Here is a 121,956-nt window from a genome sequence, read left to right as displayed (position 1 = left end):
CCCTCTCACTCTGCTTTCCTTGCAATGGTGCCTAAGGCAAAATGTGGGTATCTGCCAGTCACTAGCTCTGTAGGTTTCCTCTTGTCGGAAACTATTTTTGCATTTACTTATCCCAAGAGAAAATAGAAATTTGAGTCTGTTCCCACGAGGATTCTGTTGCTTGGAAAGGACAAACCTGCAATTTATGAGCCTCCTAACTTTTTAGTTGTCTCTGGTTTCGCAGTGATTTTATTTTCTCTGTTGTATTTTTGAGGAATTACTATAGGGTAAGTTTTAAACAAACCATGTTGCAACCTTTGTGCTCTTCTAACAGAGTGTTGGAGGTCCGGAGGAATGTGTAAGTCTGTCATAAAGTGGCAACTTGAGATACTTTTAAACACATAGGTTAGATCAGGTCCTAGGTTATTATCAGGTGCTTTGTGCCAAGAGGACAGTTCTGTTGCACTAAGGATAATTCCCCTTGCTTGGCAGCATTTCTTTCTGTGGGAGTTGTTTCATGAACAACGTGAAAGTTCTCAAAACTGCTACCAGACTGTGAATGCTGTTTGGAGGGTTTGTTAAAACACCCCATTGCAATGTGGCATCTTTGAGAAGGAAGTAGAGCAAACACTGGAAGGAGGAAGCTGTTCCATCTGCGTTTGTGCAGCTGGAACCAGAAAAAGAAGCAGCTGCAGCACTGGGAAGGTTTTACAGTGGGGATACTGCAACACGTGTATCAGACAACGAGGCCCGTGGAAAAGAAATATCTATGGTCTGATTCTTGACAGATGTTTCAGAGATGTTTATTTCCCCAGCCCCATGGCCGGAGCTCTGCCCAGGAACTGTTCCAGTCACGGGACCAAGGGTCCTTCTGCCCGCGCAGGGAACACAAACCAACCCATGGGAACGAGGCTGAGCAGGGACAGGGAAGCCCCGTGTCTGTGCCCTCAGGGCCCCTCTCCCAGGGCTACACGGCGGGGGAGGGACCCCGACAGGAAGGAGCACTAAGAACTGTTGTTTCTAGCTGGCTTGAAGGAAAAGCTGAGCAAGAGAGAAATTTCAAAAGATTAATAGATGGACTCAGATGGAAGAGAATGAATTTTTTTGCATAGAGTAAGATTCTTTTGAATTAAGAAACCCCATCCCTGCAGCCACTTTGCAGTGAGAATATCACTGCCTGACTGCAAGAAAATGTATTTTGCTTTTGGGTTTCCAAAATCAATGTCATGTCAATTTAGTGTTGCATGAGCTTTTCTCAGGGAGACCTCAGTGGAAAATTACCTTGAAAGAGGATCTTTCCTGTAACCTAATAACTTCCTATGCCAACCCATAGGTCTGTAATGAAGAGGATATTTGAATAGGAATAGAAAATACAGTTTGATAATCCTAATGCTGCCATAAACCTGGCCCAGCTGGAGAGGAGCAGCTACCCTGTGGCTTTGAAGAACAGGTGGAAACTGTGACACAAATGCTGAGCCAATGGTATTTTACAAGCAGCAGACACCCATCCATAGCTATTGCTTGCAAACACCCGCAGCCAGGGTGCTGAGGGGGATGGATGAGCATCAGTCCTTTGGCCAGTACCAGGCATTGCAGTGGTGCCATTATAGTTGATGTAAATTACATGCTATTGAAGAAAAAAAATTTTTGGGAAAAAGATGTTAACCAACCTGGCCTAGTAAAATTGGAAGACTGCTAATTGTTAATTCTTGGAATAATTATCCTGCAGCTCAGAGCTGCTCTTTGTCTTGCAAACTTGAATCACTTTTGTTTACAGAAGGTGCAGGTGACCACTCAGGGCTTTGTTTGGGTTTTTTCAGTGCAGACATATTTGTCATTTGACTCCTGAACAATATATAAAAAAAAAAATCAAATTAGTGTTTTGACTTTGGAAGGCATTACTGTGGTTATTTTGATTATGAGCATTAAACCTACACAAAATGCAACCTGCCACTTTTATGTGTGTGCATAGGAAAAGGAGACATCATATAATTACATTTAAGTTGAAATAACTCCCCTTCCAAAAAAAATAAAATCCTCTGCTTGAGACTTATTATCTAGTTCAGTTAGAACTGAAAAAGTTGTATAAGGAAGAAGGACTTCACTAGGAAGGACTTACTGCTTGTTTATTGCCTATTGCCATTGAGCACAGAGTGTTTTTGTGGTCTAATACTTCATCTGCATTCTCTCACACTCTTTTTAAACCTGGCCTACTGATGTTTCTTGAATTCAGAGGTTGTGCTTTGTTTCCATGGCTTCTTCAGCAAATTCAAATATGCTTAACCTCCTGTTGATAATTTTACAGGGAAGTAATTGCTACACATGAAGTATTCCCAAAACATCTAAGTGGCATATACAAGAGCAAGCCAAATTTAAGACAAAATCAGTGTGAAGCAAGTGGAACTGGCCCCATTGGCCATTTGCTTCTGGAATCCACTTTTTTCTTTCCGTGCATTGTCTTCCCCACTGTGGGTAGCTCCATTCATACGTGGACAGCTGCATTCAATTCTTGCTGCTCACTTCATGCCACTTACCCACCCCTCATAATCCAGACCAGAGGTTAACGTATTCTAGCTCAGTAAGGAAACGTGTAGAGGCATATAGGTAAACAGAGCTGTAATATTTTATAAATTCTCCAGGCTACATGTTTTGGAGTGTGTGCTGGGATTTTGGATATTTAGCTTTCTTGCTAAAGAGCTTGTCTGCGAAGTAGTATGTTAGATAAACATGTCAAGACATACAGATGGTCCTGCTTGAGCAGAAGACTTAATAGAAAGCAAATAAACATGAGCTTTATAGACAGATTCAAAGGAAAAAAATGTGATAGCTTGGGAAATATATCCGAAGGACAACTGAAGTGCCTTAGATGCAGCTATTTGGTAATTCAGTATGCTAATGACTTCAAAGTGACCTGTGCTCCACTGTGCTGCAAATAGATTTCTTTGTATTGGTACACACAGACTTGTGCTTTCTGGTCCACAGCCTTATTCATTAATCCTTACTGACATCTATTATTGAATTTGCCTTCTCTAAACAGTTGGTTTCCACCTCTGCTATTAATTCTCCATCCTAGAAAATAGATAAAAACTACCTTTAAAACACAGCCTAGTGAAGACACAAGCTAGTGACTCAGCCATCCTTTTTTTCTGAAGACAGTACCCCTACTGTTTAAATATAATTTTTTTCTTCTTTGTAGTTGATATTCACATGTGTGTTCAGATCTGACAACAGTTTTGTTCACTTGGTGAGGGAATTTTTCCTGGAAGGTTACAAAAGCCCATTAACAGAAGCGCACAATGCAGTGCTGAGGAGCGTGCATGCATGAACTACAAGTCTGCCAGCTTTTTGTGAAGCTCTGCATGGGGCAGTATACTGAAATAAAGCCTTTCAGACCCTTTTAATGTAGTTCTGACCTTCCACTCTATATTAAACAGATGACTGGAACCAGAAAGATAGGTCATTGTGATTGCAGTTAATATTTGTAAGGACCAAAGCAGCTCTCAGCCTTTGAGGTAGAAGGGAATCATCTTAAGTGTGAAAATGTATCATCACAAGAAAGGAGAGGATCAAAGGAAGGCCAGCTGGTGCTCGGACATCTTTTCATAACCTTTATTACAATGCTAGAATACACTAACCTCAATGGGAAGTCCATTCAGTTCATGTATTTCAAACAGATAATCTGTATTCTGGTGAAACAAAGAACATGAAAAAAAGCCCTTTCTAAAAAGGAGGTGGTCAGCACAAATTGCCTATGATTTAATCATTTTGGTTTTCTAAAATCAGCTTAACTTTTTCAATGCAAATATATGAATGTTTAACATGCTTATTTTAGAAGTGATTGAAAATTTGTAAAATTCAGGTGCAGAGAGTTCTGGCAGCTTTTACTGTGTTTTACTTCCACTTCAGAACAAATACCCTCCACATATTCACTTGCCATGTACAAAAAGTAAGACATAGTATTTCAGGAAAAAAAACCCAACAGAACAACCATAAACATTAAATTATCCAGAAGGCATGTATATGTGGAGTCATGAAAAGGCCAAGATTAGGGCTGACTAGTTTTGACAAATATCCAAAATTTAGGTTTGGGCCTTCAGGGAACATCATACCACTGTAAACACATGTGAAATTAGCAATATCAAAGCAGAAAATCAATGAAGATTGCTCTCTGTTGGTCAGCTGCTACAGTAAAGTCCTGTGCCCACAGGCTGAGGGCTGTGCTACCAGATCCATGCTAAATGGATAGGGAAAAGCAGTGGGACTGTGGTGGAAAAGAGGTGGGAACTTCTGCCATGATATTTTTTAGATGGGGAATGCTGTAGATCACTAGAACATCAAAGTTCAAACTCAAGTGTTAAATCATTTAGTCATTGCTTTTGGATTTGGATTTCAATAAATCCCTTTCTGGATTTGTTCTGTGGATGCAGACTGGGGAAAGTATCCCTTCTACTCGTTGAGCAGGGACTTGCTTCCAGCCAATTCTATTAAACTTTTTGACTATAGATTGACACCAATGTCAGAATTGCATTATTTATGAAGTTAGGACTTGACAGGAAATGCAGCAGTCAGTCTCTTAATACTGCAAAATGCCAAATGGACAAAAGGATATTACCTTTTCCTATCCAGAAAGTGATGGCAGACAGTTACGGCATCAGCTGGATAAAAACTGCAGCCTGTGGAGCAGATCTGAGGGGCACTGAAATTCCAACAGCTCCAGGAGACGCAACTTCATTTCAATTCAAAAGTCATTAAAATAATTCCTAATTTCTAAAGCTCAGAAGAAATGGTATTTAATTTCTTTTTCTCCAAGTAATTTGCATGTCAAATCTCTCTCCCTCTCTCTCACACACCCTCTCCCCCTCTCTCTCCTGTCAGTGATGTCTCTCTCAGCAGCTGTCTAGTCATGAATCACTCCCGTCATCTGAAGCATATTTTTAACACTTCTGGACGTGCTCTAAAAGCAAATGCTGTTAAGCAAACAATTTGCACTGTTTTTCCATACACTCCCTTCACTTCCCAAAAGCTTTCATAATCATGACTTTAAAAGCTGGGTCACAGGGGAATCAGGTACTGGAAAATACAACCTTTTGTACTTGTGAGAGTATCATAATGTTACATCAAGTTCTCATGTAATGCAGATATTGCCTGACTTGCAGAAGGCTTGAAGTTGCCTGAAGCTTGAGAATTCAACTTCATTAAGATTCATATAAATGTTGCCTTTGGTTTCACCCATTGTATTCTGCACCCTCTCAGCTCAAACTTCACTTTGAGTTTAGGAATTGAGCAGACAAAAAGAAAATCACTGTCAAAGCTTAGTTCAGCTGCTGTTACGGTAAAGTAGATTAGATTACGCCATGTTTGCTTCAGAGACGTTTCTTTTCAGCCTGAAATGGAGAACGTAATCATGGAGTTGATAAATTATTTGCCTTGTAATCATGAGTTTCAGAGTTACCAGAAAAATTACATTGACCAAAAAGGTTTTTATTGTAAAATGTTCTCTGTTTTTCTCATCTATTCTTTGGCAGAAGGATGCCCGCTGAGACCTTAGGGCACCAAGGATATTTGCTAAGTGCCTGGAAGGCCTTTGGAACCATCCAGTAATAAGTCAAAGAGGAAGAAAAGTGTATTTTGTTCTTCTGCCACTGGCTAGTAAGTGACTCTTCTGATAATTTGAATATTTGTCAGGAATACAAGTTTTTGATCTCCAGCTCCAGATCCAAATGATTACAATAGCACATGGGTGAAACAGGAATCCTGACTGTGACCAGCTGGAAAGAACTTTCTTTTTCCAGATAATATGTGGCTTTTAAATACCCAGGACCAAGTTATTTTTATTTTTGCGAAGACTAGAAAAAATAAGCCTAAAGGATGCTTTTCACCACGTACTTCCACTTCATGTTTGCATCTGGAACTTTTCTTTCTTGCTCCTTTGATGTCACATCCCTTTGTATTTTTTAAGTGCTTAGAAGAACCCTTCTGTGACAAAACACTAAATAATACTCGAAGTCTGGAAGCCATCTCATGTACTTCTGATAAGGAGTGCTGTCATATGTGGACAGCGATACGAATGAGCACCTTGAGTGCTCTGACTGTCCTGGGTATATCATTTCATCTTTCTGAGTAGCCTGGCTGTAGAGGAATCATCATAGCTTTATCACATTGAAAAGCTTTGTTTTAAACAAGAACGCTTTGTCAGCCACCAGTAATCACATCACCACTATTCAGAAGTTTAATGATATGATTTGTGCTACCTGCTGTTCTCAAAAATCCTTCCCTCTGAAAAGAGGATTAAATAAAACCTACCATTGGAAGGGGTTAGCCCTTGTCATTGCAAGAAAAGCCTAACGTACTGTAAGTGCCTAGAAATTAGAAGACAAAAAGCATTTCAAAATATCTGTGGCCATCTGTAGGTCACATTCACGATGCTTTAGGCTATATCCACATGACTGTTGAATGTGTGGTTCGTATCAAATAATAGATTCCTTTACCGGTCCCTTGTTCCTCCATGAATGCAAGCTGAGCGGTTTATTTCCCCCCGTGAATCCCCAGCGCCGATGCACCTGATGCACCACTCCCAGGCAGAGGGTTCAGAGCCCGTTTGCCCGCCGGGTGGCAGTGAAAGCCCGAGCTACAAAGCGGCTGGGCTGGGCTGGGCTGGGCTGGGCTAAGCCGCTCCGCTGCGGCCCTCCGGAGTCGTGTTTTCCTGCCGCACATCCGCGGCAACCAGGCTGCGGCTTTATCAGCAGTGATAAATCTCATTCCGTTATGTTAGGAAGCGATAATGTGCTAACTGGTTTGTTATCCGCATCTTTAATAAACTGCAAGGACATGATTTCTTGCCTTTGGGCATACCTGCCGAGCAGAGATGGAGATTGCACTGCCAGCGACAGCCAGAACGTGGATATTGTGATGTGTGACATAAACACCATTAGTTCTGTGATGTGTTTTATCTCGTGTTTTATCACGGTGCTTCGTGACCGTGTGCTCCCGCCTTATGCCTCAGCGCTTCCCAGCTATTTCTCTTGCTGCAGGTTGTCACACAAAGTAACCCAGTTCCTTGGCACTCCTGCAGAGGTCCCTTGGGAAACACTCTGGCCCCCTGGCAAAGCTCTGTGGGCTCTTGGGACCTCTTACATTTCCTGATACTATTTTTTAAACAAACCCTTAACCATTTCCTTCACATGAAGTGAAAATGCTCAGCACAACAAGGATTTTTAACACAGGTCTAATTTGATCTTACTGGCAGCCACCTTCTGCCATTCTTCGACTGTACGATGCCCACCTGCCAACTTAGGAAGTCATTCCCCACTAACTCTCCCTGCAGAACAAGTGTTTCGCCTTCTGCTTCTGGCAAGGATCTGAAAGTATTGCACAACTGCATGTGTTCAGGCTGAAAGAGCAGGGATCACAGAACCCAGACAAAGCATGAACAGCGAGAAGCTGTCTGTGATCAGAGTAATTACAGTATGAGTGGGAAATGCAAGATTGAATTTGTTCAGCAGTGCCTTCTCCAGAACAGGAGGAGAATAGGTCAATAATAATAATTTTTTAAAAAATCTGAAAGTATTTCCTGTTAGAGTAAGCAGATAGTCTCTTTAAAAATTTACAAAAACTAAACCCCAAATAGTAAAGTGAAAAGTTTGGATTTTGGTCCCTACATATAATTTCCAGGGATGTCCCGATATGGAGTTTCAATATTTGGCTTTGTGATTGTGGCTGCACAGCTTGGTAATAGATACAGATCAAACACTACCATTAGTTTTAAACCTTCTTACACACCTGGCAGCAACAAAGGTGTAAGGTGTTATGAGTCAAACAGAATGACTTTGCCGATACTACAGCTTTACAACCCATCGACATTTCATTGCTGTACCACTTGTGGTGAGTGCTGTTATCACTGTAACTGGAATTGCCCCGTTGTTAGTACCTGTGCCAGGCCAAACAGCAGACTGCTTAAAGTGATACGGGATGTGCCCCTCCCTCTTGCTCCAACAGGGATTTGACCGCTGTAACATTTTCAGCTCTGTTCAGTTGTATTTTTCCAAGGGAATCTTAAGTAAATGTCACTGTATTTATTCACATGTTATTACTCTTTGAAAGCACTGTGCTTTCACAGAGTAACAACTTCCAAAAGTTTTCAGAGTGCACAGCAAGTGCTGTGATAACCAGAAGTTATGCTTGTTTATCATATTTTAAGCATTCAGCTCTACCAGAACTGTCAATTGCTTTATTAGAAGGCAGTTTTGTAATAAAGGTCTGTTCAAATACTATTCCACAAAACCATTCTAAAAGAACTTGAGCCAATTATTTTCTAGAAAACAATTACTTTCCAAATATTTTTAATATTTTGGCAATAGTAGTTTCTTGTTAACTGGGTTTTCTTTAAGTAATCTAAATGAGTTATGTACACTGGATGTAAAGGATATTCAGGCTCTTTGTTAGACTTATGAAAGCACTGAGGTATCTCAAAAAGACACCTTCTGTACCTACCTATAACCATAGAAATATGTAAAAATGTCTCTAAAAGTTGACTTTGAGTTTCCAGCAAAGCTGGTCACTGGTTTTCTTTGGAGTTTACAATGCATGTTGGGTTAGTTACACTACTGAAGGAATGTATGGTCCATATTTGCTGTCTATATGTAGACACTGTTTCTTGTAGTTATTTATGCTTGACATAAACCTAATTTTTCCCAAAAGAGAGTAAATACAAGCTTGATGAGGATGAAATGTCTTTGCAGAAACGGAACTGCCACTGTATGATGTGTTCTGTAAGCATGATGACACTGTTTGGAGTTTTTTTTAAAAAACTAAACCATGTCCCAAACTCACATAGTTTTAGCCTAAGCAAAAATCATGTTTTGAACAGGCTTAAATTTATCTGAAATTCCATGAGTTTTCCTCCTCCAGAAAAATGCCTTGAGTAAGACAGTAATTGCACACATTAAGATCACAAGCTTTTGCCGAAAGAAAATGTTAGAGACTTAGGCTTACTGAAGTTCAATATGATCTAGTTTAAGAAAAAATGTCTGTATGGATTAAAAGTTCTTCCCTTGCAGTGAGGAGAAGGCAACTAGTCCTTGCTGCTGCTGCTACTTCTAGAATGTTCTCTAATATCCTGAGCTGCCCAGTAGGACTAGACTGGCAGAACAGACAGGATAGTTCTTGAATGGCTGATGTCCTCCTTTAGTAGAAGTGATAGATTCTTCCTTGTCACTGCCAAATATTTCCTTACACTTCTTTTTGATTTTCTAATAGTCAACATGTACATATGATAATTGGAGGCAGATGAAAACAAGAACAGACTACTGGGAAACAACAAAAATATCCACCGGCTCCTCTCTATGTCCGTTGAGCTGTCGCTTTATGACCCTATGACTGCCTGCAAATTCTTTTGATGGTATGAGCCAGTTGGATTGAGTTCAGCTGAGCAAAATGTAGTGAGGCAGCTGGGAATGTGTTAGAATATACCACTTTGGACTTTTCTGTAGGAAAACCTGGAGATTCTCACTAAACTACTACTATTAATTAGCTCAGCCGTCCCAACACTCTTGAGGAATTGTCCTTTTCCGTCTCTCAAGCCTGGGGCCTGATTTGCTTTTCTTTTGGAATTCATCTTTGTCTGCAATAGGAAATGGAATAGGGAATTGTTAGTTCATCTTTGTCCAGTGCTTTGAAGACGTAAAATATTTTTGGAAGCTGCTAGGTACAACTGCCCTCAGGGAAACTAATACAACATTTGCTCCCCACAGCCCTTAGTGGAGTATTCAAGGAGATCCCTTCTTTCCTGCTGTCCCCAGAAGACAACTGGATGTCTTTACTGCCAGTTCTGATTGAAGACACTGATTCAAGAACTGAGTTTTTGGAGAGTCTTGAATGTGTTTGGTAGATTTCTTCAGTTGATGTATATTAACATTCAGTGGGAACCTTGTCTTTCTGGAATTATTCCTCATTTGTCATTCTTATTTTCTATTTTTCACTATGTTTTCATTTTGACTAATTCTTTTTCAAAAGTGCACCATGTTTAGAGATTTGATTGATTTAAAATTCATAAGTACTGGATTTAGATTTCTTAGCATGTAGGGTGCTTAATGCCCTTAGTTGCAGTTTCCTAAAGTAACATAAGTAATTCAAATACAGCGGGGACAGTGCTGCAGATTTTACAGAATACAAATAGGGGGGTTTACGTTCTTAGATCTCTTGCTGTGAAGTACCAGTAATCCTGTGGTAGTCAACATCTGTGCTGTCTGGATGTAGTTGGTCTTGGGTTCAATTTTTTCAGCTAGCAGGGAAAGAATTATTCCTGTGGCAACCAGATCCTGCAGGGTTAATACTATTTCTTTGAAGTTACTACTGAAATTGCTTGCTACATCCTTTCGTCGTCGTTTTTCAAAGTGTCTCCTGTTGCATGGATTGTCAGTTTAAAGGAATGCAAAATGGGTTACCAGGATAGGAAAAACTCTGCTGTTTTAAAGCTCTAATCTTACAGATGAGTGTGATATGCAGTGCAAATAAGCTGCACTACATATCACAGCTTTTTGCTTTTACAGTTCTTAATAACAGGCAAGTGTAAAACCCTTTCCATCCAGAATATAAAACTAATGATATTATATGTAAATATCAATACATTTTTAATCCAAGTGTACCCTTCTGATATTAGTTAATTAGCTACACAGTTCTACTTCATTCATTGAGTTACTTTCTTTCACACGGGAATAGTCCAAAGCTGAACCAGGAGAGGTTCCAACTGGACATTAGGAGGCATTTCTCTGCCAAGAGGGTGGTCAAACACCAAAAGAAGCGTCCCAGAGAGGTGGTTCATGCCTGTGATGGTTTAACACAGCCCGGTTTTTGGTGGGGGTGGGAGAAAAGTTGCTTGAAACTTCTATGTCTGGCACAGAGCCAATCGCTGAAGGCTCTGACGATGGGCAGGTAACTAGCCCAATTAGATAAGTTGGTACCGCCTCTGTGATGACATATTTAAGAAAGGAAAAAGGGTGGGAAGCTCTCTTTTCGTCTCCTGAGGGTTGGTGAGGAGGGGGCTGGGATCCATCCCACCAGGGGCTGCCGAGGCCCTCCCGAGGCCGGAACTGCACAGCCGGGGCCGCCCGTGAGGTGCCGGCAGAGACCGTGTGGCCGGCGACGAAACACGGCAAACAATTCCCCAGTATGGAGCCCAGACAACATCAACCTTTTCAGTGCAGTGAAGCTCTAGAAGAACTTTTCAATTGGTGGAACTTGAGAACCTACAGACACCAACTTTCTCCCGAGTCAGAGAAAAGGGAAAAGTGAGGACACATGAAGAGAACCAACATGGCAGCACCGAGGTCAGTGAAAAGAAGGAGAGGGAGGAGGTGCTCCAGGCACCGGAGCTGAGATTTTTTCTAGAAGCCGTGGTGAGGACTATGGTACAACAGGGCTGTTTCCCTGTAATTCGTAAGTGCATGGGGGGGTACAGAGATCCACGTGCAGCCCATGAGAAAGAGTGTCCATGCTGGAGCGAGGGGATGCTGAAAAGCTGTAATCTGGTAAGGAACTCGAACAGAGAGAGAGGACCTTTGTTTCCAGAGACAGAGAAAGAAAACCCTTGCTTCCAAAGTAGAACAGCTCATCATTAAAAGGCTAAACCCCATGAACTAAAATGACCCACACTGGGCAGTTGTGGGAAGACTGCTTGACCCGTGGGAGGGATTTCACATTGCAGCAGGTTTGGGCACACTGCTGTTTGTGAAAGTTAGAACCACACTAGAGAAATTCACAGAGAACTGTCTCCTGTGGGAGGGATCCCATGGCACAGCAGAAGAAAGAAACTCTTTTCCTTAAGTGTACTGAAGAAAGACTTTTACGAAGTGAAAGACTGACCAAAACCACCCCATGTTTTGTTTCCTTGTACAGTCGGTGGAAAGAGAGAGGGACTGGGAAGGAAAGGTGTTCTAAAAGTTTATTTTAGTTCTTATTACCCTTTTTACTTTTAGTTCTGTTTTTCTTTATACTGTTTAAGTTTTGAACCTGTTTTGCCTTAAAGTGTTTTTTCCCCTAATCCTTAACTCATTAACTTTTTGTTTTAATTCCCCCTCCTCTGCTCAGCTGTAGCAGAGAAAAATAAGTGAATAGTTTTTTTCCGTGAGTGCCTGGTGCTTGGGCAGCATCAAACCCCAACAATGCCCCGAGCCTGTCAGTGTTCAAGAGGCATTTGGACACTGCCCTTAATAACTTGCTTTAACTTCTGCTCAGCCCTGAATAGGTCAGGCAGTTGAACTAGAAGATCAGTGTAGGTCCATTCCAGTTGAAATAGTCTGTTTTATTCTAAACCATTATTCCATTCCCATAATTACCTTGCTCTGCCCACCCTGAAAAATAAGAATATTTCAGTAAGCACAGTACCTTGTTTTTTAGTAACATCTCTGTTTGCTGTTTTGTTTTTCAATGTACTATATTGAAAGCTTTAAAAAAAAAATACTTCAGTGGACAGCTGCTGCAGTCTAGACACCCAAGTCTAATAATTCATTACTTTCTAAAAGGAATAATTCATCATTTCAGTAAAGGTGGCTGGCTCATTCATGAGTTGCTTTGCAGGCTCCCTCTTATTTTTCACTTGTTAAGTCATCTGGAGTGAGCAGATGTTTTGTACATCCCCCTCTTTTGTCTTTTGACATTAAGATATCTGTGTAAATAAGCATATTTAGGAGTCACCAAAGACCCGCCATAGTCAATAACAGAATTGTCTACTGATTTAGGCTCCTCTGTCATTTGGCTGTTTTCGAAAACTTCTCCCATAATGCTACACCACTTTCCATTCTTTTCAGCATTCCTTCTTATCATATCTTTAAATATCAAACATCTTTTTAAGATGCTGGCCTTAATTATCAAAAGTGATCTTTAATTTCCTATGCCTCACAATGTAAGTGCCCAATAAAAAGTGAATCTTGACAAGCTGGCTTCCTTCCCTTGAAGCCTGTGAGATTCTGTGCTAAAGACTGAGATACTCCAAAATCACTTGGTGCTTTGGGCAATTTCAGTCAGTGAATATTGAAGTGAAAGTGACATCTTCTTAGAACTCCATCACAAGTACAAATTGAATGAAAGAGCACAGACACAAAAGATACAGAGCTTTGAATTTACGTGTACATTAGAAAATGTCTGATTGCTTTTCTTTTTTCCTCTGGCCAAGTTCTATTTGCAAGCTGAAATAAAGCACAATCAATGCCATGTGCAAAAACTTAAATGGCAGCTTTTGAAAAATTGTCCCATTAACCTGATGAGTTTCTAATTACAGTAAGACATAAGAGCTTTTTTTCTCATGCTATGTAGGATTTTGTCCTAACAAGTTTTTTTTTTTAAAAGCTACTCTGCTGTTAAAATAATTTAACTGCAGTGTTTGAGTATAATTTGTCCTATATTTCTTTTGCTTTCTCTGAGGAGTTACATAACTTTTTCATTTCTAATGAGGTTTCCTAAATATAAATTGTGATGTTATATTATGCACCTCCTGTGGCTGAAGACCAATTAATTTGAAGTGGTTCAAGGCCAAAGAGAAGTCTAGGATCACATTCTAGCATTCCTGGTGAAAGATTTGTTTATGCACTTCTTCAAAAAAAAAAAAGTGGTTTAGTGGTTAAGTCCAGCTTCTGTTGAAATTGATCTTATCCTTTAAATTCATTTAATACTCTAAATTAATAGAAGATCTTTTTGGGTAGCTACATGACCTTATGTTACTTGGATGCTGTTTGAAATCCATTTGTATAAGAGCCAAAACATTATTGTGTTTCTCTAAATCAGGTAACTTTAGCCATTTAAATGACTGTTTAAATCATAAGCAGGATTAACCTGGCAAGAGATCAGTAAAAGATCAACCTCAGTTTACCCCTAAAGCTGTGCTTCCTTGCCTTTAAGTCTATCCCATCACTGCTGTCTCCCCAAATCCCTCTGCCAGACAGAGCTTTGCCTCCTCGTCACAGGACTGTCACTTTTCTGCCCCAGCTTAGCAAAGTGGTGGGTCTGATAGGCCTGGAGAACAATTCATCTGTTTGCACTGATTCTCCACTCCCTTTCTCCCCCAGACCCAGACCATTCATCTCTCTGCTGTATTTTGTCACCTTCTCTTCACCGAGAGGTGAACCTGCAGGCCTACAGATGGTGTGAGGAGGCACAGGACATAATCTGCCTTGCAGCACAATTTATCCTTTCTGCTGCACCTGCAAGCTCAGAGCACTGATTCTCAGAGCAATCCTTCTGGCTTTTACTGCCCTGTATTTTATGTGGGTGTATCACTGATGGTTTTGTCAGCACTTGAGAAATGCTGCTCTCGAGAATCTGAGTGGTTAGAACGTCTTCTGTCTTAGCATTATTCCAATGTGTGGACTACATTCTTTCTGAAAAACCTTATTTAGATGTCTGTTAATGAATTCAGGATGATTAACCTAAGGATGCCAGACTTGAAAAATGGTTCGATGTTTTAAAGACTTTCACAGCTTTCCAGTGACCATTTCTCAATTTTCCCCAAAGAGGAATTCAACCTCATCCTTTTCAGTAATTTTGGAAATAACAGATGTGCCTTCTTCAGTATCAATACCTTTATTTTTATTTGACAGTTCTTCAAATGTGACAGTAAGTGAAAATCACTATTTTTTCATATCGCTATTTTCTGTCATCAAGGTATCACTATCACTTTTGTTCATGCACAGCTTCACAATTTATTTATCCATTACCCATTTCAGTATGAATGTCACAATTCTAGAGTTGTTCACACATAAGCCTCTCACATACAGAAATCCAGGAATAAAATCCTAAAGAAAAAGTTAAGTTTTAGCTTCACTGCTTTCCCAGTCTGGATTTGCTGGGCAGAGAGAAGGGCTAAAGGGGCTGTATAAATTTAGCCTGGTGAGGTGAACTCCTGGTTGTGTCATGTGCCAGTAGCCATGCAGCTGGCTCTACCTGGCTGGCTTCACCAGGCCTTTCCTGCACCTCCTTTAGCACCTCACTTAATCCAAGTTTCCCTATTGCTGACTAAGAGTTTAATATAATTTCTGAAGATTATTGGCTTCCTAAAAAGGATTGGTGAGAATGCTCTTCTTCTTTGGTATTTGTAAGTAACCTCAGATACCAAAGGGACTGGATGCTTTAAGGTAAATAAACTGCTGGGACAGCTGACAAACAACAATAGGTAGCGCTGCTTTCCTTCAGCAGAGTTTGTTCCCTTTCACAAATGCTTATGTTGCACAAGCAATTGCAGCATTGCACTGCATCAGCACTGTTCCTAATCCTGATTTGGAAACATCAACTATTAACTTGACAAAGCGTGACACATGGCATGTTGAAGTGTTTTCAGCTGCACTAACACAACAAATTGTAATGGCTCCAGAAGAGCCATTTCAGTTGATTGTGTCAATAAACTACAACCCAGAAAGAAAAAGACATGTGGCCAACCTGAATAAAGCATCATCAAATCACAAATAATAGATTGTCACAATTTCAGCCTCATTTTAAGAAAAACTATTCTACAGGAAAAAAATCCTGTAATTTCTAGATGTTTTGCCTGTGATGAATCAGAAGCCCAGCCCTATGGAACTTACCAGTTTACAACATTTCCTTAATTTCCATATGTAGAGACTCTGTGACTTTATTCTTCATGTTTCTGCTTCAAAATGAGGGCTTGGCAAGTGTTCTTGGTTTAGGTGAAAATGTAGGCTGTCCCATGCAATTGGTCTTTCTCCAGCTTTTGTGAGACATGAGCCTGCTGTTATTTTAAAAGGACTTCTGTATCATTTCCTAGACCAAGTGCCAGCAAACACAAGCTTCACATTACTTCTTTTTTCTTTTTTTCTCCATCAGTTAGTTCATTAGGAAGTACTACACCTGCTTGATGGCAAAGTGCAAATTTTCTGCTTTCATAGTCAGGCTGATGGTACACACAGTGAATTCTAACCTCACTGAGACCATTAAGGTTTCAGAGTAAGTAAATCAGGGTACGATGTGACTTAATGAGAGTAGCCACTAGGTCATCAATTCTGTGCCTTGGCTGCTTTTCCTGTTGCCCACATACCCACAAGGAGCTATCTGTTTCCTCAGAGATAACTAACATGAGATAAAGATTGCTGGCCATGATACTTCAGTGGCAGCAAGGATGTGTCTTATTTGTTAATCACCTGGAACTTAAATTACTTTGTAGATGATAGAGGACGGTTTCTTCCCCGAATTTAAAACCCCCTGAATAACCATAGCAAAATGACCTACAGCAGGAGCCCTGGAGAAAAGAGGTGTGCTAGTTTTGAAGAATCAATTTATTTTCAAATAATGTCTATGTTAATATACACCTTTTTGCCTTGTTAAGGCAGGAGCTTCTGACCAGGAAGCATACCAGTTTTGTTACTAAGTTACTTGATTTCCTTCTTCTAAAACCATCAGAAGCAAACTGTAGTTGGCTATTTGATACCAGAAACTAAAGCCTCTTAAGTGCTTATTTTACATAGCTGGCAAATAAAGACACTTATTAGTCACAGATATTTGTGTGTGTCCATGTACATGCACACACAAACACAGAGCTTTTTTTTCTTTTACATCACAGTACATGGGGTGAAATGCACTTAAAATGAAAAAGATGTAGGCCACTGAGTGTAAGTACTGAGTAGCAACAACTGTAGTGTCCAGTCACTTAACAAAAAGATTTTTTCTGTGTGACTAGAGAACCAGGTAAGACTAGGTAGCATAAGTTCCTAAAAGGCAGATACCATTAGAGAAATCCACAGTGGCAAAGAAAATAACTCACTCTGTAAACAGGCTGTTCAAATTTCTCCTTTTCTCTACAACAGACACTAAAATGGAGTAACCTGTGCACATGCTCACATAACTGTAAAATAAAACCTCACTAGCTAGCTGGGAAATTTACATCCATTCATCTTAATCCAATACTGATACTTCCTCAGGCGCACACTTAATATACAATTGCCCAAAGCTTTTGACCATCTTCAGCCAAAAGGGCTCAAATATAAAATCACAAAAACTGGAGATAAAAGGACCTAGTCAGTCAATTTGTTAAACCATTTGCTGTGTTATTTTGGCTCCCTGTAGTATACTGTCAAATACACTTCTGATCATCACTTGGACTTTTGATGTCATTTGGATTCTGTATGACTTTGGCTTCACACACAAATGAATGGATTACACTCATCCATCTGTGGGTTATTCATCTGTTCTGTTCAAGAACACTTGTAAGACAAGGGCTTTGCCAAAATTAAATATTTCAAGTGTTTCTTGTTTTCTGAGAAACCCCTTCATTTCTAGTCACAGATGCAATTTTCTGCATAAAATGAAACACTTTTTCTTCTATTTAACACACGCAAGCATGATTTATGAAATGTTACTCAGGTAAGACAAGCTTATTTTACACTTTATTTACTCAGGACAGAACACTGATGGGAGAAATAAATGAGATAGACAGGATGATCCATAACTGGAGACACGACTTGCTTTGTGCCACAGCCAAAAAGGGCCTCTAGCATTACAGACCATTGACCTCAGGAAAACAACGCACGTTGGATTGGGCAACTGGAACAAACCACGCAGAGAGGCTGCTCATGCTGGCATCTGTGAGAAGACGTTGATTTTGAAGCGTGGAACTGGCTCTAGGCTGAGCACCTGTCTGCCTCTTCTCTCTCAGAGCTGCCTACCATCCCAGTCACTTGTTGCATCGCCCATAGCGCTTTTCCCTCCACTGGCTGGGGAGCAATGCACCTGCAAGACTACAGATGAGCATGCTGGTTGCCTTGGGTTATAGGAGACAGCGCAGTGAATATGAATCACTCTGGGTTTTTTCCGCCCCGAGCCAGCCGAGCTGTAAGATGTCCTCTCTCTCTCGGCTGCAAGGCTCCGCAATACGCCTTTGCCCTGGAGTGACGCGAGAGCCGGCCCCAATGTTCTCATCCCCCCCGCTTCGCAGAGCGGACACGGGGCCCGGCTCTCACCGTGCTGACCGCACACTCGTCCCTTCCCCGCAGGAACCACCGGAGGGAGCAGAGCCGGCGAGCTCGCCCCGACTCAGGCGGCCGCCGGCGGGGAAGGCGAGGCCGGGCCCCCCGCCGCCGCCTCGTTTAGCGCAGTTTCTCCGCTCGAGCCACCGCCGCTGCCCTCGCCGGGGCTGTCGGGGCTCGCCGTGCCGGGCACAAGCAGCGCCGAGCGGGCCAGGGCGGCTCCGGCCCCGTTAGCGCAGGGCACGGCCGCGGCCCCGCCCGGGGAGGGGCGCGGGGGGCGGCGCGTCCCGCCCGGGCTCCGCGGCCGCCGCCCCCTCCACCTGCTGCCGCTGCGCCATCGCCGGCTGGGGGGAGCCGCCGCCCGCTCGTCTCCGGGGGGCCCCTTTGTGCTGCTGCTCCAGAGCTGCCTCAGCCAGGCGGCGGCTGCGTCACGGCCCCGGCGCTGCGGCCGCCCAGAGCCACCCGCGGAGGGAGAGCCGCCGCCTCGCCCCCCGCTCCGCCATCGCTGCGCGGCCGCGGCGGAACGACGCGCCCCGAGCCAGGGCCGGCAGCTGCGGCGGTGAGCGGCGGAGCGCGGCCCCTGCCCCGCGAGGGGAGCCCGGGAGGGGGGCAGGGCAGGGGGCGAGGGCAGCGGCGGCGCCGGGCACGGGGCTCCCGAGCCCTCCGCATCCCGCGGGCGATGCCGCACCGGGCCCCGCCGGCGGGCGCACTGACGTGTCGGGGATTTGGGGTGCTGTTTTGTGTGCGTGGTGGTTTGGGGTTTTTTAAACTTTGATAGTAGAAGCTCTTGGTCATCGTTCGTACTTCCTAGAACGCCAGTACCTAACCGAGTCATAGCGACCAACGCGTATTCTTTTTTATTAAATTTTTTACTCTTTTTTCCAGAAGGTATTTCGGGTCCCCCGAGGGCTGGGAAAAGGTCTGGTTTCTGATATTTTGCATTTCTGTGCGTGTGTGCCTGTGTGTGCCAGCAGAAAATCTCTCTATCCTGGAAGAATGGTGAAACTGGGGAATAATTTCAGCGAGAAGAGCACAAAGCAGCCCCTTTTGGAGGATGGATTTGACACCATCCCCCTGATCACACCCCTGGATGTCAATCAGCTCCAGTTCCCACCTCCTGATAAGGTACAGTAGGCTTTAGTTTCCACCCTGGAGAATCACACCCAAATCTCAGGCAAACAACAAAAGAATAGGTTATGGGTAACGAGCAGCTTAGAAACGGCAAGAAATACGGGGTGTTTCAAGGCATGCTAGATCCCTCTGGGGAAAAAACCCGAACAGCTAAGCTCATGAAAATCCAGTAATGGTGATTTGCATTAAAAATCAGGGTGAAATGTTAGCAATAAGCATATAGACATTTCAGTGCTGCTGTATGAAATGTATACTATATAAGTGCAAGCTTCTCTATGCCGTATTGTCACATCCCTTCCTATTCAATATCTTTCTTTCTTGTATCTTGAAGGTATTGTGTATTTTCTGTGAATAATACAAGTTTTATCTGTCAAAAAAAATGCCCCCCTGATGGGGGAATAGACCCCTGCCTTATTTCTCTGCAAGATGGGCATAGGTATACTGGCAACAGAGAGCACTTCCATTTTCCTTCTGTGCTTCAGTAAGAAACTAATGCTAACCCCAGACAAGCTGAAATAATGAGATGAGAACAGGCCATTGAGTTTTCTCCTTGGCAATTTATTTTGTTCGAAAACCTCCAGATAGGCGATTCAGATATCCTCTGTAGCTGCAAGGGGACAGTCCAGTGAGCTGCTTGCAGGTTGGAAGGGAAATGTGCTTCCTGCATTCCTCATTACATGCCTTGTTTATTAGGGATTTAATTTTAAAGATTTGGAAAGGTGATGTGATAGCCTTTAAATATGTTTATTGTCCTCACATATAAAGAATTCAGTAAGTGCTACTACACATGAGGCCCACAAGAGTAGGATATTTTTCAGGGTTTTCAGTATCCTGTTTTAATAGGATTCTTACCTGCACCTTTCCCACATGCATCTGGTAATAAAAAGCTTTGTGGTCTTCATACAGTTTTTATTTTTGGCCTTGTGTCTTCCACAAGCTGAATTCTACTTCTGGTTAAAGTGATAGCTATACATTCCTCAAACCTCAAAAAAAAAAATCAAATAATCTTACCTTAAAGAATTTTAACTTGTAAAATTTTCCTCAGTAGAGTGTTGCTTGTAGGCAGTACAAATAAATGTGTTACCTCCATTTTAATTGCCATCAACACTGTTCTGTGTTGTTTGTGGTGACCAGTTGGCTGGCATAGATGCAATAAGCCATAACAGCTGTTCAGGAGCCTGAGGGTCCATTTTATGCCCTCAGTTACATGAGTGTAAATCTTGTAACTGAGGACAAAATCACACCCTAAGGCTTTAGAACAAGTTAAGTCTTACCGTGTCTGATACATCTGCCAACTGGTGACTGGATATAACCGATTACCAAGGACCAATGACCAAAGGAATTTGTTCTGTTCCTGCACTGCTAAGCAGAAGTCTGAACGAGGGATCTGCATGGTAATAGGTTTAAGCTGAGCACAGCCTCTCTAGTGAGTCCAGGGGTTTCTGTGCCAGCCCCGTTGCTCCTACTAGAATGGGACAGAACTCCTCCCACCTGGATGGCATTTGCCTTGAATGAAAGCAAATGTCCAGCTAAGCTAGAAGCTTAAATAAATGAGTATTTGATTGGTTCCTCTACTCTCCACTCTCCAATTGTATATTAGCTTTCTTTTCCTTTTGCAAACATAGAGGAGGAAAATTAAATACATGAATTCATTGGTCCTGTTGGTGTCCTGTAACTGGTTAGTCATGTTAGTGTCTCTTTACTGGTTGCTACAGACTCAAAGGCAGGAGCAAAGCAACTGATACGAAAAAAAGAAACAGTATTAAGAAAAGATTGACACACTGATAAAATTCTGAAGTATGCAGACACTCATGTATAATGAATAGAAGTACATACTTCATATATCTGTGGTTATTATTCACTTGGAAGGCTCCAGCATGGCAGTGAAGCATAACTTCTTGAACAGTAGTGACTACAGTGCTAAGGATTTGATGATTTTGACAGTTTCTAAATTAGAGGGATGAAGTGATTTAAATTCATATTTAGATATGTTAAACAAAAGAAGACATTACATAACCAAGCAGTTAGAACTGTACATTCAGTGTCAGCTGAATGTGATTTGAGTTGCCTGAGATTATGCAACGTAAAGGGGGGAGGAAGGGAGCTAAAATGTTAAAAAGCATTCCAGAAATCGTCAGGCAGTTCACTTCCATGATGCTGTTGGGCAGCTATAAAGTTAAATAGGTAATAACTACTGTCTCACTAATAATAGCTGAAAATAGGTAAGTAGTTTTTAAACTTCTGTCCTGAAGAAATATACTGTCAAAGTGTTTAATAAACTTTATGGTACTGAGTCTAGGTACAGTTACACATTCAAGGTACCTTTCAGGGAAGTGAGAAGAAGAGAACCCAAAGTTTGTAATTTCAGAGTCTGGCTACCTGAAGTGTCACAGTCTTAACTGCAGAAAGATGGAGAGAGACTATTTACAAGGGCATGTAGTGACAGGACAAGGGGGAATGGCTTTAAACTGAGAGTAGCTTTAGTGTGAGAGTGGGGAGGCCCTGGCACAGGTTGCCCAGAGAAGCTGAGGATGCCCCATCCCTGGAAGTGTTCAAGGCCAGGCTGGACAGAGCTCTGATCAGCCTGGTCTAGTGGAAGGGGTCCTTACCCATGTCATGGGGTTGGAACAAGATAATCTTTAAGGTCCCTTCCAACCCAGGTCTTTCTGTGATCATGTATTTGCTATTAATACCGCAGGCTGTGCTAAAGATAGAATTTGATTCTCAAAATTCTAAAAGAGTAGATACTTATTCCTTGGAAAAACAGAGGAAATTGAGTAAACTGTAATAGTACCATCAGTGCAATAAACTGCACCCTATCTTGAAAACAATACTTGGAAAAAGATTCTGAAAAATGCAGAAGACAAAAATGAGGCAAATAGGTTAGGGATGTGAAAATTTTGTATGATTAGAATGCCTAGGAGAACACTAGAGATAAAACTGACATAATGAATATTTTGGGAATGCAGGTAAGGTGCTAAATAGTGCAGCTTGGGGCAGTAGTTCATAGCAAGGAAAAAACTGAAGAGCCTTGGGTGTTTGAAGAAATTTCATTAACACAAGGGTTCGTGTGCATCTTGCTGCTTGCAGCTGATAATTCAGAAATTAGATGTTAAAAATAAGAGTGCCAAGGGCCATAGTCTATCACATGGTGAATAGCAACTAGAGTACGTGGGTTATTTCAGTTTGTTTTTTTTAAACTCCAAATCCTGCCATCAAAGAACACGGCATCTTCATCTGCAAGAATTTTCTGGGTACTCTTCAATAGTCTTCTGTTGGTCTCCAGTTTGAAATCCCTTTAATGGAATTTCCTGAAGCAAATGGAGGTGGCTATTTTCAAACTACAAAGTGGAAAGGTCCATGATTTGGATTTGATCTATCCTTGCCTAGTATAACAGCACAGTATCACCACAGATGAAAAAATTGAACCTTTGTGAGACTGGTGAATAACAAGTCTTCCTGTAAGTCCATCAAAACCACTTTGAGAGGTAAGTTAGTTGATGTTTGATATGCTGGAAAAAATAAGTAATAATTTAGAGCTTTCAAAGAAGAATTACACAAAATGGGGACAGGAAAATAGATGTGCTAGATGTGCTCGTAAGCAGATAAAAGAAGAGTTAAAGAATAATTAAGAGTTTTGTGGCCAGCTTTAGTTGATAGTTTTGTGATTGATTCTTTTTCTTAAAGGTTGTGGTCAAAACAAAAACAGAATATGAACCTGATCGCAAGAAGGGAAAGTTCCGTACTCCAAAAATAGCTGAATTCACAATCAGCATCACTGAAGGGGTTTCAGAAAGATTTAAGGTAAGCAGTGCTATCTGAAGATATTAATGACTCAGTTGTGTTTGCAGAAGTGCTTAAAATCAATTGCTGATTGTAGTCAGAACTGGCTATAACAGGGTGCCTGTTGTGGGTATAGCTGGGCATGAGAAAAATAAATTCAATGTTATAATAGTCCTGTATTTAACAATTAGAAGCAAAATCAAATCTTGTAGCATTATTGGTTGTAATCCCTCACTGGCAGATGAATTCTGAAGGTGTTTCTGTCAGCGTGTGGGTTTCAGAATGTGGCTTGCCAGGGTGTGTGTGGGCTGCACACAGGGAGGGCTCATGGCATGGATAAAGCTCCTGTTTGTGTTGAAGGACAAGAACCACCAGAACATATATTTTCTTTTTGGCTTCTTATTTATCTCTGTGGCCAAACCATTCTCTTAAAAGCACTGTCATAGTCCATTATGTATTTTTTATAGTTAAATATATGACTTGGCAGCCCAGGGATAAATACCAGAGCTCTTTCCTATCAGTTTTCCTGGTCCAATTTAATCTTACGGTTTGGTGACAACTGTTACTGTCACATGGCAGTTCAGCAAGAAGCTGACTCAGATTTATTCTTTAGTATCCACACCCTTATTAATCCCTTCATTAGTCCCATAGGAAACCTGAGAGCTTAACTGGTGCAAGGCTTGAATTACCTTTCCCCCTTCCCACTGGAGAATAGTTTTTCTTGTTCTGTGTAATTAAAGCAAACCAGGAAAGTTGGTACTTCAGCTCATGCTCCTCTGCTCTTTTAACAAAGGAAGGCTGCAGCTTTTAGGTGCTTTTAATTTGGCATCTTACCCAAGGATGCCAAAGCATTTTTAAGGAGTAGGCAACCACACTCTTTAATGTACAAGTGCAAATACCTTTGCAAAGCCTAACATTTAATGTAAGGGAAAAATACAGAGCTTCAGTTAAGGTGTTGATTCTGTTGCACAGTTCTAAACTCTGTCTGCATGATAGGAGTTTTAGGGCACACCCAGAGATTTTGGTACTGTTGTGCCTGAGCAGTGCTCTAAAAGCTCCCCAGGCCCAAGCTGACCTTCAGAAGTGTATATGCAGCTCACAGTGGAATCAGAGCATGCTAAAGAAACAAAGTGAAGGCTCAAGGAGGGATTAGATTATGTTTGGAAAGGAACTTTGCAGAGTGTTGCTGTGACAAACGTTTTAAGTGCCATTCACCTGGTGGAGCCTTCAGCCATCTAGTGAAGCACATAGGTTCCCAGTCAGCTGTGTGGGGAACCACCCCAGACAGCCAAGAAGAGATGTTATGGGGTGTGGTAGAGTTTTACTAAGGAGGTAGGAAACCTAGTTCCAGGTTTTCCTATTCTTGATTTGGGGCAAGGATGTCCTATCCCTGAGGGAAGATGGTACATTCTGACTAACATTCTCTATCCTCTTGGCTCCATAGTACCAGTGCTTGAGAGTAATCCCCTTCCTCTCAGGTGAGGGTTTGGTAAATGCAAATGGACAGCTTAGAACAAGGAGAGCTTATGTCTGGCTGTCTTTGTGCAGTCCTGGTCACACGAAGGTGATTGGAAAATGCTTGCTGTGTTGTAGAAGAGAAAGGAGAGGCAGTTTTTAGTTTGACTGCCCTGCTAGGACTTTGGTTCCAAGCAGCTGAGCAGAGCCTATACCTGAAGAATTTTGCACTTATGGTTTAGCAGTAGGGCCTAATGGATTTCATTGCTGGAACATTAAATTGTAGCTAAGGAAAGGTTTTGAATATCTTGGTCACATCTAAAAGGTTTGTGCATCCTTTTGTAAATCTGGGGGTTTTTTTCTGTCTTTGTTGGGAGAGCTGAGCAAATGAGACCCTGCTGAAAACAAATAAATAGCTTGTCATGCTGGTGGGTAGTCTTTTCTAATTTGTATAGCTGAACAGTTAAAAGCCTGAGGATTTTTGCATTGCATTTTTATATACCTTTGGATGGCATACTTAAGTAAAATATCTTTTAGATATTACTTTATGATGATCGCTCTGGGATTAATCTCATACTACAGGGTTGCTAGGTTTTGCTGCTAGGTAACTACTGCATCAGAGAGAGGTTTCTGTAAGATTTAGTATCTCTTGGGAATTGCAGGGTGATTCACATTGTGGCTGTAAGTCTAGGTTTCTAAAGAAGAGTGTGGGGATTGATCAATTAGGAAAATTGTGGTTCACTTAATTGAAAACAATGTGCATGCAGAACATTCAGGTCCTAAAATGTCCCTTAATCTCTGTATAACAATTTTAGAATTGAATTACGCTGCTTGCAGCACTTTAAAGAAAACTGACTAGTTCTCCAGAAGGGATGATTGTCGTATTCACCACTCCCAGTAGTAAATATGACATGAATAATTGATAACATTTCATAAATTTGTAGATGAAAAGTACTGATTGTGTGAGGTTTTCTCCTGGGTCCTTATTAATTGTGAACCATCATGTTAACTTCTGCTGTTGATTCTGAGAGAGCAAAAAGATATTTGTTTGAAAATTAAATATTTGCTATAATTATGAAACGCATTATTTAACTGGTGAGATATTGACTTTGGCTTGTGTTCATGAAAAAACTTTCAGATGCTGTTTTAATGACTTCAGTGTTGTACATCACTGATGCACAAGCTTGCCACAAGACACAGCCCAAATGTTGTGCTAAAAATAACGCAAGTCAGTCAGTCATATTTACAAATAATTCACATGTGTATTCTAGGATGTACTTCTTAAATAATGACGAAGCAGATTGCATTTTTCGGATTCAGCAGTGCAGATCATCTAAAGCTGTTCTTCTTGAGAAGTTACACATTATAACAAATGAAGTCGCTCCAGCATGGGCCTATGTCATGTAGATCATTTGGTGTTTTAGTACCTGGTGAATAACAAATTATAAAATGTATTTTTCTGCATTCAATTCACGTTACCACAGTTACTATAACAGAGCTGAGAATGTTTACAAAGAAAACTGCAAGTATAATTTTCCTCTATGAAACCACATTCTGAGTTCAAATCAGAATCTCTCAGAAGAATGTGAAGATTTCCTAATTCTGAGAACCCTGTTGTCTTAATTTATTTTTATGGCACTAACCACACCAAGGAAGATGTGATTTTTCACTGGAGATTATTTCCCATATAGAAACAGAAGTCTTGCTTTTGTTCTTTTAACAGTGTAGGCTGATATGGGGAGTTGGTTCTTCACATCTGGAAAGCAACTTTGAACAAGGCAGATTTTTCTCTCTTGTAAATTGTCCACTGTACAGAGTGACACAAGGCTGGAAATGTAACTTCAAAGGAGCCTTGTGATTCAGGACATAGAAGGAAGTTAGGGCAGAAGAAAATTGATGGTATGAATTACCCAAGGCCACACCTTTGCCTCCCCCATTGACAGAGCAGTGTTTTTATGACATCCAGTTGGATTTTGTAGTGGGATGTCTACTCCGGCACCCACTGATTGGCCTACAGCTGGCAGTTGTGTACAACCACACCCATTTAAAAAAATCTGTTGTATCAAAGCATTTTTTTCTGTCCTTGAGAAAACCTCAATAAAGAACATTTAGAGGTGTTTTGAAAGCAAACACTGATTTTTCATAATAAATTTCAAGCCCTTAAATCAACCCAAGCTGTGATATGCCTTCAGCCTTTTCTTTCTGTTCAAAAGCAGTTCTTCTGACTTTATCCTTGACATCTCTACATCCATCTAACTGCAGAGCCAAAGCCTCAAGCTTATCTCTGTGCTAAGACCGTGCAAACCGTGTACTGTCAAGTAGCAAGCAGCTGTTGAAATGTCTGCACGAGGTTATGGGAGAGGAATTGGAACTTCAGGATCAGTTCTCGCAGTTTTTCCTGGTCACTTTAAGACTGCAAAAATGTATGCAACATACATCTAACTGTTCAGGGGTTTTTTCCATCTTAAAAGGGGCATCCTTCAAACATGATTCTGCCTCAACACTTTTGTACCTCTTCTTAGTAAATGCCAGTGATTATTATTGCTGCAAAAATAATCAGAAACAAGGAAATCAGTTCTCTCTTTGTTGCTGTGTGATTACTTTGTGTGTTGAGTAGCTCTTTGCTCCCACTTTAAAAGTCTCTTAAGAGCCTGAGATGTCAACTGATTCCTGTACAGGTACCACTTCCTTAAGTATATTCTGTGTCTGTCACTTAGTGCTGAAGAGTGACAGGTACTTACTGTCATTAGTAGTTCTGTTCCTCCAGTGGAACCACTCACAAGATTAAAGTTGCTCACAAGTATAAGTCTTTGGCAGGCTTTGAATTTTTTCATTACTACTTCAAATAAGAAAAAGGAGGTGGTTCTTTCAATGTAACTATTACTTTAAAATAATTGATGTAAGTAAAGGCACTGCATGGCAACTGTCATTTTTCCTTTTTTTTATGTTTGACATTCTCTGATGTGACATTGACAATCCTCCTGCTAAATTTTTGATTGAAAGGAATTTTATAGTCAGAGCTGGAAGATTTAAGTAAAGTGGATGCTTAACACAGTTCCCCTGCTATAAGTCAGGTGTCCTCTGCCACTGTCTCCATTAGAAATCCTTTTACTGGAACAGAACCAGTCACACTGGTGACAGAGAAGATGTTTTGGATCTCTCCAGATGTATCACTTAAATAACCTTTCCTCTTCTGTAATAACTTACGCAGCCTTTTTCCTGGCCTCAGTGATATCTTCTGGGTTTGTATGGGAAGGTAGTAAGGTTCTTATCTTGGTGCCACAGGGTTTCTTGAACTGCTTCCTCAGATCCCTGTTGTTAAGAAACACAATATATGGTGTCTTGTGATGGAAGATAACAGGAACATTGTCAGGAACAACCGAGTTAAGCTGCAGTTCTAGGATCTCAAGGCCAGTGCCTTGTTAACCTGTTTTGTCTAACACTGTGTCCTTCAGGTTTCATTAATCAATTCCCTTGCAGACTGGTCCTGTTGTCTTGCACTGTCACTGTTAATAAGCTCTGGTTCTATAGCTTCTTTTCTGTTACTGTCCTCATGAATCTGCCTGCCTTTTTTGCTGCTACTCCCAGTCATCTCCAGGTAAGCATCCAAAGCAGTTCTCTCCTCCTCTTTGTCATTTCTATTTGAGAAGGACAGTGTTTGGATTTCTCCTGCTTTTTCTGTATAAGCTGCCCCAAAACTATCATCCTCTTTGAGCACAAAGTTTTGATGGGATTGTTGTGGTGAAGAAATAAAATTTAATAGATAGATACCGGTCATACAGCTAAACATGACATGTAATGTTAGAAATACTCTTCTGAAGCAAGGCATCTGCTTGTCTTTTGGAGTCACTGGTCATCCTGTATATTCCCACAGCAAGTATAGGACATTGTACCAGGGTGTTCTGTGTGATTTGCATTGCTCTGTAAATGAATACAAGTCAAATATTGCATGTATAGATGTAAATGTTCCTTTTTTCTTTCACATTGCCATTTCCCACAAGGTGAACTTTTCTTAATCCTTTAGTGTGTTGTTTTAGACATGTTTTTCATTTAAACTTCCAGGGACAGGCGGAGGTAATAGCAAACAAGGACATAATTTTGCAAAAGCAGTGATAAGTGCAAAGCTGATTTTTGTGCTCTCTAATGTGCTGGTAGAGGGCATTGTGTAGCTGGAGATGCAAAATTTTAGTGGAGAGAGGTGAAATGGAGGTCACGGCCATTAGCAGGAAAGTCAATGCAATGTTCTACGAATTTTTGTCTGTGGGATGTAGCCAGACACAATCTATTGTAATTACAGGCCGTCTGCCTAAAATTCTCTTGTAGTTTAAATTGGATAGCAATAATCTTAGTTTCCGGTCCTGAGTGGTTGCACAGAGTTGCTGTATTTCACCCCAGAGGTCTCTGCATTTTACTGGTGAGCAAAGCACTAATTGGCTATAAATCACTTCATATGAAAGGTGCTCTAGAAGTGTGTTTCCACTCTTCTTGTTCAGTGCTGGCAGCAAGTCTGTGCCTCGCACTTTACAGAGAGATCAGAAATGAAAGTTGTGTCCCAGGAAGCTGCAGGTGAAGTAGATAATGCATAGATGTAGAGCAGAGATGAGATGTGACCAAGTGCCAGTGATTGAGCAGTGAAAATCATCACATATCTTGTTAGTTCCACTTTAGTTCCACTTCTAATAAGAGGAATGCTTTTATAGGGGTTTGTGTGCTGATGGAAGGAAAAGCATGAAGGAAGGTGTGGTGCAGAGCAGCACAGTATGAGTGGCTTAATGAAAGAACTTCAGGCAAGAGGAGGCATTAGACAAGTAGAGGTGAAGGAGGAGAAATGGATGATACCTAGGCTTTAGTGGGACAGTAGGATAAAATAGCAAAGTGGATGGAGCTGAGAGGAGCAAAAAGGGTAGACTTGTGCATGCCTTGAAACATGGCCAGGAAAGGGTGTGAAGGAAGCAGGCACTGTTGGTGCAATTGATGAATTTTGCTGTAGTATTACCCAGCTGGATGAAAAAGGTAGTCCAAATAAAGCCAGGCAGAGAAAATACAGCTTGCAGTGTTTCGCAGCTGAGGCAAAGTAGCATGGACTGATGGGGAGGATCTGCTAGATCTTATGGTAAAGGCCTTATCACAAGCTGTTTACATGCTAGTGTAGTTGTCAGATATGGTGAGTTTCATTTGTTCAGCTAACTGCTTACAGAGTCTGAACACAGGTTTTTTGCTGTGGGTATGCTTAGTTCATTCATTAGTCATTTCTCATTTTGATTACTCTAATGGCTTCTGGCTAGATGTTGTCCTTCTTCTGCTCTTCACTTACAATCTATTCAAAAATCTGCCACATACATAATATCTTGTCATCTTCTCTGTTCACTTCGTTTTGCTGCCAGATTCCCTTAAAACTAACTTTAAATGTCACACTCAAGATGAAAGCAAAATCACACTTTGAATTCCTAGGTAAAAGAAAAGGTTGTTTGTCCTATCATATAATTATTTCAAGAAAAGTATTTTAAAAGCCCATTGCTCTTGAGGTGTGACAGTTACCTTGGAGTTCTGCAGGGTGTACATGGCAGTGAATGACCACAGTAATTCACAAGACTTCTGCTTGTACTGTGTGGGGTCCTGCATTGCCAGCTGGCTACCACAAAAAGGAGATTCAAGATTTCCTTCCAGAAGAAGGGAAGTGGTGCTCATGCACGCACTGCATCCACTCCTGCCTGAGGAATAGGGCAAATTCTGAGTAGTGTGTTGGTAGGAGGAAGAGAATAACTTTCGTTTATAGCAAGTGTGCAAAGTTGCTGTGGAAGAAAGCAATAAAATGGCAGCTTTAGGGTTGCTTGTGGTCTGAAGAGCAGCTTGTTGCCTCCTATCCTTTTATTTCTGAAAAGCATCTGAAAAGCATCTGGGAGGACAGGGCTCAGAAGGTGAAGCACAGAGGCTGCACTGTGTTAGTGGCTGGGGAGAGAAGCTGACTGCCTCAGGTTCAGAAGTGAACATGGGGATATGGCCATTGTGGACCATCAGTGGTGGGTTATTATGAGAGTGAAGAAAAATGGCTATTAGTAAAAAGGGAAGGATTTTCAACTTAAAAGGGCGATGTGGGCTGGATTAACTGGTGATGGCAATCACCTTGGAAAGAAATCCATCACTAGATTCCATCTGTGCCGTTTGCATCTGCAACTGTCTTTAAATAGAAGTTACTTCTGTCCTGAAGGATGGTAAAGAAGGGAGCTTCTCTCTTAATAGGAAGGAGACAAGATCTTACTTGATTAGGGATTTGCAACTGGAGCGTGATTGCAAATCACTGGAGATAATGAGAGTAAAAATTTACATGGTAATACCAAAATTAGTAACATTAGGAAATACAGTAAGTGAGAGAGAAAAATTCTGTGAGATTTTTGAAGCAGGACCCCTGAGAATGCTTCCCATGGCTTCCTGTGTGGCAATGGAGGAACTTGTACAAGCAGTGAGAACTCACAGCTCCACACTGTCACTGAAAACAGGTCTCAGCAAGTCACCCCTGAGGCTGTGGCTCTGCAACCTGCCAGGCTCCAGCAACCAACACAACACTGGGCTTTTTATCTTCTTTTAAAAAACAGTTACTTCTCAGAACAGTTTTGAAGCTTTGAAAAGTGATCCTGCAGTGATTGTGGAAATACAGTTTTTCCTTAATGTCTTAGTATTTAGTCTCAATTACAAAATAGCTTGTTAGTATGTTGTCTCAGTATATTCGAGACCTCATCTATATGTCAGAATGGTTACAGCTGGGAAATAACGTTACAATTCTACTACTGGCTGGTAGTAGAAGGACCAGGAAATATGGTTAAAATACTATGAGACTTGAGAATATTTTTCAAAACATTTTAAACTCTTAGCTCCTATCTGTGGTGGAGACAAATATGAGCTGGGTTGATCTGTGCCATAGCAATTTTCTGCCTGATGTCTGTGCTCCATGTCACAGGCCTGTGCATCTAAAGAGAGCAGCCTTTGCTGAAGGCTGTGTGGAGCCAGAAGCCTGATTAAAAACCTATCAGAAGGGCTGAGCTAGGGCATAGCTGCACCAGGAATGGGGATATGTGTGTGTGTTATGTTGGTTGTTATTAAACTGGGCCACAGGGAATGACCAGAAAGGAAGGTGAAAATGTACTTTGTCTCTTGGATTCATGCAGGACATAGTGGGCATGGGAGATGTAAGCATACAAGGTTGGCAAGACAGAGTGAGCTATCCATGTTAACTTTTGTGTATGCAAACAAGTAACAAACTTGGAGAAAGGCTAATTAGATATGAAAATTCTTGTCAATTTGAAGTTTTCAGAGGGTAATTAAGAATATGATTCCTTTTTCTTTTGTAATCCAGAGACTGTTGAGAAACTGAACGTGTTGCTATTAACCAGAAAGGTCCTTTGCTCCAAGTCTCATTTCAACTGGCATTGTTACATTAATATCTCCATTTCTCCTGCTAAATTACTTTTTGATCTGCAGTTCTCCTTGCCTCTACTCCAGCCTTCCTTTTTTTTGCTTATTTTCTTTCTGTCAAAAGTCCTTAGCAAATCCTTGGTTTCAGCAACACACAATACTCCTAAACCTTGTTTCAGCCAGGAAATACAGCACTTGCTGTTGTCTGCCCATGATGAAATTTGCTTTCACAGGATGAGAAGTCCCTTAAGTTTATTGTAGTCCTGAAATGTCCTAATACCACTGCCACACACAGTTTGCAGTGTTGCAAACTCTGTTAGTTCAGAGGTTTATCATAAAGGGGATATGTGGTAGTTGTTTTTACCAATAGGCAAAGCTACAATTTTCTGTTGTTTTTGCTTTTTCAAATACCAGATTATTCTTGTTTCAATTAATTGACCCCGTTATGCCTTAGTTCTCTTTTCAGGAGATGTATGTAGCTGGTTTACTCATCTTACTTTAAAATTTAGATCATATTATGCTTTGTTTTAAAAAATGAATCATATAATCTTGTTTCTGTTTATTACTGTTTCTTATGCTATAGGACATGCCTGCTTCTTTCTAACTTACCAAAAAGAAAATTCATCTCAATCACTCTTACTGTGTTATCTCCATGACCTACTTATTTGTCTATCAGTAGAAGTTTTAAAATAATACAAACACATCTGGGATACTCTCCCAGATAATGAATGCGATTTGCTCAGCTCATACCTTCCACAAAAATGGGTCTGAATTAGAGAGGTTTGCACTGTAACTGCTGGACAGAATTTTGTGCTTCCTCTCATCAGTGGGTGACATAATTCTAAAGGTAATTCTGTCTTGTGTCACACCAGAAGGCTGCTGGTCTCCAGCTGCTCAGAGTTTGTACCTGGGGGAAAGGTTAGCTTGATACTGACACTGATTTCAGATTTGTCTTAAGGTGTGTCTTGGACTTCTCCACAGCCCAAGTTCAGGGGCAGAGAGGTACTGAAGGACATGGTGAAAAGCCAGGCAAGGCTGTCTGCAATGGCTTCTCTGTGAGCACTGTGGAAAGAGGTGCCACACAGCTCCTGAGGGCCAGCCCAGTGTTGAACATGGTGTATCCCTTACGGATCTGGCAGTGAACTACTCCTGTGCAGTCTCTGTGTGATGAAGCAGTACTGTGTCAACCTATAAATTAAGGAGCACTGAGCAACCAAGAATGCAGAATGCTGGTGTAACTATCCCTAAGTTCAGAGCAGGTGCAACAAACTCAGATCCTAACAAGAGAGGGCAGACATTACTTTCTCCATGCAGTGCAAGAGTCACCTCTGGATGACACCTGTGCTAACTTACTATCACCTGACTGCATTCTTGGACAGGCACAGGGAAAACAAACATGCTTATCAGCTGACATTAACTAGACTTAGACTTACATCATCCACATGCTGAAAAAACAGCAGACACAAGCTACCTTGGTGTGTCCTGGCCTTGTGGGCCTTAAACAGAAATGCAGTAAAAAAAAAGCCTTGCAGTACAGAGGCAACGGGCCACTGACCAGATGATCCTCTTTCTTCTCTGAGAAGGGCAGGGTAGAAGCGCTTATATGCTGCTTCCCTGTTCTCCCTCAATAATTAAGCAGCTGGTTTTATCCTTTGCTTGATTTTACTGTAAAAGTGCATTCCCAGCTGACTCCTGCTGCCTGCAGTAACAAGCAGCAATAGAATAAGCACTGCGTTACTAACATAAGCATGTTTTATTTTTCTTTACAGGTAACTGTGCTGGTCCTTTTTGCCCTTGCATTCTTAACATGTGTTGTATTTCTGGTAGTCTACAAGGTTTACAAGTATGATCATACCTGTCCAGAAGGATTTGTTTTCAAGGTAAATTGCATACCCATTCTAGAAAAACAGTAGAGTATGTAATATTCTGTGTTGTTTTAGGCATAACCTTGATTAAGTCATGCTGTGTTGCACAGATTGGGTGTTTCTTTTCATAGGTTAGTGTGCTTCCTGCTATACTCTTTCTTGGTAATTTATAATTGAGGTTGTACCATTGCACAATATTAATAGTGCTATTTGCTAATGCTTTAAACATGGAAAATACAGCAAAAGTCCAAACACTGGTGTCTTTCAGACTTACTTCACCTGCAGTTGTCTGGACAAAGCCCTCATTTATGGGTCATATGGTTTAATGTTGCACGTTCCTCCAAATTACTGTGTCTTAGAAAATAAGAAACTGATAAAAGGTGGAGAAAAAAAATCTGGAATATGTGTCAAAGAAACAGTAGAGTGATGTTCTCATTAAGAGTAGTAGAGTTACTTCAGGGTTATTTTTGTAGGAAGAACTTCTTGTTCTAGAACAGTGACCTCCAAGCTCTACTGCCAAAAGTGATGCCAAAAAAGGGAAAACACATTTATTGGAAAAAATACTGGTTTTAACCAAAAGGGAGGCTGGGCTCACTTTATTTGTGTGAGATGGTAGTGCTGGCTCCTTTGCTATGGCCTGGGCTGAAAGTCAGAAAAGTAACATTGATTTCCCAGTTGTAAATTTAGCAGAGTTGAACTTGGCTGTAATTAGGTAAGAAAAGTAGCAGTGATCATGGCATTCTTCTCTTTAATTTTTTAATAATATTTAGTCACGTAATGAATCGAATGGGTACCCAGTATGAACTTCAAAAGGACTTAAGAAGGGATGGCTGCCTCAGGACTCCTCAACAATGCTGTTCAGGATTTTATCTGTCACTTCAGGCACATAAATATCTTACAAGAATCTAGTCCAAAATTATAATCAGTGAAGCCCTTCTGGATTAATTTATGTTCAAGCATTCAGTTGGTTACTCCTTTCTGTTTGTCCAAGGGCAAAAGATGCTGTGGTTAGAATACTTGGCTGTAACTTAGAAGATCCAGTTTTGGTTCTGCTGTTGGCTTTTTGTGTTGTCTCAGGCACTGAAACCCCTCTGTGTTCATGTCTCAGGGGACAACAGGCATTTTTTTCCCCCTAAGCTTTCTCTTGGCATTGAGCAGTTTGGAATATGGACTGTATGTTCCTTTCAAGCCTGTCTTGATGTGATCCTGACTTGACAGGAACGGCCAGTTACGTGTTCCTGTGCAAGTCTAGCAAGTCTCCTGCTTCTGTCTCCTTTCACACCATGATGTTCTCTCCTCTGAGTTGAAGCTTTCTGGCTTCTTTTGGCTTTTCTTGCCAGTGTCACAAGTATTTAAGGAAAGAACACTATAATTCAGTTGCCCTGTGAACAGGGTCTGGTTGTTTCTCTCTTTCAGGTTGTGTGTTCGGGACAGAAGTTAGGCAGAATGTCCCATAGCTCATGCTCTGTTTTTAAGGTGCAGCACATACACAGGGCTGCATCATGGTTACTCTCCTGGTGGTTTTCTTGGAGATGATGTTTTGTTTCCAGCTGCTTCATGGCATAATGCCAGGAAACACAGCATCTTTGATCATGTAACTCTTTTTTAAAAGAGTTCTACAGGATAAGGATGTTGGCAAATGACACAAGGCCTGAAAACTACCACTGTTAAGATGACTTTGCATCTCTTTTGGGGAGAGTCCATGATAGGTGATGGCACAGCTTTCCACAGATGTCCTAGGAAACATGAAGTCTGTCACCTTGTGACCAGTATCTCTGTGGACTGGCTTCATGCTTCAGGTGGACTGAACAACATTCTCTGGCCTGGATGTTCCCAGGTTTCAGATGCTGAGGTGATTTCCTGCTTAAGGCCAAAGGTGTCCCTGCCTCAGGAAGCCTGGTACTGCAGGAATCTCTGCATAAAGGCTGAGCTAACCACAGCTCTGAGTCAGACTCGCTCTTCTCTGCTTTGATGCTCTCATACATGGAGCAGTTCCAAAGGTTTCTGCTGTACTACGCCTCCAGGGCATGAAGGTGTGCTTAAAAAGGTGCTCATTTTCCTTTGTACAGCAGTCTTATTTCTGTGCAGATTGGCTCTCTGGAGCACTCATCAGAACCTATTGGTGAGACTCACTGCAAAAACCTGAGTGCACTTACATCCTGAGCAATTTCCCCAGGGCTTCAGTATGTTCTGTACCCTATCTGTTACCCTTTAGCTTTTGTTGCCAAAGCAGCTGTGTTCTGTCAGACTTGTGGACAGGACAGCAAGGTCATTTCAGAGCACTGAAGACCGCACCATCAATTAAATGTTAAATTGAGAATTACTGACCCAGCAAAGTTAACGTGACAGAAGATACTATTTATAAGTGAATACCACTGGGGTCCTCATGTCAAAGAACAAAAGGAATCATCTTAATTCAGCCATATATACGCTGGCAACCACAGTTTTCTCTGGTATCCAAGGCCATAACCTGTAACTAATTTCCAAAATAGAAGGATTGTGAAAAAAAGAAAATACTGGCAGGTCACTCCAGAGCATCCCAGTTTCTCCTCATGGCCTTCCTTACTTCTCTCACATGGGAGCCACGGAAACAAATAAAAAGGATGGAAATAAATGTTCTATATAGCTGAAAGTCTCAGGCAAGTGGCAGGGTAAGACTCAGCAGCAGTTCCCATCACTCAGTCACTGAGTGCTGCATGGCTTGCCTTGACTGGGAACTAAGCCAAGGGGCTGTCCTTGGGCAGCACACAAGGGGCAAGGAGTAAAAGGAGAGGTTTTCCCATCTCTTCTAGAAGCATGAAATCCTGGGAGCAAAAACACAGTCAAGAGGGAAACTGATGTGTTTCTTTAGGCTCTTCTGTCAGATATTTTGCATGTTTGTGACTACAAGCACCCTCGACCCCCCAAAACCCCCCTCCCCCAATGTTACTGAGTCATTTTTGCCTGCTACAAAGCAAATTGCTTCTGAAGGCAACACAAGATTCTATGGCTTTTTTTCAGACTGTCAGTAATCTTGGCTTGTCTTCAGCTCTAATAATTATATTTGCTTGAATTTCCTTGGCAGATTTCATTAGTTCAATGGATTGTGTTCCTTTCCCCATCTTAAATATTTAGAATTGTGATTACATCCTGTGACTGGGTGAAATAATCACTACAAATATGTCTGTCTATGTACTTCTTAGTCATTTTATCACATCAGCAGTAGTGTCAGTTATCCCAGATAAAACATGGATAATACTTCCAGAAAAAGTATACAAATATGCATATGAAATAGCTCCATTCCATGTTCCGGGATTATGTTTTTATAAATCTAGGTCCCAGTCTTGCAGCTGGCAAATAAATTGATTATGAGCATGGGAAAGCCTCTGTTGACTTAAAGTGCTGAACGGACACCGGTGCTGTTTAGCCAGGGTTAAATCCTGTCTGCTTTGTGCTGCTACTTCAACAAAACTGTGAGGGAGACTTGCCCCGGCTGCTGCCCTGACAAAAGATCACCAATAAAGGGAACCAGGGTGGCTTTGGTAACTCTGGGCACTTGTGTAAGTCTGACACACTTGGAGGTTTCTGTCACACCTGTGGGTTTGAGCCAGTGAGGTGCTGACTCTGTGGGAGGGCTGTTGGTTTTGTGACAGCGAGGCATCTTTGTGCTATCACATGTGCCACATGATTGACTTCATCAGGGGCAGGCAGGTTCTAAGACTAGCTGTGGGCCTCTTGTTTTTGCAAGTATTCTTTTCTTCATTCATATCTTTTGATGATTTTTTTCATGCTAGCCTTTTTAGGAAGCAGAATTTGTATTAAGCCAAGACTGTCTGCTGGGTCTTCACCCATCTTTTGCTTTATGACTTAAACCCATTTGAAACTGTTGTTACTGGTGCTTATTTATGCCTTTTTTTTTTTTTTTTTTTCCACATATACAAAAGTCAACTCAGAATTAAATGTGGGCACTTTTAAGGCAGCATCTGGTCCTAAAACCCACAGAATTTCTGCATGTGTTTTTCTGCTGAGAAATTCCCAATATAAAATTTTGTTTGCTGAGTAGGAGAACACCAGCAGTTCAAAGCTGCTGTGCTGTAGTATTATAAATTTTAGTCCTCTGGTGCTGGAAGCAGGAAGACTGAATATCCTATTTCTTTTTAAAATAGCCAGAGTAGAAATGACTGAACATATTTTTCCTCAAGCTCCAGCTACTTCTAGCTCACAAAGAGTCAATTCAATTGCTCAGGTGACTGCCTTAACACATTGAAGTATAAGGCAAGACTGCCTGGACTGGCCAGTGTGGCAGGAGGACCTGCATAGAGACCCCAAAACCTTCTGGGGCAAAACCTGGGGGGGGTCACAGTACATGTCCATATCATTTTTTCCTTTGGTGCAATGAGCTGCTCCATAGGCTCTTCCTGCACCATCACTGGAAGAGTTGCTGGATGATATTTGAGACAAACACACTGCACACACACATTTAGTTTGGCTTTTAAGATGACAGCAAAATTTGGATCCTACTTTGTATTTTACTCTCTAAATTATCTATTTCACTTTCCAAAGCTCTAAGCATCTAGCAGGTTCTATTTAGTGTTCTTAAACTCCTGGGAAATGACATAATGTAGTCTCACAGCTCTACAGAGCTTTTTAAAAGCCTGCTGTTGGCTATATCTTTATGACAATCAGGAGTGGGGTATTTTTCATGTGTGTACACACTTGCACATACACTTGGCTACCCACAGTGTTTTGCCTCTGTGTGTTAGCTACTGGGCTGTAAAACTGTTCATACCTTGGCACAAATATATCTGTATTAATTTCTGCCCCTCAGACTGCAAACACCAGGGTAAATTGCCTGAAGTTAATCTAACAGTAGGATACAGACAGCTGTTGTTGTAAACCAAACAGTTGGAATTTGGCGGGCAGGAATAAACAGCAAAATGTGGCTGGAACTGAAGACTGAATACTTTTAAAAAAAATTTTAGGCAAGCACATATCTTGTATGTTAATAATTCTGGCATATAAACTCAGATTGTTCTTCCTGGCAAATGCATGAGTAGTTTGAGGACTGCAGGGAAGAACATTTTGAACACAGCAGGACAACACACGGTAGTTAATTGCTGTATGTTGCATCTTGACTCATACAAAGTGACTGTTGGCTTAGGCTAAAAGGAAAAGGAGAAAAAAACCCTAACGTGCTTCATGTGTTTGGGGGGGCTGTATCTGAAATCTAAGCAATGGATTTTCTTTTCAGAATAATCAGTGCATTCCAGCTGGGTTGGAAAACTACTACTCTGAACAAGACTCCAGCGCTCGAGGGAAATTTTACACAGTCATAAATCACTACAACCTGGCCAAACAAACCATCACACGCTCCGTGTCCCCGTGGATGACAGTACTGTCAGAAGAGAAATTGTCTGAACAGGAGACTGAAGCTGCTGAGAAATCAGCTTAGTATGATAAGTTAATTATTAAAACTATGTCATTTGAAGGTAACTAAGGGACTTCAAGGAACTTTTCATTAATATAATTATGGATAATTTAGAGGTTACTCATGTTTATGGTGCAATTGCTTCTGTTTGCTGATACTGCTTTGCAAAAAAAAAAAAAAAAACGAAAACAAATCTTGCTGCAGAACATTCATGGGCATAACCCCAGGTGCATATCAGCATTGCTGTAGAGCTTTGACACCATTTTCAATGTTAAAAAAAACCCCCCAATGTTAGATATGTTCTTGCAGTTTATTGGATACTGATGGATTTTGTCACTGGATTTTCAGGGCTTGGACCTTAGATAAATCATGTGTTCTGTTGTCTGAACAGATACTTAATTTATTAAGTTTTTGAATTCTTTGTCATTTTGCAAACCGAAACACCCCAGCCATAACTAGAGTGATCTCTTGTTTAGCTGAAAGCTGTAAGTAATCTTTAGTTTGGGCTCAAGCAAGAATGACAGTCAGCACTGACATCAGGGCATAATGTAATACTTGTATGGAGAAAGAAACTGTCAGGTTGCATTTTTCCTTACATTTCCTTTACTGTTTTTTGTAAGTGATAATGAAGTTCTCTGCAACAAGGCATGCTCAATGTTTTCTTATTGCTGTCAGCAGATTTAACTGCATTTCCACTGTGGCTTTAGCATCTTGGTAAGGATGTGCACTGAAACACAAACTAGATAGACATTATGGAAAAACACAGGCAGTTTGAGTGGTGGGTGTTAAGGATAGTGTAAAAAATATGCAGTTCAGGATGTTCTATTGAGAAATGACATCTTTTGATCATTCTTAAGAGGCAGAAAGCCTATTCACATGTAGTCCACTGTGTCATTTGTTGGATACAGCTGAAGGAGTAAAATGTCTAAATTTTCTCTTGTATTACATTCACATTTTCCCTTTTTATTAGTTAGAAAGAGCTTTCTGTTTATGTATGGTTTGCAGTTCGATACTTTTTAAAACACAGAGCATCACAAGTGAAACAGTAGCATATTAGATACCACAGCTGGCTGTTGAAGCTCCATGTGAAACAGAGTGAAGAGTAGAACTGTTTGTGTATGGCTTGGGAGGGGAAAAGACGTAGAAGAACATAGTATTGTGGATGCACGTTAAAGTTCCATTGTAATTACAAACTTACCTATTCTTTGTGTGAAATCATGTTTTCATTTTTATTACAAATCTTAAATATACATTATAAAAAGACATTTTATTAATTTAACATACAAAATAAGAGGGTGAAGCATCTGGGCAAGCCAGTTGCCTTTTTATTCATGTAACTTGAATGGGACAAGGGAGAGTGGACATGTCAAAAGTTCCTTTTTTTTTTTTGGTAGAGTCTGTACAAAAATTAAGGGAGAACAGCAGTATAGGCTGTTTCTCAAGTTCTGTAGTAGAACAAACATGGTCAGCTCTACTGCTGTTTTTCTCCAACAGAAGCCTGTTATCCCAATACAGTAAAAATAACCATTATGACTCAATGTTCTAGATTTGCTAGGAAATGTACATTACACAGTGCAGCTGTAAAAGGCTTTTTATTAAGTCATCATGATATGTGGAATGCCTGAGAAGCAATAAACTATGTGCCAAGTTTTTCTTTGCATTTAAAAATATCAAGCTTATGTTAAGGTCTTTAAAACATAGCATGTTTTCATTTTCTAACAGGCAACTGCTTTATTGAATATAATTAATTCACATGTAACTTTTGACATTTTCACTCTGTGCAGAGTAAGGAGTAAGAATGATGCTGCTTGTTGCATAAAATGTATAGAAATATACATTTCAGAAGAGAGATAGGAAAACACACATTTCATATCAACGTATTTGTAGAGGACATTCAGATTTTGCAGGATGGAAAGATCTGTTTCCCAAGACTGTCCTAAATAGAAATGATTCACATCTCCTCCCCTTAAATTTAGGACAATAAAAACTTTAATACACAAGCAAGTACTGATGAGAAACAAGTTATTCTTCTCCTCGTAACAATAAACAATAAAAATTAGTAAGCCTTACGATCTAGCAGAAACAGATTGTCTGTGCTTCTTGAAGTCAAAACCATTTTTCCTCTGATTTAATAGGAGGGAGTTTTATTGAGTCTTATCTACACTTGGTTTTGAAAATTTTTTTAGTTAAGAAATTGCTCCCAGTTTTAGTACTTTGAAGAGTTTGACTTTAATATTGTCTATCCTTTGGCTTTGTTCCAGCATCCCAGAACATCTGTTTCATTGCACAATCTCTTTATGTTGTATTCTCTCTTTTCACTTAAAAGTAAAGCTCTTTAGTTGACTCCTTATCATTATTACTACCATTAGATCAAGCTGATTTCTGAGTCAAGTACTTTCAAAGGATTAGAAGTAGAGGTCATTTATGTGCAAAGTGATCACTGTGTACTGAAGTGGTGTGATGAAATAAACGCCTGAGACAGTGTAGATGCTTTTGCACAGTAACAGTTTTCTCTTGATCTGGGATGGGAGCTGGACTTTCCACATCGCAGGTGGGTGGCTGTGACAAACCAGTAGTGTTGTTTTTTCTTCTGGTAGCTCTGCTCCAGCTTGTAGCTTTCTTCACAGCTCTTTCAAAGAGTTTCATGTTCTCCAGAGGATTAAGTGTGGTTTTATGTTTGATAAAGGGATTTTAAATGAATGTACTAATGGATATGTGCACACATGTATTTATTGCAAAATATTTCCATCACAGAGGTATGAAAAAATGCATAAAATACATAGGTATGCTATATACCCCCCTCCATTGAAAAAAGGATCACATTTACAATCAGTGCATGGAGACAATAGTATGTTTAGTTAATTATCATACCAGTCCAGGAAAAGCAAGGAGAATGAACACATCACAAGGAAGAACAGGATCCATACTCTAAATCCAGCATTGTTTTTGATGGCCTGTGAGGAAAAGGTTATCCCTGTTACCATCACCAGTAAACACACAGTTTCAACAAGGGCAACCCAGAATGCCTGTTAGTGGCATCACCCTTCCCTCCCACAAGAGAAACAACAAAATTTCCCCTTAATTTCAGGTGACTACAGGTCAGGTTGGCTGTACCTCTTTAGATTTATCACACTGAAGTCACACTCAAAATCTTAAAATTGGACACTTGGAAAAAAATAAAAACCATTAAATTCCCAAGATCCCATGCAATCAAACATTAGGAATTATATCAGAAAGTACACGCTTCAAAGTTAGTTTTAAATTCCAAAAGTGAAATTCCATGATTAAAAGTAATCAGGCCTTCATCTTTCTAATAAAGATCTGACTTAAACAAATGAAAAAACAAAACAAACAAATGAAAACAAAAAAACAAAACAAAAAAATGAAAAAGCAAACAAACAAATTCCTGACAACTCTGGAGATGACTCAGTCACTTCTTTCAGTCTCACAGCAAGTATTTTTCTTGGATTTTCCTTTCCAAACCTGAGACCAGCAAGGGACCTGTTTTTTGATCTCATTTTTCAGACTTACATATGGAAGTTTTTTTTCTTATGTGATACAAGTATTAATGTGAGTAACAAAGCTTTTTATTTTAGCACCATTTGCTACTGTTTCTCAGGATGGTTTAGGAAAGTTCATTCTACCTACAAATGTGAGAAGTGATGCAAAATACAGCTTCAGTTCTTGTCATGTTTGGTGCACTTTTCAGGAGAGCAGAGCAGTGGATAACTCATCCTTGAGATACCTTTTCTGTGTGCTTTCACAAGGGAGAAAGAAGTGAGCCATTTACTCAGTAGCCTAATTTAGAACTTAGTTTTTATTGAAATCTCAGTTCTCAAAAGAAAACATCCTTTCCTTCTAATTAGTAAAAAAGTGGAAGAGATTTGTTTACTAAGAGCATGCAAAAAGTGTTCAGAGTGGTAAAGAGTCTCTTCTGCTAACACTTGGCATCTAACTCCAGTTTCAACCATTTCAGCACTCTCTTTTATTGGTAGTCTGCAATTTCTGCCACCCCCCACCCTTCTTTTTTTTTAAAAAACTTCACAGGTGCTTAAATGCCAGCCATGTGACCTTCATGTTTAAAAGACTGCTGAGGCCAGGTAGATTTGTGCAGCCCTGTGTAGCTCTTCAGATCATGGTTAGCAAGTGTGAACTATTGAGAAGCTCAGCTACCTTGTAGTTTTCCCGAAGCCCTGTCCTGACACCCCAGTGCCCACTGTACTGGCCCCATGGGTGAGCTCACACATGCTGTCTAAAGCCACACCTGGAAAAAACTGAAAGTTAAGAGAAACAAGTGAGTTTAAAACACAACTTCAAGATATTACCTCTCTTATGTCTTCATTGCCTTCTTTTATATTCTCTGTTGCACCCACAACTAATTGATGGATATTGTCAATATCAGTTTCCTGTTTAAAAAAGAAATAAAATTGAGAAATAGTAATGAATGTTAGGAAATAAACTCTTCCATAGACTTGGGGAACAAGCAGACTCAAAAGTAAAATAAAATCTGGTATTACATCTTTGTATTATTGATACAAAGGCATAGAGTAATACAAAGGCATAGAGTAATACAATTAAGTTGTAATTTCTTTATCTGTGGTTTTACAAATCTGAATGGAGACCACCAAGATCAGTAGGAAGCCTCCCATTTATCTAGAGTTAAATCTAACCTGTCTGATTTTTCCCAGCTCTTTTGGAAGAGGTGCCACCATTTTCAGAAAGGATCCTGTTAACACATTTAACAGCACACCAGTTCTGAGGCAGAGGGAGGATTCTAACACATATGGCTCATTTTCTATTCCTGCTACATGCTAGTAAGTAACAACAGTGAATACCTTGATTTTGAATTTGAAAAACAAAAATATTTTCCTTCACATTTGCATCAGATTCATTAATCTTATGTTCAAAAGTTGGCAACCAAGACCAAACTACCCCCATGAAAATCCTCAAGCTGTATTTGCTGCTGTAGTATTAAGTTATACTAACCTGTTGCAAGACTTTCTCAGTGAATATCTCTTGTAATCTGGAGATTTCCACCACTTTTCCTTCAATTTGTCTTGGCAAAGAACAGAAATACTCCATTAAAAACTACTGCAAACATGTCTTGCTGCTGCACATTCAGACTCTCAGCCAGTAAGTGGCTGCTCAGGAGGCCACTGTTGGTCAGTTGTCTGTGAGGCAGCAGTAGCCTGGGACTAGGGCTCAGACAGTTCCTGGCTGGAAGACAACCAGCCCACAGTGAAGCCCTGGGAAAGGCACCCCCAGAAGTGCTCAGTGAGCAGCTCTCACTGCCAGGGTTTCACCTGTCTCCCTTCTTTCATTTCATATAACAAAATCCATGGTGGGCCCTAAGCAGTTGATTTTGACACACTCTTTTTATATGCTACTCTGGCGTGTGCAGTTCACCTTGCCTAGGATTGAAATACAGAAGTCAGTTCCTAGCTTGAGTAGTGTTCTTCGGGTGTTCTACACAGCTGGGGAGAGTGAGTTGCACCATTGCCTGTCTCTGCATGGGGTCAGCAATGGCACCTCCCCTACTGCCATCTGGATATCCAGTGGACAACAGGATAAAATGGAAAATTTAGTATTTTAAAACTTGGAAGAGGGAGGATGTAAACCTTCCAGACTTAACCAGTGCTATTCCGGATAGTTTGTGTCCCTCAGAACCATTCTTTACAAGGTGGGACAGCACGCAGTTCCTTTCCTGGGTGCTGGTGTTTTGTCCCAGCTCCTCCCACACCACTGCAGTGGGTGTGGGCAGGTGTCCTGCAGCCAGTGCCCTGCACACAGGGTGCTGACTGGGGCATGGGACCGGCATGGGCCACTGTCTGTCAAGTAACAGAAAATTGTACCTGACTTCATCGAAGAGATTGTTCATTTCACCAATAAGTCTCTGGTTCTCCTGTTCAAACTGGAAAAAGGGAAGAAGGAAATGACACATGAAATATTTAGGTTCAATTTCATAGAAGTAAATCGGAAATGACAGGTATGTGTTTGAAGAAGGGTAACAGTGAATCTTACAGAAAAAGGTTTAGTCTTCTGGTATGGGCAATTTCTGTCATAAAGAATGAAGAAAAATGTTTTATTTCTTTTAATATCCAGATTTCTTTTTGTACTAGAGGCTCACTGTCTACTGGCAAGAACAGCCTCCTCTCCTGGGTTAAAGGATTTCACTGAGTCTAAGAGGGGGGTTACGGGGCACTGTCACCTTCACTGTGGGGCAGAGGTCTCAGGAAAGGTGCCCAGCCCCGTGAATTGAAGGGGAACAGAGAGCAACACACTGCACAGTTTCCATGAGGTCCCATTGATTTCCACTCCAAAGATCCAATGGTTTTGTCAAATAAAGTAATACCAGTGTTGTAATACATTCAAGTGTCATTGTCACTGCTGTCTGTAGCAACACCACCCACAGAACAGCGCATTTTTGAAAATATAATTGCCTAAAATACCATGATATTTACTTCACAGCAGCAGATGGCTAAAGGTGCTTCATCACTGCACTGCTTTACATTCATGACCATTTTATGTCTGGTTCTGCTGGAGCCACCTCACAACAAAGCCAAGGAACAGAGCAATGAAATAGAGCCATGAGATCTAGCACTGGGATCACTGGTTGGTCCTTGAGTGACTATGTGGGGCCACCAAGCAGCAATTGTTTTTTCTGACTTCTGTAAGGATAAGTATGTCTGTACAAATATTCAACATTAGAAATTCCCAAATTTGCTGCCTTAGTAAGACTGAGATGGTAACTAATTGAGAAGACAAATTTTCAGTAAAGAAACAGTGAATGACTTTAATCCTTTACAAATAGCACAAATCCACTTGAGAAAGTATTCTTTAAAAAGTCCCTTTGATATTTAAAAGCTTCCACTGGCACAGATTGCCTTTTAAACTGCTAAATGATCTTTGCAACTTGAAATCATGGCTGATGGAGCACTTGCACAGACAGCAGCTAAGATATGCTAAAACAGTCAATTGAACAAAGGGTTTGGGCACTGAAGACATCATATACCAGTGTGCCACAAAGGGATTTACATGATGGGAACATAAAACCAAGCTCTAGTGATCAGTACAGCTCAGCGATTTCTGGCTTATTGAAGTAGCCTCTTTTATGACAGTGAAATATTCTGTTATCAAAGCATGGCATAAAGTGACAAACTGCTTAATATATAAAATCCAATGCATAAAAGAAATAATCACCACTCCTTTTTGTTATCCCATGAGAGAAGTCATTAGATGTGCTGTTCCTGAATTTAAGACAAGACCAGCCAACCAAAAAAAGATAAAGTCAGAGAAAAGTAGGTATTTTCATGACTCCAAATGGCAGAGTCAGATTTTTCCCACTCAATGCAACCACAAGACATCTGCTCATCATCAGTAACTGTAAAAACTGTTAATATACCTGTATTCAGAGTTATAAACTGAAATCTATTGTGCATATCATGCAATAGCCTGCAAACATTTGAACAACATCAAGCTCTCTCCTGAAGGTAAAATACTGATAGGAATTGCTGCTGTAGCAATGATAGGGCTTTAATTCATTATTTTATCTACATGAAGGATCATAAAACCATGATTGAGATTTGTTAAGTATGATTTGACACAAACCATCCCAATTTAAAACCAACACAGCAGTTTACAGACTGCAGTCTACCCTTTTCATAGAATTGCTTAGGATGGAAAAGACATTACACATCAAGATAACCATTAACCCAAGGCCAGCACTAAACCATGTCCCTAAGTGCCATGTCTACATGTCTTTTAAACACCACCAGGGATGGTGACTCCACCACTGCCATGAGCAGTCTGTTCCAAAGCTTGACAACCCTTTTGGAGAGGAGATTTTTCCTATGATCCTAGGCCTACAAAACACAACCTGCATTTAGCTTTCAGTCAGAAGGCCCTGTCAGAGCCATCATCTCCAACTCTTGTTTCCCCATTTCTCTGGAAGCTGACAGCAAGGGGCCTAACAGTATTGTGCCTAAAGGGAGGAGAATGAAAATATGTAAAGAATTCTCTTTTAAAAGCAAACAGAAAGCAGGAGTAAGCCTCTAGATTTTAGACTGGCATTGAAGAACAATATGAGAGCATACAGAGCAGCCTCTGAAGAACATTTTCTCTTTAGCAAGCCATACCATAATTATGTGCAACTTACTCATCTGTGACTGGAAGAATGATGTGTGCTGTGTCTGGGAACACCTCGAATCACTGCCAAGGAAGCTTCACAAACTCATACTGCTGCAGCCCTTTGCCTCAATAAAGCTCACTGTTCTGAAATCTGCACAGCTACTGATTGAAATCAGTTTTTCTTTCTCTATATAAACCCAAGGCAGTGTGTGCTAATGTAGAGAGATTTTCTAAGACTTTTGAGCTGTGGTCAAAATGATGAATTTTAGGAATTTCAAAAAATCTGACAAGCTGTCAGCAATCATACCTATATCAAAAATGTTCTATTTTATCTGTTCAACTGTAAGCAGAATTGGATCAAACAATCTCTAAACATGCTGATAGCAGGTAAATGCAAAAGTGTTAAAATTCATTAAATTCTGTTGTGATAGCTTGTAGCTATTCCTTCTAGGAAACCAATCTGATCTTGATAATAAAAAAAATATGAAGTATAACTTCACAGTAATAGTTAAATAATACTACTATTTGTGTTCTAGAAACTGCCCAAGAAAAAAGGGCAAACAATTTATTTTCAGAAGTTTCATAATGACTCTTTGGATGTTGCCTTGACTTCTATTGTTTCCTGACTAAACAAAGCAATCAGTAATTGTAGTGTTAAAAAACAATTTTAATTTCAATTGTTGAAAAATAGTTTTTATTAATTTCATGTCTCCATGTAAACATTTTGTAACATGTTTAAATATTAGCTGCTATGAGAAGAACCAGGAAGTCACAAGCAAAAGGGGTATCTTCTTATGGCATTATTCTGCATAAAATGTTTAAAATTAATTTAGGTGAATCTCTATTTTTTTTTTACCACACATGACTACAGCAGAAAATACAATAAAATGGCCAATTAGGCACAAGATAAACATACCATTTGTATTTCTTCAGGCGACAGCTCGTCTTCACCTTTGCCGTCCCCCCACAATCCAAGGTTACCTTGGGCATCAGGCAGATTCCTGTCTGTAAAAGAGCCACCAAACACTTGAGACACGGAATAGTACAGAGCACTGAATAGTAAAGTCAAAATAATTTTTCATCCATGTTAGACTGCTGGTGAAATTGTTCTATCTCCTTTGTCAATTACTGAGATTCACCCTGTATTTACAGCACAAAATTACACCAGTAACTTTTAAGTTCAAACTGGGCCAAAAGTCTACGTGTAGGTTTAATTTTGTGAACTAAAGGGAGTTGCATTAACATACTGACAGACAAGGATGTAAAACAACTCATAATGCACTAACAAATTGTTTGGGCACAAAATGCTGTAGCAGTTGTCTTTTAACAGATGAAAACACACAATTTTCAAAATGACAGTCTATATGCAAAGTATTATCTTCCACTGAGACTTGACAGAATACCAGCTCCTCCTTTCAAAAACTAAAATCTCAAAGATGTTTTGAGCAAAGCTCACAGCCAAATTTGCTTTTGTCATGCTGTTCAAACTTCCTATTACAGTGCAAATCCCACACCACACTGTGGAAGGGGTCTTCCTGCATATAACAGGAATCAGCTCCAACCCCACAAATTAATCATAACACATCAAAGCTGCTTCATTCATTTCAGTAGTATTTTCCCTTTGATTAAAGCTACTCATCTGCATAAATCTTTGTATGAGTTGGGCATAAAAGATCTTGAAGGGCTATTTCTGGGATATTCCTTTCTGGAAGATTTAATTTTAGGCTTAATTATATACTTCTGATTATAGAGGAAGAAGTTAGAATGGGGAAGAAAATAATCTGTTCTACAGGAATCTACTGTTTCTGAAGCTGTTCTAGCATGAGTGTTTAAAAACCTTCTAAGACTGCAGCCTTGAGAGAGCCTCTTCTCCCCACTGGCTGTAACATTCTTACAAAACCCAAGAGAGATTTGTACCACCCCACAATGGATCAACACTCAACCTCTTTGATGTATCAGATGCAGGCTGCAAATTAAAAACACAGAAAGATTTAGTTTTTACTTTTTCATACATTTCAGGCTTCCTATTTATCCCAGTCAAATTTTTTAGCCATTTATGTGTATTTTAATTTCTTTTGTTATAACTTCCTAGACATATTTTTTTTTCAACTGCTTAAGCAGCAGTGATGCATCATCATTCAGAGACTGACTTATCTTGGGAAGCCTCTGAAAGGAGTAGTCCTATTTATAAACACATTTATGAAAAGAGATATAAGGAGAAGTTTTCCCTTTTATCCTTCATGATAGTATTTGTGCAAACTCTTGAAAACATTAATATTGTGAAAGAGTATTGTGTAGGTCTCCTTTATAAATGTTTTTTTTTGGCTTCCCAACAACCAAACCAGAATGCGTAAACAGTGACAATGTTACAAATGAGGGATGTGGATAAGGAATATAATAAGTTTTAAAAAAACCCCCAAACCTCAAGATAGATCAGTTCTTTCTTATGAGTAATAAAATATAAACCCAAGAATATCTTTAAAGATTGTTTAGAAGGCATACAACTATTTTTTTCATGGGGTATTATCAATATTTCAAGTCTATTCTACAGAAACACAAAACTTACTTTTTAAAATAATGTATTTACATTATATCAAAATTATAATAAATAGTTTATTGTATTCAAACAAAATAAGATAATTCATTTATGGAGGAAAAAAAAAAAAAAGAAAAAATATCCTATTTTATCCCAGAGGAACCAATTAGTTTCAGGCCCTGCCAGCACTGTTAAAAAAACAGCATCTGCATCCAGTGTGATTGCTAATAAGCAAATATACTTAGGATAAGAGGTAAGCAAGAAATACGTATCTCCCCAGGGTTCCTCCTGTCACTGTGGTACGTTCTGGGCTTTCTGCAGCTTTCACGGAGCTGACATTAATGCTTTTCTGCAATTCAGCCAGCAAAAGCCAAACTACATTTCTATCTCAGAAAGAGAAGTAGTTAACTCATGACAGAGATACAAAATAATGATCAAATCCTCTGAACCTTTTTCCATGCTGAAAGGAGACAGCTGCTAAGCTTGTGGACCAGTTCAAAAGCTACTCATTATTTACATTTATTTCCATAAACTAAATGTCAAATTTGTAATATGCAAATAAATACTGCCAGTATATAAAAGCACTCTCCAGAGAGGCTATTTTCCTACCATGAGATATGTCCACTATAATTCTAAGGTAAACAGGTGCTTTGCCTCAAAACAAAAGTAATATCCTTTTGCTTTGGTTTCTGCCAAAAAACCAGACAAAACCCAAGTTGTGCTTCAGCACATTTAGTAGCACATTCAGCTGTTCATCATAATGTTCAAATTAAGGACAACACCACAAGCTGCTCTCAAAACTATCTTTACAGATGAGATTTAACCCAAGGGACTCAGGCATGCTGCTGATGGCTAATTCATAAAAACAAATTATCACCATTCTCTAAACCACCAACATCCTGAGGATAAAACAGCTTATTTCAAAAACATTTCTCCAGTTTCTTAAAAATTTGAAAAGTTACTTGGAAAAAAAATATAAATCAAAGGCTGTAAGACTTAAAACTGAGCTTCTTGTTTCCTAGTCATCTTGTTCATGCTATTTTCACACTTCAACAACCACCTACCAGCGAAGTCACAAGGCTGATTCCTATAAGCAGCAGCAACCAGCACTTATCCTTATGTGAGGAATTGCAGGCTGTGTGCATTTGCATAGTGTTCCAGACAGATGTATTTATGATATACAAGTTCCATAGTTTTCTCAAAGTCTAGTCAGCTAACCCCTCTGTAAATACTGCAGTAGCACCACTTGTGTGGCAGGACCCCTACTTTCTCATAAAAATTAAAGCAAAAACTCATAAAAGTGAAAACTGGAGTAATCAAAATTAACATGCAACAAATTAGCTGTATTTCTATTTACTGCAGTGGTTTGCTGTGTCCAAGGCAACCAAAGAACAGTATTTTCCATGGTGTGGCACAGATTTTTGGAGCTAAAAATTGTAATGACACTATGTGGTGGTAGTGCACGCTTCCAGAGATTGCAGGGACATTTGGTAACAAGGAAAGAGCACAGGGCAATGAAGATGCTACTATGCTGCTGCTTCTCCAGTGACACCAGCTCACAGCTGCAAGACAGTGATAACAGGTTAAGGTGAAACTCATTCTATGTGCCTGTCTGCTGCATCACTTATGACACACTATAAAAAGGTAGTAAGCACTAGAAACGGCACATAATCAAAACCTGTACTTCTTACAATAAATTCAGTGTTGGGGGAAAAAAAAGGCACACTGATAGGGCTGCAGAAGTACAAACTGGTTAGGTAGATAAGCAAAGCCATTATCAGAAAATGAAGCTGTTCACACACTGTGAGGTAATTCAGTATTTGAGGCTCCATCCAGAAGTGGAGCACCCACTTCATATGAATCCACCCTCCGTATGGCCCTGGCATCACCAAACAGAGGAACTTCACTCTTTTAATAAAAATCACTCAAGAAACAACAACTGTTTATCAGAATAATATAGCCAACCATTGCATTTGTTCTATCCTGATGAAGTATTATCCCAATATAATGTAATTAGAAGGAAAAAAATTCCTGCTGTAAATCACAGGGTACCTTGGTCTCCTCTAGACAGCACAAGTGGGAGAACTCAAACCAGAGAAAGTAACTCCAGAATCACAGAAACAAGATTTCTCTTTAGGTATGAAACCTGAAATTCTCTGCATTGTGGTGGTACTCCAAAAGGCACTCTGCTCCAAAGCTCTGCCAGCGTACACATCCTAGGACAGGCTGAAATTGTGAAGAGAATTGAAATGGTTTCTATCCCTCAGCCTGAGAAGCAGGCAACCAAGCAATGACAACCAATGTTCACAAATCCTGTCAAGATCTGCACCATCTGAAATGACCCCAGGGTCAGAGATTCTGCTTTGGACTTCTGGCTATCTCCTGCCCACTGAAAGATGAGATCCAATCCTCCCAGCAGGGAAACTCAATGCCCTCAGGAAGAAAGCCCCAAAACTACTGGATCTGGCAAGCCAATAACCTCCTCTCTGTGAGGCTATTCTACCTTTGAGTTCCTACTGTAGAAGTGTCCAACTCAAGGTCTCTGTGCTTAAAAACTACAGAATGTTCCCAAGAGTCATTGACCTACTTTCTCATTCTTTTCATTCAGTTAAAGCAATATGGGAAAATCAGACAAATTTCAGAAAATATGACATTGAAAAAAATAAATAAAAAGGAAAGAGTTCATGTAGAGTTTATCAAGAAGATGAGGAATTCAACAAAGCATAATACTTGTTTATCTGACATTTAAGACATTGCTTCCTCAGTCTCACAATATGCTTCACAGAAGCCTGATCAGCTCAAGGAAGATGAAAATGGAAAACGTGCCAGTCACAGCAACTGGCCCTTCTAAAGTGAAGGAAGTACTATTGACTGGACAGGTCTTGCCACTTCAATTAACTACATTTTATTCTTACCTTTGATTTCCTCAACAGAAAGTTTTTCTTCAGAATCATCTAAAGGACTCTGTGAAGATTTTTCAGGGGAAAGAGGTGATTTGGACACATTGCTCTGCTCAGGTTCAAGTTTGGACCTAGAAGTACAAGAGCCTATGATTTAACTGATACTACACAGATGTATTTCTCTAAAATGAGAACAATCACAGATTACGAAATTCAGTACTTTAACTCTTGCAAACTTCTCATTAAAGATTTTCCAGTAAAGATACAAAATGTACTTAGCAACTGTCACTCAAATATTGTTACAGAGGCAAAGAAGCAGGAATCGTATTCCTGGACAAAATGCACCACATGCTCAGAGTTGAGGAGAATATTGAAGGCTATAGCATATTTTCATGCTACAGCATAAAAATACTTTATTAAACTTCCTTTCAAAAATCCAGTGTATTAAATTTTATTTTTAAAAAAAGCCAACATTTTGGTCATACTGAAAAATTTTTAGTACCAATGGCCAAGCACTATTTCTTTATTTTTTTCAAATAATTATGATAATTTTACTTTATATTTTCAATTATCATAAAGGAAATACAATAGAATTAGCTTTTTTATACTACTTCTAAGTCCCTATTACATAATTTTAATACAATGGCAATGCAAAACATGAGAAGCTTATTTAGTGATTATATATTAAGTACTTGCCAAGTATGTTTCAGTGTGGCATTAAAAATGTTGAAAATTAGTGGCAATGTATTTTTTTCCTGTAAATTTCTGTGGTTTATTTTTGTCTACAATGAATTCTGTAACTGCTACATAGCAAGCAGTTAAATTTTAGTAATGCTGTTGGAGAAACTAAAGAACCAAAAAATCAAAAAGCAATAGGTGGAATCACCTGCTGTGCCACCTTTATCACTTCCTACCCTCTCAAATATAATCAAGAGTTAATCTCATTATGATTTGCACCTCTCCCCTGTGCCTAACAGAAGGTGTTGCTTTTTATGTTCCTTCTTTGCATTGTGTCTAAATTCTAAGCCATAATTAGGAAATTCTGTGAAAAATAGAATGTAATGCAAGTGTCATCTCTGAGTGATTGCTATTTAACAAGAAAAAACAGTAGCAGGGAACTTTTTTTAGTTATAAAACCTCTACAAGTACTGGGCTTTTGGAAATTTTACAGAGAAGAACTTCTTCTCTCCTCTCCTTTCTCTCAAATTTGCCTAATAATAAGAAAAAAATACTTATCTACATACCTGTGCAGTTCAAATAATGGTTTTAATACTAATAAAACACCAATTCCCCAGGTAACAAAAATATCAGCTTGATTTGAATGATTGCATATATAATTCACAAAAACTTCTAATGGAAAAAGAAGTTTAAAAGTGAAATTAAATATAATCTTGAATACCAATAAACATTAAAATTGAAAATCACAACCAAGTACCTTTACAGAAAAAAATGCTTGTGTTTCTATTTCTCAGCTTTTCTTTCTGCGAAACTAGTCCACCCAGAACTTTTTAATCAAAAAATGTGAGTGAATACATAAAGGCAACTTCTGTAAGAAAATTGTAACACTCAGGCAATTTGTTGAAGAGTTTAGGGTAGTTATTGATGTAAAAGGAAACATTTCTACGGCAAACTTTTCAGTATTGTCTGACATGCATATATTTTAAATTGACGAAACTGCAGGAAAGAAGAGCTGCACTACAATTAATTTATTTCTAAAGAAACATATTATTGTTTGTTGTCCTTACTTTGCACAGTATGGGAATACAGGAAACTTCAATTTAAAATGAAACAAAGTGTCTGGGATGCATTGTTTAAAGAATGCCTAGTTCTTTTAAGAGAAGGAACACGTTCTTATCACATAAAGCACCTGCTGAAATCCTCGGGGAAATTACAAATCAACTATACTATTTTTCTTTAAGTCATAATAAAGATTGGGTTATGTCCTGTGATTTACTTAAATTGAATTTGAATTTAAATGACTATTTAGCCATTACATCACATCTGCAATGCAAACAGACTCCACCTGGTTAACATCTGTTTTCTAGTTCTTACATCCATAGAGGCTTAGAGGGACCCTCCAATATTTGCATAAAAAGAATGTATCTTCCAGGTTAATTCTTAATGCCTTACTGCTCTTTAGTTAAGTGGTACTCTAAACTTCTGAAATAATGCATCAAATTGAGATTTTTTCTGAATGTGGGATTTCACATGGAAACAGTAACATAAGAGTACAACAGAAGAGCTAGTATTCATTAGCCACTGCTATGACTGCAGGAACCATGCTATCTTTCTTTGAAGCTCTTTCACATTAAGAATACCAATAAGATTCTGTATTTCTATACATGAAAAATATCACACCGTTTATTTCTGTATGGTTTTTTTCTGAAAAGTTATAGGAGCTACAAAAACACCAACGCCTTACTTTTCACCCATTGCTTCTCACCAAATTTCAGAAGTGGTTTGGAGTATTTTGTTTTCTTGGTTTCGGCTTGTACTACTATTTATGTCTCATGAGGATATATGTGAGTGAATCTAATTGTGCTTAATCATGCTGAATGATTCTGAATAACATATACTTATGTATTTTTGAAAATATCTCTCCAGGTTCAATGTAACTGTAGCTGGTCAAGCCAAACAACAAACTGATAAACCAGCATCACGTCTTGGAAAAGTGCTCAAGAATTTATTTATGTGCATATTCAAGAACTATATATTTTTATATTAAAATATAGATAATGGACCTTGAGGTTACTATTCAAATAATGCAGAGTGAGAAGACATGGAAAGCCAAGTATTAAATAAATTGCAAACCTGCTCATTTTCCCTGTCAATCTCCTAATTGGGAGTATGCAGGAAAAGAAAATGAAGAAATACAGGGTTTGAAACTTGACTGAAAAAGAAATCCCACCAGACCAAAAAGGCATCAAGCACATCACCTTTAATGTCTCTGAGACATTTTCAGCTCTACATTAGCAGCCTTAATAAATGCCACTATAAGAAGTGGAAGCTCTTGTTTCAGTTCAGAAGTTACATTCTAGTTTTTTATTTTCATCATGTTTCTGCTTGCCATGAACACCTGCCATCTCAAGTAGTATTTATTAACAACACAGTCACTTGCTTTAGCAGAAAGATAGGACCTTTAAAAAAAAGGCAAAAAAAATTTTTTTGGTGAATTTGTAGAAGTCAAATAGGTTTAATTAACCCACATTTTACTGATTCGGTGCTTTTATACCTAAATGAGAAGTACAACACTGTAATGGCAGCCATTTTCAGATTTAACTTTACATGCCCAAAGTGTAAGGAACCCTGTAATGCACCTGCTGACAGCAGAAGTTGCTCATCCAATCACAAATTTCTATTAAAACAATCTCCTTAGAATCTAAACATGGACAATAGTTTTGCTGAATGTCCTACAAGTAAAAGGCACATTTTAACTATTTTTTGACACTACTCACAATCTCTTCTTATCTATCACTCGCTTAACTCGGATGGCTCTTTGTTCAGAATACAGCTTGCACACTCCTGTTCAAGACAGCAGTAAACAAAATTTCAGGTTAGAAGAGAAAGATTCCTTTCTTGGAAAATGCAATAATCTGATTTTAACTATTCAATAAATACTAAGTACTTTTTAAGTAATCTTCAATGAAGTCCAAGACAGCTGTTCTGTGCTCCTTTACCTGAGCAGACTGGACACCCTTGTGTGCTGAAATACAAGAGAAAGATACAAGACAATCTTTTAACTTTTCACTGAATTCCACAGCTGTTTGCACTTTCAGTTGATATGCAAGTTATATCCAAAAGCCTACTCACATTTTATACACGTTACATATTAGTATTTCTTTCAAACATAGCTATATTTAAATTAGATTCTCTAAACCAGCAAGTCATTACAAGAAACCAAAAACTGAAAATAACTAGTATCCTATAGTATTTTTATATATGCCAGAGAGTTCTACTATGTCAATTAAATTCTGAACAGGAATAAGTGTCACCTAGCTAAGCACAGCAAAACAGATCTAGAGATTTAACTACCTTAAATTATTGAACTTTTTCAAATTCTCTGGTGTATAGACTATGTGGATATATTTGGGATTTATTGTGTCAAACATCCTTTTAATTAAATATATTGTTATTTCTCATTTTTATACGATGTAGTTCTCATGCATGACTGATGTTCAGTGATTCTGAATAATGCTACAACTATGTTTAGATGGCATTTCAAAGCTGATGAAAATCTTTCATGTATTGATTAAATACAGAGATGCAGCAAGTCAACTTGAAAATGGCAACACAGAAATTCTCTCTCTCTGACTTTCACAAGATAGTGTAGCAAAGGTATGAACCTATATTCAAGCTGCCAAAAATGCTTTTAATTTACCAGGACACTGTTAAAGTTATTTAATTATCTCAAACTTGAAAGTATTACACCTGTAATACCTTACAGGTAGACAAGCAAGAAAAAGACAATCACCAAATTTAGAAAGCTTTGGTTTAGGCCTCTGTGCCACAGTGCTGAATTACTACTCAAGCAGTAAATATTTAAGACTTTTTTTTCACTTGTTAACTGGTGTATTTGAACAAATAAATAAAATTCGATGCTCTGGCTTCTCTTTCCACTATCATTAAAGAAAATGAATTACAGTACTAATCAGCCAACGGGATTACACATGCAAACAAAAAGGCAGTAAGACTTCACCAATATCTTTCCTAAAGCATTTCAGATTCACCATGTAATACTCAGCATTACCTTAGCCTTTATCAAGAACTAAGAAAAAACATGTAAGAGCTGCTTAGTTTACCTTCTGTTCTGAGCTGATGAATGGCATCAGCACACGTTCTCATAAACACCTGGGCATCTTGATCTATCTGGTCACGCTCTGTATCCGTCATCCTCACATACTCAGACATAATATGGCTGAGAAACAAGACAAACTTGTCACTTAAAAAATCCCCAGTATAAAATCCACAAGTACACACCTCAGACCTTCTTCTGACTCACCATCTTTGCAAAAACTTTTCTGCAACACTCATTTTCACAGAAAAAGTAATAAAAAGTACAGTAACTACCACTGATAAAAATGCCACTCCTATAAAGCTGGGAGGCTTTTTTTTAGAACACTTTTACTAGTAAAGTATGTAAAAAAAAAAAAGCAGTATCTCCTATCATCTTGAACATAATCTAATATGGAACAGATAAGCAGAAATCAGAAAATATATCATTGCCCTCGGTACTTATTGCAATGAAGTGTCCTAAAAACGCAAAACCAATTAAGATAAAGGAATAGCTCAAATACAGAAAGAGGTACAAAAAAAGGGAACTTATTTTACTTAAATATGTTTTCATTATCCTGAAGACAGTGTTTCATTTTTAAAGTAGCTGTACTATGAAATCTGTGAATTTAAACTAGAGGAAGAATAATGGAAAATAACGCACAATTTTAATATCAAATTGACTGCAATATTTATTAAAACCTGTTCCCATTGTTTATTTTAAATTATACATTATGCATTTAGTATTTTCTAATGTTATTAATGTATCTTTTTGTTGTTAAATCAATAAAAATGAAGGCCTGTCCTTAAAATATTAACTCACTGTAGGTAACCACCAGAAGCATACTGTATAAATGTATTTAACAGTGTTTCCACAGTCAGAGGTGACAGGATGATAAAACTCTGCTACAGGGAGAAAAAAAAAAAAAAGGCAAAAAACCCCTCATCATCTTGGGTTTCCTGATGATGCAGTGATCACAGCCTATTATATCTGCTTTTTAAAAAAGGAAAGAAAACCTTACTTCATACCTACATTTGAAATTATTATTTTTATATGTGAAAATTCCCTCATGTGTAATGCAACTACAAAACACAGTAATACAAGTAAAAAGAGAGTATCTTCAATATTTAGCCTGATATCCTTAGAGATCTCTTACACACTTCACTGCAATAATGCCAAAGCTCCCCTGTGTCTGCAGCAAACCCAGCCACAGGAATGCCCACCAGTTCACACAACCCCATCTCATCAACTCATCCTATACAAACCCTGCATCATCACTGTACTGCAAGCATGGGTCCAGATCTCCTCCACAAAGCTTTAAGATATAATACTCTAAAGTCTTTGAGTATTATATCAAAATCTCTTCATTCCCATCCCATATTACTGGTTTTACATAAAAAATCAGCACATGGTTCATCTGGCTTGAAAATTAGTCTCTGCTTATTGGTCAGCTAGTACACAAGCACAGATTAGCAAGTAATTAGAAGAATTATTAGAAGTAATACTCTGTATTTTACATGTTTGTTTCCAAAACTGCCATGTATTTGACACCTAAATATCAAGGCTTTTTTCTCCCTCTGGTTAAAACTATTCTAAATGTCATAAAATTATTTTTTATTCCTTACAGAAAACCAGCCATATATAGTGTTTCCATTTATCTTTGAGTACCTGAATTGTTCTCCTTTGTTCAGGACAGACAGGTTTCATAAATTTGTGGCAAAATCCCTATCCCAGCTGTAATCAGTGTTTTTCTAAGCTGTAACTCTAAATCACACTTTCTGAGAAAGTAGCTTCTGAATGATGAAAGATTTGAAATTGCCTGATTTTAGAAATATCTGATAAGAGGGGATTTCCCCAACTTGGCTGAGATGACATATGGTCAGTTACAAATGCAACACAAGATAATTCATACTGTTAAATACATTGGGGCAGACCTCTCCACTACTCCCTCTACACAGCTTGTATAAGTATCTTTGTTGCTAGTCTGTCGGATAAGCAAGTTCAAGCCAGGAAATGCATTCCTACATCCATCTCCACACAGGCCAAGACAGAAGGGGACCATTAAGATCGTCCGGTATGGCGTAATTCATAATATCCTTCAGTGAGCTCAGCCTAGAGAGTTACTACTTGAGCATGTTGGGACACACAGATTCAGGTGGGAAATAAGAGTGGAGTCACAGCTGCATGATGGCTCCTTGATGAAGAAAAAACTCCACTCTTCTATTTCAGATTACGATAATAAATTCTGGCTGGTCTGCTACTGACCAGGATATAAAGTTCTTGTCTTTATATGTCTAGGTTCTTGTAATCTTCCCGGCTTTGTGGTATTTGCAGAGTTCTACACTTTCCATGCACTTTTCAACACAAGAGGGTAAAATAAAGATTACAAAATGCAAACCAGAATTTTCTTTTCAATCAGACTTAGAAATAAATATGAAAAACTTGCCTCAGGCACACTTCACTTTTTACTAACAGTTTAACTAGTGGCAGTGTAGTGATACAGTGAGGGTAATTGCAACAGCTTCTTAACACTGGGAAACAAGTTGTTCAGTTACTTTTCCTAGTTGCTTATAGAAAAACAGGGTAGATCAAATTCTTAAATAGGAGTTTCACAGCTTCAAAGCTAGTAAAATGCAGCTTAATCCAGTAAACAAGAAATAGAATACTTTTCCTTTTGTAACTGCTTACAGCTTAAATAGAGTCTGGTATCAGTGCTTTTGAACATGAGCTGGTCGAGCCACTCAGAGGGAAGGATACCTGAAACCCAAACTCCTTGGGAAGGCAAGAATGGAGTCATACAATCACATCCCATTATGTCAAAACACATATGGCATCCACTAGTACTAACAGGGTACTGAAGTCCCCACTGCACTCCCCAGTAAATCTGCACATGGAGATTATACTGAAAATCCATTTAATCACCATCCTCTACCGGAAGAGGAACCGTTCATTAAAATAAAACAGGCCAAAGAAAACCAAAACCACATAAAAACATCAAACAAAAACCAACAGAACAAAAAAAAATTCAGCTGTGTCTTGTATGTCAGAGATACAGATGCATGCTCAGAAGTGCAATTGGCAGTACCACAGCAGTGGACTGATCCACCACTAGATCAAGAAAGGCCAAGCAAATCAGGTTTTTCAGAAGCAATCAGAAAAAGTAGCCAAGACATGCACAGATAAAGAAGGAAGAAAGAAGGAAAAGAAATTCCTCTGGATTTTCCTCCTTGTCAATATGAGAAAACTTCATAAGAAACTTGGGCTGGAAGGCAACTTGGTTTATCTGTGATTTTTAACAGTGGGTGAAGAGTACAATGAAGACAGTGACCATCAAGTAGGCAGACTTTATTAGTCTAGAAAAATAAGTAGGTTAAATTGCAGAGAAAATGCAAACCTAAAAAGAAACAGAAAAGAATTTGGATGAACTAGTAGTTTTCACATAGAAATTACATTATGTTAATTTGCAACTCTGCCCTTGATGAAGAGTAGGCAATACAGTGAGAGATCAACTGATCATTGTTGAGCTCAAACAGAAAGATCAGAATAGAAAGTGCAAATTAGTTCTGGTTTCTACTGACAAGTCTAAAGGAATACAGCATGCAGGGACACACTCAGAAAAGGGTCAACTGCAGGGTGAGACAACTGGGAAGGGATGCCAGTGACAACAAGAGATTGCTCTGCAAACATTACTATAAGAAACAACAAAGAATGTGGTCTTGGCTTGTTACTCAGCAAAGAAGTAAAATTATATGCAGAGTATGAATTAATTCTAGATGCTTATTGCTTTGTTTTCTTTTTGCATTAACTTTCATCATTAACATCACTTAAAAGCTGCAGTTACTATTCCTTTTAGCTTACTGCTTCTAAATCATCTGGGTCACATTTAATACCTCTGACATTTTAAAAAGATCATAATTCTTTGTTGATATTATCATCAACAATAACAAGTGTCAGCTAATGTATTAGTTAACAGGCCGCTGAGTGAATAGGGTATGAGGGAGAGAGCTATGTGACCCAGGTCATAGCACAAGTGTACCTGAAGGTGCAGTGGCTCCTGGGACAAAGCTGAAGGTAAATCTGACGAAGTATATACCCCTCCTATCTGTGTAACAAAGCTGTGCTCTTGAACAGAACTAACCAACTTCCAAAAAAGCCCAGGGCGCATGCACATTCATACAGTGTGCAGAGACAGGAGACCAAGCCCTGAAATAAGATGGGAAATGCATCAAATGACAGGATGTATCCTCACTGCCAAGAACTAGGAGAGAATAAGCAAATGACAGATTGATAAAAAGACTATCTTTGAAAATAGGGTTAAAGGGACAAAAAAAAAGCAGAGGACTTGTAGACCACTCAGCCTAGAAAAATATAGAAATAAATAAGTAATATTTAAGCACTTAGGAAAGACCAAAAAGATTACCAGTAGCCAAGATGTACCAGTAGTATGTCACAGGCAGTGTAATTTACTGCTGGGATGCAGTAACAGGTCTTATGGATGGATGACAAGCAATCACAGCTATATTTTAGTGTGACTTTTCTTACCATCTCATGCAACATTCTCACAAGCTACCAGTGAATAGATGAGTTAGAAGAAATATGAATGTGAAAAAGCAAAGTTGAACTTGGGGGTAGCTATACACCAAAACAGAAGGAAACACTGAGTTGTGCTCCACAGGATTTTGTCCCAAATCTGATGCCATTTAATACTTTCATTAACAACTCAGCAGAATGGAGTATATACTTACTAAACTTTCAGAGGCATAAAGTTAAGCAAATTAAAACTGTATCAGGAGAACAAGACTTCAATTCAAAACAACACTGCCTGGAGAAATGACATGAAGAATTTTAATAAGGAATGGTCAGAAGCTCTTTGCTGCAGCAAGAACAATTATCTGAACCCACAGAGAATGGGGAACAACTGATTAGGCAACAGTTCTTCAGAAAGCCATTTGGGATCATACTGGATCATAAACCAAACACAACAACAACATGTTGTTGCATAAAAAGTCATCATTACAATGAGATTCATTATTCTAGTAACACGGATATGGAAACAGGAAAAAGCAGAGTGAGAATACGAAATCTCCACTGAAAGAAATATTTAAAAGCAAGCAAAACACTAATCATTCTCTTTTCGGGTGTTTCAGCCATGCTCCTTCCAGCCTAACCTTTCTATGGTCCTATTTTGCTGGCAAAGTGCAAGGAAACAAAGCTGATGTTAAATCAGCTCTTAGAATTAGTAATTCTGCTGGTGCATAAAATATCTTCTGTGTACTAATCCAATAAAGATTACAAATCACGAAGAAAAATTTCATTTTCCTCCAGCAGTGTATTACAAAAGAGAGAGAAGCAATAAGCAGAAATAAATGAGTTGTAAAATAATAGAGATTTGCCCAACTTACCACCTGCACATACTGCCTTGCAAACCCACACAGAAACACTCCCCATGTGTTAAGTTAACATATGTGTATATATAACCTTGGTGGCAAATACAGGAGTCACATTCTTCCCTTTGGGCATCTAGTGTATTGTAAATTGATTGATTTCTTACTTAACAAAGTTTTGTGCATTTTCACTAACTGCCTTCTTCCATCCAAATGCTGTCTGACATAAATTCAAGCTAAAAGATTGTCACTCAAATGACAAAACATTCCACAACTTTTACACAGTTGTTTTAATTCTGTGTGGAAGCTTCAGGTACTAGAATAGGCAATACAAGCATACCTAAATTGGTATTCTCAGGTTTTTTTAATATTGCTCAGAAATTTCAGAGTGCTACTATGAAAAATTACTATTTCTGAAATGTGATATATGAATTCAGTGCAAAAGAAGAAGATAAATAATTTGAAAATAATTCCCTGAAGAACACAAAAATACACTGCTCCAGGAAGAAAGTCTTTACAGATCATCTACATGTTTTACAACCTCAATATAAAAAAGCAAGCCTTGCTTCCTGTAAAAATGTGAGTCAAGACAAGAATGCAGCCTGGCATTGTATAGGAGTCAGTAAAACACTATTTTTAGAGTTCTTTAACGGCTACTTCTCTTATTGTTAAATACAAGGAAACACTCTCCACAAAACGCTGTGTAAGCATTCAATGATTTTCTGTTAAGTGGCAAATGATGTAACTGATTTATTGCCTTGAGATAGAGAAATGCTTAAGATAGATAAATGCTAGGGCAAGAGGCATAATTACCGGGCTCCAACATTATTTTTTAAGACAGAAAGATAATTTGTAAATAATTTTTTCAAGGTATATTAATTTGCAATTAACAACAAATGTTCAAACACTTAATTGCACAGAAGGACCACAGAAGCATGTAACGAAGATACATCAAAAGCCACCCATGCAGCTTTCTGGTGGAACAAGTGACACTTCTATTCAGAAGTCACCTAAACTACACTGATCAACTGCACAAGTACCTCTGCAGTTGCAAAACACACTTAACTAGATGTCTAATATTCCCAGATGGAAAGCTCTCCTCTCAAATATTTTTCTTTAAGTATGAGGTGTTCTGTGATCAGAATCTAGAACTCTCTCAATTCATTTCCAATGTCTCATTAAAACAGTAGGAATAATGACTGGTCTTTAAACTGCTTAAACCTTGAAAGAGCCTTCAGAGAAACTGATGGCAGTGAAAGAATCCCAAGAGGATCATTTCAAATTCCCAAGTGTTAGGGTACTACAGCTAGTTCCTTGAACTATACTTCACACAAACATATGAACTGTCTTGATGGCTCAGTGATCAAAAGCATGAAGGAGCTGATGATGAAAAGCAAAGATGCAAGTTGTTCACAGATGAGACATCAGACAAGTTACCAAAGACTGAAGACAGGATCTCTCCTAGCAGTGTAAAAAGCAGCACAGCAACACATTACAGCAAATGGACTGAGAGGAAGAATACAGAATGTATAGCAGCCACTTCACTAAAAATGGGACCTCATCTGAAATCCTCATCCGAAAGCAGTTATTGTTTAATAAGAAAAAATCTAAAAGTACCCACATCTTGTTAACAATTTCAGGACTCAAGTCCCTGCCCTCTCCTTTCCAGAAACAGTGATCAACTTGTCTGCACTGGTTTCACTTGGGATAGGGTTAATTTTCTTCCCAGCATCAAGTACAGGGTTGTGTTTTTGTTTTGTGTTGGAAACAATGCTGGTAACTCAGGGATGTTTTTGTTATTGCTGGTCAGTGCTTACACAGAGCCAATGCCTTTCCTGCTCTGCATCCCACCCCACCAGTGAGGAGGCTGGGGGTGCACAAGGAACTGGGAGGGGACACATCCAGGACAGCTGACCACAGAGATATCCCAGATCATATGGCATCATGCTCAGCATATACAGCTGGGGGAAGAAAAGAGGAAGGGTGGAAATATTTGGCATTTGTCTTTCCAATTCACTGTTACATGTGATGGAGCCCTGCTTTCCTGGGGATGGCTGAACACCTGCCCACCCATGGTGAATGAATTCCTTGCTTTGCTTTGCTTGTGCACGTGGCTTTTTCTTCCCCTATTAAACTGCCTTTATCTCAAACCATGAGTTTTCCCACTTTTACTCTTCTGATTCTCTCCCCCATCCCACAGTGAGTGAGCAGCTCTGTAGGCCTGAGCTGCCAGCTGGGGCTAAACCATGACCAAAAATTCCTTATCACAATAGGCAAAAACCCTACATGTAAGAGAAAGGAAATAAATCCTAATAAAGAGGAGAAGATAAAGGTGCAGTGGCCTGTAAGCCAGCAAGCTTAGATCACTACACCAAGAATGTCATGTGTTTTGCCACTTTCATATTTTGTAGGTAATAGTCATAATCAAGAAGAAAGAAGGTGAATAAGCAATTACTAATTCAATTTAGGTATTTCAGTTAAATAGCTAAAGTTTGATAAAATAGGTCAGGGCCTTGGTTTCAAATAACCCTTATTTCAACTGACTTTCTCATTGCTAAAAATTTTCCTCTAAAAATGAATTAAAGACATACCCTCTGTAGCAGGATATTTCATGTATGCCAAAAATAAAAACTCCATTATTAAATAATTCATAGTCTTCAAAGGTAAGGTCAAAGAAGCAATCAAGAACCTGGATGCAGTACATGATGAAGAAATTTTAAAAGGCATACAATAATACAACTGGTTAACTCAAAAGCTCAATTTCACCAACACATTGTGCTATACTTGGGAAAACCAACAGCAGGACTGACAAAATACACAGTAGTAATTTTGTTCACGAAATTTGACATCTCCTACATAAATTTCAGAACAGCCTTTTAGTATTAAATTGTTCAAAAACTGTCCCCATTACTTGAGTATTAAAGAGTTATTAAAACTGCTGTCTTGAGTGAGTGAGGCATTTGCTAAGACTGTAAGACTGACAGCATGGATGCTATGATGCTCTTTGCATCCATGAAGTAGAACAGCACAGGTAATCTATATGGAATTTGACATTTTTATGTCAAACATAAACAATTTAATTTTGACTATTAAAGACAGAATCAACTGCAAAGATGAGATCTGCTGGATTATTTTATGGTTTAATAAAGGAAATGACACTTCTTTCCTCTCCTTAATGAAGACCTGCGTGGCAGGAGAGGAAGGTGGAAAGCACTGAGAATTACCATAATAATGTTGTAACAGCGTTTACAAAAAGAACATTAAAAACTTCTAGAAATCAAAATAACCAGGACACATTTTTACTCTAACCACTTCCATTTTATGTACACTACTGTTAATAAAATACAAACACTACCCAAAATTTAATCACCACTGACTGCTCTTACTGGAATTATTTGCAGTTTCTCCACCTCTGCATGTATACGAAGTTTTCACACAGTACACTCAGTTATGCCAGTATTAAACTGCTGGCTCCACCTAGTGTTGTTCATGCCCAGTGCCAACAGGCATTGAAAGCAGAGAGCCAGGCATCACACGGAGCTGTGCACTACTTCTGCTTGCTCCTTGGAAAAGCATCTCCCATCCACCTCACACAGAACTGTGCACACCCCAAGCAGCATTTTCACCAGTACTGACCATGAATACGGCCTCTCACTTATAAAATAAGCCATCTTCCTTTTTTTCATTTTGATGCCTTGAGAGGCCACCTAAAACCAGACACTAGACAAGAAAAAGGGAATAAAGGTAGGTATTTATTTGAAGGGCATTCAAAGGTACCCCCTGGGGAGCCAGAGGCTACTTCCAAGATGGACAACAGGTCACAAGTTCTTCACACTTTTATAAGTTTGGTTTATTTGTATATCAGGGTTAATTCTCCAATTAAAGCTCCAGTTAATGATGTCGTTTCCCCAAGCTTGCCCCCCTCCCTTTAGAGGCTTTGGTTTACATTTTGGGCCTAGGATGGTCTGGATGTCCTTGAAGAGCAGGCCTGGAGAGGCTTTGTTATGTCTACCTAGCACGAGAGAGCAGAAGTTAACAGGCTCCAAGAAACTTCAGAGTTACCCACTGAGCAGTACAGGATTTGGAAAATACTCAAGTTAAAACCAAAGGCATCAGTTTCATTTTCAAAACAACAAAATACACCTTTTAAACTCTTGTGGAGACAAGAAAGAGTGCCAGAAGTCTTCTGGTAACTTACACAGAATGCACTTCGATTCCACTGATGAGGCAGTATTGCTGTTACTGTGACAGACTCTTTCAGGCCTAGAAGTTGTTTTTCAGAAAAATAGTTCCTCCAATACGGACTGACCCTAAGGAATAGCAGATGGCTCATCTATTCTTTTGGTCTTTTCCATAAGGAAAAAGGGAAAGGAAATCTGTCTGGATAGAACTGTAAAGTGGTATCTATGAAGCTTTTAACCCAAAATGATTTTAGGCTGCATTTTATCTACCTTGATTGAAGCAACAGCTCAGCTTTAGGGTTGGTGGCAGAACTGGAATGCAGACAGGGCTGACTCACTCAGTTTGCATGTAACAGAACTTCTATAAAAATCAAGTTTTACATTTCTCAGATTCTACAATTATTTGTACACAGTTCACCAAAATACAAGCTGCAGTAACATTTAGATCTAAGGATAACTTGATTTAGTACCTGCAGACCAGAAGATACTATTTTTTTCCTACAAACACCACCTTGTAAATTTGTATATTAATCTTCTAAAAATCCTACTACTAAAGTTACCAACAACTAGGCAGATACAGTACTTTTGAATGCTTCCTAGTAGCTGAAGAGAATCAAAACTTTCTTCACACAGTAACTACCAGAGCTGAAGCCTACAGTTTTTGTTACAGAAAAACTAATCTTGTGCTGCTGCCCCCTGACACCATCTCCTCACTGGTGTCCTTCATCTGGAATTCACATTCCAGAGTCTGAGGAGTTTGCATCATTGCCCTCCAGGACCTGCTGATGCTACTGACTGTATACTTTGGGATGACGGGTAGGTTTAGTATGACAGAGTAAAAGGAAAACCTGGATCATCCTGCTGTCTCAGGAACCCCTTCATAAACTTACTCTGCAGGTCCTTAAAAGGTGTGGGACTTTGACTGCCAGGTTATTTTCTGTCAGAACTCACCCCTAAGAGCCAGAGATCATTTTCAAATTCTGAGTCTCATTTTATTCAGGTGCACCATTTTCTTGTGACAGCACTATTCTTCATCTTATAGTGGTTTACAGTAAGCCAATTAATAACAATCTGTTTTGATTTTAGTTATTATGCCTATAGGTTTTTAAGCTGTTCACTTTATAAGCATTAAGATAAATAAATAAATAGATAAATCCATTTAAACAGTACACACTTACCTGTAAGCATTAATGTAATCCTTTCTGTGTTGTAGAAGAAAATCTTTCAGCTTTCCTATATGAGAAATCTAAATGAATTGAAATCATAATTAGTTTTCAGATAACTGATTATTTTGTTTAAAGTTCAGTATTCCACATTTCAAATGTGAATTCATAAATTTTTTTTTCTATAATTAAATAGAATAATAAAATTTACTCTTTTATACTAGAATTTTCACGTTTTCCAAGCAGTCAATACATAAAAATAATCTAAAAAAGATCTGTTGTATGAAGGTCCAGCTTTTCTTCCCAAAAAGCATAAACTAAAAAGTAAATATAACTATAATATTAAACATTAAAAATATTAAACAAGGTAACACAAAACATTATCTAAATTGTCAATCCAGAATTTAGTGACTCCAGAATTTAATGTATACTTTGGAAATAAATTCATTTTGGAAGACCACACAAGAAATTTTTAAACTCTTTACTGATAAGACACACATATTCCAGTTCAGCTATCAAAACTTGTATGGCAAAGTACTGACCCTCTCCCTTCTACTTTTGCCATAACACAGTGACCAGTTTGTGCCCAAACTAAAGTAGTATCTCTTCCATCTGATAATCATTAGTAAGTTTTGCCAGATCATACATCCCAATCAAATTTCCATTTCTGAATTTCCACCTTACTCTGGATAACTTTTACTATAAATCACTTTATTTTCTTTTTTAAGAAATCTTTACAAAGATCTTTTGGGAAGCCAAAAAAAAGAAAAAAAATCTGAAACAACTTTTGCAAACTTCAGTCTGATTTAAAAGATTTGGTGTAGCATAAGATGCTGCTTATTTTAGAGAATGGAGGAACTACAAGAAGTGTAGCTTAATTTGCCAGAGAAATGAGAAGACATGATGGGAAGGGGAAGATAATTCTATACATTAGCAGTATATATTTTCCAAGGTATGCAGAGGAAACTTTTTCAACTATATTCTCAAATATTAATTAATAATTCACTGTAAAAAAAGCATGCAAGGAATTTTACAAAACCATAGTTGTTTTAGTTTACAATAAATACGGTTTACTCCATGTATCTGGGAAAAAGCATCAGAAACTGTTCAAGTCTTAAAATCCTATTTTCATGCAAATGATCTTTGTAATTATACAAAAAAAAAAAAAACCACAGAGAAAGAACACAGAATAGTTTGGATAAATAGAAGATTAATTCCCCCAATTATTTTTTTTCAAAATCAGGTCTTTTAAAAAAAGTGCAAGGAAAAAAATGTACTTAGTAAAACCACAGTAATTTTTACAAGTCAAGGTGTTTCCTTGTGCAAATAAATAAGCCTCCATTTCCCTATTATTATTTGCTCTGTTTCAGTTTTACTACAATTCATCATATTGGATAAGGATTTTCCCTGTTTTCATGTTTCAAGTTTTTTGTGTGATTAACACAGGAAATTTCATCCAATTCACAGCAAACTGAGTTCTGTCAGTACCTTCAGGAGTTTCCTAGTGTGTTAGCACCATTATACAGAGTAAGAAGGGAAATACGGCAATTCCTACAAGACCAATGAGGCCCAAAGAGTAAGCTAAACCATTCTACAGTTGTTCCTTCTCATTGCCATGTTAACTTATTATTTGCACAGTAACCTCTTTCTCAGCTCAGACTTGGTATGTCATCAAATTTGCTGAATAGGTAAATCAAGCTTGTCTATGAAAGCAAAACATTTAAAACAGCTATACAGTGTTCCAATGGAACAATAATACTTAATAGGCAGAAAGTACTACAGAGGACAAAACAAATGTAAAATAAGAAACATTTCAAAACATTTACATTAAAGCATGAGAACACACTGAACTAGAAAACAGATAAGCAAAATTTTGTAAGCAATAAATTTTAATATTGCTGCAATAGCTACAATTTAGGAGTGATTAACAAGCAGAAAGAATCAGAATGACAAGCAAGAACACTGTCTTACAGTAATTAATTCATCTAGTCACAAAGAGCATTCTATTTAGGCTAAAATTGTCATCATGTGTTTGAATTGCACTGACCCCACTTTGCCTCTCCTTCATTTGTAAAGCTATTTTCATGAATTTAGAATGACACCATTATGCCCATACTCACATCAAGCTCTTAGTTCCCAAGATTTGCATCAGAAGTGAGACTTCTTGTTCTAGTTTCCCTCAAATTCTAACAGTATCTTCTGCAATTCTGCACTGCTGATATTTCTTTTGCCTTTTGTTACCATGTACTACTGGCATAGCTTTCAATTCGTCACAACCGTATGAACAAAATTAACACTTTTTATTAAAAAGAAGGTCTCACTAGTATTAAAGGGAGAGAATATTAACTTTATTTCTAAAAATTCATTGGTATTTTTGTATGATGCTTGATTTTCTGTGGACACAAAATATCCCTGATCATACAAACATAAATCTTGAAGATATCTCCAGGGTCAACAACTTGCAGTTATTCTGAGGTTATCAGAGGCCCATCATACACATTTTGGAAAGTCATCAAGCTTCAGCCTAAAGGTAATAAAGCTTCTCCCTATTACAACTGAGAGGTTTTATTATAATCCTATTGTTCTTATTAAAAATAAGAACTTGTCTAATTTCCAGGTTTACTGATTACCAACTTCTATCCATCTGTTCTTGCTTCAAAATGGACCTTTCCCTTAAAGGTCTACTTCCCTGCCTGTGTTTTTGACTTTACCCTCAGTAATTGTATCTATGAATCTATCTATCTTTTGTAGCCCAGACAAATGACCCCAAGCTTTTAGTTCCTTCTCACGAAACAGTTCTGAAGTTGCTGAACCCAGAGCTTTCCTCTGCATTTGTTCCAGTTTGTATCCATCCATTTCCAATGCAGATCACTAGAAAGGCATTCACTGGTGTTGGTTACTTTGTAACTATTTCTGCTGGAAACACCTTTTTTTCCTACTATTTTTCTAGTTCCAAGTATGTATCTTGCTTTTACCCCACTGGTCCATGGCTTTTTCCTTATTAATTTAGTCTAGAGTCCGTGACTAAACTATTCCCCATCTATACTCCAGTTGCATGACAAATCCACATTTTTTGCTAATTTTATTAAAATAGCTAAGGAATATTTTAACTTTAGGAGGGTTTTAGTATCATTAGCAACTCATCATGAATTTGGCCAAATCTAACTTTATTTCTGTAAAATATCTTCCCTTCTGCAACGGTTTTCTTGGCCAGTTTGTCTTCCTCACCCTGGTTTCCACTGCTTCTGGGATAAATTTTTGTATCTTCTCCAATTAATCTTTCAAGTAGATCTAGTAGAATTTTAAATCCCACTTGCATTTCAGCACATCCATTTTTCCACTCCATTTACCCATCCATCATAACCGCAACTTCCAATTTGCTCTACATGCCTGTTTTCAAAACATTTATACCACCAGTTGCCACAGGTGTCAAAAGGATAGATTAAAGCAATTTGAAGAAGCACAAACACATCTATTGGCCTCTCGCCATGGTTCTCATTCTTTGCATCTGGAAACTGGCTTGCTTTCTCTCTGAAAGTCTGGAGCAGAGAAATAAGCCTTTCCATCAACCCTGAAATAAAGAAATTATTTCCTTCCCCTCTCCTCGCCCCCACAGGATAGGAGGGCTCAGCGAAAGGCCCTTTGTAGCTGCAGCATTCTTGCACTACATAAAGACTACACTTATCTCATAGGGAAGAACACTGCTGAATTTCCAGGTAACTGACATTTCTAGGAGAATCAGTGGAATAAAATACCTTCCCTCACAATATTGTGAGCACCAGTTATATCATTATAGCAACAGCATCTTCTTGAGCTTCTGTTCACTACCAGAATACAGTGGGTTATCTTCCTTCTAACAGTGAAGACCACTTAGGACCAGGCTCTCCCTCCTCTCTTCTCATTCCCACTGACACTCCCTTGAGGGTCAATACCACACCCCAAAACACTGAAATTACTTTTTTTTTTTTTTTAATTACTCTTCTGGAAAGAATTGGTTTCTTTCATTTCAGCTCCACAAATACCTGTAACAGCACAAGGGAGGGCAGGAACTGAATAGCACCAGTAGGGAACTTCCTACAGGATGCATCTGCCATGAATCAATAAGGTATATTTAATTACAACCTAAGAAATTCAACATGATAACCCCCTAAGCTCAGGTACTGAATCTGGAGACTCCAGGTATAACTTAAGAACTCCCAAGTGTAGTTCTAATCATGAAAACGCAACTGGTTTACAGTGAAGCAGCAGCAGTTTGCCACTGTGTGACAAACAAAAGCATGACCATCATGCAAGTGAAAAACACTATAAATTCACATTAAAGCTTGTAACGTAACATTTTAGAAGTGACTTTAGGTTCCAGTTTGCACTGGATCCTCACTGTAAACTATCTATAATACATATATCTGTGGTTTGTTGCCACTCTAGATTTTTTAAACAACTCTTACTAAAACATAAAAGCAATTATTGCATCTAATGCAGGTCCGACACAAAAGGAAGCTGTGAATGGCTGCCATCTGCTACCACAGGTGGCATGCACAGCTCTATTTATACTTGGGGCCTGCACTAGAAATGGTAGATGTTCCCCTGTTTAGAGATTTTTCTAATGATTTCAGCGCAGCCTAAGTTATTTATAAAGATGAGAAACAGGAAAGCATTGCCTCCAAAGCAGCATCTTGATGAGACGCACAGACTTTAGAACGAAGACGCTGACTACGCTTCCTTCAGTCTCTTAGCAATACATACAGCATTTCTTTCCACTCCCAACAAAGAATTGATCACTCATGAAACAGTAGGTTCCAATTTGCATGCATTTAACCCACTGCAAGAAGCAGCAGCATTGTTTACGATTAAAATGATTGGACTAGGTCCCCGTGACATATTGTGGAGAGAATTCAACCGTGCTGAATAGTCATTTTCATTGAACAAATACAGCGTTTTATCAAATTTACTCTTCCATCAGAACAATGCACAACTATTTCCTACCATATAAAATTGACTGTTACACTTCGCGCTGTATTGCCACTCTGAATTTTTGAAAGGTGTACTTTGTTAAAAGAAACTTTAAAAATTACTTAAAACCAACACATAATAGAAAGGCTTTTGTAAAAGTTGTGAGAGACATGGTATTTACTGTTGATTCAGCAGCACTAACAAGCACTACTGACTATAGTGCCTTATTAACCCTAAAAACAGGGGGAAAAAAACCAAACTAAACAAAATGTTACATTTAATTTTTCAATATGTTTGAAAAACATTATCTCTAATGTCTTATCTAAATAGATTTCATCTACAGATTCATAAAAAGGTGACTATATTCTACAAGCCCCTTTGCAAAAAGCAGAGAATTTAAGATTGTTATAGTATTAGTATCTAGACACCTATCAAGTTTTCAATTTCAAACATACAGTCAAGCCAAACATAGCCATTATCTATTTCAAGAGAAATTCTGAATTTCAGTAAGACATCAACTGAAGAACAGAAACTGGATGTTTCTGTTCAGTCTCAGTACTAGGAGAAGATACAGTAATTAGTGTAAGAAGATAAACTTGTTTTTCCAATGTCTAAATCATATTTAGAAAAAATAATTTTAAAAAAAAATTTAAAAAGAAAAAAAAAAGGAAATTTTCCACGCTTAGTGCATGTAACAAAGGTAAGTGTTTTCAGTAATCTGGAATAAAACCCAAACAGAATAGATACTATAAATGGAAGCACAATTTATATTAAATAAATTTTTTAATCTTACCTAAACTATTACAGTTGAAAACTAGGTAGAAAGGTTTTGATGCAGAAATGAACTCCTATAGAGAACTTTTCCAGTACAAACTACCTTTGCTTAGATATATGAACTTTTAAAAAATACAATACGGGAAAGGCCAGGTCCCAGATTGGTTATATTTTGTCTAGGTAATATTTTAAGCACTGTCAGCCCATTGAATCAACGCAGGCTCTTGCTGGATCTTGCTAAGAACTGACAAGAGTTTTGATTTTAAAGTACTGCTACTTGGATTCTACATTTCAGACACTGGAACCTTCAAAAGATGAAATTATGTAATTCGCTGGTACAGTGACATGCAACAGAGATTAAACCAACTAAATTAAACCAAAGTTTGAATCAGGAGCCGAAACTCTTGAATTGAAACGTGTGAAGACTGTTCTTTAAAGGATTTGCTGGTGAGTTCCCAGCACGCCATGAGGTGGAGCTGTGCCCCCAGGATTGATGGCAGGGACACACTGGCTGCCTCCACACGTCAACCGGCCAGTTTGCAACTGATTTGTCTCTTGAGGGGATACATTTGGTTTAGGTTTCCCCAGCAAATGTGAAAGTTTCTAAAATAGGTCACGCAGATCAATTGCTCTCGTAATCTGAGACCCGAAAGAGCAAATAATATCTAAACTGTGGCGTGGGGGTGGCCCGGAGCTGGAAGTGGGGAGCAGGAGGCGAGGAGACAGCCAGCCTGGCTACCTCTAATCTCAGGAAAATTGTGACTTTGTTCAGTTTCTGCTTTACATCAGCATATATGTTACAGCAGCAGCAACGGGCAGGGAAACACTTCTTACTGCATTTTATTAGAAGCCTTGCATTTGGAGCAAAGGAATTAACCAAGAATGGGGGGGGTCATGTTACTAAAATGTGTGGTACATGGAATAAGAACATTCAAAACTGAATTAATTGAATTAAAAGCCATGAAAAGGAAGAGTGAGGCTACTTGAAACTTCAAGGTAAAGATGGTACAAAGTTTTAAATTTTTTTTTTTAAAGTTTAATATTATCAGTATTTTTCTAATTTAAAATAACACAATTTTTAAAAAATATAAAATGGAGGCAAAATTTTAAGGAATCATCTCAGAAAATTTCATTAGCGATTGCGGAATATTGTGTTTGCAGAATACCACGGGCATTATTTGGTGCACATTAACAAACCAATTAAGAAATCTAAAGATTTCTTAAACTGCACTAAGAAGCAAAGCAAATTTCCTGACACCTGGTCTGGAGTAGAAAACACTTCATTTTGCTTACTATCAAACCATCAAAAAGGAAGAAGTAAAAAAGCACTATCTTGTACATTAAAACTAAAAAAAAACCCACTTGGCTCTAAAACCTTTCTTGGTTTTGTGTTGGGGTTTTTTTTTTGTTCTTGCTTTACTTAACATATTTTTATATATACTGCTTGTGGTTCAAAAAATTGACTCACTGATTTATGCTACTGTCAGCTTACACTGAAATACTTTGCCTCTAAAGTGCATTTTAGATCTGCATTTGGTTATTTTTATTTTTTATTCATTGTTAATTATACAAAATGGAAAATTTGGTAGTAAATAACTCACTATCAGCCTAAAAGCCTCATATTTCATCTTACTATGCTTTCCATAAAAATAATCCAAACTTAGTGTAAGATTCAGTCAAATATATAAAGAAAAAATTATTCTTGCAATTTTGTGACACAACTGCAAACATTTTCTGTTCAAGACTCTTCTAGTAAGAGTGTAGCAAAAAAAACTAAGATCCAAGAGCTCAAAAACTCATTCCCCACTGACCACAATAAAGACTGAAAGCACCCTGTATTATCACTGGATGAAGGTTTTACTGGAATGTTATTTGGGGATAAGGTTGATGTGTATGGTACTGACAGCAAAGTCCAACTGTATAGAAAAATTACTTTGAAGTCACTGATTTCTTTTTAAGAAATTATCCTAAAATATATCATATATCTTAAAACTGTTTTAAATGCTTTGTACTTCAGATATTTGTAAACAGAGGGGGGAAAAAAGTCTTACTTTTTAGGATAATTACTTACAAATACTGAATTTCAACTCTAAACCAGAAAAATGCAATATACACAGACTAAGATAGAGGTCTGGGTTAATTTTGTCACTGTTTCCTTAGGTCTTGTGGGAACACACTGGTTTGATACCATCACATACAGAAGCACATCTAGATATTCTGAAAATGGTCTGTAGAGAGTCAATAGGAACATGAGATGACCTGAAAAAATTAACAGTAGGCTTCCCACAATGTAACATCATGCTAAAGGGTTTTAGTAACTAGTTTTCATTTATTCTCAGTGGCAACAACTTTCAATTAAAAAAAAGAAAGAGCACAACATCTGATTTTAATAAAACTTACTATTTTCCTTTTTCTTGTTTATTGTCAAACTCTAATCATAACTTTCTTTAACATTTGTATTTTTACACAATCATCCAAAACCTCATTGACTAAAATATATACCCCACAACAATTGTGGGGAATGTTTTGGTTGAGAGATACAAGGAAATTGGTCAAAATGCATACTTGCAATAATTGGCCTTTACCATTGCTGTTGAAAATGCTCCATTTAGAGCCTTTCAGTAATTGCGTTCAACGTTGCTTGTGTCTTTCTGTAAGAGATATTTTCCTTGTCCCTTGCTCTCAGTCTGAGCTCATTTTAGTACTACATTTTCTTGACTCAAAAATGTTTTATGATATAAAGAGAGATTTCCAGTCTCATTTAACATATCCTCAGCAACAAATGGTTAGGTTACTCTTTCTGACCATTATTATGAAATCTTTTGATTTTCTGAGAAGTTTTTGCAGTGCAATTCAGAGAGTTCCATGTGCACGTGCTTCACTTTGGGACCAAGCTGAATCTGCTTCAGCGTAAGCCACTGCATGGCACCGTAGGGGCTGTGCCCGGGGCAGGGGCTGCGCCCGGGGCAGGGGCTGAGCCCGGGGCAGGGGCTGTGCCCGGGGCAGGGGCTGTGCCCGGGGCAGGGGCTGTGCCCGGGGCAGGGGCTGCGCCCGGGGCAGGGGCTGAGCCCGGGGCAGGGGCTGCGCCGCCGCCGTGCTCCCTGAAGCCGCGGCCAGAGCTGAGCCTCACTCACGCTCCGCAGTCCCTCTGCCAGGCCCTTCCCGCTCAGAGTTCTACATCTTCGGTGTATTTGTATTCATACACCCATACACTCATATAGAGCATGAACTGACACAACACCTACTGTGTCTCAAAATCCTACAACTCTTGTCAAATACTATTCAAAGGGGCAAGTCTCTTCCTGGATTTTCATCACTGGTACAATAATGTTTTTACTGCAAAAATACTTCTACTATGTTTCAACACCTTAATTTGTATTATACAGACTGAACATTACTTTAGTGGTTGCCCTAGCATTTATTCCAAGCAAGCTTCTCCTCCATTAAAACAACAAGAAAAACACCCAGTCAGAAATGAGATGTTTATGAATCCTTTTCTAAAGAACATGTCTAGATCAGGCACAATAAATACAGACACTGGAAATAAGATAATTCTTTACACATTAAGATTTTAATCCAAGTGCTTTATGGTATCAGCATAAATATTAAGACAAAGGGCCCTTTCTGCTCCCTCTTCCCATGTAACAGGAAACCCCAAGAGCTGGATCCTCTACTCTAAATTGTAGGAACTTCCTGGGCCCTGGCAACTGTTAAGTCCTTGCATGGCTGATGCAGAGTGACGCACTTAGAGAGGCTATTCACATCCTCAGGAAACCCAGACAGAGCTTCTCCATCAGGCGCACACATCTCCTCCTCTGCCCCATCTCAAATGCTCTGCTTCACTGCCTTTTTGAGCAAGCCACTTCTCCTTTGTTAGAGCACCTAGGAAATAGTCCATACCAAAAAAAACCTCCTCCATCCTTGGGCAAAATAACTCTTCTCCACTAGTCCTTATAACAGCAAACTGAGGTGAGGAAAAATACAGTAGCAAAAAAAAGGATAATCCTTTCAATAACTCTTGGACCAGACAGGAATACTGTCAGTCTGAAATCCAAATATTATCCAATTTCTTTCATCCTGCCCCTTTCTGAGAAATATGAGTATCTTATAAAATGGTTATCAAGGCAAACCATGACAGGTTCTCAACTACAGCAAGGGCTACAAGTTTATCAGAGCACAACTGGGACTAAAAGCATCACAGAACAAAGACAGCTAATTTTGTCCCCACTCGAGAATCTTCTGACATGACCAAAGTCCAAGAGAAGAATCTCTTCCTTTAGAGCACACTGCCCTTACATATTTCCATTAAGTTAACTACCAAATGACCATTACATTCCCAAGGTAATGTATGAAGTGTCCAAAAAAGTATCTCTGGACGCCAGGATTTGCTCGTCACAAAATGCTATTCATGCTCATTTTCATCTACCTAGGGGTATTTGACAGCTGTTTTGCCTATGAAATAGATGCCCCCACCATGAGGAGAATAATTTCTACCTGAAAAAAATAGTCACATAAAAATTTCTCTCTAGAAAGTGCTTGCAGAATTTGTGAGGAGGAAGTTTTAGCTGTAATTAAAAGGGAAATCAATGCTATTCTCTCACATCTGAGTAGTACTGACAATTCAAAAGTATACTTTAATCACTGAAGCAGAAATCCCTGACAAGATTTCAAGTTGTTCTGAAGTAAGGCACTTTCCTTTCTCACTTTTTCCCAGCCATGAATCTCAGTAAGATTTTTTAAATGTCCACTTCCTGTAATTTTGGTAATTTTAGAGTATAATTATTTTTACATTTTTATGATGCCTTTGGGGTATCATTACAAATATTTTTTAAGCATTTAAACTTAGAAAAATAAAATTAAGTAATAGCTTCTCTTGAGGAGAGACTGTCAGTCCTGTTTTGAATAAACAATTCCTTTTAAAGGCAATGTAGAGATTTATATCCGCTGTAGCCATAGAAATTAATCTAGAGTTTAAACAAAATAGAGTAAAACATCATTTATTTAATGAAAATCAGAACGGTGCTATTGGAAATGAAAGTTGGGTTTCTGTTTTTTTAATCCAACAGACAGTTTTGTATGCAATTGTAAGATTTTACTTGATGGGCTACTTCTTACAACTTAATCATACTCATTTAACCAATTTGAACAAAGCATTCAGATTTCTGAGTTTTAATTTTACTTGATATAAATGCCAATCACTAAAAAAAAAGAAGTTAAGGATTTTCAGGTTTAAAAAGCTAAAATTAAATGTACGAAACATTTCAATGATAAAGCAATCATGAGAAACTGCTTTGACATTGCGAGGCCAACAGGAACACAACACAAAAATTTTTATGAGGTTTCTCAATATACAAAGTTTGGGAATAGCAGAGAAAATAAAAGTGCACAAACTGGAAGGCATTTTATATGTCACCACAGCTAAAAAAATGTTCAGAAATAGTGGTTCCTATAGACTAAGTATTTACAAGTTTGCCTGCAACATGTTCAGCATTCTGACCCTCAACAAACAATCCTACAACATAAAGATCTTCAAGGTTAAACTAATTAAGTATTTATAGGTCAGTTAAGTAAGAGTTAAAAGAGCAACAGCATTTGTTGCTTTTTCAAAAAGCAAGGAAAAGAACTTGAAGTTCACATGAGGAAACACTGATATGCTTCACAATGTAACATCAAAACAAAACACATTGCCCAAAACCTAGAAAAAATATCACATCACAATAAACTGGAAAAGTTTCCTGTGGCAACATCTGCAATAGCCACATAAATTTTACAGAAGTTGTGAAAAATACTGAAGTATACAGTAGAAGGAAACTTAATCAAAAAATACAGTTAACAGATGATATCTCTAATTCACGTATACATTATAATACACTATTCTGTGGCACTTTTTGTGGTTACATTACCTGTATATAAGCCACCATGTAAGCTTTCCTTGACCATAACAATAGGAAATAATCAAACCATATCAGAAAAGTAATAAAAATACATAATAAAGTTCAGCCTTATTTACAACTGCACTGTGAACTCAATTATTCTATTATACAATTACAAATACATTACCAAACAAGAGAAAGAAAGAAAATTAATCTGCTTAAAAGCCGAAAGTTTCTAGTAAGACATTAACTGTTCATAAGCCAGAGTACAAACTCTGAAAGCCTCAAGAGATAAGAGCTTCTGGTCTCCTCCGCTAAACTCAGTCTGTAGGAAAGAATGATCTAGGAGACTCAGCCGAACCAAGACTCACATGGAGATAACAAAGCTTGGCTTGTAATCCAAATGCCAAAGAAGAGACTCACTGAAGTGAGCTTTGCAAGACCATGCAAGACACCTCAAAATACAACAGTCTGTTGCTGTCTCCTAGTTAACTGACCTGTATCCTGTAATTGGCTCCCATTCCCTGCAACATATTACTAATTTCTGAAAGCATTTTATCTGTCTCTAGAAAGTCAAATTCACAGGAACCCACAACTTCACACAGTAGGTGGCTTTTTGAAGGCGCACATCCACAGAAAAGAAAACACAGTGCATAAATAGGGAGAGAAATAGAAACAAACAAAAAAAAACTAAGGCAAAAACAAGACACACAAGAAAAGGAAACAAAAGAGTTAGCTGAAATAAAATGAAACAGCATCCGCACTAAGACATACCATCACTGTATACTACTGTATTAAGTCTGAGGTTCCAGTCAGCAGTCAACTCCAAAGGGCTTCCAAGAAGAGAGGGCTGTAAACTACAGCACTATCCCCATGGCTGCTCAGGAAAGGATCACAGCCTCCATTCTGGAATTACTAAGTGCCCAGCCAGCTGTGAGACAATCTTAGGAAACAAGATGGTGGAATAGACACTGACATATTATATTTATTGATAGATTCCTGTTCACAAGCACTTTGCAGTGGGAGCCACATCAGCTATCCAGCACCTAAGTACACTGAGATAAGATCACAGAAACCACCAGTGCAATGAAAAAGATTGTGCTTACTCTATAAACTCTCATGAATCAGAAGACCTTTAGAAGACAAAAATCTATCAAAACACTTATTTTGCAAAATGAACTTGAGTTCTTATTTTACTCGAAACACTCTGTTAACAGAGAGAATAAAGCAGAGACTACTTTCCTTCATACACCTTTTTATTTTATAGGCAACATCACAGTTTCTCAATAGTTTGTGTCATATGCATTTCAGATATGCCACCGTTTTCATAGAGATCTTCCTTTCACAACTTTCTGCTGATATACATGTGGCCATTGCTTTGGCATGTAGGGCAAGAAGGAACCACCAAGTAACTAAAACACCACCATGTCAACAAGTAAACACAAACTGTCCAGGAGCTTACAGATTAAGCTGTAGGAGTTACTAAGATGCTTTGTGTTAATACTCAGTGTCTATCAAGCAGTTTCACTGTATCTCACCAACCCATACACAGTGAAAAAAAAAATCAATGTTACCTCTGTCTTCTGCCATAACAACTAGATTGCCCAGGCTGGGTTGCAGTAGCCAAATACTACTGCATTGTGCAGAAATAACAAAACAATTGGATGAAAAGTACTTGTGTTTCAGCAGACAAGCATACAGAGAAATTGCAGTATCTCTTGTAAGATGGATGCTGGTTTGTGCACAATTTTCACTTAAGGCTAGAGGGAAATGCTACTGCAATTTGCCACAATGTTTCACAGCTCTCACAAGAATTAAAGAACAGTCTCCATGTCAAGGACAGAAGTGATACTACATTTTCCAGTTTCTATTTGGGTTACAAACACCTGATTTAACAAACGTCACACGACTGCTCCACAGCTCTGCTCTGCATTACAGACGAGTCAGTATTACTGAAACACATTTCATCAGTTTTTCAGTATTCTGCTCATGCACTGGCATGAGCTTAGGAAGAGAGAAAGGTAAACATGAAGTACGTCCCTGCTGAGGAGCTATCTCACTAGCAACTTTAAATGGAAATGTTGAGGCTGTGCATCACAACTAGAACATGGAAACTTAACACTAGCAAGAGAATTTACCATACAGAGACTGGTCAAGATGAAGTGGTAAATGTCAAGCAGATATCTGACTGTATGAATAAATGGAACAGGAGCTGGTAAAGCTCACTGCAGTACAAGGGTGAAAAAATAAGAGAAACATTGAAAAGTGAAGGAAGGGAAGAATTGAAGATGGAAGGGGGAATAGAAACAGAAGCAGAAAGGCATGGTCTGAGGTAAAGAGTGAAAAAACATGAGAAGTAAGGTACACCCAACCTAAAGCAGTAATTTTAGTTTCAGTGCAAATAAGAGACGGATATAAAGAGACACAAGAGCCTAGCATGTATTAGAAGAATGTTTTAATAAACCAAAACAAACCCAAAAAAAACCCCAAACCCCACATTTAATGAGGAATGAAACAAACCCCCAAACCAATTATTAAATCTCTTTGGACGTAAAATATTCTCCTTGAACGTGCTCAAAATAGCCTAAACAAAACACTGTAAGCTATATATACGCTAGCAAGGAGAGGGTTAACCTGACCTTATGTTTTAATAGCATGTTCCACTCTTTGGCATATCAGCGTTAGAAGCAGAGCATTCCAAAATTATAATTTTTCCCCACAGAAACACGTAATTTCAAAAGCCTGTACCTCTAATGTCATACCAATGGAAAAGCATGTTGTTGAACACAGTGTATAGCAGTGGTGCATCCTTAAAGTCAGAATATCTAAACCAGTTTGAAGATATTTTATTTTTTTTGTCCTGAATGTTCTTCAGTCTCCTACAGCGCAATTCAAATGCTATTCCTGCATAAGCAACTCAAGCGTCTGTCTGACTACAGCATCAATAAGCACGGAAGAGACAAAAATGAGTAAGGATAGAAAAATAAGGAGAAGGAAAATAAACCCCATTGTCTAAATAGAAGGTTTTGCTCACATAACTTTGTTTAGCTCTATCTCGTTGCACTGTATCAAATTAGCTGTACTGTGACTTCTTATGTAGCTTAAGTAACTCAACATGATTTTTCTATTACTTAAAATGATTTGAGGAATTTGCACTTCAGAAAATTTTTAAAAAGCATAGCTTTAATGACTGCAACCATTTTTTTATTGTTTAGTTAGTAGCCATTATTAATACTAATTAATGTCACAAATGGAGTCAAGAAAAGGAAGAAGTCCAAAAAGCAAGAGCTGGACAAGACAGGAAAGAAAAGGGTTCACACAGACTGCACTTTGAATTCCTTTGTCTTATACAACAAATCAGATAGCAACAAGAGGAACAAGCCTCCCTTCTGCTGCAGAAAGTAAAACAGCTGACTAGGTATTTGTGGGCAACCAAATTATCCTTCTCATAGTTAACAGTTTCTTGCCACTTAAGTAAGTGAGAGCCTACTAATTTTGTAATGTATAGAAAGTCAGCCAAAAATCAGGAAATAAATATCGCAACAAAGGAAACAAATGGAGAGCAAATGAGGAAGAAAAACACCAACAACAAGAAATCAGTGACCCTAAAATTGTGACAGCTTTCAACAAAAACCTATGACAAAATACGATACACAGAACCAGAAAGAAAAGCACATGTCAGAAACGTAAGAGACGGAAAGAAAAATGAAGGCAAAAGAAAGTTACTTCTTTTAAAAACGTGGAACAGGAGAAAATGGAGTGACTCCTGAAGGACATCAATTTTTTTCTGAAATCAGTACTAGGGATTATAATATACTTAATATTCCCTTTAGATTTAAAAATGATCTTACAAGGGAAATTAAATGCATTTCCTTGAACAGAGGCAGCTAAAAGATGCATTCTCTCCGCCGGGTTTGGAGCCCTGCTCCGAGGCAGTGGACATGTACAATTATAGGAGCTGACTCAAGTGATCTGGTTCGAAAACGGCCAACACACAAATATCCATTGAAGCACGAAGGACAAACACTTTCACTTTTAAAATTTCTCTTTCCATTAAACTGAAAACACAGTTGTTTTTTTAATACTGACTGTTTTTATCTTACACTACAATTATAGTGTATGCAGTGCACACAGGAGAAAATCTGTTAGGCAGTGTCAGAATGCAACTGAAAATTAGCAGTAGTTTCTTGCAACAGCCACAAAACAAAGTCGTTTTTCTAATGAGCTAAGAGATGGAACTGAACCAAGCAACCTTCACCTGAGAAAAACACTTGATGTGGTCATGAAAAATCTTGCAAGAGACTATGAAAGTCTTTTTTCCTGTAACACAGCTTCTGTCTATTGCAGCCAGCATTATTCTTAAGTTACTGTTCATAGCCTTAGAATTTGGAGTCAGCAGTGTCACTACCCCTTAGAATTAAAATTACCCAGATCAGAATAAACACAGAGCTACAACTAGACTTCTCATTTAAGGTAACCTGCAGACTACAGGTACTGCCTTAGTTTACTCTCGGAACATACTAATTTCAGCTGTTTGTCTTAAATGCTTTCATTTCTGAAGTTCTGTGCAATACTGAAGCCCTGTAAAATGAAATGGAGCACAAGAAATAGATTCCACATCCTGGTTGTAGCAGCTTTTTCCTATGAAGCTGTAACATAGAATTATTAAAAATCCAGGAGTTTACATCAACCACCCCTACTTTCCATTGCAAAGTCTGGTGGTACGTTCTATGGCAGCATAAACTTTAATAGAATTTCTAGGTGAATTTTATTTCATATGGTCATTATGGTAAGGAGGAAGAAAAAAAAGTGCTAGGGGGCTTACTGGAAGCAGAGTACAGTCATAACCTCTATGATAATTCTACTAATACAAATACAATTGTACAACAGATGATGACATTTGCTATTAGCAACAGCTGAAAGGTCTTCTTGGCTCCTGATGTGGAGTTAAGGCAGGGAGAAAAAAAGAACTTCCCAATGCTTTTGCAAATAGGAATTTGATGAAGGACTGAAATTGAAAATTGGATTTCCCGAATTCTGAGTCTATGACAGTCCTTCCTTTTTGAGAGGAAAAAAACCAAACCAACAAACCAGACTGATGTTATATACTACTACATTTCCTGATAATATACTATTACAAATTTTGCTTTAAAATTATGATTATGAAAACAATTTTATACTTTTCCACATTACCTCTTCGGCACAGTATCACTCATTCAGAAAATTACTATACACTGAAAAACCAAACCAAACCAACCAACCAACCAACCACCCCCCACCCAAAAAAAACCCCACCAAAAGACAAATACTGAAAGAGTTTTTCCCATGCTTACAAAATATGGAGACAAAGTACAATCCATGCAATCTCCTGGGCTTCAGCTTTACAGTCAACACAACATTCATTAGATCATTTTTTTCCTCAAGTGTTACAAGGAAAGCCAATTAAACATCAAAAGACTCCTACTTGTCATGTCAAATTTACTACTTATTGGAACACTGTGCCTTATTCATCAAATACGTGTTGACTTGGAAATCATCATGAACCACATTCTTAACTAATTACAGCAACTGCTACAAAATACTGATTACTATTAAGAACAAGTAAGTTAAACTAAGTGCACTAATTATCATAGCCTCCACTTGCCAAGAAACGCCATTCTATCAAAAGCACACTACACAATTAAAAGTTAAAAATAAAGTGTTTATTCTGTCCTTAACCATTACTCCTTCACTGCTACCCAAGAGATAGGAAACGTAGTGCTGTAACAACCCCAGTCCTGCGCACTGCGCTGGCTTCTGCAAACTACACAGCTTTGTTGCAAAGAACGCCTGTCAAGAGAAGGCTGCTCACTGCTGTCCTATACGGAGGAACTCCACCGTGTTGGAAACATTATGTCCGACAGTGAACGCAGCACAAGATTCCTCTTAGCAAGATGTATATTATGTGGGCTGTTCTGCTTGTAGGGTAATACCAAAGGATGCCTGGGCTTCAACTTAGTGGTCAAAGTGATAACTTACTTTAAGTGCTACAACTTGCAGCTGTATATGTATTCTCTAACACTGTCTGTGTGGCTGAATGGATAGTTCACTTGCCTTAACTGAAATAAATTAATAAAATAGTTGAGAATCTATTTTCAGCATAGTTTCTAATCTGTGTCAACTACTGAGTCAAGGAATAATGCAGTCAGGTAATCTGGGGTTCATTTTTCTAAAGGAGCAAAAAACATCAAAGGTGGGTGTTTTAATCTGAATATTAAACATACGCGTATGAGCACAGACATTAAATTACATAATTTTGTTCAGATTCTTTAATTATTTCATTGTGGCAATATTAAAGATTCAAAAGAGCTGTTTAATCCACTTTTTAAAAATTTAAAATTATTTATACAGTAAACTCTTAGAACTTGGTGCCATTTTATTAACTTCACTGGAATAAAAAATGTCACCATAAACACTAAGTCAGCAAATAAAAACCTTCATGATCTAGCAACTGGGTAGCAAAATAAATCCTTTAAAAACTATCAAACGACGCTAAAAATAAAATTAGATATAAATTCATGTCTTAGACTGTGGTCAATTGAGGTCTAGACAAAACCCTATGTTTGTTCACTGCCTAGTCTCCAGTCTGCTCCAAGTTTGAAAAGGTAATTGAACTCAGTCTATAATTACTGGATTAGATACAGATGGGCTCTGTACATTTCAGGGGAGGAAAGAACTGTTTTGATTCATTTTATGATTGCCTGTAAGGTCAGACTTTTCAAAATGTACTTTCATCTGTTAAATAGTTTCTCAAAGTCCCAGGGGGACATCTCCAATAACTGATGTTTTAAGCAATTTGAGTCTATCAGATCCAGTCTTTGAATGTAATATGCTGTCCATTTTCTAGAATTATAAATGTGCATGTAGGTTAATTGCTACAACTCAGAGAGAGTTTCAAAACTACATTTTTTCAGAAAATTGCTAGTTTTACCCAACAACTGTCATGCATAAATATTTTAAATTATTTTGGTTTAGGATATAGCATATCTTTGGAAATACAAATAAGTAACACAAATTAGAAATGTCCTTACTCATAATGCCTTCCCATTTGGGGAATGCTCTCTTAGGACCCAAGTGAATAATATTTGAATAGTCTCAACTAAATCAGTTAATTTCTTGCAAAGTAGAAAAAAAAATATATCTTAATAAAAAATCCTAAAGAACACTTCAGAAGACTTATTTTTTCATAATCTCTTATTTGAGCCCTCATCCTCACTCTCACTCAAGATAAAATGTGGAACAAACAATGAGCAAGCATTAAACTTTCACTCTGTTAAGAATTTTTTGCAGAGTATTTTCTTCAATTAAATCAACCATAACTCCACTGCCTGTTTCAGTACAGCCAGGATTTCATCTTGCATTTTTCAATGTCTTGCTTAGTTAACAGTTCAAATGCTCTGCAAAGGGAATCTAGCTCTGCTCTCAGTTAGGGATTCTGAGAGCTACCGTAATAGTAATTTAAAGCAGAAAACACACCATGCAATCAGAAGGCAATATAATAGTTCAGTTCATAGTCTTAGAAGATAGAAAACTTAATTCCAAACAACTTAATATTCAACTTACTATTTCAGTTTCTTTGTATTACAACAATCCTCTTGCTTATAAAATTCCAATAGGAAAGTATTTTTTTGTTAAAACATACATTTGTGTTTAATCAACAACAACATCTCATTGGCAAAAGTCTCAGTCAAACAAGTTATCTTTGTAGGATCTATATCTAGATATCTATAGAGTTGTTCTGCCAGAGCCTTAGTATTCAAGCACCGGTAATAAGGATAATTGGAACTATGTTAATATAATCTCCCTCTGTCTCCAAGTGGGCTAATGAAAAAGCATGTTATCTCATGTAATTTCCATGATTAATATTTTATTCATATTATTTCAAAGTCCTCCACAAAAGGGACAAAACCTGAAGGCAGAACCAACCACCACAAAGCCCCAGCAGAAAGACACATTCATTATTTGTATGCCTGCTCAGACAGAAGATCCTGCCCATCATCATCAGGCTGCGCGGAATTCCCACCACAACTTACAAGTCTCACCAAAAGAAGGAACTTCTGCTGCTGCATTTTAGGAACTGATTGATACAAATCAGTTTGTTCAAAACAGTTAAGTCCATAAAATGCCTGCAAGCAGACTATGGGTTTCTGAAACAGTAGCTCTTTTTTAAATGTAAGAGCATCAGTAGCAACCATGTATAAGCAAATAAAAGTGGTCTTTGAAACAAGCACGCAATTTTACTCAAAAGATAAAAATCCATTAATATTTGCATTATCTTCCTCCCCCAGATCTCTAATGGATGCTTTTAAACGTATTTCTTTAAAATTGAAATAACACTCGTATATAGAATTTGCATGAGGTTCATAAGCTTAGTTCAGTAAAGTCTCAATCTTTACTTAAGAGCTATATAGAAAAGGTTTCTCCTTCATTGTAAGCAACAAAAAAAGTTTCCTTCAAAAAATACACATGCCTTATTCTCCCTACAAAATAAAACTACAGGAAGTACTTCAAGTGTATTGTGGGAACCCACAAACAATTCCTCAAACTACTGTAATTTTTTAGACAATAAATTGTGAAGAAATGGTCAAGTAGCGAAACAGCCAGACCATAGCACCACACATTCTGTATGCTGTAACATGGCAGAAAATAAATGCAATATAAGAAGTTACACTAGGTCACATCTTAGACCAACTGATTAGCTCTTTGATATTTTTTCCTTCTCCTTCACATTTGCACTATCTGTAATAAGTATTTTCCTGTATTTGCTGTACAGTCCTTTACATGATATTCAAACCCGTAAGAAACGGTCTCTGAGCTCTCATAAATATTTCCCATCTATACTTTAATGGATTCCACAATAAGCTAAAAATTTTGAGAACCGAAAACAACATCATCAAGAAAAATAAAGTGTATTCTTACAAGCTAGTCTCACTCACATTATGTTGTATCATTGTGTCTTTACACAATCTTTAAAGAAAAAATATAGATATCCAATTCATGTCTATTAAACTGAGTCAATATGCAGACTACAGCAATGTGGCACTATTTAATCAACAATCACCTCACACTGGTTAGTTATCCCTTCAGTCCTAAAAAAAAAAAAAAAAAAAAGAAAATACATAATTTAACGATATTTGTACATCATTCAAGCCCTCAAATCTGTGAGGAAGAAATCTGACAATTAAAAAAAAAAAAAAAACAAACATTAAAAGTGGTTGCTTACTTCACAGCAACAAACTTCTGGGGTAGATTAAACACCCTGTGAAGTCTAACACAGGTATTTTATTTTAGAAATACTCTAGCATGATTTGTTTCCTATAAGTTAATTTATTATTAAAAATGAAGAGAGAACATTCATACATTTTCATAGTCTGAGATCAGACTGATCACAGTCACAGGTCACTGAAGCAGTAGTCTGGGATCTGGAAAACCAGTACCCAATTCCTTGCTTTGGTACGAAGCAGTGTCCCGTATGTAAAAAGGAATTCCAGAGCCATCTCTATGCATTTACCACTGCATCACCTGATGAGTACCGTATGTATTTTGAAATACATGCACTTGACTTAAGAGATTTCAAGTGATGCAGAATCTATCCAATCAAGGATCAGCTGAATCATACCTCAAATAATGTGTACTACTTGCAGCACTGTATCTTATTTTGCTTCTTCATAGGATCCATGAAGAAATCAAAAACTTTTTTTCTTGTGATCATGTGTCGTAACTAACAAGGTTAAAGGATTTCTCACTACAAGGTATATTTTTCAGACTTTAGATCATTTTTGTAGCTCTATTAAAACAAAACAAAACAAAACAAAACCAAACCCAACAAAGCAACATCCCACCACTACCACACTTCTGAAAAAGGTTGACATCAGCACTGGACACAACATTTTCTCATTTTAATTGTGCTATACACTTTCCCTTTAATTGATAATTTCATCTATGTTTCATTAAACTTACATCTTATAAAAAGTTAAGTTCCATTAATTTTGGTATTGGCTTCTATGCGCAATATTTACTAGGAGCCAAAAAGGCCAAATTATGCCCTACCACACCCACAACCAGAACCAATAAATGCCATGCTTACACACGCAAAGCTAATACCATGCCCAAGAATCTTTACATATATGAAATATTTTTTCTATATAGTTGAATGAGGAATGCCTCAATTTAAGCCTACACAAAGGAACACTTTCCCTTGAATCTCACAGCAGAAACTACAGCTGGCATCACACTGTCCAGCTGAACAAACCCAAAGAAAATAAGATATAACAAAGACAACTGAAGAAAGCAGAATTTTAAATTAATCAAAAATTTGTAGCTGTCACTGGAAAACTACTATGCAACAAGGTTCTGAAAGAAGAACATCCCAAGAACACACACATCTGTTTAATATTACAAGCCAACTGTCAACATCCTAAGTGAAGTTTTAATTTAATACTTTTTCTTTCTTGATGTTTTACCTTTAGTCAATGCCTTGTGAGAGTATCAGCTTTCTATAAGAAACTGTTAAATATAAAGAAATGTTATTGTAGCATGTTTATAAAATCATAGTTCGAGAACTTTTTATTTTTGTAAGGCCTGACCACAACTTAATTATCTGCAGGACATTCCAAGCTCACAACTGCAAGCTCCAGTTCCCAAGCAATTTTAAACAGTATCTACTGTACAGGACATACAGCACTGCAAATACCACATCATGGCAGTGTTTCAAGAAGTCACCATTAGAGCCTTTAGACATGGTTTTTATTTCCAAAAAATATGTTTCTCTACTAATCATTAAATGGTTTTCATCACCACTACATGTTTGTCTCTCATGCCTGTTTGCTATCAGTGTTTATTTTAATGTAAGTGAACTAGTCATAAAAAAGGCAGATACAATGTCTGATGTGCCGTATGTTACACATAAAGTGTCCTAAGAGTAAGCAGTATGTTCTTCTACAGCTCACGCAATGTTTTCCTTCTTTTCCAGGAAAGAACTAGAGTAAAAGCAGGAAAAAAACCCCCAAACTTGTTAAATTGGAGATAGGGGAAAAGTGAGACCATTAGCTCAGCCAAAAAGTCTCAAAGGAAGACTGGAAATTTTTAAGAGAGAGCAATCTCAAAAGTCCTGGGAATTCAAATTTGTTTTTAAAAACATCCAAATGACCTGAAAATAGTCAAGGAAAAAATATCCATCATGCAATTACATCTGGATTTTACACATCAGTCTGAAAACCAGCAGATGACACAACACTTTCATAACAACTCAGAATTCCAAGAATCTGTTTTCCTCCCCAAAATGCCACACACCTTGGTTTCAACCCATTACTGATAAACTCCTCTGTTTTCCTACCCTTTTCTGGAGGCCGATGACTCAGGCTGCTCTGCACTCAGGCATGCTGCTGCCATAGAGCCAGTGAGGAGTCCCAGCACACTCATGGTGGGTTCCCGTACATCCTGATGCTCCCTTCTCACCTCTTCTTTCGCCTGACACATCTCAGGTGTGCATTTCATTCCAGGAATTCCCACAAGCCCAGCAGCAAGATTATTACTGGTCTTCTGCATATAGTGAGATTTTGTTTTCATCTCAACTCAACTGGAGGCCTTAGGTTTTTTTACCATAAGAAAAATAAAAAATTCACTGAAAGACCATATCAAAATTCTAGTTAGAATATCAGATTAATACTCCAAATTAGAGGTCAAATAAATTTAGGAGTAAAACCAAGACCCCTTCTCTTATTTTCAACCATTAACCAACATAACATTTGAGAGCTTATGGATATCCCCACAGAATGTCCACCAACATTCACCTGAAGCCCACTTCACACTTCCTATCCAGCTGAAAAACTGGAGAGGTGGGAAACACCAGTCAGTTGTGAAATATTCAATTTAGAATCAGTAAGTTTACATCCATATTCAAAACTGTTTAAAAGTCCACAAAAAACAAAAGGAAATACCCAGTGGGAAATGACAAGCAATCCATTAATAGTGGAAATCAAAGACTGAAAGGAAGCTGGATTACATTTAATTGTATCTGTTTTTTGTTTTGTTTTTCAAATGCTGGACAATACCTACAAAAATGGAATAGATGCAAATTCGAGTCAATGCAGCATATGCATTTTTCTACAGGTCTCACCAGCCTCCATCAAAAGGGAAGGCAGAGTCAGAATGAAAGGGTAAAAAGGGACAACAAACACCTGATCACTATAAAATGTAATTTTTTGCCAGACAGAAAGTTTTGACACACCACCCTGAAGTCAGGAAACTCACATTTTCAAGAAAGTATCCATCATTTAACATTCTATGCAATTATACCACAGTGTAATATTTTCAACACTAAAGAACATTTTCCTCAAATTGCTGGAAATGATTCATACCTCCAATTTTCACCCTTTAATTGTTCTCACTGCTGAAGCTATCATGCCAGGTTTTAATATCTGCCAGTCTGAAAAATATTTTCGAGTATAGTGGACTGAAGTTTCAAAGACAGAGCATATAATTACATAATCTTTCACTGAAAAATTGTATCCTTTCGTCTATGGTGAAACACACAAAAACTTAATCGACTCATTACCAAAAAATCACAAGCTATTAACTCAGCATTACAGCAGTAACTAAACCTGATGACCAAAATGAGTTTCAATTAGCAAAAACACAAGTGTACTACTCATTGAAAGCAATGATATGCAACCAATTTTTGTGAGAAGTTGCAAAACCCTTATGTTTTGAAATAGCTGTTCCCTGAGATTAGAATTAAACTTTTTTTTGGTGAAGCACAATTTGCATCCTAAATAACAGTATCTCCCCATTTTATTAATATTTCAATACACTTCAGAGTTCAAACCAATTAACATATGTGATGACTGAGAAATTCTGTTTGATAATTGTCACAGAGGAGAAAACTCCTCAGCCCAGTCTTGATTTAGTGGAAGATAACAAAAGAAGTTACTTTTCCAACATCCAAGAACATCCCTCTCTACCTAACTGAAGAAGCAGGATACACCATGCACACAGAAAGAGAACTGCAGGATGCTGGGAAGACTCACACCTCAGACCTTCTCTAGGTTGCTATCCACCAAACTTGTTCTATTTTCAAAAAAGTAGAGGAGGAGAATAATCAGACACCTTAAAGTTACCAACTTCCAGGAAAATTAGCTTTATTTTGGCCTCACTATTAATATCTGGAAAAATAAACCCCAACAGTTACATCTCTTAACAAACCACACTGATACTCTTTTCAGTCTGCTTATTTTTATGTTCATTTCTGTCCCAAACAAGAGATTATATTTCAAAATACATAAATATAGAGCCCAAAGCTTGTAGCAATGGCAGTGTATCAAAGTACTCAAAATAGTAAGCTGTTGTTGCTCCAAAATCTTTGATAAAGAACTCAGAGAAACAGCAAAAAGCATAAATGCATAAATTAACTCACTAACCTGAAAATATCAACTTCCAGCTTTGTTCTCCCTTCTTCTATTTCCCTTCCTTTCTTTCCTATTTAGATGAACTATATCATAGCCTCATACCATTTCCTGATATTCATTCTTTTTCTTTTTTTTACTCTTATTTCTATCTCTAATGCTAGACTGTCTCTTCTCCAACCCATATCATTCAATTTTCTTCCAGCTATGCCTGCTCACTTTCTATTGTCTATCTTTTCCACTGTATCCCTCCAGCTTTTCAGACACCTCAAGGCCCACCACCTTGCCCCAGCTCATCTCCCTCACTCAGAGGTCATGCTAATATAAACTATGTTTAAGAATGATACCTATGATAAACCTCTGTTTTCTTCCACATGCACTACAAACTTCCACAAATGTTATCCTTATTTGTGGCAGGATCACAAAGCAAGAACTTGCAAAAGGTGTCAGCTTAATGGAACACCACAGTCAGGAAAGAGTTCATAGTTACCAGCTGCAGGATATAACAATTCCTCCAGCTCCAAGCCAGGAAAGAGCCTCCCACAACCAGCCTGGAAGGAGGTGAGGTGAGGACGAAGACAACATCCTCAAAATGGGAACTGCAGTGTTAGATACTTTTGGACTCCTTAGCACCACATGAGGTCCAGTTAGTCAAAACAAAATTAACAGGCAACTAAGGAAAGTTGTCTCCCAAGCCAACTTTCAATCCTGCTGTTCTGTTAAACTCAGAAAATAATTCCCATGGAGTTGAGAATGCAGTTTAAAACAAACAAACAAAGCAGGGGGAAACAATGACAGACATTTGCACAGACATTTCCCAAAATGCAGGAGTTTGTAACTTTTCCCCAAGGCCAACCAATATCCTCCCCACTGCTTCTGAAGTGATTTTTGCTAAAACCAGAAGTATCACATGGGGAACATTAGTGATTTGGCATTTAGTCCTAATGTACTGAACAAGGTCATCATTTCATTATTCTCCAAAAGTTTGTTGGTTTTTTTTTTTCCTAAATCTATACTCTGCTATTTCCTTAACCAGCTTTTTACATGTTTCTCATCTACTAATCAAAATTATCTTCTTTCCCTTCCATCTCTCAGACTAAACTTTTCTAACAAGGATGAAGAAAATGAGAAGTAAAACCAATAAATGCTCATAATAAAAAACTAATATTGACTGTAATTTGCATAGGGGAAGAGATAAATCTGAGATATTAGACAGCAGTACACTGTAACTCTCTATTTGATAAAGTACAATTTAAGTACAATTATATTTTCTGCCTACAACATGGGGGAGGGAAACCCATGTGCATGTAAATGACAAAATGCAGCATCATAAGTGAACTTTGGGGGAAAGAGTGACTGTTCGTAACTGTTCATGGGAGAAGTCAGAATTAATCCTAATGACCTCAGCAATGGGCTCAATTGAATAGAACTTACCTCTCATTAAAAGTTAAGAAGTGAACTGAAATACTACTCACTGTCCAAAATTTGGCACACTCATTCACATCTAATAAAGACTCTAACTGGCTACACCACAAGCAGGATATATTTCCCCTGCATTCAAATATTCTCTCATGGGAGTTATTCTTATGTAATCGGTAGAGCCAAAAAATTGTATTAAATAACTTTATTAAATCAGGTTATAATTTTTTAGTTGGAGTATAAAACCAAACCATTAAAGCACACAATTTTAGCCATTTTCCTCATAGCACTGGTAAGTATCAACTATTCAATTACAACAGAAGCAGTTCACTACATGACCATGCAGTCTTTGATGCTCTGCCTGTGTTCTGCCACAGACTTTAATGGTACCACCCTTGGATATGGAACTTTTAAGGATTAAGGCCCTTTCAGTTCTGTCTTAGACCTGGCAAATACATGTCCCATTCCATAAAAGTTAATACAGCAAACTGACAATTTCATTATTTTGGATATTATTCAGTCTTTCAAAAAGCTCGTATATAACCCGACTCGTTCTGGAGTCACCAAACTGAACTTCACCCAGAACCAGCATCATAATAATTATCGTACATGCCAATAAAACATTTAATATTGGGCATTTTTATTTTTCTGTACCTTTTACTTTTAGAACAGGGATAGTCTTACTCCCAGCACCAGCACATTGGTACCTGCCAATCACTGAAGTTGTGATACATCTGAAACCAGTAGGCAGTGGAAAAGCCTGTGGACCCCCCAGTCTGCAAGTCAACTCTTTTCTTACCATATTAGAATTGTATTAAGCATGAGGAATCCTCTGTTTGAAATCCTCTGATTTCATCAACTAATATTTTTCAAACTTTTTATTTGTAAACACCTAAAAACTTTCCAGTGAGGGTCTTTTCTTTCTTCTCTTTCTCTATTAGCACTGTGTACAGTACACAATTTCAGTAGCTGAGTTCTTTTTCTTAGTACCTTTTCAAACAATCCTGAATACTCTGAAAGGGATCAGAAAGTATGTATGTTTAAAAACACCTCGTTTTAGTTGTGCTATGTCAACAATTACATCATGGTATTCAAGGTGATCCTCTATAGTCAGTTTGGGCATTCCCCATGCCTTTTTCAGGCCTTACTTAATGCAGTGACAGTGGCAATGAATAAGCTATAACACCACAAATAAACACTCCAATCCTTTTTCTCTCCTAAGGGAATGCTCTAAATACCACACTGTACAAAGATGTGCAGGAATATCTCAAATCTGGCACCAAAGACAAAACACCAGCTCTCCATCTCTTCTAATAGCACTGCTATTTTAAATTATCCTATAGGCTGCATTCCAAACAATGAAATAAGCTGGACTTTCACAGGTACACATGAAAAGCTGTTTTACATAGAGTATGTAAAATTAAAAAAGAAAATAAAATTATAAGGTCACCACTACCCTATGTGTAGCCAAAGCAATGTACTACAAAAGTCAGGTGGCCTTGTAATTAAAAGGTTTGCTTAAAATTTATATGCAATGTCATTTGTTCTGGCTTTCACAAGAACTAGTTTTGGAGACAAGTTTTATGTGGGGATTTTTCCTCCTCATTACACATTTGTACAGAGCAGCTGAAGATATTTTTTGTGTGAATATTGGCCTATTGTACCAATTTTTTTTTGAAGAATCAGTTAATCATCCTACAGAATCCATATGCAGAATTTATATGAATAACAGATGTTGCAGCCTCATGAATCTGGCAACCTTACATGTTCAACAGCTTCAAACATGGACATTTGATCATTCTGAAATTTTGCATTTAAAGACTCAGAAACATTTAACCTTCAAATTTTCCTTTCTTAAGGATATGTCTTCAGATATGCCTGATACTGTTTTTGAATAATTCATGCTCCAAGTCTTCATTTTTTAGCTTTTCACAAAACCTTAAAGAAGAGTATCTCCCAAAGCAAAAGAGCATTTTATTCATGACTGCAATTAAATCCACCATGAAATTCTGCTTGACCCAATAATTTTATATTTATTTCTGTTAATAGGCTATATCAGCCTTGATTCCATTTCTCCAACACATATTGAACAGCCAGCAATCATAAAAAGTTCTTGTTCCTTCAATACTTTCAAATATCTAAGAAGTATATTTGACAGACGATATTCCCAATTGCTCACACTTGCCATAAAAAAGTAAAAGGGAAGGCTTAAAGAGTCAGATTTCCTAATACTGTCCTAAAACAGAAGCTCAAATGCCAAAACTTACAATCTTCTAAAACATCCAAAACAACAGATTTAAGGCACTGTAAAGCTCTGAACCAGTGTCACATAAACTAGAGCTCTGAATTGCTTGTGTTTGTCACTGAGCACTAATTACAAGTCCATTTTTTCACTTGAATACTTTTGCTCTAATCCTTAAAATTCTTCAATCATTTAGCTTAATCCCAAACCTGACACCATACCAAGGAACAAATGTATTGGATTTGTGTGGCAAGGTTTTTTTTTGTCCAACAGAGCCAATGCCAGCTGGCTCCAGGACAGACCTGCCACTGGCCAAGGGCGAGCTCAGCAGCAACAGTGGTTGTGCCTCTGGGATAACAGAGTTAAGAAGGGGGTGAAAAAGTGTTACTGCACAGCAGTAATTGCAGCAGGAGAGAGGAGTGAGAATATGTGAGAGGATCAGCCCTGCAGACACCAAGGTCAGTGCAGGAGGAGGGGCAGAAGGTGCTCCCACAGGCAGCTGGGACTCCAAGGGAAGTTTGCACAGTCTCCTGGCAGGACCTGTGGAGACAGAAGCCCACACTGGAGCAGTTTGGCTGGCAGGATCTCATGACAAACTAACACTGGAGCAGTTCATGGAGGAGTGTCTCCTATGGAAGGGACCCCACTCTGGATCAGGGGAACAGTGTGAGGAGTCCTCCCCTGCGGAGGAAGGAGAAGCGGGGAGACAAACACGTGAGGACCACAGCCTCCACTACCTGTTCCCCTGTGCCGCTGGTGGGGAGGAGGTAGAGAACTGGGAGTGAAGTTCAGCCTGGGAAGATGGGACGAGTGGGGGAAAAACGTTCCTAAGATTTTGGTTTATTTCTCATTATCCTACTCTGATTTGATCGGCAATAAATTAATTTTCCCCAATTCAAGTAGGTTTTGCCCATGACCCCATTGCTGAGAGATCTCTCCCTGTCCTTATCTTGACCCATCAGCCTTTCCCTCTATTTTCTCTCCCCTACTCAGACAAGGAGGACAGTAATAGAGCAGTTTTGGTGGGCATGTGGCATCCAGTCAGGATCAAACTGCTACAGCTACATAAGCCTCTGTAACATATGAAGAAATGCAAACTTTAAAATCCCTGTATACTGCACTTTAAATAGCCACGTCACTGTAAAGTCTAAGAGGGAAGAAAATGTTTTGTTTTCATTCACTAAAAAGCACTGACATACACATAATGGATTCTACATCTTTTATAAATTGCAATTAATGGAAAGTCTGTCACTGTTACTGTAACTTTCCTGTAGGAAATCCCTCAACAATCATTTCTCACCTGGTCCTAGTCAATATGCAACTGGTGAAGAGATGCAGAGATGCCAAAATATTCACCATGAAAAAGCATAAGTCACATTACATATCAGACAACCCAATGGTTGTACAATGCAGCTGACAGACCAAAAAAAATCCCAAACCAAATAAACAGTGATGGGTCAATGCCAGGGCAAAGAAAATCCTTTCAACAGTTCAGAGCCATAACATTCATCTTCAATTTATATGAATGGAACAGTTTTATCCCAGTTTAATAACATCACCAACAACACCAGTCTCTGCAACTAGCATTACCATGGTTATAGATGACCTCATAACACTAAGTTGTGTTAACAACTTAGTCTCAAATACAAGAACCTTCATCAACTCCCCTGAGACTGCAGCAACACAGTATACCTGAGCATAAAACAGCCAGCTTCAAAAAACCCACAAATTAATACAGATTGTTGAAATATTTTCTTGTGATTAACACAAAACACCAAGCACATCTCTAAACCAGCTATCCCACACAATATAGATTCAAGTCAAAACTCTTATATTCTATTCTCTGTGCCTCGTTCAATCCACCTAAAAAAATCATGTTAAGTTTGAGAATGTAAAACAGGAATTTATAACTTTATCTCCCCTGTGCAATGAACCTTTACCATAAATACAGAATCTGCGTAGGATTGCTTGTTACAAGTTTGTCAGCTTCTTCTCCAAACACTAAGCACCTTCAATCTTCCCTCTTAAACATCACTTAGAGACTGTATACAAAGAAGTCAAACCCCAAAAAGGTTTCCACGGTCCTCGGATCCTACAGCAAAACTCATAGTCCTTCAGGGGCAGAAAGCAGAAAGAGAACATACAATGTATGATAGTTACATCGCTTAATACTGTTCAGCAAAGTGCTCAAACACATTAATTATGTGATACAAAACCTCTGTGGGATGGGCTAGAGATATCTCTGATCCTACAGCGGAGCACCTGCCCAGTCCCACACTCCAGTTGTGTGGCAGCTGTGAGCAACTGTGAAGCAGCTGCTTCTGGAGCTTGGAGCACAAGCAGCACCACCAGCACAGCCCTACCTGCAAGATGCTATGCAAACCCACCCAGAATATAATGTTGAAAGGAGTAGTTCTCTGTGTAGACTATTATTTCAGTATTTCCATATTTGCATGTCAGATGGAGAACTTGTACTAAGGACTATGGGCTTCTTTAGATTGGAGAAAAGGGGGCTGCGGGGGCAACCTCACTGCTCTAAACTTTCCTGAGGAGAGGACATGAAGAAGGAAGTGTCAATGTTTTCCCTCTGATATCCAGGGGCAGGATGACTGGGAATGGTTCAAAGCCATGCCAGGGGAGGCTTACACTGGACATTAGGAAGCATTTCATAATGAGCAGGTGGTCAAACGCCAGAAGAGGCTTCCCAGAGAGGTGGTTGATGCCCCAAGCCTGTCAGTGTTCAAGAGGCATTTGGACGATGCTCTTAAATAACTTGCTTTTAACTCTCCTCAGCCCTGAAGGGGTCAGGCAGCTGGAACAGATGATGGCTGTAGGTCCCTTCCAACTGAACTATTCTGCAACCAAGTAAAGCATAAAGAAGGTGGTGGCTAAGTGTAGCTTATTCAGGGTCTTCACTGTTATCCTACACAGATTCTGACCAGTGTCTTTCATTACAAGTTTTATGGCAAACACCAGTTAACCATTTGATACCTTCCTCAGATTAAAAAATAAACAAAAAACCTGTACATTAACAAGAATTCACTAGCTTTTGGAGAGCTTTTAGAAAAGCAATACATTAAAGAATTAATGCATATGTCAAAGATTACATTTCCCTGCCAAGGTGCATAGTCTTGGCTGAAGCAGTTAAACTTTTAATCGAAAGCCTACAATAAAGTATTTGAAAGAGGGTCTGACACATACATAATCAGACTGAACTGCATTTGGCTGAAACAAACAGTTAAAATCATCGTTTTATTTTACTATAAAGCTTATTCTTCTAGCTGCAGTTTCAATGTTTTATTCACACATTAAAATGACATTCTGTGGTCTGGTGGGTTGTTGGCTCACTGTTGCAAAGGTACAGGAGCTATGGAGCAAGGCCAGTGCATCTCGTTCCTTCTCACTGATCCGCTGTCAACAGCTACCATGTGTTCACACAAGCTTCAACAACACATTTCAGCTTTTGCTTCTTCTACAAAGTAGTTGTTTATATAAGTACCATTATTTAAAACCACTGTCCCCCTCAGATGGTTCAGCTCATCCACACCGGCATTAGCTGTTTACTTCACCTGACATTCTTACAAATTAAACAAGACACTTTCCTCCACACCTTTGTCCTTCTTTCTGTTGTCTGGACAGTGAGGAAACTCAGAAAGGGTGAAGAGTTCAGACAGAAAACTAGGATCGTCAGAAAATATCAGGTGTGAACAGGGAGAAGCCAAAGAACTAGGGCAGGAAGAGAAGTACATGGCTATAGCACACCATCACTGCACAGGATTACAGCGGGGCAAGGAGAAGATGGAAGTGAGGGTAGGCTTGAGTATGCACAGAACTTTAAAAAAGAAAATCAAACTTGGGAGGAAGCAAAAGAGCCCTGGCAGTAGGAAGGTAAGGGGGAGCAGAGACTAGGAGGGAGGAAGAAGTTGGCATGAACCTAGTCTCAGACTGTAAATTATTTGAAATACAGACATGGAAACTGAGAAGGAGGAATCAAAGCGCAGACAGAGATAATACCGGAGGCAATGGGTCAAAAAACTTGATCAGAGGGAAGAAACAAATCTGTGGCTATAAGAGTACCTAGAATGGAACCTAAGACCCTCAGATTTCCTTGTGCTTTCTCTGCTGCTACAAACGACTTGTGCATTCCTCATTTAATCCCAAACTTGCATATCCATTCTCTAAGTCTGTCTCCTCAGAGTACCTCTTAGTTTTTCAAAATACAGTCCAGTGCCTTATTAAAGATATCTTATTCAAACCCTGCCTTTGACTAAGGATGGAGGAAAACAATCTGCAAAAAAATTGTTTTTAAAGAACGACTATGGACTGAGGACTGTTGTTAATGCCCATCAGCTTTCACCTCTGTAATTCCTTAACTTTTCAGTGCTTGTCTTTTCAAGTCCTAAAACGTTCCGATTACCTTTGTACATGTAATCTGACTAGGGCTGGCGCTTTACTGCCACAACGTGTGACAGGGGAAGCAACCAAGCCAAAGGCAGCATACAGGGAGCAGCGTTACGAACGCTGACGAACGCATGTGCTACGGCAGCGTTCTGTTACGTGGCAGCCGGCAGGAGGAAACACCCGTGCACAGGCAGGCACGGGCCGCAGGGGCGGCGGATCCGCACAGACACAACGACGGCCCTGGCAGGAGGGGCCGCGGCCCGCAGAGCCTCCCGGGAGAACCCGCGCCGCGGGGAACGCGGGCGACAGGCGGGCTCGGAGCCGGCCCCAGCCGCCACGGCAGCGCCAGGCCCCGGCTCTCACGCCGCGCTCCCAGCCCACACCCGTGTGGGAAAGCGCTCTCTGCGGGCGACTCCGGGGCCCGCTCGCTCTCCCCGGGGAGCGCTGGACGCTCCGAGGCGGCGGTGAGGGGCGGGCTGCCCGCCCGGGCGGAGCCGCTGCCGGCGGCCCCGGCTGCCCCCCGCCCTCCCCGCCGGGGCCGCACTCACCACCTCCCGCGCTCGGCTGGTGAAGTCGCTCTTGGAGCGGGCGGCGCCCCGCTTGAGCAGCTCGTCCCTGGGGCTGTCCCCCGCCGCCGCCACCCCCAGCGCCTTGTTGCGGGTCTTCACGGTCTTCACGCTGGCCTTGAAGAGCAGGGTGATGTCCACCGCCATGGCGGCCGCCGGTGCCGCCGCGCGCCCTTCCCCGCGCAACGCGGCCCCGCGCGGCGCGTTCCGCCTGCGCGGCGGGGCGGGAGGGGGCGGGGAGGCCGCGGGGCGGCGCGGAGCGGAGCGTGCCCGCGCCAGGGATAAGGGCGCCCTGCGGAGGGAACCGCTGGGATGGGGTGGGAGCCGTGTCCCGGCAGAGCCTGCACGTGTAGCCAGCGCTACGGAAACGCTGTACGGAAAATGGAACATACATGGTGTAACGACCCCCCGGTAGGGCGTCCTGCCGGGTGCTGTTGCAAGGCAGGTTAATTAGAGTTTATTAATAGATATGAACCAGGTCTGCACTGCGATCTGGGGTAGGCGCTGGTGTGAGGCTCCCCTAGGAAATGTCCACACGTGTGATCAGGCGCTGATCTCTTCTCCGTGGTGACAGGGACAGGACCCCAGGGCATGGCCTGGAGTTCTGTCAGGGGAGGTTTAGGTTGAATATTACAAAAAGGTTCTTCACCCACAGGGTGGTTGGGCACTGGAACAGGCTCCCCAGGGAAGTGGTCACAGCACCAAGCCTGACAGAGTTCAAGAAGGTTTGGACACTGCTCTCAGCACGTGGTGTGACTCTTGTGAGTGTCCTGTGCAGGACCAGGAATTGGACCCGATGATCCTCGTGGGTCCCTTCCAACACAGAATATTCTGTGTTTCTGTGATTCTGTGTATGTACCATGATCACATATGCCTGACCTGTGTAGGTGGAGCAACCTTGTTACACCTGGAGCATGCAGTGATGGTTTTTTCTCCAGAAGAGAAAGCTGACCTCCTAGGTCCCCCGATCTGCTGCAATCCTGCACTGGGACAGTGTCACATCAGTACCTGCAAGATGTATCACAAGGTTTGTAATCTGGTTCCAAAATAAGCTTTGTGAAATAACCTTTGTTATCAAGGCAACTTTATTATCATGTTTCATGCAATAGCCTAGCTATGTGAGATTGTGTGGCAGAGAGGGGAAAGCTTTTGACCAAATAACTAGTGGTGGTGTTTATATAAATATGCTTATGCATACATATGTGCCATCCAATGCACTGGGATCCAGCAGACACGATGTAGTTTTTATCTGTCCTTTCACTGACTAGAAGCACATTCCCTGACACAATCTCCAAAGAACACAATTTCAAAATCCTACCTCACCGAAGCGTCCTGAAACTTAATCAACCAGAAATATTTTTCCTATCTACTCCAGGGTATCAGGCTTTCTTCTCATGTTGATTACTACTCTGCTTTCAGTTCAATTCCCATCAATTCAGCCATAGCTCTATATTAGTGGATCCCTCACAGTTATATTGTAATTAGCATTCATTCATACTTTGTTATTATTGTTCTATTTTAAATGATGTTTTTATTGTGATACAGATACGTATTTCTAATTAAAGGAATAAGCTGTTTTAAGTCTCTGTCCTCGGTGCTGGATTTACCATGAGAATATGTTTAAGGTATTAAATAAGTGGACAATGAAGGAGATTGAAGTTGTCACTTCAGGAATGCCAGCAGTACTTGATTGAACCCTGAGCCAAATGCTTTGCTCTTTCAAGATTAAGAAATTCACTATAATAATACTTCAGCAAAGGACATGTTTAATAAAGCTATGTGAAACACACGCATAGTAAATCAGATCCTTTCAGGTATGTTTCCTAATATTGATGGATTTTGTTTTCCTTGCATTACCAAAACCAGAGCAGTCACATTTAATAAACTTCCAGGAATGACTTGATCACACTGACATCCTCAGTCTTAAACTCCTTGAAGACACTTCTGAGACATGTTCATGAATGCTACCTGTTCAGGTAATCTTTGTGTGCTGTGGTTCTGCCATCCTTAACTAATAACTCATTCCACATACACGTTCTTTCACAGGTACTTGCACAGGCATCTTTTTGCTAGTAGAAATCAGAAGTCCACATCTTGGCCTGTGGTAGTATGCTCCTAAAAGTGCAGGTGATAGCATTAACCTGTGGTTTTGTGCACATTCAACTATATGGTTTGTTCCAATATTTAATAAAGCTAACATTTTTTAACATATTTTAACACTCTGTTAAAATATTCTCATTTAAGTGGCCATTGGAAAAGAATCTACAGAGTTTTTTCTATTAGAGTGCTGGTTTTTTTACATTTAAACTGTAGAAATACTAAAGCTATTTTGAAATTTTGAACTTCCCCTTCCCTCTGTGCTTTTAGAAAAAAACGATGTGTTGGTGCCTATGTCAAGTAATAGATTATTCTCTAATGAGATTCAGGTTCTTTAAAGTAACTGGAATACTCTATACTTACTTTGACCAAAAAAAAGGAATCCACAGTTCATTAAAGCAGAGTAAATTTTAACAGACATACTATAGTTTACCTCTTAATTTTGCAAAGATTTGTACATATATTAAACTACTTTGAATAGTCCCAGCGAGGTCAATGGAACCTCACAAGGCACACACAGTTAAGCATGTAACTCTTTTACTAGATCAGGACCTTAGCTGGAAATTCTTTGGGAACAAGATCATGTCTTTATTTCTACTTTTACTTACTTACTTTTGGTTTGTGCATGTGACCAATAGTACTGAAAAACACCCCAAAACAATTATAGTAATATTACACAACTAATTTTGAACCTCAACAGTATTAAAACGTCCATTCCGGCCCAAGAAAATAAACAGAGACACATTTTAGAAGAAACAGAGTATTAAAATTCCATATAGCTGATCTCATCTGTCAGAAATAGACTGAACAGTTAATCTGGCAAAAGAAAAAGTTAAAGTACCTTTTTAATATGAAAGAAGGTGGCTCAAATGGTCTAACTCATTAGGTATATAATACCCAGGGCCTCTGCTGTAGAGATAAATAGATAGCTTTGAAGATTACAACTGCTTTAAAATCAGTTGCTAAGAACTGGTGCCCAGAGCTTTCATTTGAACTTGATCCGAGCTTCCTGTACACAGTAACTGCATCTCCTCAGTAGCCATTTGCACTTCCACAGCCACCTTCTTTTAAAAGCTTAGAATTTACTTTGGAGCAGATAGGTTTCAATAGTACATGCTGGAGCTTCCTGTAATTGCTAAAAACACTAACCTTGAAATTTAAGATTTTAAGGTTGGAGTAAAATTCCAAAATCACACACAAAGGACTACAGTCCCACCACAAGCTATGCAGGTAAGTTGGTAAGACCACATGCACTGTGCACTCTGTTGTGCCCCAGCAGAAGCACGTCTGAAGAGAAGAAATCAGGGCATTGCAAACTACAACAGTTTTGTGTGCAATGTGAGGATGTCAAGCTGATCATCAAGTCTCGGTGTACCTACCTGCTTAACAGGCATTTCCAGTAAAATGTCCTGGGAAAACCTGCCAGTGAAAAGGAGTTCATGTTTCCCTGTGATTATCAATGTTCCCATTAAAGAGAGACTGGTGGGGTTGTCTCAGAGAGAGGTAACTCCTCAAATTGTAATTTCCTTTGGTGTGAGAGATAAACAAAAGGAATAAAGCTCCTGAACTTTCTCCCAATGTTACAAAGGTCCTAATGTGGCACAGGCAATAGAAAACTACATGTGGTCCATTTTATACATTTTATATTTTTTCTGCCATAAACCCAGCAACTTTCTTTATGTGATGGCAGTGTTGCAAACTGAACAGAATATCAAGAGGAAGGCAATTTGCTCACAGTGCACATTTGTAACCAAGACAAATCAAAAAGGGAGAAACTCTGATGACAGTTTGAACTTTTAAGCCAATACTGTGCATGCTTATTGGCTTACACTCAAAGTAAATAAAACTTTGTGGATGTGTAAGGCAATCTTCTTTGGTGTTTAAAAGTAGGGCTGGAAGACAGTACAACCTGTGCAAAGGAAGTATGGTCACTTCATTGAAACAAAGTTTTGTGGAAAGAATGGATATGAACTGCAACTTGTATTGTCTGTGGCCACAAATACTGACTGCTAGAAACCAGTTCGATTGGCAGTAACATCAAGATTCTGTTATTCCTCTTGGAAGTAGACCATCACAACAACATTTATACCAATAATAGTTAAAAAACAGAAGCTCTTTGTGTAAAATATATTTTTGCCTTAAAACATGTCTGTATATATGATGTCTAAAAATAGATATTTTTGGAGAAAATTATAACTGGAAAATTATTCTGCAGATTCATGGGTTTCAGAGTGAAAACGAACTAACTGCTCGCTATAATTCTAAGCCTTTTATAAAAGTTGATTAAAAAATCTGTTGTGAAATATTAATATGAACTTCAGTCAGGAACACAGCACGGAGCATACTAATGTCTTGTATTAAGAAGGAACTGTATTGAGAAGTGACCTTGCATTGATTCCATGTTAACAACATGCAAACGTGATGGTAGGGTGACCTTTACAAGAGGACGAATAGAATAAAAATGCAAAAAGGGTAGAAAAATTAAAATGTAGAAAGAACCTATTAAAGAATTATTGTAAAGGAGAAGAGGGGAGAAAATGGAAAGAGCTTCTCTGGAGTTACTTACAGACAATGATAGAAGAAAGGGAGTTGTGAAATCCGGACCATTTTTTTTTTCAGTTTTCACATAAGAAATACAAATCCTGCTGTGTACATAACAAACCATCCAACATGATGGTTGGGCGGGCATTGAATTGATGTTATTATAAGTGCTTTGAAAGTAAAAGAGGAAAAATCAAAGTGGAATTTTAATTCTGTTTCAATTGATGTAAACAGCAGTGACCAACTGATATGTCAGGGAAACAATGTCTTTCTGAATGCCTGAGTGCTTCCCACATTTACAGGGTCAGAAATAACAATAAGCCAAATCAAAGAAATTTCCACTGCTGGGATTTTAGTCAGGCCCAGCACACGTCACTAGAAATCCTACAAAGTCTTTGCCAAACCCACAAAGGACTGGAGTAACTCCATAGCTACATTCGGACATTTCTGAGGTCAGGCAATGGCTCGCTATCTGCTGGATATCATGCAGATTAGCAGGAGAGTGGCTTGTCACAGTCACTTTTACAGTAACTAAAGTACCAGTAAAGACACAAAATTAATTGACATTGCAGTACTCAAAATTAAGTTATCTTTAGTTCTATTACTTCTGACTTTAAGCTTCTGTATGTTCTCCCAATATTTGCCTAGTTTTGTTACAACTAAGCTCCCCAACCCTTTCCATGGCTCAGTTGCCCAAAGCACTACTGTGGGTACAAGGGAAGGGATGGGAGCAAATAGCTTGTGGAAGAAAGCATAGAAATATACTGCAAGAGCCCCAGCTCAGATTGTTTTATTCTGTCAGTGAACAAATACTAAAACACAAACCAGCAGAAATAAACCAGGCAGGGTAGCCTTACAGAGAATAATTTTATTCTCATTTGTTTAGTAATTCCACAAAGCCAGTGGAAGAGACATAGAAATACAGTGTTTGACTCTATTTTTGTTTATCTTGGTAGACGCAGGAGTTGAGCTAGATGTAAATAGGTGTTAGAGCACTTTTGGCAGGTTTGTAGCCTGAATAGCAGCTCTGTATAGAGATCCCTGAGTTGGCTCCAAGCAGACTGGCATGTCCACAGCATACTGGATTCAGTGCCCTGGATGGTTTCTGCCAAAGTGTAACCATAGCCCTTTTCAGCTTAGACTTGTACAAAGGCATTATTATTGCAATATGGAATGTACCTTACCTGACAGGGTCTTAGAGCCAACTTGTTTTTTTCATGTTGATGACTGAGAGTCAGTGACCTGGCTTTCCTGGTCATTTTGTCTTTTCCAACTGATGAACCTCCAGTTTAGAGTAGAAATCCCTCTTGTTAATCCCTGGGGGGAAATAGGGAAATATTTGATACTCCTTAACTCTAAATAATCTCAAAATTGGTACATAGTCTCAGCTCATTTTCTAGTCACCTCTGCAGCCAGCAGCCCTTTTGGCACATGTGCCATTCATTCTAAGGGACATCTGTGGTGGGTGAGGGGCATCTTCTTGCAGCACCTGTTTTCGCAATCAGGTTTAGTTCAGACCTTTAGCTCAGACTGGGCATCCTTGGAGATTAGATTAATATAATCTTTCTTATCCTGGTGCTTCCTGTGATAAAAATGGGATATACCAAAATGAAATGATTCAATACTTCCTTGAGAACACTGGAGGGAGCTCACAGAAAGAGACAGGGAAAAAAGAGAAAAGGTGGCAAGATAGAGAAGTTGTTTCAGTTCTGTGAAAAGTTCTGTGAATATTTACACTTACAGATTGCATTTCATTTCGATACGTGTACAATGTAGGAAAGAAAGTTTTTTGCTTATATTAAGTTCTGGTGATTTTTCTCTGTATTTGTATCCTGGCATCATTGTAACTTTCTATTTTGAACACATTTACTTAGAAAACATGCTTAACAGGCCTTTTCTTTTTCATTTAAATTATGTTTATTTGAGTTCTCTTGTTTCTGTTCACTTGGCTTCATGCTCTGCAGTCTGATATTTAATCTAAAATGAGGGAGAGGGACTTTGGCAAACTGTAGTTATACATCCCCTAGGAAAATACCATCATCTTCAGTGAACACAATATAATGAGGAAGTGTCCTATTACATAATTGAGGAGGCATTGTCTTTTATATGCATTCCGGTTCATTTTTCACACTAAATTAATCTTAATAAACATCTGCTTTGAGTAAAAAGAGTTTTGTGATATTTCAACCATGACCTCTCTGGAAGTCCAAATGATTTTACTTTATGTTTCAGACTGGAGTATTCTTTTGAAACATTTCCCTTTACTATATGATAATCAGTGTGTTAACATGAGCTGATTAATCCCATCAGTCAACACTGATACCATGGGTCTTGTGCCCTTTCCCTAATAAACTCATGGCTGCAAAATCACTGGCTGCTTAAATGAATTCAAGGCAATCCTGCAGATTATGGAGGTCAAATGATGATCACAGTGGTTCACTCTGGCATATAATCTATGAATCTATAACTCAAACTGGAAGAAATACAAATAACTGTACAATAGCAATAAATGAAGAAATAAAACTAGCTGCTTTTAAGAGAGATCTTGATATGTTTATGAAAACGGTTATATGAACTGGTTGTCTGCAATAGCTGGAGCAAGTATTTCGTGGCTCTGCAGTGCTTCCAAATCTATTTTACTCTGTTGAAACTGCTCATCAGATTGCTCTCATTTTTAATATTTGTTTTATAACAGTTTTGATACAGTTACTAGAATAACAAATTAAAGATGGATTTTAGCTTTTTAAAGAAAGGCTCTCTTTCATTTCAGATGACAGACTGAATTGAGGCCTATGAATAATGCTTGTGTTGACCTGCCAGAATATGTCTTCACAGCAATGAATTCTCAAATACCCAGGCTGAGCTTATTCATTTTGAAGTCAATGGGAGGGAAGGCAATACAGCCCAGTGCCGAATCAGGCTGCATTTTAGCATAACAGTGATCATATACCGGTTTGATTTTTTTTTAAATAAGAAAATACTTTGTAAAAGCTGCATTTGATTTTCTGTGTGTGACTTTTGCTATAGAGTTTATCTGCTCAAAATCCTGCTGTCATACAGCAGGATTTGTTTTAAAAAAGTCCAAAATGTGTTGCAGAGTTCCAGAGTTACAGTTCTTTCCTGTCCTAGTAGTTTGTAAGATTGGACAGAGCTGCAGCTCAGGGAAGAGCTGAACGGAATGAATATGGGGTACGGAGACATTTCCAAGAAAATAGGAAGTGGGTTTGGTAATTTATTCGGTAACACACTAAGGATCTGGTCCAATTAAAATAATGGGTAAAGTTTACACTGGCTCAGAGGGAATAAATACAAAGCTAACCATTTTAAAAGCAAATTTCTTACTCCAGAGATACATCTCAGATGAGCTAAAAGGAGTCGCCCTTTCCTTTTTGTCATTACCAGTTCCATGGCACTTTTTAACAGGATTGAGACTGGGAAAAGGATTGTAGACCATCATGTCTTGGCTAAATTTCATCTCCAGTAGCTATTTAACTACCTTCATTTCTTCCTGTGGTTTCCATTATTTATAGTGGTGCTAGATTTTACTACCCCTGCTGCATTTTCCTCAAGATGTACTTGCCTTCCTCTGGCTGCTGCTATGTTTTGCTGCCTCATGGAAAGATTTATGGAATTCTGTAGGTATTTGTGAAACACTTAGAGCTACTTGTTGGAAAAAGATCTTGGAGATACTAGTTTAAATTCATAATCACTGGAAATCTCAATATGCAAACCAAAAGATTAAAGCAAGAGCATACTTAGTTTCTTTTTCCACTTTTCCTGTCACACTAACAAGAAGTTAAAGTCTCTGTTTTATTAAAGGTTAATATTTATTGTGCTGTTTCTATTTCTTTGCCTGCTTATTGGCAAAGCCCCAGCAGATTGCTTACACAGTACAAGAAGCAGATGCATGCAGCCTCGGGATGCAGTTACCTCATCTCTCAAGGTAATGCAGGTTCGGGCTGGTGCTGACAGACCCGTCCTGCCTGTGGCCAGCCCTGGCAGCCTGTGCCCATGTGCTGTCATTACCACTTGTGTGGCTGCCCAGTCAAGCAGATCGCCTTGCATTTTCTGTAGGCTTATGTTTCCATCAGATTGGCTTGCTCTCGAGCACGAGTGCCAGCATATTGAATGCAGTGAGAGTGCATAGCCAGGGGCGACTGAGAGGTTAGGACTCCCTTTTCCAGCAACGATCCCATGCAAGAGTGACATGAACTGAGAGAGAAACCATACCTGTGGATTTTAAATGTGGCTAGTGATTATGGCTGCCCTTGTTTCTGGGTATCTAGTTTAAGATCTTTTTAGAACATGTGAAGATTAAAATCCTCTGATAACCAGATACCTTTAAGGTTCTCAAATTTAGCTCACATACCCACCAAAAAAAAAAAAAAATCTGAAAATCTTAGCTATAATTCTTTTGCTTAGGGCTTTATGTCTAGGGAAATCTTTCAGACGTGGATTATTTGGTTGTTACTTGTACTTAGCTGAGCATCAAAATCCTCTTCTGTATGACTATGAGATGTTATAATACAAATAGGAGAAAACAAAATAACACTACATTCATATTCTAAGGTTAGGATCAACTGAGTGGTTTTCAAAGATACATTAAAAGTCCCATTTGTTTTGTTTAAAAAAAAAAAGTTAGAAAATTCCTTGCAGTGTATCATGCCATGTGAATTTTAACGTCTCTGCCTATAATCCAAACTTTGAATTGAGATTACTTGAGCAGATATCAACAACCATGCATCACCAAACCCATTTATTCAATTCATTGTCCCCTTTCCTTTCCAAATCACAGTTGCTTGCAACATACATGCTTAAACTTGCAATTGTAATTCATATGTCAACACATTTCCATTAACTAATCACAAATTATCAGCTTCAGTTCTATAGGTCTGACTACAGGTAAGTTTTCCCTTTGTCCAACATGCTTTAGAGCTCAAATTGAGATTTTGAATATGATTACAAGTGATAAGATATGTAATGATAGCAATATTTTGTGCTCGACAGGGTATTTTTAGGCTTCCATGCTTGTGAATACATTTGTGTAGAGCTAAATTACTATGAAACTATGGTGTATGTGGACTTATACAATGGCTTTAAAAACCATGTTCAGCAACTTTATTGCTTAACAATTAACTTGAATCATATGAATTATAAATGTGTAAGTTAAGAGAATTTTAAAGGAATATTTTCTGTAGCAGAAATATAAGTGTGGATTAGAATCTGCCTTAGAGAAGGCTATTACTTTACTATGGGCAGGGTGGTCTTTCCCAGCTGATTCACCAGGTAAGAAGGAACATGAGGTTCCCCCATAGCTCAAAACCGCTTCCCAAAAGTTCTGGCAGCATTGTTAGAGAAGTCTGGTTCTCTGGGGTGCTTTGTGCACAGAGATGAAGGGGCTGTCGGTCTATAGGGAACAACCCCACAGCTTCAATGCATGGAAAACCCTTGTGTTATTCACAGCTGCCACTGAGGGAGCTCAGCAGAGCTGAGTTTGACTGCCACAGAGTGAGAGCAGGGTGCTGGCAGTCAGTCAGATGTTTTTGCAGCCTTGTGAATTCAGGAACCTTAGATAACCTGTGCGATCACGGGCAACTTATGAGCACTGGTGGACACGTGCCTCTAAAGCCCACTTACTAATTCAGTGAAGTATTTTCTTTCTCATATTCTCTAGAAATTAACTCCTTCTTGTGAATTCAGTTTCAAATAGTGTTAGGTTGGGCTAATTGCTGATATTAGTTACAGCAGAGAGCATGAACGCATAGGTTTTCATGTCAGCATGCAGCAAGTATTACCAGACATCACTTACTGGAGAATGCTGTCTCGAAACAAAACTTCAAACCAGAAAACTCTAAAACCTCCCCACAAGCACATCTGTTATATTCATACACAAACTGTATAAAATGAAAGGCTATTTTTTCTGTACTTTCAGATCCAAAAGACTGCATTTTTCTCACTGACTTGAAGAAAGGAAGCCAGGCAGATGTAAAGCTAGTAAAAATATGAAAATATGATTGGTTTTATCTGAAAGAGGCCTCATTCTGTAGTTTTTGAAAAGGCAGCAATAATCTTGCTTTTAATTTCAAAGGGTAGGTTTACTTTTATGAAAATTTCTGTTTCTCATTTGGTTTATTGCATTACTTACTGATTTGCATGACAGGTTTTACAAGTGAAGTAGTTGACTACAAAATACTAAAACTTGACAGCTTCTAATTAAAACAGTATAAATCCTGAACCCATTTGTTCAGCTTTTTCACCACCTTTCACCAAGAACGTGAATACAGATTTTCCCCCAAAATAGTTTTATTTTGTTACATCCAAATTGTTAAACATGCTAACCCATTCATATATATGTTTTGACATATATTTCATTTATACTTTGAAGTCAAATTGGTGTAATCCTACAGCTTCCCAGTCTTTGTGAGTTGATTTTGAAGCAATATCCATGGTCAGCTCGTGTCAAAATTCAGCTAAATTAGTAAAGGATGGTTAAATCAAAGCAATCCTTTTACATTGAGACAGCCATATTAGCACAAACATAATCATAAACTATTTGTTCACACTTGACTGAATTCATGACAGCTTAACTATTTTAAAAAGGAAATGTCTTTATGATGATATAACTGCACCCACATTAAGGGATTATAGCAATTTAATTTGTCATTTTGTTTGTTTGTTTGTTTGTTGCTGGCTTTTTACAAATTATTGATTTGGTCAAGTAGTTGGGTGCAAAAACTGAGTGTAGATCAGGCCTCAGATCATGCTCTTATTAGCAAACCAAACACTGGTTTTGTTTTTGTTGCTGACGTTGTTTGTTTTCATTGCTGTCTGAATGAGCCTTTTATGGTCTCTGGCTCTGCCTGGCTGACTGCACCCGATTGTATTTAATTACATTTACTCAGTAGTTTTAGCCGGGATCCTCGGCCATTACCTATCAAGTCCAATCGCTATTATTTAAATCCAATGACTCAGAATGAGAGAATTTATCTTTTACACAGTTATTGCCTAAACATCCAGCATAAACATGCAGAGATCTGGAGGACTTGTTCTGACTGTGCTGATTAAAGGCAAAGAGCAAGATGGATGGAGTCAGTTGTGATCAGCAGGCTACAGCGTCCTGCTGTGCTCCAGTCTCTGCCATTGTGCGGGGCTCTGGGTACCAGACTTGCCATGGTCCTCTCGGGTCTAAAAGGAAAGCTGGCTTTGTTTGCCTGTAAGCATCTGCAAACTGTTCTGACACATGATCTACCCTCTCAGCAAGGCCACTCATTAGGCTGATTATCACTTCAAAGTTTGTATTATCATCCATCTCTAAAGGCAATTAGGAATGGGTGGCTTTGAGTATCAGACACTGGGTGACACTAAGTGACTCATCTTTATTGATTCTTTTGTGAGCAGAGACAGTGATTGAGATGATAGGATTGCAGCCTACCTGCCCCTTTGACTGGTAAATACTGAAGAAAAACGGTGTGTAATTAACTGACAGTTAATATAGGTTCTGTTTAGTGTTCAGAAGGCACAATAGTGGAAGCTGCCCAAAAGGAACAAAGTAATGAAACTCCTTTGACAAGTTAAACTCTAAAGCCAACTGTGTAATTATCTGACAGTTAAAGGGGGGAGGGGAGGGCCGGGCTCAGTATTTACGAGACCAAAGGAATTCCTGCGCCTGAACAATGGGGACAGATACTGACAATAATCATAACAGCTACACAAAATATTTGTTTGTGCAAGCCTGCCTTTCAAGTGAATAACGATCGGTTTAGGGGTCAGGGGAAAATTGGCCGTTTTGTAGCCCCGGTTCTCGAGATTCCCGGGGCCGGGACAAGTCCGCGGGGCTGGAGCTGGGGCTGGGTGTGGAGCTGGGGCTGGAGCTGGCTGTGGAGCTGGGGCTGGGGCTGGAGCTGGGGCTGGGGCTGGGGCTGGAGCTGGGGCTGGGTCTGGAGCTGGGGCTGGATGTGGAGCTGGGGCTGGAGCTGGGGCTGGGGCTGGAGCTGGGGCTGGATGTGGAGCTGGAGCTGGGGCTGGGGCTGGAGCTGGGGCTGGATGTGGAGCTGGAGCTGGGGCTGGGGCTGGAGCTGGGGCTGGAGCTGGGGCTGGGGCTGGGGCTGGAGCTGGGGCTGGGGCTGGGGCTGGGGCTGGGTCTGGAGCTGGAGCTGGGGCTGGGGCTGGGGCTGGGGCTGGAGCTGGGGCTGGATGTGGAGCTGGGGCTGGGGCTGGGGCTGGGGCTGGGGCTGGGGCTGGGGCTGGGGCTGGAGCTGGGGCTGGATGTGGGGCTGGGGCTGGGGCTGGAGCTGGGTTTGGAGCTGGGGCTGGGGCTGGAGCTGGATTTGTAGCTGGGGCTGGGGCTGGGGCTGGAGCTGGGTTTGGAGCTGGGTTTGGAGCTGGGGCTGGAACTGGGGCTGGGGCTGGAACTGGGGCTGGGTTCGGAGCTGGAGCTGGGGCTGGAACTGGGTCTGGGGCTGGAACTGGGGCTGGGTTTGGAACTGGGGCTGGGTTTGGAACTGGGGCTGGGTTTGGAGCTGGGGCTGGGGCTGGGGCTGGGGCTGGGGCTGGGGCTGGGTTTGGAGCTGGGGCTGGAGCTGGGTTTGGAGCTGGGGCTGGGGCTGGAACTGGGGCTGGGGCTGGGGCTGGAGCTGGGGCTGGGGCTGGAGCTGGAGCTGGAGCTGGGGCTGGGGCTGGGTTTGGAGCTGGGGCTGGGGCTGGAGCTGGGCTCAGTGCTGCCAGGGTTGTGGGACATAAATCAGATTTACGAAACCACTGCTGGAAAAGTCAGACTGGCACGAAAGGGCCACAGCCTCGCCTGCGTGAAGAAATGGATTGGCAAAGCTTGATCCACCCTGGCTGGCATTCACATGTAATGTTGTCCCACTAACAAACTTTTCACTTTTCCAGCACAGTTATAAACATTCCTGTTTACACTGTGACACAACCTTCTGTCAGAACAAGCCTTCTGTTGATTAACACCAAGGAAATCTAGGGTCTCACTCACTGGTCCTCTGCAGCAACGTGATAAACTATTCTCCATGAATACTCTCCCATGATGCAATATTCCATGTAGGAGTCACCCACCTGGCAAAATTTTGAAATCTTCTGCTTGAGGGTCATGTTAACCAAGGAAGAAAATGTCCAATTAATGTTCGAGTTTGACCCATACTATTTTGGAAAAGGATATGCTCTGTCATTTTTCTCCTGGAGGTGTTAAGTAGAGAGCTACTGACTCTTAAAGTTCACAAGAGGGAGTTCAATTACTGAAACGAGCCCTGTGGTAGATATTGAAGTCCTAATGAGATGATCAGGATGTTGGAAATGCCAGACTAGGTCCTTTCAGAGTCTTCAGTGTGGCGATTTTTGGATTGAAGGCTATTTATTATTGCTCTTGATTTCATCACCCTGCGAGTATGGGGACTTCTGTTTTAATCTTGTATAAATTGTCAATGCATAAGTAGTGCTTTATGGGTTTTTTCTGAACTGAGAACCACAAAGTACATGTCAGACTAAATAAGCCTGAGAATGTCTCCATGAGATAGGCAAAACAGGGAAACATAACAGCCCTGCAAATTTTTAAAAGTATATGGATTTACAGCATATAAATGCAGACGAAGTAGCTTGTCGAAATAACGCTGCTACACATTTTTCTTTCATCTTCTGTTGACTTCCCATTGACCTTTTCCTTTCTAATAGAGTAAGACTTTGGGGACACATGGCAATGATGCCTAGGGCTTCTCATTTGGAGCTGTCTCTGATGTAAATGATTTCCCTACAGATAGCACTGATCACATCTTGTTGGACATGCTCACAGCAGGGAAGAAAAATTATCTGTGGTGTTTGTGGGGTTCAGTGAAGGCTCAGGCAAGGAAAGAATTAGGATGACATAGGGAGCTGTGAGGTTAGGCATGGGAGGGAAGGTAACTTGACGGAGGATTCATTTAAATAGGGTGGTCAAATCTTCAAGCAGTATCAGTAACTTGTGGCAGTGGGAGACCGGCAAATCTGTAGGGACAGAGGGGTACACAGGTTATCTACTTTTTGTCATCATAGTAAAAAATGAACTGAATATACGATGGCTGGAAAATCTCTAGGTGTGTCAGCACAGGACTAGACAAACACAAGGAAAATATTGCAACTGTACATGATCTTTCTGAAACTGCTGCAGAAGAATATTGTACCAAGCTTGGATACTCATTTTGCCAAAGGAAAATACTGGCAAGGTAGAAGTACAGAAAATAGCTCTAAAGATGTGTGAATGAATAAAAATCTTCTTTGTCTAAAAGAAGCCTAAGACCATTCAAAATCATCCATTTAGTTGAGATATTTTAATCTCTCAGACAAATACTTAACAAGAATCAACATCTGGAAACTGAAAGTGGCAAATCCAGAAAAAAAAAATCATACATTTTAGAAAATGTACCACTGAAAGATGTTACACAAGAGTGCAAGGTTTCATACGGGTGTTGTGGCTTGGGTTTGGGTTTTAAATCAACAAGTCTGTCATAACTAAGAAACAGGCCAGAGGGAATGGAAGAAGAATGCCACTACAGAATCATCCAGCTTGTAGGATAAAGGATCATTGACTAGATAATTGTATTTTTCCCTCTGCGTTTATATCTGTGAGAGAGTGCAGTAAGGAGGAGGTGAGGAGAGAGTGGGAAGTGGAAAGATGTGTATGTAGCAGCTTGCAGATTCTGCTGAAGCACAACAGATCTCTGGAATCCTGGCCCTGATGCTGTTGGCCTGCTGTGCCTTTGGCAAGTCATGATGTCTTGCAAGGATTTTAATTCCCCAGGCATCCTTTGATTATCTTATCTACTTCAAATGAAGTCATAAGTGTGCTGCTTCTGAAAAAAACAATCGAACTCTCACAAACAGGTTTTATTGCAATACAAAAAGAGAACAAAACCAGAGAACTTTAACATGGTTAGTGTCTCACTTCCAAATCACATCCCAGTCAGGTTTCTGAGTCTTCTTGCAAAAAATTTGGATCAATTTTAAAGACTTGCACTGCTACAGCAATTAAAATTAATCAGCTGAGAAATGCAGAGCATAACAAAGTAATAGCAGGCACTGGAAGAATTGTCAGCAGGCAACAGTGGGAGAAAGGAACTGACTATGTTAGCTTTAATTGTGTTAGATTATTTTATTCTTCCCAAGATACTTTCTTATGTTACAATAAAGAGACATTTCAAATTCACATGATCTAAAGACTTTCCTTTGGACATGCTGTTATAGCTACCCTTTTCCACAAAGTGCACAGAAAAGTCAGACAAGAGGAAGAGAAAGCTTCATGCACGATGTTTGGTAACTCATTTTGACCTTCACTACTCATTTGTAAGTGCATTCTACTTTCTCTCTCACTTTTACCTTCTTTCCAATTTAATCTGATCCAAACAAATGATACACGAACAGTCATTTTCATTTGGCTCTTGTTCACGGAGATACTTAGCAAACAATCAACTGACAAACAAGATAAGGACAGCAAAAGAAAGCTAAGCTTTTGTTTAGATAGTGGGATCACAGATAAAGACCTAAGCAGGCCTGCATAAACTCAAGAAGCAGTGATATTATCTTCGAAGCTGTGGCACTGTGCTTGTATTTACCTGCTATAGGTACTCATGTCGGCTAATTAAAAAATAATTTTAAATGTATACAATCCAAACTTTTTTTTCCCTTTTGGTTGAGAGAGAGTGTCTGAAAGGTTTATTATTTGCTTTCGAGTCTTTGTGGCTTTAGCCTGAAAAAAGCAAAACAAAAAACCCCCATAGAAAGCATCACCTGAACTGACAGGACAAGAAGAAACAGAAAAGAAAAAAAAAAGTTACAGTATGGGGGCCATTCTTCTCATTAGGACTCAGTTTTATTAGTGGTGTTAGAGAGCTGGTACCATGACTATAAAGGTAGTACCAGTTCTATGGCGAAAAACACCACCGTAAGAAAAAAGCTTTGCTTTTTGAGCCAAATATTTCAAAGCACTTAGCAAACATTAGCAAAATAAGCTTTATAGCTTTCCTGTGGAGTAGGTAGGAAAGATTAAGCCCCCCTCATGGATGGGCAAACTGAGTTACAGAGTGCTCAGGTGAGTGGCCTGAGGTGAAGCAGCAGGTCCTGCAGGGTGGAGAACACAAGCCTGACCTGCTGACACAGCCTCTATTCCCTGACCACAGGACCTGTACCTTCTACAACTGTTGATGTAAAGTAATAGTCTCTAGATGAAACCCATACAAAACTGCAGTCTCTGAAGACGTTTGGCAGTTTTCACTAGCACTACAGTCACACATGATTGTTTTGGGAAGGCATGGTCTCATTTAAAATACATTGAAAACTGTAACAATTCATTTATTCTGTGAGAAAATACATGCATACAGTTAGAGTACAGCTAAATATTTAATTTGATGAATGAAACAAATATTTCATTTGATGAATATGAGCTTCATTACCAAGTTTTGCTAAGAAGACATATTTGAGGGTTTTTCTAACATATATACATACAATATATATTTGCAAAAATGTTACTGGAATATATGTATTGTTATAAATATGTCCTCAAATGATATTTGAATATGGATCTAAGGATTTTTTTTTTAAATATGAGCAACTTAAAACTTAAGCCTGCAGATTCTCCATGTCAGAGAAACAGGCTTTTTGTAAAATTGTGTTGGGATGGCTTTGTGTATCTGAGGAATTGTTTCTTTCCTTTAGTTTGCATCAGAAGCTTTAAACCACCACTTACACAATCATCAATGTGCAATAGAAAGATGAATTTTCCTACAGACAACCTAAAGAGTAGACATACATGCCAAGAACAATACTGATTGAAGCCTTATGCTGATTGCAAAGGAACAGTCCCAGTCAAGGCACTGTCCCTGGACACAGGTGTTCACACGCTTTTTAAAGATCTATGAAAAGTGATGTTGTGCTTGTCTGCTCTTTTACCGCTTCAGAAGATCAAAGCAGAAGCAAACATAAAACTTCCTCAACGAGTGCCACAAAACTCAAGGATGGAAATGTGAAATTTGGCTGCTGGGGAGCAGATGGGTGTAATTGATCAGTATAACACAAACACAGAGAGGCAAGGAAAAGGAAAAGTTCAAGGCATTCTGAGGGAATAAGGTGTGAATTTGGTGCAGTGGAATGAGAGAAACTAACAAGAGGAGTCCATGGAAGGTAAAGACTATAACAGCCATGCTTTAAACAGGCAGGTGGTATCAGATGGGGACAGGAAAGGAGGAGGAGAATCAACTGAATGTTAGAAAAGTCAAACATCAAGTGAGGAGGTGAAGGGAAATTTGAGCCAACAGAAAAAGTCATGCTGTCGAAATATTAGAGGGAGAGCAGTAATATATTTTATCTGTGGTTTGGAATGAAGGATGGGGATGAGCTGAGGAAGAAATGAAATTTCAAAGGAAAGAAAAAATTCCTAAATCTGATCTACATCTGGCTCCAGGTTTCACACATCCTCTACTCTGGAGTTTTGCTGAGCTTACAAAGGGAGGAGCCATTTAAGACCGTGTTCAGATTCAGTCACACTAAAGATACAAGGTTTTGGTTTGACATCATCTTAAAAGAAAACCCCATATAAAACAGCTTGGAGTTAGGTCTGTATAGAGGCCAAAATATAGAGTATTATGGTGATTGATATTTGTTTGGGAGTCAAATTTGTTCTGCATGAAAAAGCCAGGGAAAGGGTTCCTCTTCTCTGATTCACTGAACAGAAGGTAATTGAAAGATCTCTTTATGGCAGGATTTACAACCCCTGAGCCTCAGTCGTTCTGAGCTAAATAATAATGCATTTGCATCGTAAGTGTATCTAATTTGAATTTCGCTTCCTGCCTAAACACTTTGAAAAGATGCATGCTTTGAGGTGTCTGCCTGAATAAAATTCCTGTGGAACTGAGGCTAACAAATAAAGTATGTCTGGTGTGTTAGAATCTGCTCTGCCCTGGAGAATAGCTCCCCTGATAAACTGTCTGATTTACAATGACAACTGCTCCCACTGTTGTATACAAGTATACCTTACAGTAATGGGGAATTAAAGAGGCTTTCATGTGAAGCAAATATTTAGCTTTGAAGTCAGTGGGAGCTGAGAGAGCCCAGCACCTCACAGGATTAGTCCCTTGGGAATTAACCTTTTCACCTTACTATAGAAGAAGGATGAAATTTTAAGATGGGATTTTAATGGTGTGAGCATACGAAGTAATAGGAAGGATGAGAATTCATAACAGTGAATTACCTGCAACTAACACTGGGATAGTTCTATAAGACTACATGACTTTCTCAGCACCTTATCCCTGCTAAGACTCACACAGAATTAGTTTTCATGGAAAATGTAGCCTATGGTCCTTTGTCATAAACTTGATCACATAATAGAAGAGCTTCAGGAGGGGACTTTATGTTGTTTAAATTGCTGTATCAACTAATGCATCAGCACCACATCAATTGTGTAAAAGCAAGAACAGATTTTATGTTTTCCTGTGAGAAACATTCCATCTGCTTTTTACCTTCTGTTCACTGTTTGAATTAGCAAAAGTGACCACGGAAATCCAACTCATTCTACAGTTTTTTGGTCAAAAGTGAACATATTTTTTTCCAGGTATCCTTTTGTTGATGATGATATTAAAAGTGACTTTTAAATTGGCTGTTGTGAAACAAACAGAATCTGCCACTGAGGGAAAAGACAAACTGCTTATAATTAGTTCTGGCAGCTGGAGGATGGCACTCCTGCTGTTTCTGCTGCTGGCACTGTCAAGTACATCATGTCACAATGCATGAATTATATGAGGTCAGCTCTTCAACACACCCAAATTGCTACCAATTATTAATTAATTAGTATCATTATGGGACTACCTTAAGGACCTTATCAGTTCCCTTGAAACAAATAAAATGACTAAGAAAAGGCAGTAGAAGTGATTAGTGGTGAGTAAAAAAGGTAATTCTAAGGACAACGTCATATGAGTCTAATCTTGCAAGATACTGATCCCCAACTGATCTCCAATGCTCTCCTCATTGCATCCAAATGCATTTAATTGAATGGGAATATGAATCACCTGTTACATGTTAATGTATTTTTCATTACTAAAATTTTGCTATTTAAATGTTACTGTTCAACCTTGTTCTTTTCTCTTGCTTTACCTGCTGTTCCTATGAAAGCTTCACCTACCATACTCTAGGAGCTGTGTCTCATAAGATGTGTAGTTATAATGCTAAATAGTGCTGTAGCTCACATTTTGTCATCTGTCTTCTGAAATAACCTGGAGAACTGAATACTGCAAAGCTTCCAGTGCAATGCAAAAGTTAAATAACTTAGAATGGGGTTTAAAAGAAAAAAATGCAATGAGGGGGGAAGAAAGAGGCAGTTTATTATCTGGGGATCACAAGTTAAGAATGAGTGAGACAGAAAGTTGCTAATTCTACCTGAGTGCCACTTTAGGAGTCAATTTCCCTATTTATGGAAAAAACCTCACCATCAGCATATACTGCAGTCATTGTAACTGTGCACAAATAAATACATATCTAAAGCACATGCCTCCTGCCATGACATAGGGTTGGGCAGAGTAAAGGATGTGCAAACTTTGTCAGGCTGTGACAGCTTAGTATCATCCAAG

At 39.0% G+C, this 121,956-nt stretch overlaps 2 protein-coding genes across 5 annotated transcripts; one reads left to right on the top strand and one right to left on the bottom strand.

Annotated features, from left to right (window-relative positions):
* Positions 1-18,275: 18,275 nt before the first annotated feature.
* Positions 18,276-40,993, top strand: NSG1 (neuronal vesicle trafficking associated 1). 3 transcript variants are annotated; one of them, XM_032110527.1, is made up of 5 exons: positions 18,276-18,501; positions 18,914-19,067; positions 22,761-22,877; positions 33,491-33,601; positions 38,817-40,993. In XM_032110527.1, exons 2-5 carry the CDS (start codon positions 18,939-18,941, stop codon positions 39,015-39,017), a joined length of 558 nt encoding a protein of 185 aa, XP_031966418.1. In that variant the 5' UTR covers positions 18,276-18,501; positions 18,914-18,938; the 3' UTR covers positions 39,018-40,993. The 3 variants fall into 3 exon arrangements, with proteins under 3 accessions (XP_031966418.1, XP_031966417.1, XP_031966419.1); XM_032110526.1 differs by having other exon boundaries at positions 18,336-18,501; positions 18,917-19,067; XM_032110528.1 differs by lacking the exon at positions 33,491-33,601 and having other exon boundaries at positions 18,418-18,501; positions 18,917-19,067.
* Positions 39,124-101,923, bottom strand: STX18 (syntaxin 18). 2 transcript variants are annotated; one of them, XM_032110525.1, is made up of 11 exons: positions 101,705-101,919; positions 68,071-68,138; positions 57,356-57,471; positions 56,182-56,259; positions 56,012-56,078; positions 52,572-52,687; positions 48,037-48,125; positions 44,846-44,904; positions 43,980-44,049; positions 43,319-43,399; positions 39,124-41,947 (listed from the first exon to the last, which is right to left on the bottom strand). In XM_032110525.1, the coding sequence occupies exons 1-11, from the start codon at positions 101,867-101,869 to the stop codon at positions 41,852-41,854; spliced, it is 1,005 nt and encodes a 334-aa protein (XP_031966416.1). In that variant the 5' UTR covers positions 101,870-101,919; the 3' UTR covers positions 39,124-41,851. The 2 variants fall into 2 exon arrangements, with proteins under 2 accessions (XP_031966416.1, XP_031966415.1); XM_032110524.1 differs by lacking the exons at positions 39,124-41,947; positions 43,319-43,399; positions 43,980-44,049 and having other exon boundaries at positions 44,461-44,904; positions 101,705-101,923.
* Between the last annotated feature and the right edge of the window lie 20,033 nt (positions 101,924-121,956).

This window comes from Corvus moneduloides, chromosome 5, assembly GCF_009650955.1.
Source record: "Corvus moneduloides isolate bCorMon1 chromosome 5, bCorMon1.pri, whole genome shotgun sequence".
Taxonomy (NCBI): domain Eukaryota; kingdom Metazoa; phylum Chordata; class Aves; order Passeriformes; family Corvidae; genus Corvus; species Corvus moneduloides.
Note: the sequence above shows the minus strand (reverse complement) of the source record. Positions and strands in the feature narration are given on the sequence as shown.

Coding starts and splice junctions, on each gene's coding strand:
- NSG1 (XM_032110527.1), top strand. CDS start 18,939: ATGGTGAAACTGGGGAATAATTTCAGCGAGAAGAGCACAAAGCAGCCC. Junction 22,878..33,490: donor GGGTTTCAGAAAGATTTAAG/GTAAGCAGTGCT, acceptor TTTTCTTTACAG/GTAACTGTGCTGGTCCTTTT. Junction 33,602..38,816: donor CAGAAGGATTTGTTTTCAAG/GTAAATTGCATA, acceptor TTTTCTTTTCAG/AATAATCAGTGCATTCCAGC.
- STX18 (XM_032110524.1), bottom strand. CDS start 101,869: ATGGCGGTGGACATCACCCTGCTCTTCAAGGCCAGCGTGAAGACCGTG. Junction 68,139..101,704: donor CCAGCCGAGCGCGGGAGGTG/GTGAGTGCGGCC, acceptor CAATTCATTTAG/ATTTCTCATATAGGAAAGCT. Junction 52,688..56,011: donor GTGATAGATAAGAAGAGATT/GTGAGTAGTGTC, acceptor TTGTACTTCTAG/GTCCAAACTTGAACCTGAGC.